At 44.0% G+C, this 124,779-nt stretch overlaps 4 protein-coding genes across 5 annotated transcripts; 3 read left to right on the top strand and 1 right to left on the bottom strand.

Annotated features, from left to right (window-relative positions):
* Positions 1 to 8,579: 8,579 nt before the first annotated feature.
* Positions 8,580 to 14,802, top strand: PEX11A (peroxisomal biogenesis factor 11 alpha). 2 transcript variants are annotated; one of them, XM_065872605.1, is made up of 3 exons: positions 8,580 to 8,770; positions 11,215 to 11,330; positions 13,922 to 14,802. In XM_065872605.1, exons 1-3 carry the CDS (start codon positions 8,715 to 8,717, stop codon positions 14,491 to 14,493), a joined length of 744 nt encoding a protein of 247 aa, XP_065728677.1. In that variant the 5' UTR covers positions 8,580 to 8,714; the 3' UTR covers positions 14,494 to 14,802. The 2 variants fall into 2 exon arrangements, with proteins under 2 accessions (XP_065728677.1, XP_065728678.1); XM_065872606.1 differs by having other exon boundaries at positions 8,715 to 8,770; positions 14,015 to 14,493.
* Positions 14,803 to 20,529: 5,727 nt separating this feature from the next.
* Positions 20,530 to 31,731, top strand: PLIN1 (perilipin 1). The gene is made up of 8 exons (XM_065871865.1): positions 20,530 to 20,594; positions 23,559 to 23,763; positions 25,422 to 25,504; positions 26,707 to 26,971; positions 27,279 to 27,451; positions 29,504 to 29,698; positions 30,112 to 30,357; positions 31,389 to 31,731. The coding sequence occupies exons 1-8, from the start codon at positions 20,550 to 20,552 to the stop codon at positions 31,728 to 31,730; spliced, it is 1,554 nt and encodes a 517-aa protein (XP_065727937.1). The 5' UTR covers positions 20,530 to 20,549; the 3' UTR covers position 31,731.
* Positions 31,732 to 43,067: 11,336 nt separating this feature from the next.
* On the top strand, positions 43,068 to 56,848 carry KIF7 (kinesin family member 7). Its single transcript, XM_065871882.1, has 18 exons — positions 43,068 to 43,395; positions 44,652 to 44,852; positions 45,231 to 45,624; positions 45,852 to 46,371; positions 46,875 to 46,991; positions 47,575 to 47,802; positions 48,713 to 48,852; positions 49,245 to 49,360; positions 49,671 to 49,823; positions 51,078 to 51,280; positions 52,347 to 52,544; positions 52,947 to 53,072; positions 53,267 to 53,443; positions 54,556 to 54,771; positions 55,469 to 55,675; positions 55,841 to 56,039; positions 56,125 to 56,271; positions 56,481 to 56,848. The coding sequence occupies exons 1-18, from the start codon at positions 43,068 to 43,070 to the stop codon at positions 56,846 to 56,848; spliced, it is 4,038 nt and encodes a 1,345-aa protein (XP_065727954.1).
* Positions 56,849 to 64,747: 7,899 nt separating this feature from the next.
* Positions 64,748 to 115,335, bottom strand: TICRR (TOPBP1 interacting checkpoint and replication regulator). Its single transcript, XM_065871767.1, has 22 exons — positions 114,673 to 115,335; positions 109,740 to 110,019; positions 108,437 to 108,675; positions 106,883 to 107,117; positions 105,828 to 105,957; positions 102,073 to 102,212; positions 101,033 to 101,251; positions 98,421 to 98,572; positions 97,714 to 97,811; positions 96,568 to 96,661; positions 96,398 to 96,477; positions 95,991 to 96,227; positions 95,377 to 95,470; positions 93,717 to 93,774; positions 90,531 to 90,677; positions 73,319 to 73,409; positions 72,238 to 72,299; positions 70,699 to 70,833; positions 69,925 to 70,082; positions 65,993 to 68,150; positions 65,743 to 65,868; positions 64,748 to 64,860 (listed from the first exon to the last, which is right to left on the bottom strand). The coding sequence occupies exons 1-22, from the start codon at positions 115,333 to 115,335 to the stop codon at positions 64,748 to 64,750; spliced, it is 5,709 nt and encodes a 1,902-aa protein (XP_065727839.1).
* Positions 115,336 to 124,779: the final 9,444 nt, after the last annotated feature.

Here is a 124,779-nt window from a genome sequence, read left to right as displayed (position 1 = left end):
CTTCCAGACCAGCTCAAGATGATGTGCCCTATGACAAAAGGAAAGGAATTTGGCACCCTGTTGCCTTTCTTCACCTCCTGATAAGAGAGTGGCTGTCTTTCTGTCCCAAATAGAATACACCCTTTCTCCTACAACTTGTGCCTTCTCATGGCTCTTCCATCTCTGCAAATGGTTGTGCTGAAGCTAGCTGGGTAGGGAGCAACAACTTCTCCAGTTCCTTTTCCCTCCCCTCCAATCATATGCAGCTCAAGCACTATCTAATCCTTGCTGTCCAATTTGTTCCTTCCTCTCTACTCTCCCTGCTCCCATCCAGGAGCTCTGTAGGTACAGTGCCCAGAGCCTATGAGATTTTTCAAGGGCCTGCAGAAATGTTTGAGACTTGAAAAAATACTGACTAAAAAAACCCCCCCCACAAAATCAAAATAATTAAATATTTACAAAAATATTTACAACTTATCAACTCCACTCTGTGTGTGCATAATGTTTAAGTCTATAAGAAAAGAACAAGCAACCTATACTTTATAAAACTCAAAACTGTACAAATTATAAAAAGATTTTCAAATGTTACAGTTTAAAAAAGGCATTTAATGTGGAATATGGGGTACATTTTAAGATGCTTAGTAGGTAGTGGCACAGGGTCTTACACTGTCGGAGCACCCTGGGGCCATGGAAGTCTTATAAAGGCCCTGCTGCCATCATCTTTTCTCACCTGCTAGAGTACATTTGTGATGTTTCAAGTGCAAAGTGGGGAGAGACTATCTGGGTCTGAGTCTGAAAATAAAGAATCACCTGAAATCATCAGTGGGAACAGTAAGCTGAGCTCACACAGGGCCAGGAATAATGCCTGTTTCCATCAGTGAGAATGGAAAACCTCATAATTCACAAATATTGGGTTAGAGTACTCTGAAGAGCATAGCCAAGTAGTGGGAAAAATTAACCCTAGAATAAACGCTGCTCTAGTATTGCCCACCAAATCTTAGAAGTCAGAAGATCATACTTACTACGTAACTTAACTACATACCAGAACAAACTCAAGAATATTTATAGGAATACAAATATGAAACTAAGCCCCCCTAAAACCAAGTTCCCTTACTGAGTTTGTGATTAATCTATCCAAAACTTTATTCCCTTGCTTGTCTCCTCTGACCTCAATCCCTTTCTTGTCCTCTCTGACCTCAATCTTGTGCTAATTGGACACTAATAAACCAGAACAGATGACTAAGATTGCAGTTGTTGACAACATCGTAAATGTACTAAAATTGCTCTTATAGGTATCATCATTAACATATAAACTCAGCTTGTTTCTCTAGGGCAACATGAACTCACAGACCTCCGAGCCATGGACCACCTGGCCAGAGAATCATAAACCAGAGTCATCCTGACTCCCGAAACCCTGATTAAGAAATGTCACAAGATGATGATTAAACCCAGTTTCCTTGTTCTTCCCCTTTAAAATATCCCTATCTCAAAGACCACTCCCTTGCTTGGTGCCCTGCAATAAACCCTTACTTTGCTGCAAACACCCACTGTCAGAGTTTGACTTTCTGCGCTGCAGGCACATAAGCCCTTGCTCGGTTACAAAAATATGCAGCATCCAATGAAGTAAAATTCACAATGTCTAACATCCAATTAAAAAAATTACCTCAAATGCAGAAAGGCAGGAAGACACAAGCCATAATAAAAACTCAATCAATTGAAGCTGACTCATAATCAACACAGAACATTAGAATTAGCAGATATATAATTCTAGTATATATCTAGATTAGTATATTCCACATGTTCAAAAATCAAGAGGAAATGCTGAACATGTTATGTAGAGATGTGGAAGATGTTTAAAAAAATACCCAAACTGAACTTTTAAGGATGAAAACTATTGATATAATGTCTGCAATGAAAATATACACTGGATTAGATTAATAACAAGATTTCAGAGCAAAACAGATTAGATGGGCAAAAAAAAAGAATAGTGAATTTGAAAACATAGCAATAGAAACAAAATGAAAGAAAGAGAAAAATTTTTTGAAAAAAAATGAAGACAGTGAGGTGTAGGATAACTTGAAGTAGCCTAGTATAAGTGTGATTGAAATCCCCAAAGGAGGGAAGAGACCAAAAAAAGCTGTAGAAATAATGAACAAAAATTTTCAAATTTTGATGAAAACTAAGAAGAAAAACCCTAGCAAATTAAAAATGAAGAAATTTATACCAAGGCACATCATGATCAAACTGCTCAAAACTAGTGATAAAGACAAAATCTGAAATGCAGCCAGAGATAGAAAGGCATGCATAGAGGAACAAAGTAAAGGACAAGAGATTTCCTGAAGGAAACAGCAGAAGTGAGAAGACAGTGAAGCAACGTCTTAAAAGTACTGACAGCAAAAAAATTGTCAATTAAGAATTCCAGGCCAAAAAGCATATCTTTCAATAAATGAAGGTGAAGGAATTCCCTGGCGGTTCAGTGGTTAGGACTCTGTGCTTTCACTGCCAAGGGCCTGGGTTCAATCCCTGGTTGGGGAACTAAGATCCTGCAAGCTGCGAGGCCAAACAAACAAACAAACACAAATAAATAAATAAATAAATGAAGGTGAAATAAAGAATATTTAGACATACGAAAACTGAAAGAATTCATCAGCAGCAGACCAGCATTATAAGAAATAATGTTAAAGGAAGGCCTTCAGGCAGAAGAAAAATAGCATCAGAGAGAAATGTGAATCTACACAAAGGAATGAAAAGCACTGGATGATAGCTATGTAGGTAAATATAAAAGACTTTCTCTTACTATTTAAATTCCTTTAAAAGATATCTAAAATGTTTAAACAAAAATAATAATGTGGGCTTCCCTGGTGGCGCAGTGGTTGAGAGTCCGCCTGCCGATGCAGGGGACACGGGTTCGTGCTCCGGTCCGGGAGGATCCCACGTGCTGCGGAGCGGCTGGGCTCGTGAGCCATGGCCGCTGAGCCTGCGTGTCCGTAGCCTGTGCTCTGCAACGGGAGAGGCCACAACAGTGAGAGGCCCGCGTACCGCAAAAAAAAAAAGATGTAAAAAAGAGGAAAAAGGGCAAAAAATAGGAAACCCTAACCATATCAATAATCATATCAAATGTAAATAGTCTAAAGACTCCAATCAAAAAACAGAAATTGTCAGATTAGATAAAGGAGAAAGACTCATATATGCTGCCCACCAAAAATCTACTTTAAATGTAAAGACACATACAGGTTAAAATTAAAAGAGTAGAAATAGATGTACCACGCTAACACTAAAGAAAGCTGGAGTGGCTATATTAATATCATATGTAGAACATTTCAGAGCAAAGAATATTACCTGGGATAAAGAGGTATGTTTCATAATAATAAAGGGGTTGATTCATCAAGAAGATGTAACAGTCCTAAATGTTAATGAACCTAATAACAGAGCCTTGAAATCCATGAAGCAAAACTGATAGAATTTCAATGAGAAATAGACAAATCCACAATTACAGTCAGAGAGTTCAATACCCTCTCTCAATAATTTATAGAACATGTAGACAAAGAAATCAGCAAGGATACAGAAAACTTGAACACTATTAATGAATTTGACCTGACAGTTGTAGAACACTCTACCCAACAACAGCAGGATACAAATTATTTTTTAAGTACACTTGAAACATTTATCAAGAAAAATCATATTCTGGGCCATAAACAAGTCTTAATAAATTTATAAGTCATACAAATTATGTTCTCTGATCATACAGAAATTATTTTAGAAATCAATAACAGATACTTAGAGGTATACAAAACCTCAAAATATTAGGAAATATTTCTTAATAACTTACCAATCACTACTACATACCTATTACAATGGCTCAAATTTTTAAAAAAATATTGACAGTATGAAATACTTGTGAAGATGCAGAGCAATTGGACTCTCATACATGGATGGATGTTAGGAATGCAAAGTGATACCATCACTCTGGAAAAGGGTTTGGCAGTATCTTATAAAGTTGAACATATATTAATCATATGACCCAGGAATACCACCCCTGAGTATCTACTCTAAGAGTATGAAAACTTGTGGGCACAAAAAAGCCTGTACACAAAGTGTTTATAGCAGTTCTATTTATAATTACCCCAAATGGGAAACAATCCAAATGTCCTTCACCAGGTGAATAGACAAACCAACTGTGTTATATCCACATAATGGAATACTACTCAGTAATAAAAAGGGGAGAACTACTGACACATACAAAAACATGGATGAATCTCAAAGGCATTTTGCTGAATAAAAGAAACCAGTCTAAAAATTTATGTGCAGTGATTCCATTTATAAGGCATTCTTGAAAATCAAAATGAGTAATGGAGAACAGATCAGTGGTTGGCAGGAGTTATAAGTGGAGGGATGATGTTATTTAATGTTATTTAAAAAGGACAGCATGAGGGAATTTTTTTGGGTGGTGTGGGACTGTTTTATCCATACTGGAAAGAACTATGTAAAGCTGTCTTTATTTATAATCAGACAATATGATTATCTATAGAGAAAACCCGATGTAATCTTTTAAAAAAAATCTACTAGAACTAATAAATGAAGTTAGCAAGGTTGCAGGATAAAAGTTCAATATACAAAAACCTCCTATATTTCTACATACTGACAACAAGCAATAAAAAATTGAAATTAAAAATGCTATTTATTATACTATTTATAATAGTATAAAAATATGAAATACTTAAGGTTAAATTTGACAAAAGATGTACAAGGCCTGTACCCTGAATGCTGTAAAATACCACTAAGAGAAGACCTAAATAAATGGAGAGGGAGAGACCTTACTCATGGGTTGGAAGATTCAACTTTTTTAGGATGTCAATTCTCTCCAAATTGATTTATAAAATCAAAGCAATCCCTATGATAATCCCAGTTGGCATTTTTTTTTAGAAATTAAGAAGCTGATGTTATACTTCATATGAAAATGCAAAGTACCTAGAATAGCCAAGATAACTTAGAAAAAGAAAGAATTAGAGGACCATCACTACCTACTTCAAGACTTATAAAGCCAGAGTAATCAAGACAGTGTGGTATTGGCATCAAAAAAGACAACAAATAACACATGTTGGTGAGGATGTGGAGAAAAGGGAACCCTCATGCACTGTTGGTGGGAATGTAAATTGGTGAAGTCACTACAGAAAATAGTATGGAAGTTCCTCAAAAAATTAAAAATAAAACTACCATATGATCAAGTAATTCCACTTCTGGATATTTTCCCAAAGAAAACAAAACAAAACAAAAACTATTTTGAAAAGATATATGCACCCTATGTTCATTGCAGCATTATTCACAATAGCCAAGATACAGAAGCAACCTAAGTCCCCACCGATAGATGAATGGATAAAGAAGTTGTGATATACACAATGGAATATTAGTCAGCCATAAAAAAGAATAAAACCTTGCCATTTGCAACAACAGGTATGGACCTAGAGGGTACTATGCTAAGTGAAGTAAGTCAGACAGAGAAAGACAAATACTGTGTGATTTCACTTATATGTGGAATCTATAAAACAAGACAAGTGAACAAACAAACAAAAAAAAAAAAACAAAAAAAGAGTCATTAAAAAAAAAAAAGAGTCATAGATACAGAGAACAAACAGGTGGTTGCCAGAAGGGATGGGGGTGGGAGGATAAGTGAAATAGGTGAGGGAAATGAAGAGGTACAAAAAAAAAAAAGACGAATAGATCAATGAAACTGAATAGAGAATATAGAATTAGACCCATACAGATATGGACAGTTTATTTTTGACAAAGGTGCAAAGATAATTCAGTGGAAAAGGGATAATCCTTTCAATAAAAAATGCTGGCTCAGTTAGATATCCATATGGGAAAAAAAGAACTCCAATCCATACCTTTCACTATATACAAAAATTAATTCAAAGTAGATCACAGGCCTAAATATAAAACTTAAAACTATAAAACTTCTAGAAGAAAACTCAGGAGAAAACCTTTGCAATCTTCAGTTAGACAAAGATCCCTTAGATATGACATTAAAGCACAATCCATAAGAACAAATTGATAATTTGAACCTTTCAAGAATAAACTTATGCTCTTCAAAAGACACTTAAGAGAATAAAAGGTAGCCCAAAGACTGGGAGAAAATATTTGTAGGTCATATATATGATAAAGTGCTTGTGTTCAGAATATTTTGAAAACTCTTAAAACTCAGTAATAAGAAAATGATGCAATTTTTAAAAATGGAATAAAGATTTGCACTGACACTTAACCAAAGAAGATACACATAAGGCAAACAGGCATATTAAAAGATGTTCAACATGGTTAATCGTCATAGAAATGCAAATTGTAATTACACATGTATTAGAAAGCCTGAAGTTAGAAAGATAGACCATACCAAGTGTTGTCGAGGATGAGGAGAAGCTGGAACTCTTCCACCTGCTGCTGGGAAAGTAAAATAGTACAGTGTCGAAAACAGTTAGCAATTTCTTAGAAAGTTAAGTTTACACCTACCACAATAGCCAGTCATTCTACTCCTAGGTGTGATATAAGGGAACTGAAATCATATGTCCATACATAGACTTGTAAATGAACATTCATTACAGCTCTACTTGTAGGAGCTCCAAACTGGAAACAACCCAAATGTTTATCATAGGTGAATAGATAAACTCCTATATATTCACATCCCATATTCAGCGGGAACACGAAATAGTAGAGTCACTTTGGAAGACAGCTTGGCAGTTTCTTACAAAGCTGAATATACACTTAACATGATTCAGCAATCCCATTCCTACATATTTATGCAAGAAAAATTAAAACATGTTTCATATGAAAATCTGTGCTTAAATATTTATAGCAGCTTTATAATTGTCTCAAACTGGAAACAACACAAATGTATTTCAGTGGATAAAGAGATAACAAAGTATGGTACATCCATCCAATGGAATACCACTCAGCAATAAAAATGTACAAACTACTGACATACACAACATAGATGAAACTCAAATGCATTAATGCTAAGTGAAAGAAATCAGAAAATGCTACATACTAAATGATTCAATTTATGATACAGTGGAAAAGGCAGAATTGTAGGTATAGAAAACAAACTATATAAATCTGTGTTTAGGAGCACCCTGTGCTCATCTCTATCATCTAACGCATCACTGTGTTGTACTTTCCCATTTTTCTGTGTCCCTCATTAATCTATTGCCCTAGGCCTAGAGCTTAGCACTGTGGTTGGTCCAGTGCTAGCACTGAAATTCTTATTGCTTGCAGTATTGCCCTGCTCTGGGACATGAATTAAGAGAATACTTCTGGTTCTCTTCCAGGCACTCCCCTCTGCAAAGGATGAGTAATTCGTGGGGTAAAGAGGCTACCCTCACCCAAAGCCTAGACTGCCCCTCTTCTGGAGTCTAGACCATGTTCAGGGTACCTGTACCCCTGGAATTTACTGCCCAAACGATGCCAGGTTCTGCATGAGCCTCTTTCCCAGCTTTCTCTGGAGGGCAGAGAAATGGGTGCTAATATGGGCACCCCTAGACCTGAAAGGTGGACAAGGCATGGCGCTTTGCAGGATAATGGGCAGAACTTGCATGTGGCTTGGAGTATCCACACTATGTATGCAAGGCCCCTCTCAGTGATGTAAGTGGGAGCCAGAAGTGGGGTGGAAAGGGCTGGGAAAGGACTGGAGATCAGCTCTCCCCTTAGTACCATATTCTAGCCGTGTTTCCAGGTATTCCAAGGAGTCCAAGAATCCTGAATGTGAAACTGGACTTCTTGATCATTATGACGGTACATTTGTCCAGGAAGGAGAAAAGAACGTAGCTTATTCAACAATTTGTTACCTTGATTTAAAAATTTAAACATATGGTTTGTGGGTCTCTATTTGTACTGTTATCCAGGGCCTGCAAATGTTAGGTGCAGGCCTGACCACAGGAATAAAGATTACAAAAATAGATGACCTTACTTTGTGACCATAGGTTGTACATTTTATAAAATTACTGCTATGGAATGAGTGGGGCTTCATGTCTTCAGCCCTCACAGAAGGAACGTTCAGTGGTGCAATTTCATTTTAATCTCTTTTTGCCCCAACTTTGTTCACGTTAACCCTTTTAGAATTTCCTCAAGTAGCAATCTTCTTTCAGTGTTAATAATCCTAACAGAAAATTCTCTCACTTTACCCAGCTCTCCTGCTAAAATACACTCCATGAATCGGCTTATTTCTGCTCTAACCATTTCATTCCCCAGATCTGGAGCTGGTGTTGCTAATGGAAACGGAGGCACAGAGCTGGGAAACGATTAGGCTTCTCAGTTCCCAAGCAAAAGTTCAGAGGAATCTCCATTCGGGATTCCGCTGGGGGTCCCTGGGTACCCGGGATCCGAGGGGAGGCGCGGGGCGTCCCGAGGAAGCCGACGCTGAGGAGACCGGCTCCCTCAGATCGCCCTCTAGGAGATCCTAGAGATAGAGGAGAGTCCTGGGACAAGTGAGGAGCCGCTGCACCCGAGGGCAAAAGCCGAAGTTTCGCTCACCTGGGCCGGCAGCTTGACGTTGCCTTAGTAACCACAACTTCCGGCCCCAAACCGGAAGCCCGAGAAGTTGCTCTTCAGAAAGTGCACCCGCCCCCACGAGGGTGGGGAGACTTGGGTGCTCTGGGTGGCAGAGACCGACAGTTCCGTGGGGAGTCGTCAGCAGCCCCTGAGGACTCGCAAAAGAACCCGGTGCGACTCTTGTCCTTGGGCTGGGTGCCATGGACGCCTTCATCCGCTTCACCAACCAGACCCAGGGCCGGGACCGACTCTTCAGGTGAGTCCGGTGCCCGCGGCCTCTAGCCCTTACCCGTCCCTCAACCCGGTACAAGGTTCCCTGTTCTCCGGCATCCGGAGAAGGAGGTAGCAGCCCAGTGGACGAAAGCAGGAAGGACGCTGCCGGCTCCCGGAGGAAGTGTGGTCCGGAGCCCCTCCTTACCCTAAATTCAGTGGGGCTGGGCCGAACGCACCGCGTCTGGTCCCGAGCCTCGTGCCCCAAAGTCCCGCAGTCGCTTCGGGGGCGCTGGCAGTTAAACCAGCAGTTAAACCAGCCGACGAACCCTCCTCTCCTAACCTGAGAAAGACTGGGTTTTCTCCGCCCAACATTCTTCCGAGGAATTATTTAAGAGACACTCTGGGTTGACATTTATGACCAGTGAAGCCAACACTTGTATTTACATCTTCCGTTCTTGTCCCGTATATCTCATTGAGATAGCGCATGTGAAATAGTTTTGTGAACTGTAAAATAGTGTGGAGAGCCTCAGAAAGAACTACTGCACCTCTAAGGTACACGAAAATATTAAAGAGATTGCGGCTTTAATACTAATTCATGATGTTTCTTTTAGGAATTTGGTTGAGTCTTGCTCAATGATAAGAAATTAGTCACAGTTACAGTTTTATGTAACAGCTTTTCCTTCTTCTGGGTGTACAAGTGCTAATACACACAGATCAGTAGTAGCCCCAATAATTATGAGACTTTTGGAAGCGGACTTAATGCCAGACGTTGTTCTCAGTGTGTTACAACTATTAACCCATTTAACCCTCAACACAATCCTATTAGGTTAAATTCTCTAAATCATCCCCATTTATGTGAAACGGGAAACTGAAGTAGAAGGTTAATAGGGACTAAGTGACTGAACCGAGAGATTTAGAACTACACAGGTTAGCCTCCCTGGTGGCGCAGTGGTTGAGAGTCCGACTGGCGATGGAGGGGACACGGGTTCGTGCCCCTGTCCGGGAAGATCTGGGCCCGTGAGCCATGGCTGCTGAGCCTGCGCGTCCGGAGCCTGTGCTCCGCAGCGGGAGAGGCCACAACAGTGAAAGGCCCGCGTACCGCAAAAACAAACAAACAAAAAACAGTTGACTCGGGGTTCACTTCTTTAACTATCAAGCCATACTATCTTTCTAATTAATTTGATAGATTTTCAAAATGGTTGCATTATGTACAAACTTCATTAAAATAGAAGCCTACAAATCCAATGTACTTAGAATGTACCCTGCAAATTTTATCAGTGAGGTTGGTTAATAAATAATTGTTTAGGGGAATTCCCTGGCGTTCCAGTAGTTAGGACTCTGCACTTCCACTGCAGAGGGCATGGGTTCGATCCCTGGTCAGGGAACTAGGATCCCACGTGCTGTGTGGTGTGGCAAAAAAATAAATAATTGTTTAAGATATACTTATTTAGCAAGATGTGAGATCTCTAGTATTCATTTCCTAATCCCCTTGGTGATCTATAGCTTCTTTGAACACACTGGCATTCAGAAAATAATGCCTTGTGTTTGGACGCATTCCTATTATTAGACCAGATCTGAAAAAGGGGGATTCATTGACCTGACCAGCTTGAGCCCTCTATCCAGGAAGCATACTTAAAAGAGAAGGAGAGATTGTTTCTTTTTACTTCATTCACAATAACAAGTTCACCATTTTGGAAAATGTGCTATATTTTTATTGAGAATAATATTTATAGCATAAAGGGATTCAAATGCGGTTACAGGACAGTAGGAAACAGGCATCTACCTACTTTATTTACTAGACTGCCAAATGCATTTAGATGTTTATGTGATATAAAATTTTTTATTTGTTATGTTTCTGTTGGTAAGGCATTGCTATTTGTACTCATGACAATAATCACTTTATTGAATATTTAGTATTATTAAACAGGAGTCTGTATTTTATATAAAATACTAATTAGTTTTGAAAGGCAAATCTGTACTTATTTATGTATTGGTGTGTATTTGGTCCTTTTATAAAAAGTTAAGCAATATGCAAATGGTGGACTTTTCATTTGGCTCTGGTTTGAGTGTGTGACCTGTCACATAAGTAGTTGGTACAAAAATTTCCTTTTAGAAATCTGAAAATCTTTTAGAAATTTACACTGGAAGACATAAAGAATATGGATCTTTGCAGACTTAACATTTTTGTGCAGTTTACTGCTTTGACTATATCCATTTCTCTGTGCCAGCAAGAGGGCTTCTGAGGAGCCGTGCACTGGATTATTGCAGAGTTTTCTTTCATTACCCTTGTGTTGCATTTCCATGACATGTTCTACCCTTTAGCCCTGTGGAGTGACTCTTGAAGAATTTTGCTCTTGTAAGAGCTGCTACATGAGAAATTGTCTTGGAAACTTTGCTTTTAGCAGGACATGTTTCTCCTTCCCCTACTTCATGAGTCAAATTTTATTTGGTTTGTAAATCGTTCTCCTCATTTTGTTTCCATTTCAGAGCCACTCAGTACACATGCATGTTGCTTAGATATTTGTTAGAGCCTAAAGCTGACAAAGAGGAGGTTGTTATGAAGCTCAAGAAACTGGAGTCCAGTGTGAGCACTGGCCGTAAATGTAAGTACCCTGTCCGTTGAGGGACAGTGGCTCCTGGTTTAGAATCCTCAGACCTTGTAATTCACAAAATATTTCCTAGGTCATGATTTTCTAGTCAATCAACTTTATTGATGAAGTTCACCAGTAAGGCTGCCCTCATGGAACGACAGGCCAAAAGGATTGAATGTTTTGCTGTACACCATTCACAAACACCCTCCTATGTTCACATTTCGTGCTACATTATATCTTTCTGCTTAATCATAACCAGTGGGACATGCAATGTGTTAGTTCACCTTTAGTTCTTAGAATCACAAAACGTTCTGGCAATCTTTGACATGAGCTTCTGGCTCCTGGGAACCCTCGAAGAATAGAATAGCTATATCCTTGACCCCCTGCCTTTATCCCTTCTCTTGAGGGATTGCTAGAGGAAATGGATGGATACATTTTCTTAAGTCATTTGTGGGATTGTTTCATGTTAATGCCAAAAAGTGGTCAGTGTTTTGTACTCATTTAATTCACTTTGAGTACCTGCTTCATATAGATATAGTCCTGAGCTTTATGGGAGAACTAAGATCACATGGTATAATGATCTAAGATTTAGTACCAAATATGTTGGTTGGGATAGAGAAAAAGAAAGATGTTTGGAGGAGATGGAACTTGAGGTGTGGCAAGAGAGAGAAGGATTAGGAGAACATTCTTGAAGGTGGTTTCCTCTAGTGGAGGCTCAGGACTGTTCTGGGCAAACCATTGTATTGAGGATCAATGAGAAAACTAGTTTGATGGAAACAAGACTTAGATTGTCAAGCAGAGGGATGGGAAGGAGCTTTTCTGGATGGCTTGGAAAGCCAAGATTAGAAGTTCTCAGGCTCTTTGGAATGTTGGAGCTCAAAGGTCCTTTAAAGATCACTAGTCTCTGAAGTCTAGAAAAGACTTACCCAAGGTCACTAAGTTAGTGCAACAGTCAGGACTGGAACCCAGGATTATTCATTACATATTTTGTGTTAGTTTTGATAAAATAATACAAAACATTTTTCTGAGATCATAAGTTTCCTGAGGGTAGCTACTTCTGAGTGTTTGCTGAGTCTAAGATATAGTCACTTAGGGAAAGTAGTTCTTTTGTATCCTCCATAATGTTTAGGACTATAACTTACTCTGAGAAGTGCTCAGTAAATATTTATTGATTGATGCATCCCTGATTAATTGAGTTACATGCTCAGATAAAGGACATGCCCTTGCAATGGTTGATTTAATTGAACTAGGAGTCACATATGACAGTATTATTAGTTGTGTTATCCACTAAATCCTACCATCTCTACTTTGTCTTTTTGACAGTAGGGAGCCAAAGGGGCTTTGGACCAGAGAAATGGCAGTATGATAATGGTATTTTTTTTTAAAGCAATCTTTTAACTGGAAAGTAAGTACAGTGTAAGGTATCAGACTCTCCAAAAGAATGTTTTATCTGGAGTTCATGTAATTTGCAGTACCTTCCTTCTAAAGAAGTGTAGCTGGTGATATTCATATGTAACAATCCACACTTATGATTGACCTTTGCCTAAAGTGTGTAGTAAGTCATTGTTAATGTAGTCATTGAAATGGAGGCAATAAGTTTAAAGAGTCACAGTCTTTTTTACATTCCAGGATCATTTTAGGTGTCCTTAACATACTGTACAGTCCTCCTTTCCTGAGCAAAGACTGAGCCTCAGAGGGCGGTCAGTTGTTAAAAAAAAAACAGTGCTGCTGCTGGTGGGAATGTGAATTGGTACAGCCACTATGGAGAACAGTATGGAGGTTCCTTAAAAAACTACAAATAGAACTACCATATGACCCAGCAATCCCACTACTGGGCATATACCTGAGAAAACCATAATTCAAAAAGAGTCATGTACCAAAATGTTCATTGCAGCTCTATTTACAATAGCCCGGAGATGGAAACAACCTAAGTGCCCATCATCGGATGAATGGATAAAGAAGATGTGGCACATATATACAATGGACTATTACTCAGCCATAAAAAGAAACGAAATTGAGCTATTTGTAATGAGGTGGATAGACCTAGAGTCTGTCCTACAGAGTGAAGTAAGTCAGAAAGAGAAAGACAAATACCGTATGCTAACACATATAGATGGAATTTAAGAAAAAAAAATATCATGAAGAACCTAGGGGTAAGACAGGAATAAAGACACAGACCTACTAGAGAATGGACTTGAGGATATGGGGGGGGAAGCGTAAGCTGGGACAAAGCGAGAGAGAGGCATGGACATATATACACTACCAGTCGTAAGGTAGATAGCTAGTGGGAAGCAGCCGCATAACACAGGGAGATCAGCTCGGTGCTTTGTGACCGCCTGGAGGGGTGGGATAAGGAGGGTGGGAGGGAGGGAGACGCAAGAGGGAAGAGATATGGGAACATATGTATATGTATAACTGATTCACTTTGTTATAAAGCAGAAACTAACACACCATTGTAAAGCAAGTATACTCCAATAAAGATGTAAAAAAAAAAAAGAAAGAAAGACAGTGCTGACCCCTCACCCTGATACAGGGATTCTGCCTGTAAAATCCTATTACATACTGATTAAATAACTGTTAACTCTTGTGGGTTCTTCTTGCAGGGTTCAGACTAGGCAATGTGGTACATGCTGTACAGATGATTCAGCAGAGCAGTCATGCCACTGACCTAGTGCCCCGCATCTGCCTAATATTAGCCAGCCTGAACCGTGTGATTTATTTCATCTGTGACACCATCCTTTTTGTGAGGAGTGTAGGGCTCGCCTCTGGCATTAACAAAGAGAAATGGCGAATGTGGGCTGCACGCCATTACTACTATTCTCTTCTGCTGAGCCTGGTCAGGGATCTGTATGAAATCTCCCTGCAGATGGAACAGGTTGCACACGACAGAGCAAAGAAGGAGAAATCACCATCCCAGGATCCTCTTGTGTATAGCGTGGCTGATGAGGAAACAGAATGGCTCCAGTCCTTTCTTCTTCTCTTATTCCAATCTCTGAAGAAGCATCCTCCCTTGCTCCTGGACACAGTGAAGAACTTCTGTGATATCCTGAACCCTTTGGACCAGCTGGGGATCTATAAGTCCAATCCTGGCATCATAGGCCTTGGAGGTCTCGTGTCCTCTATAGCAGGCATCATCACTGTGGCGTATCCTCAGATGAAACTGAAGACCCGCTGAGGTGGTTTCAGGCTGAAGACTAGTACCTGCTTTGAAGACAACCTGTTAGTGAAATGGACATTTGCATTAGGTACAGCCGTGTCACACTGTGCTTACAGACTTAGTCACATGAGCACTGAGTGACCTGTGATGTGAACAGAGGTGGGGCCAAGAATGGTGGAGGGAAGAACATGAAGGTTTATGTGTTTTCTAGAGCGCTGGAGTGACTTCTGAATTTCTGAGTATTTTTCCTTCATCTAATGTTTATCGAGCATCTTTTATGTGCATATTAGGAACTTAGTGGTTGCTGAATGGATAAAAATTAAGAGAAAAATTGAAAAAGATCCAAACTAACAAGTGGACACTAATATAACTAACTTTTGGGCCATGTGCCTCACTACTTTTGCCCAACTACAGTAGGTCTGATACACACCCTCTCTCAGATTTAGTGGAGGCCCCTTATTCTCTGATCAGTTATCCCACTTCCTCCATAGCTGCCAGTGCCAGGATGGAGGAGAGTTGGGTTTATAGCCTCTTAACTTGGCTCCTGTCTTTCCTCTGTCTAGTAGTAAAATCAGAAGTGCTTCAGGCACCTTCAGGCACCTTCATGGTATAAATTGTGTCTTTAGGTAGCGCAGTAAGGAAATAAAAAATCAGAAGCAGATAGAAAGGACTTGAGGTAAAAATAATGTGGAAAGTTACAGTTGGTGCCTGCAGGTTTCCCTGTGACAGATGCGGAGACTTGAGGTTAAAACTGAGGACGTAAGCTCATTTCTCTGACTCCCAATCCAGTGCTCTTTCCATATTTCACTGCCTTCCTGATTGAGTGGAAGTGCGAGACTCTCCAGAATCCTGTGCGAAAAGCCTTTTTTAGAACCTTTGTTGGTCAGTGGTTTATATTCTACAAAAATTAAAACTATGTCTAGAAACACCAGCAGGATTGTTTTATTTAAAACCATATAACATTTTGGGCACTTACACGTTAATTTTCATCAAAATTTGTGCAGTTAAGAAATTTCACGAATACGATGAAATTCTACTATATTCGACAATAAATCAGAGTTTGTATTTGTAGGGTGGTTGGGGGAGGTGGAGAAGAGAAGAGGACAGTAGAACGATGAGTTGATGCCACTTGCTCGTGTTCCTACTTCTCATCTTGGATGTTGGGTTCTTATTTGTGATTACAGATCCTCTTAATTTGAGGCAAGTGAGGTAGAGAAATAGGGTACCATCAGGTAAGAGGTCAGTGTCAGTCCTGCCAGTAAAGCCATCTGACAGGACTGGATGGAAAGGAGAAAAGAAATGTGCACTAAGTAAATTTCCCATAAATGTGATTGAGATTCTTAAAAAGTAGACTCAGGTCCTTGGCTCTCTATTTTTTTTTTTTTTTTTTTTTTTTTTTTATGCGTTACGCGGGCCTCTCACCGTTGTGGCCTCTCCCGTTGCGGAGCACAGGCTCCGGACGCGCAGGCTCAGCGGCCATGGCTCACGGGCCCAGCCGCTCCGCGGCATGTGGGATCTTCCCGGACCGGGGCACGAACCCGCGTCCCCTGCATCGGCAGGCGGACTCTCAACCACTGCGCCACCAGGGAAGCCCTGGCTCTCTATTTTTAAAGTGACCAATCAAGATATGGGATTTGAGAAAGAACATTTCGGGAATTTTAAGAGAAAAGCTGCTAGATCAGGGCAAATAAAAAATTTAACTATTTTTACTTTGTCCAGATCTTCTACTGTAACAAATTATGTCTAATAAACTTATAGACAAAATTTATTCATGTATCTGTGAATGTGTTCTGGGAATGGAGAAGAGTTAAAAATAAGGTGATCCAAAGGTAATCAGAGTCTATACAGTTGGTAGAGTGAGTTCTGGTAAAATAAGCTCTTGGCTGGAAGATCCAAGCTCAGGAAAAGGATGAAGGAAGATTTAAATGTAGAACGTCCAGATTGAAAGAGACCTCTAAGACAATCTCATCCAGACTGCTAGCCAGGAGAGGGTCTTCTATATCATCCCTGTCAGTGGTGCTTTTGATTCTGCCTGGAGAAGTTGGCCTTGAATCTGTGATGGCATTTTACAGTGGTGTCCATCTTGGTAGTTTTGTCCTCTGCAAGTTAGGGTGGGTGGTGGAGAGCTTGGGAAATGCCACCTTTTCTAGAATTTGTGAAAACCTTAATGGTGCCCTGCTACCTCCTTCCCTGTGCATCTTTGTCCTTTATAACTAACCATCCCCACCTCCAGGGCTCCACATTCATTCATGAGGGATTCTAAAAACCAAGGACATTTCTTTATTTTTCTTCCAGTTTTACTGAGATACAATTGACACAGTACTGTGTAAGTTCAAGTTGTACAGCATAATGATTTGACTTAACATACATCATGAAATGATTACCACAGTAAGTTTAGTGAACATCGATTATCTCATATAGATACAAAATTAAAGAAAGAGAAAAAAATTTTTTTGTCCTTGTGATGAGAACGCTTAGGGTTTACTCTCTTAACAACTTAAATAAATAACATAAAGCAGTGTTAATTATATTTATCATGTTGTACATTACATCCCTAGTACTTATTTGTCTTATAACTGGAAGTTTGTACTTTTTGACTGCCTTCATCTAATTTTCCCTCTCCCCACCCCCTGCCTCGTAACCACAAATTTGATCTCTTTTTCTATGAGTTTGTTTTTGAAGTAAAGGTGACCTACAGCACAATGTTAGTTCCTGGTGCACGACATAGTAATTCAATATTTCTGTACATTTCAAAATGATCACCATGATAAATCTAGGTACCAGCTGTCAACAGACAAAGATATATTTATTATATTCCCCATGCTGTACATTTCATACCTGTGACACAATTATTTTGTAACTGTAAGAAGTTTGTACCTCTTAATCTCCCTCACCTATTTCTCTCCTCCCTGCACATCCCCACCCCAAATGGTAGGTATTCTTACTAAGTGTATTTTTTGTTTTGTTTTTTTTAAATTGAAGTATAGTTCATTTACAATACTGTGTTAGTTTCAGGTGTACAGCAAAGTGATTCAGTGATATATATGTATTTTTTTAGATTATTTTCCATTTTAGGTTATTACAAACCTAATATTTTTGTGGTTATTACAAAAGATATTGAATATAGTTCCCTGTGCTATACAGTAAATCTTTGTTTATCTATTTTATGTATAGTAATTTGTATCTGTTAATCCCATGCCCCTTCCCCTTTGGTAATCATAAGTTTGTTTTCTATGTTTGTGAGTCTGTTTCTGTTTTGTATATAGATTTGTTAGTATTATTTTTTAGACTCCACATGTAAGTGATGTCATATTTGTCCAGAGACATTTCTAATAGATGTATGGGCCAGCACATGGACAACTGAACATTGTTGCCTGAGAATTTGTTTATTCAGCGACGAATGTTTGAGTGCCATTCTTAGATTTGTTTGGGATCCATTTGTGCACAAGATGACCAAGGTCCCTGTGCTCATGTGGTAGTTGGACAGGGTTGGGAGGGCCATGTAGGGATGGGGAAGAAAACAAGGTAACCATGTCCTTCAAGCTGCTGCTGGAAAGTGGATTCTTCCTGAGGGACTCCCTTAGACCCTTTCACTACTTCTCACCTCTCACCCACATTCTGGACGCCCAGCTGAAGCGGCCAAAGAACGACCTTTGTCAACAGAGCTTTCAGGCACAGAGCCCTGTATGCCCTCTGGCCCAAAGCCACGGCTTCAAAATCTTAACATTACCCTTTGGCCCAGGGTACTCTCTCGACACAGCCTCATAGATAATTTGTCCTGAACCTTGAAGTGAGGTGAGGGCTGAGGCCACTTTTTTTAGATAATTCTCTTCCTCTCCATTATTGTCTTATATTTTAAAAGCCCAGGTTGGATCAATAAGTATTAAATGTATCACATATTTATTACTCCTTTTGGAGACTGCTTGACTCTTTCCTCCCTCTCCTGCTTTATCAGTATCCTAGATACAGGATTGATACAAAGGATCTACCACAAATAGATCCTTTGGGGACTTCCCTGGTGGTGCAGTGGTTAAGAATCTGCCTGCCTATGCAGGGGACACAGATTTGAGCCCTGGTCCAGGAAGATCCCACATGCCGTGGAGCAACTAAGCCCATGCGCCACAACTCAGCCTGCACTCTAGAGCCCCCGAGCCACAACTACTGAGCCTGCACGCCACAACTACTGAAGCCCGCCCACCTAAAGCCTGAGCTCCGCAACAAGAGAAGCCACCGCAATGAGAAGAACATGGACTGCAACAAAGAGGAGCCCCCGCTCAACACAACTAGAGAAAGCCCATGCGCAGCAGTGAAGACCCAATGCAGCCAAAAATAAAGACAAAAACAAAAAAAAACCAAATAGATCCTTTGTATCAGTCTCTCCACTCCCTGCCTCTTTCTCCTATTGCCCACAGTATACAACTTAGCAGAGAGTCAACACTAAATATGATTCTACAAAAAATAAGGAAAAAATGTTTTGTCCTATTACCCATTTTAATTAAAAAGCCCTTATTAGACAATCTGAAAACGATGGCTGAAAACCACAGCCTCCATCATCTTTGAAGCCAAGAATTAGCACCTGGGCTCCTGCCTGATTCATCGCTAAGGAAGGCATAAGAGGTGATCGGTGGTTGTCTGGATGCTGTTGATCAGTAACAGAACCTTGGTCAACATTGTCACTTTTCCAAACTTGACAAAATCCAGTTGGCTTTCCCACTGCATATTCTGGTGGCATCTTAGACCAGGTAGAGTTCAATAAACTTTCTTGAAATCCAGGATTTTGCAGAGATTGAAATTGTTCCCTCAAAGCCTAGATTGTCAAGGAGTAAACCACAGCTCTGGTTCTCTTCTTCACTGGGAGCAATTCATCTTCATAATCAAAGACTAATACATTCAGGTTAACTGTGTTCCTGTGTGGATTTAAATCTTACTGTTCAAAATTCACTCTTGATAGTAAAAAATAAGGATGAGGCAAATGGGTTGAAAACGGTTCTGTAGGACCCTCTAATGGAAAAGGAGCCAAAGATTATAAAACTTTAGAGCTTATGAGTTTAATGACACATATACCAAAATCTTCTTTCTGGAAAAGTTTCTTGAGAACTGGGGGCCAGAAATATGTTACAGAACAGCTATCTCATGGAATAATAACTCCTTTGAGTATGGTTTCCTACAGCTGTGCAATCTAACTCCTAGTTGGCTAAACCTCCTTACAGAAGTTAAGATATGCCCAGGGGACGCTGGGTCAAATAACCATGAACCAGCTTTCTCTTCTCTTTGCCCTCCTCTATCTGGGAGGTGTTAGTAGCTTTGCTCAAGACTCCCCAGAGCAACTGGAATTGTTTCTGCTGGAGGAGACGCTCTGCAGCCCGGGCTCCGTGGGACTGAGGTGGCATCAGCTGGAGTGAGTGTGGGGATCCTGGGACAACCTTACCTGGTTTGTTTCTGAGAATTAAAGAAGTTGAGGGTAAGGGTCTTCTGGGAATTTTACTGAGGATGAAGAGGCCTGCAGGGAAACCACTAAGGGAGAGATTATTCAGGGTGAATGACCAAGAGTGTAGAGTAGATATTCTGGGGCCACTAGTTTTCCAGAACAGAGCTGAAATTGCTGGTTTTAAGAATGACTACTTTCTCCTCTGGTTGAGCACAGAGGGAATAACTGGCAGATTTGCTTATTTAAAAAGAGAGGAATTAATGCAGAACTTTTTCATTTAAAAAAAAAGACTAAATCTGAAACTTTGTTTGTCTCTTTTGGACCCTCATCTAAGAGCTCCTAAACATCTACAACCTCTTATCTCTTAAAGTTACTTTCATTTTTTATTTCTTACCCTGAATCCTTATAAGAAACTACGGTCTTGACAAGTAGGCTGCGGGACAACTCATCCCTATGGGACTCTAAGGACTGGCCACTTGTCTGTGACATTCATCCTCCAAATACCTTCTCTTCAGGGAACTTGAGTTCCCAGACAGCCTGGGCCCCCCTGATGGCCATGAGAGGTAGGGGACTGATCCTGTGGATCTCAGGCTGAGGACTTTCTCATGGACCTGGAACCCTCTGCTTTGCAGCTTGAAGAGCTCCAATGGCAGTTAACAAGGGTCCAACTTTGCTGGATGAAGACCGCCCTGTAAGTAACTTGGGCTTATATGAGACAGTTTATAACTCTGTGGGGAGGAAGGAGATGGGAGGAGAAGTTCAGGGGGCTTAGAGCAAGATATGTCTAGATTATATTCATAACTCATTGACCATTATGTCTTAGTTATTCTTGCCCTCACTACCTTTTGCAGAAGGCTGTTAGAGAATGTGAGGGGGAAAAAAAGATGTCTATTAAAAACTAAGTACCTTGGAGAAAAAGCACAGAAAAGTTGGCTGGGAGGGAAAGGAGAGGAAGGGAACTACTATATTCTAAAGCCTGAAACAGAAGCCCATGCTTTGTCCACCCAGGCGAAATGTATATTTGGGATGGAACCTCTGCATTTTGTAACTCCAGAGGCTTCTTGTATGGTGCAGTCTATGTAAATGGCACCTCTTAGAGTTACACGATGCACATTATGTATGTGGGAAGGGGTTAGAGGGGCAGTGTGTCCAGTTTGTGTGTCTGACCTGGTTTTCAGTGTGACTCAGAGTAGTTTGACACGTTTAGGTATATTGATGCCTCCTGGCAAGGCCTCTCTAATTTAGGTACAGTTCAAATAGTGAAACTTAAAAATTGTGAACCCATATAATACCCATCTTGTCCCAAGTTAGGCTTTAACTAACCTCTGTACTAGTAATCACCATGTTAAGTTTTTTATTGGATCATAGAACACAGGCATAAAATGGTCAAGTGCATAGTTAAGAGGTATCGATAGTTTATTGCCATCCCAGGACCTCTCTCCTTTGGCTTTGCCTAAAACAACTCCTGAAGGTTCTGTCCAAAATGTTAAAGAAATTTTTTCTTGTTTACAGTCATAATCTTTTTCTAGTTCAAATTTCAAACTCACCTGCAAGACCAAAAGCTGAAATGTTGCAGCTTGCTGTCTAGTATACATCAGGTCTCCTTGATGGGTCTTCTAACTCAGCCGCCTACAAACAGAAGAAGCTAGGTCCTCATCTTTAGAGCAGAACTATGCAACAGTGCATATTCAAAGCTACAGAAAGAGCTCGAACATCTGAGTCAGACCTGGGATGTTTATGTGGAGAATTCTTAATATTCCTAAGAACAGACAGAAAAATATAATACCCTTCACTAGCCCCAGCAACCATAATCCATGGACAGTTGTGCCTCATCCTCACCCCATTCATTCCCCAGCCTTGTGTTTTTTGTTTCGTTTTGTTTTTGTTTTTTTGCGGTACGCGGGCCTCTCACTGCTGTGGCCTCTCCCATGGCGGAGCACAGGCTCCGGATGCGCAGGCTCAGCGGCCATGGCTCACGGGCCCAGCCGCTCCGCGGCATGTGGGATCTTCCTGGACTGGGGCACAAACCCGTGTCCCCTGCATCGGCAGGCGGACTCTCAACCACTGCGCCACCAGGGAAGCCCCCTTGTGTTATTTTGAAGCAAATCTCAGACATGCTGTTTCAGGCCTGAGTTGGCCTGGCAGTGCCACTCACTAGCTGTGTGATCTTGGGTAAGTCACTTCACATCTCTGAGTCTTTGTCTCATTGGCAAAGTGCTGATGATAATGCTGACCTCAGAGTGTCGCTCTTAGAATTAAATGAGGTCATATCATGAAAGCACCCCAATCAGTGCCTGGAGCATAATGGCACTGAGTAAATGATGTTTCCCTCTGCAGGATTAGAATCCACTTTTTTTTTTTTTTTTAACCTCAAAGATCAGTGTTTCTCCACTAAGATTCTTAGGTGATCTAAAGTTTAATTAAGTGCCTGCTGTTGAGGTTAGAATGCATTAATAAGAGCACAGTACCCCAATAACGAGAGGTGATGGTTTCACTATACCTCACACACTCAGACCACACCTGGAATGCTGTCTTCAAGTCTGTGTGCTATATTTTTTAGAAAGGCGATGTCAAACTGTAGTGTGTGTGCAGAGGAGGGAATCAGCAGATCAGGGCGCTGAGCCGTTTGTAAGCTAAGTAAGGAACTAGAGCTATTTAGAATGGAGAAGGGACTGCTAAAGGGAGAAATATTTGTCTTCAAGTGTGTGAAAGGCCAGCCCATGAATGACAAAACAGATTTCCTCAGTATTGTTACACAGGGCAGAGTGGAGCGGATTTCAGCTCAGCCACGCTGTCCAACAAGGGGCATAGGCCACTCTATGAGGGGTGAGCTCCATGCAAGGAGACGTCCAAATACAAGCCTCCCAGAGGGACCGTGGGAAGCAGTCTTGCTACAGAGGCCCCTGGAGGCCTAAGATTCTGTGATTCTGTATGGTTGGGCAGATCTAAACTTAACACCTTAGGTGCAGCCCTGACTGTGATTCACCTACTCAACTAACATTACTGTGCAGGCTTTAGGTTAGGCCCTGGAGATACAGAGATGACAGTCTCCTAGGAGAGAGCCAAGTACACACATGATCAAGACCAGCACCATGTATGATACGGAAACAACCCAGCGAGGGAAGTGGTGGCTTCTGATGTGAAGGGGGAGAGTCAGGAAGCTTCACACAAGAAGCAATGCTCAAGCCGTGTCTTGAAGGAGTGAAATTTTGCCAGACGGAAGGGACTGGGAGGGAAGGGGAGCATCCTAGGCAGTGGGACAAGCACTGGAGGCAGGGAGGCAGTCTCCCGAAAAGACCAGAAAGATGTGCAGATGAAGCTACCAATCCAAGGTGGACTAAAACTCTAGGCAGTTGCGCCGACACACTTGCTCCTACCATTAAGTTTAAGTGGGGTGGCTGCGGGTTGGGGGGTGGCCCCTGGAGGCCAGAGTTTGCCCAGTAGCTCTCCAGAGCCAGGACTGTGACCAGGAGAGCATGGCAGCCTGGCTCTTGTTTTCCCTGTGGGGCCTCCAGAGACCTCTCTAGTCTGGGCTTCTCCTAGGTCACTTGGACCCAGGCCAGCCCTAATGGGCTCCATGGCCCTGGGGCTGCCTCCCCAGGAGGTGGGAGGAGGAGGTGGGATGACTTCAGTGCCTGCTTTCCTTCCACTCCAGGAGCAGGAGAACGTGCTGCAGCGGGTCCTGCAGCTGCCGGTGGTGAGCAGCACCTGTGAGTGCTTCCAGAAGACCTACACCAGCACCAAGGAAGCCCACCCTCTGGTGACCTCTGTATGCAGTGCGTACGAGAAGGGCGTGCAGAGCGCCACCAGCTTGGCAGCCTGGAGCATGGAGCCGGTGGTCCGAAGGCTGTCCACCCAGTGTGAGTCCTTGTGGCACTCGGAGGCTGTCTGCCTGTTCACTGATGCTCACTGCCTGCCTGCCAATCTTTTGTCCGTCTATCAGTCTGTTTGATAGCTTGCTTGTCTGTCTGCCTTTTTGTTTGTCTGACTGCCTTCCTGAGTATCTACATCCCATTACATAGTCTTTTCATCTACAGATATAGATGATATAAATATAGATGTAGATATAGATATAGGTCTCTTCTCACCTATAGATGCCTCATCTGTAGCCCAGCTGGCATTTTCCTAGGACGACAATGATGGGCCACATAATTGGCAGGAGAAGGGGTGGGCAGAGCTATGAGGGCAGTGGTGGGAGTGGGGGCCCATGGCAGACCAGACACCCACTTTGGCTCCAAATCCAGCAGCAGCTGCAGGAACTAGCAGAGTCTGGCACAGAGGCAGAGGCAGTGGGCACTAGGGCTAGCCTGGCAGGGATGGGGGGAGAGGAGGGAGAGGGGAAGCCCTCTGGGTCCAGCTGCTGATGGTACTGGCCCCATGACAGGCCGGGGCAGCAGAGAACTACCAGTCAGGGCCCTGAAGGTGAGGACAACTTACCAAACCGGCCCCTGTTCAAATTGTTCTGCCCCGTTGGAAAATATGGTCTCCACGGCACGGCTCTTGACAGGGCTGAGGGAAATTCCAGAAGTCTAGGACCTGCCACAGTCCTGATTACAGAGTTATGGGTATCTGAGGATTTGGCATAGCCAACGGGAGAGGACAGATATAAAGAAGACCTGGGCCTGGGTCCACCTCCCTGCCTGCAAACTCCTTAAATAATTTCCCTGGGTCTCATTTTGCCCAATCGGAAGTCAGCCAAGTCATCTGGGCTCTCTGCTGCTTGAGAATTTTGTGAAGAAACCTGGGCTATCTGGAGAAAGAACATATGAAAGAGAATATATAGATATCCTTTAAAACTGTGATCTCCATGGTCATGTCTGCAGAGCTGATGTCCTCGGCAGCCCCTGGGCAGTATCTCCCGGGAACATTTGCATCCTCTGGCACTTGCCCCTTTCTCTTCCCTGTGACCTTCTTCCCAGTGTTGACCATCTCATTCCTAGAGGCTAAAAGGAAGGGCCATGGACTATCTGGAACTCTAGAACAGCCTTTCACCTCTAGAATTAAGCAGTGCCAGGCCTGCTCCCACCCTAGGGCCCGGCTGCCCCTCCACCATGACACCTCTGCTCTCCCCCCTCGTGTTCAACCAGCGCTCACCCAAAGAGGGGTTGGAGGAGGAGGAGAGACCAGGATCTGTTGGTGATTCACAGAGGTTCTGTCACTTCCTCCTCACGACAACCCTGCAAGGTTTGTCCACATGAATCCACATTTTACAGGTGAGGAGCTTGAGGCTCAGCCAGGTTGCGACCTGCCTGAAGCTACACTGCAGAGGCAGGTGCTGGGCTTTGAGTGCAGATCTGCATGACTCCAGAGCTCCTGCTCAGAGGGAAAACATCCTGCCCTCAAGGAGTCACAGTGAATGGTGGCTAAAGGTAGCAGAGGGCCTCAGATTCCCAGATGCTTTGGGGGTAGCAGGGCTGGGGGTTTTGAAGGCTCCAAGGTGCCTTCCTTGGCACAGAGGCCCCTGCTGGGCTCTCACAGTGGGGGCAGGGCTCACCTGACCATGGCCTTTTGCTTCCAGTCATAGCTGCCAACGAGCTGGCCTGCCGAGGCCTGGACCACCTGGAGGAAAAGATCCCGGCCCTCCAGTATCCTCCTGAAAAGGTGAGCCCCTCCCCTCTTCTCTAAGGCTCCCCACATTCTGTTGTCACTGCCTCCCAGTTGAGGAGAGGGCACAAGCCCATGATGCATAAACGCGAGTCTTTTGTTTCTGTGGCAAATGCCTTCCAAGGCTGGTGGCAGCTGCCTGTCCCTAAGACCATACGATGGGCTTCTTCCTCTCCCTGTGGGGCCAGATGAAGGCAGGCTTTCTGAAACCAGCAGGCACAGCCCAGAGGCAAACTCAAACAGGAGCTTGGGGTAGGGCCCACTGCTTCTGATTCCCTGCTCTTTGGACCGTTTGGTGACTACAGCCACCTAAGATCATGGGTCACACTCGTCAGATCCCAGGATTGCAGTCCCATGTCCTCAAGATCCAACACTTTATGGACCATGAGACTGAAAATGTCACTTCACCTGGATAGCTGTTCATTGGGCATTTGCCATGGTAAGGGCCATGTCTGGTGCTTTAGGGGAATAAGTTGCACTCTCAGACGCCATCCGTCTCACTGACAAACTACCACCCATCTCACAAACATTTACTGAGCCCTACCCTATGACAGGGGTCATGACGTATGATGTATAGAGCCCTCTCATTTAATCCTCTTGTCAATCCTCTGGTATAGGGGTGGGTATCCCCATTTTACAGATGAGAAAACTAGTGACTTCCCCCTGACCACACAGCCTTAAGTGGAGGCCACATGAGAGCAGGTCTATTTGGCTCTGAGGCCAGTGCTCTTCACTTATTTTTCCAGATAAACGGCAATGTCTTCGTTACAGAGGAGCTCCTAAGGCAAAGGAGAGAAAGACATTATTTCAATGCAGAACCTGTAGGAAGATCAACCACATCTATAAGTCCACATAAGTGCAGATAGGAATGTGAGCAATGTTCTGAGGGCAAGACAGAGCAGACAGCAGAGGAATTTGGAAGAGGAGATGTCTTGTGTGCATGAGGTGTTATCAAGGAGGTGGACTTTGGGGGGCATTCTTGAAGGATGGTTAGGATCTTGACAGGTAGAAATGGGGTGCAAAGAAGTCAGGAGATCTAAGTGGTTGGTACAGGAAGGACTGGAGCCCTTTTCCTTTTAAGTTCAGCTTAATCAAGCTGCCCAAATATTGGTGCCAGTCCCCTTTAAATGAGGCTTTCCTGAAGCTGGGCTCAGGGTCTGTCAGATCCAATGCCTGACTCCCCTCCCCACTTCTTCCAGATTGCTTCTGAGCTGAAGGACACCATCTCTACCCGCCTTCGCAGTGCCAGGAACAGCATCAGTGTGCCCATCGCCAGCACTTCAGACAAAGTCCTAGGGGCCGCTCTGGCTGGCTGTGAGCTCGCCTGGGGGATGGTCAAAGACACTGCCGAATTTGCTGCCAACACCCGAGCTGGCCAGCTAGCCTCTGGAGGGGCCGACTTGGCCTTGGGTGGTGTTGAGAAGGTGGTAGAGTTCCTCCTCCCTCCAGCCAAGGAAGAGTCAGGTAACTGCCATTAGGGGGCCTGGGGAGTGAGTTGGCCACCCATGCTGCTTGGGAATTAGGAAGAGGCAGCCAGGGCCCATCTAGCCCCTGCTCTGGAACAGGGATGGCCCAGCAAGATTTTCAGATGGATCCATCCTCACCTAGCCCTCTCTCCCCACTTTTAAGTGGAGAAAGTGAGTTGCCCAAATCACCAGCGAGCTTGTGGTAGAGCTAGGATGACCACTTTCCAACCCTAGACACAACCCAGCTTTGCCCAGTGCCTTTCTGATCAGCTTTCCTTTCCTTCCCCTCACAAACTCCTACCTAGCCCCTGCTCCAGGACACCAGCATGCCCAGAAACCTCCCCAGGCCAAGCCGGGCCTCGTGAGCAGGGTTGGGGCCCTGGCCAACACTCTCTCTCAACACACCTTCCAGACCACAGCCCGGGCGCTGAAACAGGGGCAGGCCCTGGCCATGTGGATCCCAGGTGTGGCGACCCTGGTGAGTGTCTGCCCTGAGCTCTGACTGACCCACGGCCTGGAAACCCTGTCTGTGGGCCTCCTGGTCCCTCCCATCCCCTACCCAATTCTGCCTCCTGTCCTAGGAACTTCCTCTCTTCCGGCCTGGGTGGGGACTTTAGGTCTAAGGACAAGAGGACTTAGGTGGGGTGGTGGGCTAGTCCTCTAGGATGCAAGGGGAAAGGGCAGGCCTGCTTGTTAGGGTGGTCCTGCCCCCCACCCTCTTCTGTCTCTCCCATTCTCCCTCTGAGTCCCCCCCACCCTCCCAAGCCTTCCTCCTCCCAAGGGGGCTCTCCCACTTGTGAGGAAGCAGACACCACCACCCCCAACCCCCCCCCCCGCCCCCCCCCCCCCCCCCCCGCCCCCGCATCTGCCCTCTAGGCACTAGGGAGTGTCATCTGTAAATAAGCAAGGCTCAAAACCCATTCTGTTGGGAAGAGAGCCCCAGCTGGGCTGTGTCTCTGACTGCCCCCAGGGTTCTGGTTTCCCTTCTAGAGGCTTCTAATTTGCATCCCACTGCACCCAAGGTAAAGCTGCCTTTTCTAGGCCCAGATAGTGCTTACTCCCCACCACACCCCACCTCCACCTCTCTGTGTATTTTAGCAGAGATAGCCTGGATTATTTTCATAGGAACTTTAGTAAGAAACTAAGCAGCGCCCCCCCTCAAAAAAAAGGAAATAAAAGCATTAACGCATAAATGTCAGCAAACAAGATAACCACTTCTCAGCCATCAAGAGGGTGGTACTTTTAAAAGCATCCTCAGGCCTGGCTCATTCATTCAAGCAAATGTTTGCTGAGAACCTACTATGTGCCAGTTCCTGTAGCTCCAGTAGGGATACAGGAGTAGTAGTTCTCCTCTGCACTGGGGGGCCACTTCCCCATGGGGGCTAGACTAACTCCTGTGCCCTGGCCTAGCCCCTAGTGGGCGGGGGCCACTGTATGGCACAGCCTCAGCCACCACCGTTCATATAGAAAATAATGGTGTCCCAGGGACTTCCCTGGCGGTCCAGTGGTTAGGACCTTGCCTTCCAATGCAGTGGGTGTGGGTTCGATCCCTGGTCAGGGAGCTAAGATCCCACACGCCTTGCAGCCAAAAGACCAAACATAAAACAGAAGCAATATTGCAACAAATTCAATAAAGACTTTAAAAATGGTCCACATCAAAAAAGAAAAAAATCTTAAAAAGAAAATAATGGTGTCCCCTAAGGATGTATAACAAGGAGACCCTGTTTGTGGGGTTCCCTAGGGGTTTGAAATGAGCCAAGCTGTGCCCCAGGGGACACCAGCCCACCTACCCAGGTCAGTTTCCTCCCATGGGATCCTCTGGCCCACTTGATTTTTTTCACTCTTTAAAAGATCTGCAAGGAGTATGTACTAAAGCTAAACATACATATCCCCTATGACTCAGCAATTCCACCCAACAGAAATAAGAGCTTATGTCCCCCAAAGAAACACCGGAAATGCTCCTATCAGCTTTATCCTTAGCCAAGAACTGGAAATAACACAAATGTCCATCAACAGTAGAATGGGTATATTGTGGTATATTTATTTAGTGGAATATGACACAAATGAAAAAGGAGGAATTACTCTGACACTCAGTAATGTGAATGACTCTCACAACACAACGTTGAACAAAGGCTATTCATGAAAGAAAACATGTTGTGTGAGTCCATTTACAAATGAGAAAAATCAATGCATGGTGATAGAGGCCAGAATGTGGTCACACTTAGGCGGTACTGACTGGGTGAAGGGCACAGGGAGTCTTCTGGGATGTCGAAAATGGTCTATATCTTGATCTGTAATGGTCACACAGGTGTGTGTTTCTAAAAATTCCCAGAGGTGTATACTAAAGCTTGTGCACCTTAGTGGGTGTAAGTTACCACTTCATAAAAAGTTTGAAGAACAATCTGCTGGGGCCAGGCCCTGCTTGCCTCCCCCAACCCTGACCCTGGGGGTGAGGGCCTTTGCCTGCTGGGGCTGCCCAGCCTCTGGCAGGGGCTGTGAAACCAGCAGCCCGCCACCTTCCCACCCTCAGAGCAGCCTGGCCCAGTGGGGCGCATCGGCGGCCATACAGGTGGTGTCCCGGCGGTCGAGCGAGGTGCGGGTGCCCTGGCTGCACAACCTCACTGCCACCCGGGAGGAGGACCACAATGACCAGATGGACACAGAGGGGGAGGAGACAGAGGTGGAGGAGGAGGAATCAGAGACGGAGGAGAACAAGCTCAGTGAGGTAAGGGAGAGAGCAGAAGCCGAGCGGGATGCAGGAACCTGGAGGTCCCACAGCCCACCGAGGGGGTGAGAAGCAGAGGCCCCGGGTGAAACAAGGGTCTTTGCCCCCACGCCCAGGAATGTAGTACATGGGTGCAGTGCTCTTCACCTCACCCCCAAACGCCCAGCTAACAAAGTTCTCTCAGAGGATCCTCACAACAGCCCCATAAAATAGGCAGGACAGAGATTGTCACCCCCATTTTGCAGATGAAGAAACTGAGGTTCAGAGAGCAGAAGTGACTTGCCCAAGAGCCAGGCTAATAGTTTTTTCAGTCTGGTATCCACGTTCTTTCCCCTCTAGCTCTGGGGATGGTGAGGAGAGGGGAAGGGTCAGGGGAGTTGCTGAGGAGGCACTGACCTTGCTCTGGCCCCCAGGGAGCAGCCTTGCCTGGCCCACAAGGCCTCCTGGGCGATGTGGTGCACACCCTGCAGAAGGCCTTCCAGAGCACCATCTCGGTCGTGACGTGGGTGCCTGCGGCTGTGCTGGGCACGGCAGGGAAGTTGCTGCATCTCATGCCAGCCCGTGCTGTCTCCTCCACCAAGGGCAGGGCCATGTCCCTGTCTGATGCCCTGAAGGGCGTTACTGACAACGTCGTGGACACGGTGGTGCACTATGTGCCGGTGAGTCCCCCTACCCTTCCGGCTAACCCTCCCCCTCCCCCCCACCCCTGAAAGGACAGATAAAGCAGATTTGACTGAAGGGGCTGCAGCTGCCCTCCCTTACCCAGTCTCTGATCCTCAGTGCCCCAGAAACATTTTGACATACTATGGCCTTGACTGGGGGCCTTGGCAGCCCCCAAAGTACAGAGACCTGTGGCCTTGGCCTGAGACCTTTCCCCACATCTGTCCTTCCCACCTGCTGCTGGGGAGGTCACCCACCATTAATCTGGGGGTCCCAGTGGCCAAGTCCTCACCCCTCAGCTCCGAACTGAAGGACCTGGCAGGTTTGCATGCTGCTCCCTGGGAAAGGGTTGCAGGGAGGCTTCCAGGGCACCCTGCGGGGTCGGCTAGGTTCCAGGGGACAGCAGCTGCCCCCATGCCAATTCCAACACCTGTCACCAACAGGAAAACCCCAAGGAGTGCCAGTACTATCACTTTGGGGGTCCCTGGGTCCCTTTCCAGAGCAAGTTACAGGTTGAGCAGTCAGTAGGAGGGCTGGTCAGGGCAGGAGGCCCCTTAGAGCTGAGGGTTGAGGGAGGCTGTGAGGGTAGTGGGGGAATGGGTTACTCAGCCACTCACTCTCACCAAGAGGCATGGCAGGGGTCTTGGCAGCCAGCTTGTTCACCTTGGGCCCAAAACAGAGCCACGCGTGGGTACCCTGACCCAGGCAGGGGCAAGGAAGGGTCCAAGGAAGGGCCAGGAATGCCACCGACCTCCCACTGAGGAACCTCCGAGGGAGACCCGAGGGGTCCAGAAACTTTAGAGGGTGGCTGTCTGCCTTGCCTTGGGGGTCTGGACTGTGCACACTGTCAGGGAGGGCAGGACCTAAGCGGTCTCCCCCACACCCTCCATCCCTGTCCCACACCCCGGCCTCTGCCCTCCGGACGGCCGCTCCCGGGAGGCCTGACCGCGAGGGCCGCAGAGGAGGCGGTGGTGGGAGGCGCAGGGACTAGGGCCAAGGCGGGGGCCTAACGTGGTTTGCCGGCCCCCAGCTCCCCAGGCTGTCGCTGATGGAGCCCGAGAGCGAATTCCGGGAGATCGACAACCCGCCTGACGAGGCCGAGAGCCCGGAGGCGGAGCGCAGGGGGTCCGGGGCGCTGCCCGCCGGCTCGGATGCCGCGTCGCGCCCCGCGCAGTCCCGCGGCAGCCTGCGCAGCGCTCGGGGCCCGGGCGCGGAGGACCGGGTGGACACGGCCGCCGCGCCGCGCACCGCCTTGCCGGCCATGCCCCGCGAGAAGCCCGCGCGCAGGGTCAGCGACAGCTTCTTCCGGCCCAGCGTCATGGAGCCCATCCTGGGCCGCACGCAGTACAGCCAACTGCGCAAGAAGAGCTGAGCCCGCTGCCCCCATCGCCCTCCCGGCCCGGCCCGCCGCCCCGCCCCGGCCGAGCGCTGGGGCCGTTGTCTCCTGAAAACAAACAGAACCTACATGTCCAAATGAGCGTTGACTTCTTCCAAGTAGTCCCCTTGGGTCCCGAGCCTCATTCCAAGGATGCTGCCAAGGCACACATCATCTTCTGAGCATCCTTTTTGGGTTTAGCTGTCAGAGCCCATTTTTGAGAAGCATCAGACTAGCAGTCTGCTTTAATTCTATGCCTTGTTATTTTTACCAAAAGATTAATTGCCTAACTTGATCTCTCACTTCTTTCACTAAATTTGTGGCCAAGTGACATTTAACTGTTTCCAGTATTTACATCCATCCTCTGTAGACAAATATTTGTCACCAGTGAAAGTGTCACCACCCTAAAGGTTCAAGCAGTAGATCCTGGCACATTTTTAAGCCCTGAATGCAGAGATTCCTCTGAGTATCCAGGCTCTCAGAAGACTACTTTGAGGGGAACAGCAATCAGGTGCAAAAGCTCTTGAGTGTTTATATACATACGAGCATCACTTTCTGAGTGCCCCACACTCTTCACAGGCTGAGTCCTGGCCTGTGCTCTGTAGCGCCACCTTCCTGTTCACAGCTACATTTCCATTTGCACCCTTACTGCTTTCCACCTGCATGTTCACCCTTCCGTCCACTTCTCGAATGCTGGCGCCCCTAGTGCTGGGAGACAGTGGTGATCGTTTGTTATACAGTATAGACCATATATTTGGACTCTATAGCCAGAGTTCATTCCAAGCCCTATTTTTGAAAATGTTAATATTTCGTACATTTGGAAATGCATACATATAAGTTAAAAATTCAAACACTGCCAAACGATGTGTGCCTTCCTCCCTGAGTTCCCTGGTTTCTCTTCCCCAAAGCAACCATGGTGCCAATCTCTTCTGTATCTTTCTGATTACGGACTGTGCATGCACAGGCACATGTGTATATACTCCCCACTGTTTACACAAGCTGTGGGAGGTTATACTCAGTGCTGTTTTCACTCAGCAATACATCTTAGAAATCTTTTTTGTATCAGTATCATAAATCCTCCTTGCTCTTTTTAACAGCCACACAGTAAGTGCTTCATAATATAGATGTGCTATGTTTGATTAAACTAGTGCCTTAATCATGGACTTTTAGGTTGTTTCCAATTGTTTGCTCCTTCGAACAGTGCTACTATAAGTGTCTTTATACAAATGTTTCATGTAGATGTGTGCATATATCTATAGGGTAAATTTATAACTTGGAATGATGACATGTCGAGTGAAAGGGAACGTTCACTTTAAACCTTGATAGATAATGCCAAATAGCCTTCCAAACCAAACTCAGTTTTTCTTGTCATCTGCAGCTGCACAGATAATTCTGACACTTCTGTCAGTCCTTTTAGACATCTCTATATATACACTCAGCCCCTATAGGTCCCCCTCAGATCCATGAGCACCCTCTTGGCCGCCACTCTGTGGCACACCTAAGAGTCCAGCTCCCTGTAACTGACTCTGGGCCCTGACAGATCTTTGGTGTAATGAGTCCTTGGCCTTTATCCGTGGTTTTGAAATCTGAGGATGCCCAGAATGAGGAGAGGGGAGTGTTGATGGACATACACATATGGACATGGTCATGACCTTGAACTAGTTTTGGGCCCTCTACCCAACCCTCACAATCCACACCACACTCAGCAGTTTCCTGGGGAGGGGGTATGGATCTGGCAAGAGGGGCCCTCAGAAGGTGATATGACATGGCTAAGAAGGCAGTACCAGCCTAGCCCTGGCAGGGTTCCTGTGGGCAGCTGCTGGAGAACTGGCCTCAAGCCTGGTTGTGTAGAGAGAAACACACAGCTATCCTGGGCCCCACCTGCCCATGCTGCTTTCTTCCTGGAGCTCCAGAAACCACACTCCTGACTGTCTACTCCTCCACAGTCCTGTGGCTGCTCCTGCCAGGAGCAACCCAGGAGAACTGTAGAAGTCAGTGCACCCATTGGCCAGACACAGACCCCTCACCCTGTCCTGGACCTCAGCCAGGGTGCCGGAAACCAGTACAGGACAGCCCAGGAAGCAAACAGCTTGCCATGTAAGTCTCTTTTTATTATTAAATAGATGGCAAAGTGCTCTGAGCCTGGCCCTCAGTATTTCTGAATACTTTTTGGTGAGAAATGAGAGCAAAGCCTCTTCTCTAAATGGCAGAAATTTGCCTCATTGGCTCCAGGATGGATGTGGGACTTTGTTCTGACAACAGAACATGTTCTTGCTCATGTGGATGTGAGGGCTCATCCACACTCATCTTTGGTAGCTCTGGACCTCAGGAAGACTTCCCCTTCACACTGGGATGCCAACGTTCCTCTCCAGAGAAATACTCTATCCCCTCTCTTCTATTCCAGCTCATAAAATGCACCTCCAACTCAATCACAGCTTTTAGAGATGGAAAAACAACCATTACAGACATACATTTATCCATGCAATTATTTACCACTTTTTTCTTCCATACTTATCTGGGATCTTAATATCCAAAGGACTTCTGAGCCTGGAGAGAGCTATCTCTGCAACTTGGGTTTTAATGCTCATTGTATTAGCCATAGTTTTCCTAAACATTTAAGCACTTTTTACTTAATCAAACTTATTAAATGCATTAATCAAATTATTTTAAATATTTAAATGTTGATACAAACTAAAAAGTCATCAGCTCCATATTCCAGCCACAGAAAAGAGCAAGGGGGTAGAAGAAATTAAACTTCTGCTTATAACTCACTAGAAAAAACTTAGAGTCATATGGCCACATCTGGCTGAAAGGGAGGATGGGAAATATAGTCTTTATTTGGGGTGGCTATGCATCTAGTTAAAAATCTGAGGTCTTAAAAGGAGGGGAAGTGGATTCTGGTGGTGGGGGGCAACTTGCAATCTCTGCCACACCACTCTCCTGTCAACAGACATTTGGGTTGCTCCTCTATTTCTACTATTACATACTTTTGGCAGTAAACATTGTTATGAGTTGCTTAGGGAATATGATGAAGAGTGGGATTGCTAAGTCATAAAGTATGTGTATTGTTAACTAGATATTGCCAAATTGTCCTCCAACTTGGTGGTTCTGATTTACATTCTCACCAGAAGTATATGAGTCCTCTTATTCAACGTTCTTAACAACACTCGATATTGTCTGGTTTTATCATTTTTGCAAATCTGAAGTGTGTATGATGGCATTTCTTTGTGGACTTAATTCCGTGAATCACAGTGATATTGAACATTGTTTATTATGTTTATCGAATGTTTGTATTTCCCCTTCTGTGAAGTGTCTGTCAAAACTTTTGCACAGTTTTCTATTGGTTGTTTTTCTTTTTCTCATTGATTTTTAGAAGACTTTAATATTTTTTGGATACCAATCCTTTATCAACTCTACGCATCACAAATATGCTCTTCCATTGTGTGGTTTTTCATTCTCTTTATGGTTTCTTTCAATGAACAAAAGTTCTTAATTTTTACTTAGTCAAAATTATAATTCTTTTCCTTTATGTTTTGCAATTTTGAGTAGTTTTTAAAGCTCTCCCTACCATGAAGTCATGAAGATATTCCCCTGTATTTTCTTCAAATATTTTCATAGTTTTGCCTTTTACATTTAATTAATTTTTATATATGGTTTAAGTAGGAATCTGATTTTTCTTCCATATGGATACCTGATTATCCTATACTTTTCCTAATTTCTTGAATTTTTAGTTTCTCCTTAATTGAATTGTGTACTGTGGGAAGGCTAAGAGTTTCTCGTAGAAGTCAGCTGGAAGCTTCTGACCTGTTGATGTCTGATGCCTGAATGATGCTTTCTTGCATCTAGGTGGAACAGAGGGACCAGGTTCTGCCTCATGTATGGAATAGTCTGGCTTCCCCCGACTCTCAGTTCCGTCGTAGATCAAGTTTCCAAATGTGTTCTATTTATCTATTCCTGTGGCATTAGCACATTGTCTGACTTACAACGGTTTAAAATCTGTTTTCATATCTGGTTGGGCAAGCCCCCCGCATTGCCCTTCTGTAGGAGGGCTTTACAACTTCTGGCTCGTTGCTTTTCCATACAAATAATAAAGTCAGCTTGTCAAATTCTACAAAAGGAAAATTTACAGACTCAGCTTGTTTCAATTAACTATAATTATTATTTGCTCTTTTGATGCTCAAATTGTCACAATTTCGCCCCTTTAAGTTGAGGCCTTTGTCCTTTAGGCTGACAACGGACATTCTAAAAGCATGTTTTTTCTGACCACAAAAAAATTATTCCTGTTCTTGACCTAATCCATGGGATCAGCTACTTTTAAAGAGGAATAGTGGTAGCACAATTTGGACCCTGGGTATGCATATCTGATTGTTCCATGTGCATATTGGTGATAGACAGAAAAACACTGCACACCCACTAGTGACAGCTAGAAAAAAGGCATTTCTTTCCAAGGTCATCAATTCACATTGATAGTTCCAGTGAACTTTAACATCACAAAAATCTTTAAAATTACTGTAACAAAAGTTTCAATTTTCTTTTCTCTAAATTTAAGTACCTTAAAATTGTAATTATAATTATACCAAGGTTTCATTGATCATGATCACGTTTTGTTACATTTACATACATAAAGATCCAAGTTTAGTTTTAGGCTTCTTCACATTGAGTCTAAATGAATCTTTTTTGACTGTGTGGTAACAGGCTGCTCCGAATCATTCCAGCTGAGGACCCCAACTTCTTTAGAATATTTCAGACAAACAGAGTAGTTCTATAGCACATCAGAGAACAATGCGGTTTCATCTACTTTTCCCACATGCTTGAATTTTTGGTTTCTCGTAAACTGAATTATATATTGTAGGAAGGGTCATAGCTTCTGGCAGCTTCTAACAGATGAATGTTTGGTACCAGAATGATGGTCCTTCATGATACGTGAATCAGTTGACCAGCCTCTCTTAGCTTTGAAAATTCTAGGAGGTGGTTGTGGATATTATGGATGACTTCCTGTATTAGGGTTCTACAGACAAACAGAACCAAGAGGAAGTATATAAATTTATACCAGTAGGAAATATATATACAATTGACCCTTGGACACTGCATAGGTTAGGGGTGCCGACCCTCTGCATAGCTGAAAATCTGAGGGAGATTCCCTGGTGGTCTAGTTGTTAGTGTTGTGGTCTGTGATTCGGTGCTTTAACCGCCATGGCCTGGGTTCAATCCCTGGTTGGCCACGGGGCCAAAAAAAAAAAAAAGAAAAGAAAATCCGAGCATAACTTTACAGTCAGTCCTCTGTACCTGCAATTCTGCATCTGCGGATTCAACCAACAGGGATTGTGTAGTAATATAGTATGTATTTATTGAAAAATATATTAGTATAAGCCGACCTGCACAATTCAAACCTGTGTTGTTCAAAGGTCAACTGTATATATAACTATATATACATATATATTTTTTATATTTATATATATATATAAAGAGATTCATTATAAGGAATCAGCTCACAAGATTATGGAGGCTGGTAAGTCCCAAGAACTACAGGCTGAATCAGCAAGCATGGAGACACAGGAGAGCCAGTGGTTTAGTTCCAGTCCAAAGACTGGCAGGCTCAAGACCCAGGGAGAGCCGATATTTCAGTTTGAGTCTGAAGGCAGGAAAAAAGCCAAAGTCTCAGTTAAAAGACAGGCAGGAAAACTCTCCCTTATTTGGAGCAGGGTCAGCCTTTTTGTTCTATTCAGGCCTTCAACTGATTGGATGAGGGCCACCCACGTTGGGGGGCACAATCGGCTCTACTCAAACATATGTTAATCTCATCCAAAAACACCCTCACAGAAACATTCAGAATAATGTTTGACCAAATATTTGGGCACCCCACAGCCCAGTCAAGTTGACACATAAAATTAACCATCACACTTCCCAAAATCCATGCATATTCATCTCATGTGCATATTCCAAGCCAACCATAGTTATTCTGTCTCCTTGTCAGTGATGACTTCAGGGGTGGACAGGCCTCAGCCAGGATGTGAGGGAAAGCTGATGGTAGGGCTCCTAGGAAAAGTTCCCTTGATCCAAAGACAGTGCTGCGTGACACAATGCTCTCTTCCCCCTCTGGGTGTTTTATGGTTGATGGTGATGGCAGAGGGGAGAAATGGAAAAGCCAGGTCCCTTGTCACTGACTCAACCTGCCCCAGAGCCCTCCTCCCTCTGGTCTCTCTGTTCACCGAGATAACAAATGGCCTATTGTTCAAGCCACTTCAAAGTGTGGTTTCTGCTCCTTGAGGCTGAGGATTTCCTAATATAGATCTATCCTAGGAGACTTGGCAGTTTCTACAGCCTTTAATTATAATGCCTGTTTGTGACAGGCAATCTTCTGTATATATAATAAATTGTTTCGTTACTACCTCAAAGTTTGATTTTTCTAATGACATTTTAAGTCGCAAAGATGTTTCTAGATTTTCATTAAAATTCAACCATGCGTGATGCTCCCAATGCAACCAATCCATCAGAGGTCACAGAGGTGAAGAGACCATCTCTTTCAGGCAGCACGTGGACATTCCTATATCATCTCTCCTGGTGCCAAGTTTCCCTTGGCAATGACTACAAGATGCAACTCAATTTCAGAAATGTTAAAATGAGCGTCTTAAAACTGAGGAAGCATTTTTGTATGTAGGGAGATGCAAGTTTCTGCTGGTTTTGGGCGGAGGGGTGGTTTAGGGCTGAGAGTGAAAACAGGGATGAGTGGAGAAAGGACTCTGAACCGAGGACAGGAGCGTCTGGTATCCAGTTTGGAGGCTTGATGTAAGGAGATGCCATCATGAGGATACTTCCTCATTCTCCAAAGATGTTCTACATACCACTCTGTCCTTTGTGCCTACAAAATGAAAATATGAGCCATATTGATCCACATCCATATTTCTGTTAATGCAAAGACAGTTTTTCCTTTCTTTCTAAAATAACTTGACCAAAAACCTTCATGGGGTGACTATGCCAGGTCTTGGGCCAAGGGAGAGAGACTTGGAGATAAATAAAGCACACTCCATTCAAGGACCTCACAGTTTAGTAAGACAAGTTATAATATGTATAACATATTTGTATATATTATATATGTATGAACATGCTTGTATATCGTAGTGCTATAGTCTGAATGTTTGTGTCTCCCAAATTCATATGTTGAAATTCTAACCCCCAGTGTGATAGTATTTGAAGGCTCGCCTTTGGGAGGTGATTAGGTCATGAGGGCAGAGCTCTCATGATTGAGATCAGTGCCCTTATAAAAGAGACCCCAGAGAGCTAGCTTGTCCCATCTGCCATGTGGGACACTGTAAAAAGATGGCCATCTAGGAACTGGGGCCTCACCTGACACTGAATCTGCCATCACCAGGATCTTGGACTTCCCAGCCCTCAGAACTGTGAGAAATAAATATTTGTTGTTTATGAGGAACACAGTCTGTGGTATTTTGTTATAGCAGCCTGAGTGGACTAAGCAACATGGAGAGTAATAGTTGGAAGGGTACTCTCCAAAACATGACTATGCTTACCTGTCTCCTTCTGTACTTTCGTGCTTTTTAAAAACATTTTTTAAAAATTGGCATGCATTACTAGGGCAGAAGGGGGACCAGTGATAAGGCTTTGCAGTGGCCCAGGCAAGAGATAGTGGTGGCTTGGGCAGCAAGGTTGTGGAGGATGAAGAGACTTGCCTGGACTGGAAGCTACTGAGGAGGGGGAATCAGGGCTTGGTGGTAGATAGGAGAACAGAGGAGTCAAAGATGGCTTGAGCGATGGGGTGGATGGTGGGAGGCATGCTGGAAGAGAGGTTTGGGGGCAGTTTCCTGGTCAGCACCTGCCCAGGTAGATGCAGGATGAATACCTCTGCAGGATTTCCACTGGCTGTTAACACACATAATTGCCTCCCCAACCGGAGAGGTTGGCTAAGAACTCTACAGCAGCCCCCAACTCCCAGTGGCCTCTTCTAGGGGCAGTTGTCCATCCAGGAACCCAAGGCTGGGTGGCAGTGTAATCCACCAGTGGGCCAGTGGATCCCATGCCCATTCCCACCTGGGGGCTTACAAGCCAGAACTGTGAGGCCAGACTTTGTCAGGGCCTGCCCTGGGGTGAGGCTGCCCCCAGCAGGGGGCAGCAGCCATCCTGCTCTCTGCCCAGAATGCTAGAAGGCCTGAATAGGAGCTCCCTCGTGGTTTCATCCAGCCACCCACTGCTTGGTGTGAGCGCCCAGGGTGCAGCCAGGGCCTCGGCCACACCGCCGGGAGTGGGCCCCCATCCCAACCCCGAATATCTCAGGAGGGATGAATCCTTCTCAGCTTTAGAAGGGGTAGTGAGATCAGATAAAAAAAAGGGGTGGAGGCTTTGCTGACCTTTGACGGGGTGTGGGGAGTTCTGCGATAGAAGGGTAGGTAGCAATGGCGGGAAGGAGGGAAGGTCTGCACTTGAATGAACAAACGAACTAACGAACCAAGAGTAGTTTATTTTTAGGCCACTTTAACCGGAGTCTCAGGGTTAGAAAATCCACCCTCCCCTCCCGGAACGAAAATGTCTCCTAGTTAGTTTTCATTCTCTCACTTGTTACAACTTGCATTATAAAACTTAGGCTCCCCGCTCCAGGAGCTGGTGGGCTTCTCCAGCTCGGAGAATCCGGGCTGCCTTGTTGGTCGCTGTGTCCCCAGAATTCGGCGAATAGTGGTCGCGACTCCGGGCGCTGCTGGGGGCCCCCAGGCGGTGCTGGGGGCCCAGGGGTGAGGGGCCCCGCACTTCAGCCCAGGCCACGCCCAATCCCCCGCCCCTCCTGTCCCCGCCCCGCCCCGTCTGCCGACAGACTCCGCGGCGCCGCGCAGCCCGCGCCGCCGCCCCCGAGCGCCCAGGTGGGCGGAGTTGCGGATGAGGGGCGGGATGTTTTGGTGGGCGGGGGTCCCGGTGACGGCATCCGCGCGCGCCGCGCTGGGGCTCAGAGCCTGACTGTCTCGCGGCGGGGGACTACACTCACACCGGAGCAGGTGGGTGTGGGCCGGGGAGGGGTGGCGGTCGAGGACCGGGGTGGGAGGGAGGAGGCGCGCGCTTGCCCCTTCCCTGAGCAGGCCTGGACCGGGTGGCACGGTGTCGGCACGCCTGGGGAGCCCTGACCGAGCACGGGGACCTCCCCCATCCTTGCTTACCAGTCTCCTGGAGGTCCGTGTCTGGGCGGGTGGGAGTCTCCCCTTTCCTAAGTCGGGGGCCTGAGGCCGGCCTTCTGGGCCTGGCCAGGTGGAGCTAGCGCCCACGCTGCGAGAGTTGGATTCGCATTTGTAATCACTTCTCCGAACTTTCCGCGAGCTCCTGTCCCGTGCCTGGCGCTTCTGACTCCGGTTCCCCTACCCCGGGCGCCCGACCGCCCCGGTGTTGTCTGGGCGCCTTCGGTGCGCGGAGCACTGTGCCTCGAGCCGGGGTGCGGAGAAGCCGGGACTGCACGGGGCTGGAAAAGCTTTGGGTGAGGGGTGCGCGAAGGCGCCCACAGTATCGCGTGGCAGTTACCGCTGTGGCCCCAGGGCCGGGCACCCAGCAGGCGCTGATGATTGAATGAACGAACGAACCGTTACAGCTGCTGAGAGACGTTAAGTAGTGAAAAATAAAGTGCTGTGACCTGGGGGTGGGGGTAGGGAGTGGTGAGGACTGCGATAAGAGAGGGGAGGAAGGAGATGGGGAAGGTTCCATGGATGAAGATTATTCATCACTATTGGGCAGCTACTAAGCGTCGGACCTTGTGCTGGGTGCTGAAGATGCAGCACGAAGGGGGACAGGAGGGTCCCTGCCTCCCAGCTCCCAGATTGGGACGTGGGGGGGGGGGGGGACGACGGGTAATCTGTCTTTTGCAAGGGAAGGGAGTGGTCAGTAGCTGATGGGAGAACCACAGGGCATTGTGTGTGTGTGTGCGTGTGCGTGTGCAGTGGTGGGAGCACAGAGCAGAGGCCCCTCCCTGGCTCCCTGAAGGTGGGACCAGCCTAAGCCTGGAGGGATGAGGAGTCTTGGGCAACACTGAGTGTGCTGCAGGCGGAGAAAGGTGGGGGTATAGGGGGTAAGTAGTCAAGGTAGGCAGGGCCCATTAAAAGTTTTTTTTTTCCTGTTAAGGTTTTGAATCTCAAGAGCATTAGGGAGTCTCTTTTGGGGGGAGTGTAAATAGGAGAGTGATGTGAGCGCATTTGCATTTCTGAAAAATGCCCCGGTTGCTGCATAGGAAGGTGCAGGGAGGCTGAGGCCAGTGAGGAGGCTGGTAAATGTCATTCCGTTGAGATGTCGGTGGGCAGGATCAGGGCTTTGGTAATAGGATGGAAAGAAGCAGGTGTACTTGATATTTAGAAGATGAGATTGGCAGTATTTGATGGTGGGGGCTTGGTCTCAAGCGGTACGCGGGCCTCTCACTGTTGTGTCCTCTCCCGTTGCGGAGCACAGGCTCCGGACGCGCAGCCGCTCCGTGGCATATGGGATCTTCCCGGACCGGGGCACGAACCCGTGTCCCCTGCATCGGCAGGCGGACTCTCAATCACTGCGCCACCAGGGAAGCCCTGCTTTTTTTTTTAAACATCTTTATTGGAGTATACTTGCTTTACAATGGTGTGTTAGTTTCTGCTGTATAACAAAGTGAATCAGCTATATGTGTACATATATCCCCATATCTCCTCCCTCTTGCGTCTCCCTCCCTCCCACCCTCCCTATCCCACCCCTCTAGGTGGTCACAAAGCACTGAGCTGATCTCCCTGTCCTATGCGGCTGCTTCCCACTAGCTATTTTACATTTGGTAATGTATATATGTCCATGCCACTCTCTCACTTCATCCCAGCTTCTCCTTCCGCCTCCCTGTGTCCTCAAGTCCATTCTCTACGTCTGCATCTTTATTCCTGTCCTGTGCTGACTCTTTTTAAGAAGGTGGAGCAGGGGATGTGAGATGACAAAGGCAGAGACTATGGAAAACCCAATGGGTGTTAGGGAAAAGAGATCCCTGATGTGGTGCTGCTTGTGTGTGTGTCTGTGTGTCTTCCTTCTAGGAGATAGGGTCCCAGGGGAAGGATGCAGCTGGAACACAGAAACCCTTGGATGTTAGGTGGAGGAGTTAGGGCCTTATTTTGCCAGTGATGGGAACCATGAAATGTTACTGTGCAGGATTTTATCGTGGCCCTTGCAGCATCTGGGCATTAGGTTGGGGCACGGAGGATGTTCTGAGTTCTGACCACCCTTCCTTTTAATCCCTGCAAGGTCGGGAGCTGCAGGATCTGGCTCCAGGTCATCTGCAAAGTGAGTCCAGGTGCTGATGGCAAGGGCCTCTTCCTCTCTTCGCAGGGCAGGGAACAGCCTTCCCTCAACATGGGGCTGGAGGCCCAGAGGCTGCCAGGGGCTGAGGAGGCCCCAGTGAGGGTGGCCCTTCGAGTCCGCCCATTGCTGCCCAAGGAGCTGCTGCACGGGCACCAGAGCTGCCTGAGGGTGGAGCCGGGGCACGGCCGGGTCACTTTGGGCCGGGACCGCCACTTTGGCTTCCACGTAGTTCTGGACGAGGACACCGGGCAGGAGGCTGTGTACCAGGCCTGCGTGCAACCCCTCCTCGAGGCTTTTTTTGAAGGCTTCAATGCCACCGTCTTTGCCTACGGTCAGACAGGCTCCGGGAAGACGTACACCATGGGGGAGGCCAGTGTGGGTGAGTGACCCTGGGCCCCCTGCCCTTGTTGAGGGTCCTCAGTTTCTCCTGAATTTCTGCCCTTGCCCTCTTGCTGCCATTCTCTGTTGAAGATGAGGATGCTGGGGGAGGGGGGAGGGGCAGGTTTCCTAAACAGATCTGCAGCCCGGAGTGGGACCAGCTGTGTCAGTGGGCTGGGTCGGGCAGGCAGGAAGAGTCCTTGGAGGTGAGTGACCTTCTCAACTCCATAGAGATGGGATCATGCTGTCTGGCTGTGAGGACCTCACGGGGAGGAAGGGCACGGGAAGTTGGCTTGTCTCTGGAGGTTGTTAGGATGGCTGCTGTGGGTCAGGAATCCATGTTCTAGTCAGAGTGGTTGGAAGGGGAACTGTCCTGGAAGAGATATGCTTTGGCTGCTGCATAGCAGGGAAGCAGGCTGGTTCCATGAGGCTCTGGAGCAGAGTTTTGGGAGTGATGCTTTGGGCCAACTGAAGGAACTTCCCCCTTTTAAAGAGCATGAACTGCTTTATCCTAGGTTTTAAAAGTGTACATGTTTGTTGTGGAAAATTAGGAAAATACAGAAAACACATACACAAAATAAAACTTACTTGATAATTGCCTTTCAGGAATCACTCACCCTGTTAGCATTTCTTGAAAATTAGTATACGTTAAAAAATGGTATTATAGTGTACCCACTCTTTTGTATCCTGTTTTATTTTCTTAACAGTATATCATGAACATTTCTCTGTATCATTAAATATTCTTCAATCAAAAATTTTAATGGCTGCCTGGCATGCCATTGTGAGTATAAGGTAACTTATTTAACCAGATCCCCTTTTTGGATGTTAGGATGGACACTTAGGATGTTTACATTTTTATTAAGTTATGAGGAAGAATATGTTCTGAATATCCTCTTATTACTTCCTTGGGATAAATTCAGGAGGTCCTTTAGATAACTGAGCATAGACTATGGTAATGAGTCTCCAGGAGTAATCAAGCAAAGGGTATCTGACCGCCTGGCAGGGATGTAGTGGAGGGGATGCTTACATCATGAAAGGGATTGGTTGAACCTTGAGAGGTTGCTTCCAACTCTGAAATTCTGCCTGACCACCCTGGGGCATGGCCTGGCTCAGGCTGCCCAGCCCATCCTGGCCTCTGCTGCTGCCTTCTCCACACTGGAGCCCCATCCTCCAGCTGCTGCTAGGGGCTTCTGGGCCTTGTGGGTGTCACATCCAGCTGAAAGCATGGTGGCAGGAGGCCCTGCGGTGTCTCCTCAGCCTCTCTTCACGAGGACGAGCAGGGCATCATCCCACGGGCCATGGCTGAGGCCTTTAAGCTGATTGATGAGAATGACCTGCTTGACTGTCTGGTGCACGTGTCCTACCTGGAAGTGTACAAGGAGGAGTTCCGAGACCTGCTGGAGGTGGGCACCGCCAGCCGTGACATCCAGCTTCGGGAAGATGATCGTGGGAATGTTGGTGAGGAACTCCTGGGTCTTCCACTGGCTGGGAGCGGGATACCTGGCTTGGGGAGGCTTTACCTGCTTAGGGTGGCTTACCTGTCTGGTGGGGGTACATCCTAACTGGGAAACCAAGCTCTGGAAAGTTTTGCTTTCGCTTCCCGTCCCTACTGAGTTCAGTATACATTGGTGTGCCCAGAGTGATTGGCATTGAGGTAAGCGTGGGGAAGCTGGAGCCCCCTCAAGCCCCAGCCAGTATGGGCAGGACCCCCTGGGCATGGGGAAGGGACCCCTGAGTCAGGAAGAGCTTTAGAGGAGCAGCCGTGCTCTGCCTGCTCTCCTGGCTGTCAGTCTCAGGCTGCCCCTGCCCTGGGCTCATGGCCTTCTGTGCCCGCAGTGCTGTGTGGAGTGAAGGAGGTGGACGTGGAGGGCCTGGATGAGGTGCTGAGCCTCCTGGAGATGGGCAATGCAGCACGGCACACGGGGGCCACACACCTCAACCGCCTCTCCAGCCGCTCACACACTGTGTTCACCGTGACCCTGGAGCAGCGGGGGCGCGCCCCCAGCCGCCTCCCCCGACCTGCCGCGGGCCAGCTGCTCATCTCCAAGTTCCACTTCGTGGACTTGGCGGGCTCAGAGAGGGTGCTCAAGACGGGCAGCACAGGCGAGCGGCTCAAGGAGAGCATCCAGATCAACAGCAGCCTCTTGGCGCTGGGCAACGTCATCAGCGCCCTGGGTGACCCCCAGCGCCGTGGCAGCCACATTCCCTACCGGGACTCCAAGATCACCCGGTGAGCCACTGCTGGCCACTGGCCAGAGAAGGGGCCCCAAGAGCCGTGCTAGTCTGTTCTAGCTACTGTCTGGCCTCTGGGGTTGGGGGGAGGCGACTAGGAGATGGGTCCCCATCAGGCGGTTCGAGGTATCCGGCCCATGGGGAAGCACGCCGAGGATCGGACCCGGTTTGGGTTCTGGACCTGGCACGTTGGGGCCCCTAACGCGTCTTGCCTGGCGCCCTCAGGATCCTCAAAGACTCCCTGGGCGGGAATGCCAAGACAGTGATGATCGCCTGCGTCAGCCCTTCCTCCTCGGACTTCGACGAGACTCTCAACACCCTGAACTACGCCAGCCGTGCCCAGAACATCCGCAACTGCGCCACTGTCAACTGGCGGCCTGAGGCCGAGCGGGCGCCCGAGGAGGCAGCCGCTGGCCCGCGGGGGCCGCCTAGACACCGCTCGGAGACACGCATCATCCACCGGGGCCGGCGCGCCCTGGGCCCCACCGCCGCCTCCGCCGCGGCCGCCGCCCGCCTTGGCGCCGAGTGCGCTCGCTACCGGGCCCGCACCGACGCCGCTTACAGCCTCCTGCGCGAGCTACAGGCCGAGCCCGGGCTGCCTGGCGCCGCCGCCCGCAAGGTGCGCGACTGGCTGTGCGCCGTCGAGGGTGAGCGCAGCGCCCTAAGCTCTGCCTCCGGGCCCGACAGCGGCATCGAGAGTGCCTCCGCCGAGGAGCAGGCCATGCAGGGACCCGGCGGACGAAAGGTGGCCAAGGGTCAGGTGTGGCCTAGGGGTGGGGAGGGGATGGGGAAGGAAGAAAGTCTTCATACAGCTAGCTGTGTCCCTGCCCCTTGCTCATTAGCAGAGCACATTGGGGATTCAGAGGCACTTCTGCTGGTGACCTTGATGACTTTCCAATCCTCCGGGTCTCTATCTATAAAATAGGGATAGCATTAGTATCTACCTCCTGGTGATGTAAGGACTGAAGGTGTCACAAGTGCAGGTGAAGGCTAGTTGTTCCTAATAATAGTGATGTTTTTGTTAATGAAAATATGATTAATAATTACAAGAGCTGGCCCAATGGCTTGTGGAGGGGACTGCAGGCCAGGTGGGGTCTCGAGCCCCTGTTGCAGGCGGGGCTTGGAGCAGAGTAGCAAGCCCGGCTAGGGGAACCTCTGGCAGGGCAGGGAGAGGGCTGAGGTATCTCAGGGACAGGCAGGCTTGTCTTGACAGCTCCTGCCCCTGAAGCTTCTCTCCCGGCCCCATAGGAAGATGAGGGGGCACTGCAGCTGCTGGCTCTGCAGAGCCAGGTGGCCCGGCTGGAGGAGGAGAACCGAGACTTTCTGGCTGCGCTGGAGGACGCCATGGAGCAGTACAAGCTGCAGGTGGGGCACCCCCTTCCACAGTGGTGGTGGGGGGCACTTCTGCTGGGAGGTGAAACTGAGCTGAGCCTGTCAGGATGAGAGGAAGTTAGCTGTGTGTGTGTGGGGGGGGCGGGTTCTGGCAGGATGGGTAGAGATACGGGGTGCGCAGTATGAGCAAAAGTGTGGAGGTGAGGAACACATTGGTGCGGGTGGGTGTGCAGGATGGTCATGAGGATGGATAGGAAGTGGGACTGGAGGGTAGCAGAATGAGACTCCAGAGCTGGGCTTTTCCTTTTGTCCCAGGGTAACTGGGTCAGCATTGCTCCTGGCGCCCTCTGGTGGCAGTGAATGGCATGGATATGGAGGGAGGGATAGGATGTGGCAGGGTGGGTGAGTTTGAACCGGAACTGATGCAGTGTGTGTGCGTGGGAGGGACACCAAGAGGTGGTCAGAGGTATTTGGCCCTCCTCCATTTTAGCACAGAGAGGGCAGGGTGGCCTCAGATGTGCTCTTCAGTTTCCTGCACTTCTGCCTCTCAGCATCCCTGCACCCCACCTTTCGCACATCCACGTTGCCCCATCAGCACTTGGACCGTGTCTTGCAGAGCGACCGTCTTCGTGAGCAGCAGGAGGAGATGGCAGAGCTGCGGCTGCGGCTGGAACTGGTGCGGCCTGGCTGGGGGGCCCCAGGGCTCTTGCAGGGCTTTCCTCCTGAGTCCTTTATGCCCCGGCCTCACACGGCCCCCCTGGGGGGTGCCCACACCCATGTGCTGGGCATGGTGCCCCCTGCCTGCCTTCCTGGAGATGAAGTTGGCCCTGAGAATTGGGGAGAGGTGAGGAGGTGGCGTGTCTGCTGGGCCTGTTGACCTGGGCAGGTTCCGGCAGGGGAAGGTGATGCTGGGGAATGTGTCCCTCACCCCATGCTTTCATGGGACCAGCTATGAGATGCCCCTTTCTGGTGTTCCTAGAGGAATGGCCAAAATTTAGGTAGGGCTTCTCAGAAGGATCTGGTGCCAGCATCCCTGGAGTACCTGGGATCGCTCAGAGTGAGGAGGTTATAGAGGGGCTTCTGGCTTCCAGTATGGAGTGGAAAGCTCACATACCTCCAGGGGTGGGGAGCTCATCACCTCCGAGACCACACCCTCTCCATCTTTGGACACGTTTCTTTGCAAGTTCACTCTTTCCTGAGCTCTAATCTGCTCCTCAAGCCTGGTCTCTTGTTTCTAGTTCTGTCACTTGGGGCCTTTCGGACAAAGGCTGCTCCTGCATCTGCCTGAGAGCTCTGGGTCATCTCAGCTCTAAAGGCCTGAGGGACTGAGGAGAGGGAGGACGTGGGTTTGGCAGAAGCCTGTTATGCAGCCCCCCTGCTCTAGCAGGGCGTTGTTGGTGAGATAAAACTTGGTGGAGATGACCTGTATACGAGACAGAAAGGACCAGTTGTCCCCCGAGGAGTGCCAGGTTTGCTATGGGAGCCGGAGCAGGGGTGGAGAGGGGGAAGAGAAGAGGGGGAGAAGAGGAAGGAGCGAGGGAAGAGGGAGGAAGCTCCTGCTCCGACTTGAGACTGGAAAGGCTTCCCAGAAGTGTCATTTGAGCTAGATCCTGAAGGTAAGGTAGGGCTGGAAGAGGTAGAGATGTGAGGAGCATGCAAGGTGGGTGTAGGTGGGAGCAAAGACTTGGTGGTGGGAGATGTCTGATAGAGAATGCCCTAGAAGCTTCCTATCCTGAAACCTGGCATTCCCCTAGCAAGTGACAAATGGCGGGGAGGCTGGAGCCAAGTTGCCGGCAGAGGGAGAGAGGCTGGGAAGTGGCTCTTCAGCTGCATCAGAGGAAGAGGAGGAGGGGGGGGAGGAGGAGCCACCCCGACGGATCCTGCACCCACGCAGGTGAGTGGGACCCACGGCCCACCTGACAAGGACCGGCTCAGGGCCCCGGCTGGGCAGGAGGAGGATCCCACTGGGGTCTGAGGGTGCCCTCACCTGCGTCGCCCTGGCCGGCCCTTGGGGGAGAGCAGGCAGGGACTATGGGCTCTGAATCAGGAGTTCTCGCTGGGGTGAGTGTGCTGAGGGGATGGGCCCAGACCTCCTGGTTCTCAGCCTCCAAGGTGGCCCTCGGTTCCCCCAGCTGCCCTGCACCCTCTAAGCTCAGCTGCTGGCCTCAGAATTCTGCCAGACTGACATCCTGGGGTCACAGTGACCCTGGTGGCCTCTCTTCCCCTCCTGGGCCCAGGAGGTAGCTGGGCTGGGGAGGGGTACAGGCTCCCACTTCTGCCCTCCAGGAATAGGATCAGTAAGGGGAGCCAGAGGATGGGGGCCCTCCCAGGGAGTCCACTCAACAGGAAGGGCCCAGAGCTTCGCCTGGAGGAGCTAGGTGCAACCATCCCGGGGCCCAGAGGTGAGCTGGGTAAGGCACAGAGAGGGTCCTGACCCCTTTTCCCCTTCATGGTCCTGGACTGGCCACCCTGGACAGTCCACACACAACCCCTGGCTGCCGCTGGCCAGGGCATGCCCCACCCCTCCCCCTCCCCTCCCCTCCTCTCTCCCCTCCCCTCCCCTCCTCTCTCCCCTCCCCTCCCCTCCCCTCCCCTCCCCTCCCCTCCCCTCCCCTCCCCTCCCCTCCCCTCCCCTCCCCTCCCCTCCCCTCCCCTCCCCTCCACCCCCGACTGTTAGCTGGGACAGCGGCCCTGACAGTCAGCCTATTACAGTGGTTGGTGGGAGCCAGGCCCTGGTTCGGCCCCACCAGGCCCCTACTGCCATGGCCTCTGAGTGGCGCCTGGCCCAAGCCCAGCAGAAAATCCGTGAGCTGGCCATCAACATCCGCATGAAGGAGGAGCTCATAGGCGAGCTGGTCCGCACAGGTGAGGGGGAGGGCTTTTGGGCTGGCCTCCCACCTGAGGGTGGTTAGGAGCGGGGTCCAGGTGGCATAGGTTCGGTAAACCAGCTCAGTTTCTTCCAGATATGTGACCTTGAGCAGGTAGGATAATGCCTCTGTGCTTCAGTTTTCTCCTCTCTGAAATGGAGATAGTAACTGAACCTGCTTTATAGGTTGCTGAAATGAGCTAATTCAAGTGAAGTGCTTAGGCTGGCTTTCAGGAAGCATTAGTTCTTATTATTGGGTTGGCTGAAAAGTTCGTTCGGGTTTTTAAACGAACTTTTTGGCCAACCCAATATTATTAATCAATTGCTGTGTGTCAGGCACCACACTGGGCACAGAATCTCCTGGTCCTTGGGAGCAAACAGCGTCCCCAAATCATCTACGTCTACTACTGGTGATACTGGTGAACGAGCAGGGGATGATTTTTGGTGGTGACTGGTTGAGCTTTTTAATTTTAATAGTTATAATTTTATTTATTCCAAAATGCACTGGGAACAGTTTCAACTAGACATGAGAGTCCCTGTCACCAGATTTAGCATTTCCAAGCTTTGCTCACATTTGTTTTATCTCTCCCTTTTTTCTTTGCTGAAATATTTTGAAGCAAATCCAGGACAGCATGTCATTTCATCCCTACACCTTTCAGTATGCCTCTTTTTCAGCATTTTAACCAAAATGCCATTAGCACATCTAACAGAATGCCCTCTCAATGCCCAGAGCAGAAGCAGCTTTTCAGCAGTGTCTGTGTGCAGCTCCGGGCTTGTCCACACATTATAATTGCACGTTAGTTCTCTGAAATCTCCCTTCTCTCACCTTTACACAGTCATCCTATAGAATGTTCCAAACTCCAAATGTTCCTGGGTTTTGTCTGTTAGCTTCCTGTGGTGTCATTTAGCTTGTCCCTCTGTCCTCCATATTTCCTACAAATGGAAGTTAGTTCTAGAGGCTTAGTTGCATGCAGGCTCAAGTTACATATTTACTTTAGCATGTGTTAGTTAAAAGTAAAACAAGTAAACCCATATTTTCTCTGGGTCACTGCTATGGATAAGGCTATTTTAAAAAATGTGTCAATTTAAAGAAAAATATTAAGTAAATCACAGTTCTAGGGGTACAGAGTCGTGGCAAAATCCATGTAGGTGTCCAGGGCTGACAGAGGTCTGGAAAAACTCCCAGGGGAACGAACTACAGTGCTCTTCAGCCAGAGGGGCTGTGCTGACACGACCCTCGCCTTTTCTTCCAGGGAAGGCGGCCCAGGCCCTGAACCGCCAGCACAGCCAGCGCATCCGGGAGCTGGAGCAGGAGGCAGAGCGGGTGCGGACTGAGCTGAGTGAAGGCCAGAGGCAGCTGCGGGAGCTTGAGGGCAAGGAGCCCCAGGACGCCAGCGAGTGTTCGCAGCTCCAGGAGTTCCGCAAGAGGGTTGCTGCTGCTCAGAGCCAAGTGCAGGTACTGACCTGTCCGGACCCTGGTGGTGGTGGTTGCAGCCTCCCAGGCTGGGGTCCTGGGATCAAGACATGTGAGCCCTGGAGCCCAAGCTCACTGTGGAACCTGTGGGTGCTCAGGCCCTCATGCCCCAGCCCCGGCTGGTGGCACTAACACCCTCCTGGTCTCTCAGGGTGAGGCTGGCATTAGATAGAAGCTGGCGGTGCTGGGAGTCGGCTCAGCTTTAAACACAGCAGAGGCAGGGAGGTGGGGCCTGCCCGAAGACCATCTAGGAGACCAGTGAGGGTGAGGGGTGGGCATCGGGAGAAACCAGCCTTCCCTCCTGCAGCTCCCCCTGCCTCCCTCCATCTGTTCTCCATTTACCAACCTCTCCAAACCATCATCCCTCTGTCTGTCCACCCATCAGTCCATGTGTCTATCTAATCCATCCATCCGATTGTCCTTTTATCAGTTGGTATGACTAACTGTCCATTTATGTGTCTATTCATTTGTCTTTCTATTCCCCTTGATGGACCCTTGCATTATCTGTCCATCCTGTTTTTTACCTTTATATGATCCCATCATCTGTCCACCCACCCTGCCATCCATTCTTCTTTGCAGCTGTCCATCCATTATTCATTCCTTCTTTTCTCAGTTCAGGTGTCCAAGAGACCGTACAGTAGAGTGATTAAGAGCACAGGTTCTGGAGCCTTGACTGCTTGGGTTTGAATCCCAGCTCTGCCATTTACTAGCTATGTGTCTTTGGTCAAGTTTCCTAGCCTCTCTGTGCCTCAGTTTCCTAATCTGTTAAGTAGGAAGCCTTTAAAACCTTTTCATCAGATTGTTAGGATCATTTAGTATACTGAGAGCACTTGATGTAGCGCTTCGTACGTAATAAGCGTCGTAGTATCTTGACATTCTTATAATTTTGATATTTTAATTAGTCCGTCATCCATCTGCCTGTTTTCCCTTCTGTCTGTCCCTCTATGCGCCGTTCTTCTGTCCTGCCTGCCCTTGTTGAGTGCCCGGCACCATGCCAGGCTCTCGGCAGCCCCCACGCGTGGCGCAGCAGAGGCTGTGTTGGTCCCAGGTGCTGAAGGAGAAGAAGCAGGCGACAGAGCGGCTGGTGTCGCTGTCGGCCCAGAGCGAGAAGCGGCTGCAGGAGCTGGAGAGGAATGTGCAGCTCATGCGGCAGCAGCAGGGGCAGCTGCAGAGGCGGCTTCGTGAGGAGACAGAGCAGAAGCGGCGCCTGGAGACAGAGATGAACAAGCGGCAGCACCGTGTCAAGGTCGGGTGCTTGGGCGGTGGGGTGCCTGTGTCCCAGCCAGGAGGCCAGGCGGGGCACACAGCCGGGGGAGCACTTACGGCCACGTGACCTTATAAAGCGGCTCACTTGGCTTCCCTGAGTTTGATTTTTTACTTGAAAATGAGGAGAGTTATGGGAAACTCAGGGCTAGGGTGAGAATTCAGTAGGATGAATTATATAAGGGGACTGGCGTCTTGTAAATGTTTGCTTCTGTTTGCGGGTCCCCAGCGAGACCTGGGGGTGGCGAGGCTGGGGGTTGCTGCGCAGGGCTGTCTTGGGAGCAGGGTAGGCACTCCTTTGGGCTTGGGGGATCACAGGCTCTGGGAGGATGCGGGTACCACTCACGGCCCTGCCCACTGAGCTTCTCACCCTGCACATCCCCAGGAGCTGGAGCTGAAGCACGAGCAGCAGCAAAAGATCCTGAAGATCAAGACAGAAGAGATTGCGGCATTTCAGAGGAAGCGGCGCAGCGGCAGCAATGGCTCTGTTGTCAGCCTGGAGCAGCAGCAGGTGGGGCCTGGGCTGAGCCTGCACCCCCAGGGGCACCCACAGCCTGGCTGGGCAGCCTGGCCAGTTGCTAGAGTCCCCGGGGGGGTCAGATGGTGGGTACACCATTCTCCCCACCTGACCCGGGTGGCCGCCTGCACCACCCACGCAGCCAGAGGTGAGAGCTGAGTTCCCTCCCCGCCTCCACTGTCCCTCAGAAGATTGAGGAGCAGAAGAAGTGGCTGGACCAGGAGATGGAGAAGGTCCTACAGCAGCGGCGGGCGCTGGAGGAGCTAGGGGAGGAGCTCCACAAGAGGGAGGCCATCCTGGCCAAGAAGGAGGCCCTGATGCAGGAGAAGACAGGGCTGGAGAGCAAGCGCCTACGGTCCAGCCAGGTGAGGTCCTGCCAGGTGAGGCCCTACCCGATGAGGCCCTGCCACGGGAGGCCCTGCCAGGTGAAGTCCAGCAAGGAGAGAGCCTGCCAGTTGAGTTTCTGCCGGGTGAGGTCCTGCCAGGTGAGATTCCATCAGGTGAGGTCCTTCCAAGTGAGATCTCTCCAGTTGATAACACTGCCAGGTGAGTTCTAGACAGGTGCGGTTCTTCTAGGTGACGTCCCTGCCAGGTAAGTTCCAGCCAGGTCAGGCTATATCCTATGGATCTCTCAAGAATTCTAGGGCTTTAGGGTGTCTGTGATGCAGGTGCTGCTGTGTGGGTAGAAGAACCTCTCCAAGTATCTATCCCACAATTCATTTTACCTCATTAACCACCTGCTCTGGACTGTGCAGGCAGAACAGGGAACCCCAGGTATGGAGAGGTGGTATGGCCAGAGAGGAAGAGCCTTCACTGGCACTGGAGGCAGACGAACCTGGCCCCACCCAGCTTTGCTAGGCTTCATTGCCTCCTCTTGAGCAGGAAGCTTCTGAGCCATACCTTCCTCCTCTGTCAGATGGAATCACAGTGTGGTCATGAGGATCAGAGAAGGCGTATGTCACACACAAAGCCCAGAGCCTGTTCCAGGAGCGGGTGCTCAGGCTAGATTCCCACAGGGTTCCAGACTCACTTCTGCCCTCATGGAGTCCAAGAGGATTCAGCTGGATTATCTGGAACTTCCCTCGGCCACTAGAGCCCTTACTTCCTCCCACATCAGGTTCCCAGAAGGGCCTTTGGGATTTGGCCACTGATTCCCCATAATTCCCATCGCAGGCTGGAGTCACGTCATCGCCGTAACAGGCCACCACCGTCCCGCTCTGTTTCTGCCCGGGTTGTTCCCTCCTTGTCAGGACTGCCCTTTCCTCAACTTGTCTGTATCCTCCTTCCAGGCCGTCTCTGGGGGCCCCTCTTCAGAGGCTCGGGTCCCATAGGTGCCCACTCCCTGGCTTATGCAGAGCTGAGAGGCCTCCCGCGGAGCAGCACTCCTCAGCATCCCGTGGTGGGGCTGGGCCATCCCTGTTGCCCTGGGGAGGATGGGGCCTGCTTCTTCCCTAATCGCTAGCTGTGCCACCCACAGGCCCTCAACGAGGACATTGTGCGTGTGTCCAGCCGGCTAGAGCACCTGGAGAAGGAGCTCTCCGAGAAGAGCGGGCAGCTGCGGCAGGGCAGCGCCCAGAGCCAGCAGCAGATCCGTGGGGAGATCGACGCCCTGCGCCAGGAGAAGGACGCGCTGCTGAAGCAGCGGCTGGAGATTGACGGCAAGCTGAGGCAGGGCAGCCTGCTGTCGCCTGAGGTGCGCCCCGCAGGCTGGCCCTGGCTGCCTGCTCCACGCTGGGTGCGGGCCTTGCTGCTTTTGGACGCGCACGCGTTCCTCCCGGGTGTTAGCCCACCAAGAACGCACAGAATTGGCACTCCCCCCCACCGCTCCAGCCCCCATGTCTGGGACACACGTCTGGGGCCTGGCTGCCCTCGGTCCCGCCCAGCTGGACTCTGGACTCGTTCCGCGTCCTGCAGCACGTTGACCTCGTGTATGTATCACGTGCTCACACCTCTCAACTCCCTAACGTGGGATGAGAGTTGGGACCATGTCAGCACACCTCAGCCACACAGGTTTGCCCTCCTGACAGCAGAGAAAGCCCATGTTAAGAGCAGTGGACCTCAGCAGATCCTGGGTGCCTCTGTGGTCCCAGCACGCCTTCCCTTCAGTGCAGGGTCTCCCGAGTGCAGGTCACGCCAGAGGCCACGTGCTCCAGAGGGCAGCCTCTTGGCGAGCCCCAGCCTCCCGTACCCCCCTGGGCTGAGGCTGAGATGGAAGTGTCCCTGTTTCTCCCGTAGTGGCCAGGGGCCCCTCTCTCCATGTGCTGACTCTGCGCTAGGAGGAGGGGACACGTACGGGCTGAGTCATGGCTGCGTGTGACTTGTTCAGGGAGCGGGCGTTCCGTGGAGCAGGAAGCCAGCGCTCCACCTCCACACGTCCCATGTCCCCGCAGGAGGAGCGGACGCTGTTCCAGCTGGACGAGGCCATCGAGGCCCTGGATGCTGCCATCGAGTACAAGAACGAGGCCATCACGTGCCGCCAGCGGGTGCTGCGGGCCTCGGCCTCCTTGCTGTCCCAGTGCGAGATGAACCTCATGGCCAAGCTCAGCTACCTCTCATCCTCGGAGACCAGAGCCCTACTCTGCAAGTACTTTGACAAGGTGGGTCACTGGCCCACGAGCCCCTGACTCCTCCTTCTGGAACTCAGTGGGAGAAGGTTGATGATGTTGGTGGCTAGTTGGCCAAATACCTGCTGCCCCTGATTGAGGATCCCCTGGGTGAAGGGAGCCGGCACTGGGGCTGAGCCTGGCTGGGCCTTGGGACAGGTGGTGACGCTCCGAGAGGAGCAGCACCAGCAGCAGATTGCCTTCTCGGAGCTGGAGATGCAGCTGGAGGAGCAGCAGAGGCTGGTCTATTGGCTGGAGGTGGCTCTAGAGCGGCAGCGCCTGGAGATGGATCGCCAGCTGACCCTGCAGCAGAAGGAGCATGAGCAGAACATCCAGCTCCTCCTCCAGCAGAGTCGAGGTGAGGCCCAGGCCTGCCGCAAAGGCCGTGGTGACTGCTGCCTGCCCATAGCCCCTTGCCACCTGTTTCTGCCTTTTCCCTCCAGACCACCTTGGTGAAGGGTTAGCAGACAGCAAGAGGCAGTATGAGACCAGAATTCAGGCTCTGGAGAAGGAGCTGGGCCGCCACATGTGGATCAACCAGGAACTGAAACAGAAGCTCAGTAGTTTGAATGCTGCGGGCCAGAGCAGGGGTAATTGTTATGTGCTGTCACCAAGCTGGCCAATGCTTTGCCCTGACGTCAGGTTTTCTTTGTTTTGGAGAAAGCTTAGAAACCACTCTAACTTCAGCTCTTGGATCATTTCACATGTTGCTTATTGCACTGGGGCATTGGAAAGCTAGGACTTCAGGAAGGTGCTGCTACTCCATTTCTGACAAGGATGTTGTTATTCCCAGTGACAGGTGGGGAGAAGAGGACCCTGTGCCCGGAGAACAGACAAGCCCCTGGAAGTGAAGACGAGCCCCACCCGGCACCTGAGCCTCTGTGGCAGGCCCCCGTCACTGAGGGTGTGCCCCGCGCCCGTGAGGAGATGCGGGACTTGGTACATGCCCCGTTACCATTGACGTGGAAACGCTCGAGCCTGTGCAGCGAGGAGCAGGGTTCCCCTGAGGAGCTACGGCAGCGGGAGGCCGCTGAACCCTTGGTGGGGCGGATGCTACCTGTGGGTGAGATGGGTCTGTCCCGGAACCTCGGGCCCTTGCCCAAGCCCCGGCGGGAACTGCGAAGGACCAGCCCAGGGATGATTGATGTCAGAAAAAACCCCCTGTAGGCTCTTGGGGCAGAGCTGGGCTTGGAGGGAGATGTGGAGCCTGCTGAAAGTTGTGATGTCAATGCTCCCTTCTGGGAAGGAGTCCTTACCTCAAACTCTAAATCAGGTCCTGACTTTTCTAATTGGAGTCAACAAATTTGGGCTACAGCCCAGAACTGTTTAAAAAAGATGCAGATTCCTACCATTCATTTCCTTTAAGCTGCAATACCCAATTGCTACCTTCTGGCTTTTTAAAAAATTTTTATTTCATATTAGAGTATAGGTGATTTACAGTGTTGTGTTAGTTTCAGGTGTCCAGCAAAGTGATTCAGTTATACATATATCCATTCTTTTTCAGATTCTTTTCCCATATAGGTTATTACAGATTATTGAGTAGAGTTCCCTGTGCTATACAGTAGGTCCTTGTTGATTATCTATGTTATATATAGTAGTGTGTATATGTTAATCCCAAAATCCTAATTTATCCCTCCCCTTACCTTTTCCCTTTGGTAACTGTAAATTTGGTTTCAAAGTCTGTGAGTCTGTTTCTGTTTTGTAAATAAGTTCATTTGTATCATTTCTTTAGATTCCACATATAAGTGATATCATATGATATTTGTCTTTGTCTGACTTACTTCACTTAGTATGATAATCTCTAGGCCCATCCATGTTGCTGCAAGTGGCATTATTTCATTTTTTTATGGCTGAGTAATATTCCATTGTATATATGTGCCATGTCTTTATCCATTCCTCTATTGATGGACATTTAGGTTGCTTCCATGTCTTGGCTATTGTAAATAGTGCTGCAATGAACATTGTGGTGCATGTATCTTTTCAAATTATGGCTTTCTCTGGATATATGCCTAGGAGTGGGATTGCTGGATCATATGGTAGCTCTATTTTTAGTTGTTTAAGGAACCTCCATAATGGTTGTGTCAATTTATATTCCCACCAACACTGTAGGAGGGTTCCCTTTTCTCCACACCCTCTCCAGCATTTATTGTTTGTAGACTTTTTAATGATGGCATTCTGACTGGTGTGAGGTGATACTTCATTGTAGTTTTGATTTTTATTTCTCTGAACATCTTTTCATGTGCGTTTTGGCCATCTGTATATCTTCTTTGAAGAAATGTCTGTTTAGCTGTTCTGCCCATTTTTTGATTGGGTTGTTTGTTTTTTTTTATATAGAGCTGCATGAGCTGCTAGTATATTTTGGAGATTAATCCCTTGGTGGTCACTTTGTTTGCAAATATTTTCTCCCATTCTGTGGGCTGCCTTTTCATTTTGTTTATGGTTTCCTTTGCTGTGCAAAAGCTTTTAAGTTTAATTAGGTCCCATTTGTTTATTTTTATTTTCATTACTCTGGGAGGTGGATCCAAAAAGATATTGCTGTGACTTATGTCAAAGAGTGTTCTGCCTATGTTTTCCTCTAAGAGTTTTATAGTATCCAGTCTTACATTTAGGTCTTTAATCCATTTTGAGTTTATTTTTGTGTATGGTGTTAGAGAATGTTCTAGTTTCATTCTTTTATTAATGTGTGTATCTGTCCAGTTTTCCCAGCACCACTTATTGAAGAGACTGTCTTTTCTACATTGTATGTCCTTTCCTCATTTGTTGTAGATTAATTGACCATAGGTGCATGGGTTTATTTTGGGGTTTTCTATCCTGTTCCATTGATGTATGTGTCTGTTTTTGTGCTAGGACCATACTGTTTTGATTACTGTAGCTTTGTAGTATAGTCTGAAGTCAAAGTGCCTGATTCCTCCATCTCTATTTTTCTTTCTCAGGATTGCTATGGCTATTTGGGGTCTTTTGTGTTTCCATACAAATTTTAAAAAATTTTTGTTCTAGTTCTTTGAAAAATGCCATAGGTAATTTGATAGGGATTGCACTGAATCTGTAGATTGCCTTGGGTAGTATAGTCATTTTGACAGTGTTGATTCGTCCAATCCAAGAACATGGTATATCTTTCCAACTGTTCGTGTCATCTTCAATTTCTTTCATCAGCATCTTATAGTTTTCAGAGTACAGGTCTTTTGCCTCCTTAGGTAGGTTTATTCCTGGGTATTTTATTCTTTTTGTTGCAATGGTGAATGGAATTGTTTCCTTAATTTCTCTTTCTGATCTTTCATTGTTAATATATAGGAATACAAGAGATTTCTGTGCATTAATTTTGTATCCTGCAACCTTACTGAGTTCATTGATGAGCTCTAGTAGTTTTCTGGCAGTATCTTTAGGATTTTCTATGTATAGTATCATGTCATCTGCAAACAGTGACAGTTGTACTTCTTTTCCAACTTGGGTTCCTTTTATTTTTTTTCTCTGATTGCTGAGGCTAGGACTTCCAAAACTATGTTGAATAAAAGTGGCAAGAGTGGCTATCCTTGTCTTGTTCCTGATCTTAGTGGAAATGCTTTCAGCTTTTCACCATTGAGAATGATGTTAGCTGTGTGTCTGTCATATGTCATATTTTAATTCTTTATTATGTTGGGATAAGTTCCCTCTAGGCCCACTTTCTGGAGAGTTTTTTTTTTTATCATAAATGGGTGTTGAATTTTGTCAAAAGCTTTTTCTGCATCTACTGAGATGATCATATGGGTTTTATTCTTCAGTTTGTTCATGTGGTGTATCACACTGAGTGATTTGCAGATATGGAAAAGTGCTTGCATCCCTGGTATATATCTTACTTGATAATGGTGTATGATCCTTTTAATGTATTGTTGGATTCTGTTTGCTAGTATTTTGTTGAGGATTTTTTTATCATCAGTGATATTGGCCTGTAATTTTCTTTTTTTGTGGTATTTTTGTCTGGTTTTGGTATCAGGGTGATGGTGGCCATATAGAATGAGTTTGGGAGTGTTCCTTCCTCTGCAATTTTTTGGAATAGTTTCAGGAGGATAGGTGTTAACTCTTCTTTACATGTTTGATAGAATTCACCTGTGAAACCATCTGGTCCTGGACTTTTGTTTGTTGGAAGTTTTTAAATCACAGTTTCAATTTCAGTACTTGTGACTGGTCTGTTTATATTTTCTATTTATTCCTGGTTCAGTCTTAGAAGGTTGTACCTTTCTAAGAAGTTGTCCATTTCTTCTAGAATGTCCATTTAATTGGCATATAGTTGCTTGTAGTAGTCTCTTATGGTCCTTTGTATTTCAGTGGTGTCAGTTGTAACTTCTTTTTCGGTTCTAATTTTATTGATTTGAACCCTCTCCCTTTTTTTTCTGATGAGTCTGGCTAAAGTTTTATCAATTTTGCCTGTCTTTTCAAAGAATGAACTTTTAGTTTTATTGATCTTTTCTATTGTTTTCTTTGTTTCTATTTCATTTATTTCTGCTCTGATTGTGATGATTTCTTTCCTTTTACTAACTTTGGGTTTTACTTGTTCTTCTTTCTCTAGTTGCTTTAGGTATAAGGTTGGGTTGTTTGAGAATTTTTTGTTTCCTGAGGTAAGATAGCATTGCTATAAACTTCCCTCTTAGAACTGCTTTTGCTGTGTCCCATAGGTTTTGGATCATCGTGTTTTTGTTGTCATTTGTCCCTAAGTATTTTTTGATTTCCTCTTTGACTTCTTCAGTGATCCATTGGTCGTTTAGTAACATTGTTTAGCTCCATATGTTTGCACTTTTCTACAGGTTTTTTTTTTTTTCCTGTAATTGATTTCTAATCTCATAGTGTTGTGGTTGGAGAAGATGCTTGATACGATTTCAATTTTCTTAAATTTATGGAGGCTTGCTTTGTGGCCCAGCATATGATCTATCCTGGAGAATGTTCCATGCATACTTGAGAAGAATGTGTATTCTGCTGCTTCCAGATGGAATGTTCTGTAAATATCAATTAAGCCCATCAGGTCTAATGTGTCCTTTAAGGCCTGTTTCCTTACTAATTTTCTGTCTGGGTGATAATGTCCATTGATGTAAATGGTGTGTTAAAGTCCCCCACTATTATTGTGTTAATGTCAGTTCCTCCTTTTATGGCTGTTAGCATTTGCCTTAAATGTTGAGGTGCTCCTATTTTGTAGGCATATATATTTATAATTGTTATATCTTCTTGGATTGATCCCTTGATCATTATGTAGTGTCCTTCTTTGTCTCTTGTAACAGTATTTATTTTAAAGTCTATTTTGTCTGAGTATTGCTACTCCAGCTTTCTTTTGATTTCCATTTGTATGGAATACCTTTTTCCATCCCCTCACTTTCAGTCTTTATCTGTCCCTAGATCTGAAGTGGGTCTCTTGTAGACAGCATATATATGAGTCTTGTTTTTGTATCCATTCAGCCAGTCTATGCCTTTTGGTTGGCTCATTTAATCCATTTACATTTAAGGAAATTATCAATATGTATGTTCTTATTGCCATCATGTTTTGGATTTGTTTTTGTAGGTCTTTCTTCTTCCCTTCCTCTTTTGTTCTCTTCTCTTGTGATTTGATGACTATCTTTAGTGTTGTGTTTGGATTGCTTTTTCTTTTTGTCTGTGTATCTATTGTAGATTTTTGGTTTGCAGTTACTGTGAGGTTTTGATATAGCAGTCTATATATATACAAGATTGTTTTTAGTTGCTGGTCTCTTAATTTCAAATGCTTTTCCAATATCCTGCATTTATATTCTCCTCACAGTGATGGTTTTGATATCATATTTGTGTGTGGATGATTTTCTACCTTTTCAGTATATTTGTCTTTACTGGTGAGCTTTCCCATTTGTAATATTCTTGTTTCTAGTTGTGGCCTTCTTTTCTGCCTCAGTAAGTTCCTTTAGCATTTGTTGTAAAGCTGGTTTGGTGGTGCTGAATTCTGTTAGCTTTTGCTTGTCTGTAAAGCTTTTCATTTCTCCGTCAAATCTGAACGAGAGCCTTGCTGGGTAGAGTTAAGAGTATTCTTGGTTGTAGGTTTTTCCCTTTCATCACTTTAAATAAATTATGCCACTTCCTTGTGGCCTGCAGTTTCTGCTGAAAAATCAGCTGAAACTCCCTTGCATGTTGTTTGTTGCTTTTCTCTTGTTGCTTTTAATATTTTCTCTGTTTTTCATTTATGTCAGTTTGATTAATATGTGTCTCAGCGTGTTCCTGCTTGGTTGCTTTTAATATTTTCTCTGTTTTTCATTTATGTCAGTTTGATTAATATGTGTCTCAGCGTGTTCCTGCTTGGGTTTATCCTGATGGGACTCTCTGTGCTTCCTGGACTTGAGTGTTTCCTTTCCCATGTTAGGGAAGTTTTCAGCTATTATCTCTGCAAATATTTTCTCAGACCCCTTTTCTCTTCTCCTTCTGGGACCACTATAATGCAAATGTTGGTGCATTTAATGTTGTCCCAGGCTCTGAGACTGTCCTCATTTCTTTTCATTCTTCTTTCTTTATTCTCTTTCACAGCAGTAATTTCCACTAATCTGTCTTCCAGCTCACTTATTCGTTCTTCTGTCTCATTCTGTTATTGATTCCTTCTAGTGTATTTTTCGTTTCAGTTATTGTTCATCTCTGTTTTTTAAAGTTTCTAGCTCTTTATTAAACATTTCTTGTATCCTTTCAGTATTGTGCCTCCATTCTTTTTCTGAGATCTTGTTATCTTTACTATCGTTACTCGGAATTCTTTTTCAGGGTGATTGCCTATCTCCACTTCACTTAGTTGTTCTTCTGTGGTTTCATCTTGTTCCTTTGTCTGGAACATATTTCTGTGCCGTCTCATTTTGTCTAACTTTGTCTGTGGTCTCCATTTCTCAGGCTGCAGGATTTTAATACTTGGTACTGGTACCTACCTGCTGGTGGGTGAGGTTGGTCTAAGAGTCTTGTGCAGGCTTCCTGGTGGGAGGGACTGGTGCCTGCCCACTGGTGAGTGGAGCTGGGTCTTGTCCCTCAGGTGGACAGAGCCATGTCAAAGGGTGTTTATAGGCTATTGGCTCTGGATGACTTTAGGCAGCCTGTTTGCTGATGAGTGGGGCTGTGTTCCCACCCTATTGGTTGTTTGGCCTGAGGCATCCCAGCACTGGAGCCTGCAAGCTGTTGGGCAGGGCCAGGTCTTGATGGCCAAATGGCAACCTCTGGGAGAGCTCACACCAATGAGTGTTGCCTGGGGTATCCACTGCTAGTGTCGTTGTCCCCACAATGGGCCACAGCTGACCCCCACCTCCCCAGGAGATCCTCTAAGATCCACAGGTAGGTCTGGTCCAAGCTGTAATGGAGTTACTGCTTTGTCCTGGGCCCCAGTGCTTGTGAACATTTTGTGTGCTAAGAATGGAGTCCCTGTTTCCCCCAGTCCTGTGGAGCTCCTGTACTCAAGTCTAGCTGGCCATCAAAGCCAAATGCTCTGGGGGCTCCTTCTCCCAATGCCAGACCCCCAGGCTGGGGAGCCTGACGTGGGACTCAGAACTCTCACTTATGTGGGAGAAACTCCACAGGTATGGGATTTGATTATATCACTAATGTGCCCCTCCTCCTGTCTTGTGGCTTCTTCTTGGTCTTTGGGTGTAGAATATCTTGTTTGGTAGGTTCAAGTCTTTTTTGTTGATGGTTGTTCAGCAGTCAGTTGTGATTTTGGTGTTTTCGTGAGAGGAGGTGAGCTCAAGTCCTACTCTGCCATCTTGTCTCTCTCCTTCTGCCACCTTTTGGCTTGAGTTTCAGAAGGATGATTCTAGTCTCACGCTGATGTGTGTGCTGTTGGTTCTGAAGTTCAGCCAAGGCTTGTCACAGAACAGTCAATGGCCACAGGGTTGTGGTTTAAATGGTCTTATGTATATTGGGGGTGGGGGGACTGAAAAGCTTAGTAGTATAAAGATTTTCGAAAACCATTTTAAAATAAATGACAGTAATCTCTGGAGGGAGAAATGGGAGTTTTCACTTAGTTTGATTTACAAGAAGATCATAGTAAGACTCAGGTTTGGGAACAGAACAACAGGCTTCAAAGTTTTTCAGAGACCATGAGACCATTGAATCAGCTGTTAGCGAAGCTCCTGGCCAAGACTTGACAGCACACTGGTCCACTGGGTGCTCTGGGCATATCCACGACTCAGGTGAGTCTCCCTGTGAATGGTGGGAACTGTGCCAGGGACTAGCCGACTCTCGGGGCAGACCTTGAGATGTGGCTGCTCCAGAAACCACTAGAGCTGGACCATGGTCACATTTAACCTCAGGCTGGAATGTTATACAGAAATGCACTGAATGCCAAGTAGCTAGAGATGATTTTATTGTTACACAGGGAATGCAAAAGATTTATTCTGCCCCCATGCCAGTCTTCTGTTTGGTGGATGCTGCTTCCATCTCCAGGCACTGCCTCTGTCTTGGGCTCCTGGCCTATAGCAGCTCTGTGAGGGACCGATGTGTAGGGGTCCTTCTCCCATTTCGTAAGTGAAGCAGAGTGGTCTGAACTTGCCATGGTCACAGCTGGGGTGGGGTGGAATCGGATCCTGATCTTAACAGTTCCTTGTCTGGTTCCTGACTCCCAGGCTGCCTCTGAGTTACACCACCAGCTATACCACCTTACTAAGGGCAGGGCAGGCATTGTGGGTTAGGGCTGGGCTTGGAGGTGGACAGACTCCACAAGGGGGATTTGAAAAGTTGAAGGCATTCACGTGGGAATCTGAAAGCTGATCATGGTAAAGGAGGCTTGGGACCAGGCCCCAGTTTCTTTATGCCCATGGGGACCTGGCTGACCTCACCTTCATGTTTTAAATTTCCTAAGTTCCATTAAGCCTTGGTTATTCCTGTTTCTGTGCAGCAAACTGAGGGTTACATATGATGAGCAGACCAGTAGGGCCCTGGCTCAAATGAACTGAGTTTCTGGGTACATTACTAAGAATTCTTTTAAGATACATATCTGGAATTCCTTGTACATCCAGAGAAAACTGCTGTCAGAACACTTCTGTTAAGAAGTGCGGTAGCTCTGGGCAAGCTCAGTAGTGTTTGTAGTTATAAGTCCCCCAACCAGTTCCATCCTAACTAGCTAATCAGCTTCTTCCGTATGTAAGTTCTGCTGATGGGACGTCTCCTGGAGAATGCTCGGCTGAAAGGAGAGTCTTCTGCCGTGGGGGAGAATACATCCACATCCTCATCTAGAAAAAGGCAGAAGGACTTAGCATACAGGAAGTAACTGAGAACAGAACAAAAGAAAATGGGTTTCTACTGCAGAGGGTTACACGTTAAGATGGACTTAAAACCAGCATTGCTTGTAGGTTCTCTTCTCCCACAGACACACTACCTATACTTTTTCAAGGCCCTCCGCCCTTACTGTCAGCATGGAGCTGACAGCAACAAGTAATTGTGAAAACACAGAATACCTGTGGTACTGCAGTTTGATACTATGCAGTTCTTTTTGTCTCAGATCTGTGGCAGTTTTGCTGTTTTGCATGATTTCTATCATGGTCTTGAGGGAAGAGAGCCACTGAAGAGCCCCACCTCCTGCACCCTGCTGCAGTTCTAGCAGAAGGAGGAAACCTCTCTAACCAGTGCAGCTAACAGGGTGAATCCCGTTCTTTCCAGGTGGGGTCGAGGGGAATCCTAGGGTCTGAAGGCTGATTATAATAGCCAGTCCGTTCTCAGACTGAATGTATGGAAACACAGGGGTATAACCCCCGAGGGGAAATGGCTGGCTCTGCACACACCACCTACCACTCGTGCTGCTTTCCCCTCAGATCCCAGTGACCACAGACGAGCAGGAAGTGATTGTGTGCCAGTTTCTGTCACTGTCTTCAAGAAGCTGAAGTAATTTGGTAGGATATTGAGGGGTTTTTTGGTTCAAATACACATAAGTTCTAAAGTGGTATTTCTCTGGGAAGGGCACATGACACTGCAGGGATAAAACCATCCCAAACTGTGGCAGTCCCTACGACTCCTGCAAGATGCAAGTGCCTGAAAACCCCGAGCTAGCTTGGGAGAGCTAACCAAAGGATAGAAGATTGATCCTGGTAACATCTCTAGGACCTTCAACAAATTACCTCTGGTGTCTTTACACTGAGAGGAGGGTGCCTTCCCGTGGAACAGCAGTGGAGAGTGGGTCAGCGCCTGCAGACCGCTGGCAGAGAGGCAGCTCCACACGGCACAGCCGGGAGGCGGGGTGGCACCTGCAGCAACGGCACAGTCAGCACAGCCCGCAGCCCTCACAAGGAAGCCCCAGCCTTCCCAGTAGGCGTCTCTGCAGTGCCTCCTGACCAACACACCCGACAGAGCTGCACGGGGCCAACTCACCTGAAACAAACACCTCGTCGCCTGCCGTGGAGGGGAGCTGTCGCACACCCGTGCCTGGAGACCTGTCTTCACTCTTACCGACTTGGGAGTCTCCTCTCTGCTTGTCACAGACTCTTTTGGTTTGACACTCAGCCTCCTCCTTGGCAGAAAGGAGTCTCTTCCGAGATCCCAACCCAAACTGTCCCCAGGAGAAGGCTTCCTCAGCCTTAGGCTCACTGTCCCTGGGAGGTGACTGGTCTGGCAGCTGACACACCCCCTCGAGCTCAAAATCCCCCAAGATGGGGGTCTTGGTGATGCTGAGTTCAAGGCCTCGCTCCTTCCCCTCCGGCTCCAGCAGCGACACTCCCCCAGGAAGGTCTGTACCGCCCTCGCTCCTCCCAGCAGAGCAGCTGAGGCTGCAGTCCACTGCCCTCTTCCGGCGGGGCCAGTCTTTAATTGTGTCAGGAGTTGTCTTCCCGCTGTGCTTGGGGGATGGTGTCCAAGGAACCCCAATTTCTGTCTGAAATGGAGAGGGGGTACTAGATGGGCAGCGGGTGGGGGTACAGGACTGGCAGATATAGGTCTGTCCCCCGCTCTTGCCGGGGGTGCCGTGTGAGGGGCGAAGGCAGGGGGGCGACAGGTAGGTGGCTTCGGGTTTGCCTGAGGACTTGCTGGCCCTGGGCACGCCGAGACCAGGGAGGCAGCTCTCCTCTCCCAGAGAGCTCTCCTCCTTTCGCAGAGGCTCAGCTTCTGACAGACAGCTGGGGTCTATCTTTTTAATTCGAAGCTTGGGAAGGCCAGAAGCTTGCATCTCCAGCTCAACCTCATAGGTCTGTGGGCTGGTAGAGGCTCTGGAGGGCCAGGCTGACGCCTGCAGATTCTCTAGTTGGGCAGCAGCCTGGCGCTGCTTCCTGTCTGCAGTGCAGCGCAGGTCGTAGCAGGGTGTCAGGGGAGAGCTGGGCCCAGAGGAAGGAGAAGAGGGAGGAATCCCAGGGTTACACAGAGACGGCTTCTCATAAGTACCCATCCTTGACCCCTCACCTTCTTCCACTGGTGAAATGTTGCTTTTTAAGTTATCACTGCTATGGTGCTCAGCAGCTTCATCCAGGAGAGTGAGATACTCCGAGTCTCTTGCAATAAGCAAAGGAGAGGATGTATGCCAGTGACTCCCAAAGCCAGTCCCAGGGTAACTATGTCTTTCAGGAGGAGATGGAGGAGAGAGGGTCGCTTCCTTCTGGTTCTTTCTAGCATCTGTGATGGCAGCTGGGTTGTCAGTTGTGGCAACTCTGAGAACAGCAGAGCTGTTAGGCTGGCCCTCCTGGAAGTCTCCTTCTGTTTTAGAAGTCTTATTATGCCTTTTCCCAATTTTAGAAGGGGGTGGAGGCGGTAGGAGGTCAGATCTAGCTATCTGTGAGGCTTTGTAGGGAGTCGAGGGAGCAGGACAGGAGGGAGATGTGGCTACACTGGGTGATTTCTGGGCCTCTTGCCAATCCAGTTCTCCAGAGGGAGGAGATTCTATAGAAAAATTCCCAAATGGAGTCTTCTCGGAAATACCACATGAAGGAGAGGGAACAGGTTTCTTTGGAGAAGTCAGAGCTGTGTTCCCTGGTTTCTCTGGGGTTCTGACAGCATCATTCCATGGCTGCGCCAGTTTCTCTGCCTGAGACGCTCCGGAGCCACGCAGGAGTTGGCGTTTCTGACTTGGAGGTGTGCCTACGAAGGCAGCTCGTCTTTGGACCCCCGAGGCTGCTGCCCTCAGAGGGATTCGAGGAGAGTATTTGATGGGAGTCAGACACTCACTCCTGGTCTGGGCAGTTGACGAAACCAGGGCTGCCGGACAGGAGGTGCTTTCTGGACTGGAATTCACCAAACGTGGCCAAGCAGAATTCTGCAAAAATCTAGGTGGCTGACCACCTTGTCTTTGGGGAGTTCTCGGTATTTTTTCAAGAGGAGAGTGACTTTCTGCCAGGGAGTGTCCTTTCTGAGGAGTGGCTTTTCGTCGAGATGGCGAATGCCAGCCGTGTGAGAAGTCTTTTAAGAACTCCTTAAAAAGGACCTGTTTGGCAGGGGATTTTTGCAGCCTTTCAGGAGTGCGCAACGGAGTTCGTGGCGTATGAGGGAACTTTCTTGGTGTAGCTTTAGAAAAGACCGGAGATTTCCTGTAACTCTTCTCAGGAGTCTGTAAAGAAAAATGCTTATTTCAGTGCTTGAACATCATAACCCATATTCTCTGAAGAGTGTTTTAATAATGTCTAAGATGATTAAAAAGTCAAATTTGGAAGATTTATAGTCAGCCAAAGGAATGATCTTAAGTTGGATTTCGTATAGTGACACGTTTCCACTTCCAAAACATGACCCAGATTTTACATGTCCACTTTTTCTAGCACCAAGCGCTGTATCCAATCTTAGTTTCTTCTCCTAAGACAAATAGTTTTAATAATTTGCATACTACAGCTAAAACATGCTTTGCCTCTAACTCTATGTCACTCCACTACTCACAGCTATCTTCTTCAATGAGACAACTATTTCTGATCTTTGCCTAAAGTAACCTTTCAGAGCCACATCACCTGCTGTTGATCTGCATTCAACATGTGCTTTTAAGTACCTGCTATGTGCTAGGCAATGTGTGCGGGAGGAGGCCCGGGGGGATGAGGTGGAACATGGAATATATGGATATATAAGGCACAGCCTCAAAGATAACATCTCAGAAAGGAAACTCTCCAGCAAAAAACTTCCCTTCCTTCTTGCAAAAATGCAGTTAAATACTCCAACAGGTAAGGAGGTCCAACACCTATTGTTTAATCTTATCTGATCATCTCAAGGGAGTCCTGGTCTAGTTGGCATTTCACGTGGGATACAGACAGATATATAGTATGGCCAATGCAATGACAGGGGCACGCATGGGACAATATGGGAGCACTGGGAGGGTTGGCTATCTAACCCAGCAAAGGGGAGAAAGAGGGAATAGGAATAGCGAGTCAGGTCTTAAAAGAATGGGTGTCAGCACGTGAAGACAAAAGGTGGGAAAGTGGGGGAGAGGGAACTTCAGGCATAGAAAACAGTGTAAGCAAAGGCACAAAAGCAAAAAACAGCAGTTGTGTGCATCCTGAGGCTGCTGGGAAGGTGGAGTGTGAAGCAGAGATGGCTGAGCAGGGATCAGATCATGGAGGTCCTTGCCTGTCCAGGGAGGAGAATGAACATGGTTCTATAGATCTGTGGTTTTCAAACCCTTCCCCACAGTTCCCTCCGTATCCTCCTCCATCCTCTAAGCAGTTTTTGGGTTTCCAAACAAAGATTATTATCTTTGAACACAGGGTTCCATTTCAGGAAAACTTAGAAAACCCTGCTTTAACAGATGAAGAGTCTGTAGAGCTTCAAGCAAAGTGATGTGGTCAGAGGAGCGTCCAATGGGGTCACAAAGGTCCCTCTGACCTCTGGGGACAGGATGAATTTGAGAGAGAAGAGGCTATTGAAGTGTTCCAGGCAGAACTGAACTAGGGCAGGAACTGCAGGGATGGAGAAGAGGGAATGGGTATGAGATAGTTTGTCAGTAAAATGGGCAGGACTAATTGAGTAGCTAGGCCTGAGGAGAGGGGAAAGTCCAGGATGACTCCCAGGTTTCTAACATGGGTGACTGGATCGAGTGGGCAATCTAACAGAAACAGATGAATGCTACTGCACATTTCAGAAGGATATATACGTAGTGTCCAATATAAATGGAAGATGAAGCCAAGAGAGTAGGGCGAGATCTTTCGATCTCCTCCCTGCCACCTTGGCCTCAGCCCAACTGCTACCTAAGTCCCCATACACCCAATAATCATTCATTCAAGTCAACCCCAACCACCTCACATCTGTTATTATCTTCTCTTCCCTACTGGACTCAGTGGTTTTCCTTGTCCATGACTACATGCTCCCCAAACTATACTATCTGAAACATCATCGTAATTTTATACCTGATAAGCTATAGGTATTTCAGAACCCAATGTGTTTCCTGAAGGCCTTTTAATTCGAGCTGAACCCTTCTCAGAGGGACTGATCATCTCAGACACTGCCCCGAAAAGAAGCCTCTTGGGAGACCGAATACTTTGGATTGGAGAATTTTCTCTTTGGTCTGCAAGTCAAAAACAGTTACAATATTTCATTCTTTCTCAACTCCTGTGCGCCCCACCCGCCTCCCGCACCAAATACCCATAAAACAGCCAGTCCATACGAGAAAGATGATAATTCTTTTAGAGCAAATAGGGGCAGATCCCACCTAATTATGACAGCAGTCCAATAATTGCTGCCTTCTTGAATTTTAACATTGCATATCAAGCCCAGTCCCTGTGTTAGGAGATGTAGGCAACTGAAATAATTTAATTTGCAAAGGCAAATATAAAAAGACATATCTGATAATCCAAGCTAATAATGATAAAAGAATGAAGGACAAACAGCACCTTCCACCTGGAGATGCCTTTCTGTAGGATCTGAACATATGGTAGAAATTACAGGTAATTTCCTCTTGAATGAATGAATTACCCACAAGGATAATGTGGACAGCCAGCCGTTGGAATCTAAAGGGATGACTCTGAAAACGGTGGCCATGGATTGTTCATCTGGTCATCACTCTGAACCTCAAATATTTATACCTATTCTATTTCTCCAACGTCAAACTTCATTCTTTTCCCAACAACACTCCCCACCAAATCTGCATGGACCTCTGAAGAAAGGTAGGCAAGCATTGTTACCTGACTTGACTTGCTGGAATGAGTGAACTCGTTGTATACTTCGAGACTTTGGTTGAGACACAGAGTAGAAGGAACCAGAATTTTTCCTGCTGAATGCCAACTGCTTGATTCGAGGACTTCGTCTCAAACTTATTTCTACAAGAACTAATCACAGTTAGTTCTGACAAGAAATGCAAGCTTGACATTTCCCCACATATTAAATGGGTAAGATTTATGTAACACCACATACAAGATGGAAATTTGACAAGCTATTGGCTTTGAGCTCTCTGAAGTGAGACAAAGCTAAGAGGGATATGATACGTGGCCCCAACAAAGTACCAAAAAAACAACAAAAAAAAACCCCCCACAAAAACCAAAACCCAAAAAAACCCTGACCCCCCCACTATAATCTGCAGAAATTTCATAACCTGCCACCTTTAAGAATGATGTAGAGTGAAAAAAGGTTTGTATAGTGTGAGTTGTTAAAAAGTTTAAAAAAGAGTTTTCATATTTATGTTACACATATTTGTATAGAAACAACACCTGTAAGAGTATTATTAAAGCTAAATGTTAATAGTTTTTTCTTTCTTTTTTAAAACATTTATTGGAATACAATTGCTTTACTATGGTGTGTTAGTTTCTGCTGTATAACAAAGTGAATCAGCTATATGTATACATATATCCCCATATCTCCTCCCTCAACAGACTTATTTCTAATTTGTGGGATTACCAAGTGATAATTAAATTCTTGGCTTCTCTGTGTTTTCTAATTTTTCTACAATAAACATAAACTACTTGATTTAAAGAAGTTAGTTTTTGGAAACCCCTCCTTCATCATGTATACTTTTTTTGTGTGGTACGCGGGCCTCTCACTGTTGTGGCCTCTCCTGTTGTGGAGCACAGGCTCTGGACGCACAGGCTCAGCGGCCATGGCTCACAGGCCTAGCCACTCTGTGGCACGTGAGATCTTCCCAGACCGGGGCACAAACCCGTGTTCCCTGCATCGGCAGGCGGACTCTCAACCACTGCACCACCAGGGAAGCCCCATCATCATGTATACTTCAAAAATAAGGCACAGGGGACTTCCCTGGTAGTCCAGTGGGTAAGACTCCACGCTCCTAATGCAGGGGGACCCAAGTTCAATCCCTGGTCGGGGAACTAGACCCCGCACGCATGCTGCAACTAAGGGTCCGCATGCCACAACTAAAAGATCCTGCATGCTGCAACTAAGACCCGGTGCAGCCAAAATAAACAAATAAATATATATTTTTAAAAAAGCCACAGCACTTTATATTAACGTAGTAGTTTAGCTTTCACTCTGAATCCCATTTCTCTTGTGTAAAAATATTTCTTCTCCAGAAACTCTCAGTACATTCTATGTAAAAGACCATTCACCAGTAAATATGTACTGATATATGTTGTGGGCCCAGAGCTGTCATAATGTCTGTAAAGTATCTTAGGCTATGCTGAGCGATAATACCAGTATAGAATAGCTTTCACAGAAAGTAGAGGAAACACAAAAACTGAGAACCCTAAAAAAAAAACAAAAGTAGGTAATACCATCTTCTCCTTTTTCTGGGGACTCTTCAACAACGTCAATTTCAGGACCAGGGTCAGAGGACCTTGAGGAACAGCAAGTACAAGGATTATTCAACACCACTCAAATGACGCATGTCAAAGAGCTACAGGTTCACACCTCACAAGGTAACAAAGACCACAAGTGGTCTTTGGCAAGCACTCTCACACATTACTGTCAAGAATGAAATGGTAAGAATATTTTTTTTTGGAAAGCAGTTTGACAATATAAAGTTAAAAATATGTATACCTTCTGACCCACAAATTTCACTTCTTACAATTTACCCTGTAGATAAACATGCACAAGTGTGTAAAATCCACACACAAATAATGTCCAGATGGAGCCTTGACAAGAAGGAGTAGATAGATGCACTTCTCCCCATTCTCCCTGTTATGTACAGCTAAGAACCCTGGATATTACATATAAAGGAAGCCTAAGACTCTCAAAGGTGGAGAGAAGAGGCTTGGGACTTTAGTACCTGAGGAGAGACAGGGCAGCGAGCCCCCAGAGCTCCTAGATTGGGCGCTCGACAACCTGACAACCCCGATACACCAAGAGGTGCAGATGAAAACTGCCCTAAGGATAGCTAGCTCTCCTTAGCCAAAGAACCAGGAAAGAGGCAGCCAAGCAAGACAGAAACTTTCAGACCAGAACTGCCCTACTCCAAGTGTCATGGCAAGCTGTGGTCCCACCACAGGCCAAGTTGGGATCCCAGACTTCCAGCCTTGCCTGGCAGTTAGACTCCCTCCTTCCCCAGGTCAACACATGAATAGATTTTTAAATCATGCAGTATGCATTCAAATGGAATACTACTCAGCAATAAAATGGAACTATTGATATATGCAACATGGATAAATCTCAATAATTATGTCAAGTGAAAGAGGCGAGACACAAAGAGTGCATTCTGTACGGATCTCCAGCCCCCATAAAATCTACAGAATGCTCTTTGGTTATAAGCAACACAGTTGAGACTAGAGTCACAAAGGTCATGAGAAGGTAAACATGGCCCATAGATTAGGAAGGCTGTGCAGGTGTATGAAGAAGATAGACAAGGATGTCATTTACCTGCCCTTGATCTGTCTATGAAGCAGCCTTCTGGAGATTTGCTTATGTACTGGAGTCTCGGCCACACTCTTGGTTAGCAGCTTGCGATAACCTAAAATGTAAAAAGGATAAATTTCACATAATCTTATCAAGAAGGAAGAGCAAGGCAAAGGGAACAGTTTGAACTTAAATATGGTCTAATGTTTAGCCAGAGTGGCTCTTAATGGTCTTTTGGACCAAGGTCTAACCATAAGACTCAATTTAACATGATATAACAATTTATCAGCACTATTAGAGTTTAATAATAAATAAGCCAATGTAAAATATTATAAAATTTTAAGATAATATTCCTGAAAAAGGGAAAAGTTCTCATTTATTTGGGCTAACACACCTGTGCACCTATTGGTGGTTCTTGTATTTATGATTAAATGAAATAAAGCATGTGAAAATGCTGATGTGTCATGCAATAAGATATTTAATATAACGATAAATCTAACATGCTCTGGCATAAGTTTTCTCAATAGAGTAGGTATGCAAGCTACTCATGGGAGGACTGGTTTTAAGGGAGATAAAAATGACTAGAAAGAGGAGTGATGTCAGCAGGAATGTGGAGTAAGGACCTCTTAAAAAAAACTCTCCTCCATTAAAGGAACGAGAACACTGGCAAAAATTCAAAATCAATTTTTCCAGAACTCTGGGAATTAACCAGTTTGGAACAATCCAGGGAGTATTTTTTCAACAAAAGCAGCTGAATCTCATTAAGAATAGCAAGCTTTGTGGAACTTTAACTTGCCCCAATCCCAACCTCCTCTCCCTAGGCCTGTGGTAGCCTTGAGAACCAAAAGCCCATAATTACAGTGAAAACCAACAGCCCAGGAGCCTCTGGATGGAACAGAATGGGATCCAAGCTCCTCCAAAGCCCCATTCCCAGATAACTATCTGGTCTGTCTGGCGGTTCCCTGGAAAATCCCACTCACAAGGCCTGTCTTTATTTGACCTGACTCAGAACTCATCCAATGCAAACAACTTTTTCCCAGGGAGCATTTACTGAAAACAATCAGCAGCAACTGTAAACATCACAGCTGCCTGAGGTGGTGATAATACTTAGGGCAAACCACAAGCTGACCAGAAGTTTAGATGGGAAAACTGGGGAGTGAGATGTCCCTAAGGGACTCTGCTGACTTCTGACACACTCCTGGGACCCTAAAAGTACATGTGTGGTAGGGCTGTGTGCATGCCCAGGATGGACCCAAAAAGGCCCTTAGCTGTCACCTCTGGCTGACCTTGAGGCTCTGGAAAACAGAAAGAGTCATAAAATGTCTGGCTGAGTATTGAAGACACGAGCCAATGCACACATAGGGCCCCTCAGCAAAGGCTGGGAAACTTACTGGTTCTGCGCATGTAAGAAAATCTCTGTCCAACCCTTAGCTGACCACTAAGCTAACCAAGCAGAGACTTCAGTGGCTACACATGACAGAATATAGACTTAAAAGACTTAGTTCAGGAAAGTAAACAAACAAAAGCAGTAATGGTAACAACAAACCCTGCCCTGGAGCAGTGGCAATCTGATCGTCAGAGTTGACTCATTATTTAAAATGTCCAGTTGTCAACAAAAAATATGAGACAAGAAACAAGAAAGAATGGCCCACACACAGTGGGAAAAAAAAAAAATCATTCAACAGAAAGCATCCCTGAGGAAGTCCAGACATTGAATTTATTAGCCCAAGACCTTAAATTAGCTATCTGAAATATGTCCAAAGGAAAAAAAAAAATGTAAAGAACTAAAGGAATGTATGAATGAGCCTGATGACTTGCCAAACAGAGAATGTCAATAGAGATATCATTAAAAAACAGAACCAGGGCTTCCCTGGTGGCGCAGTGGTTGGGAGTCTGCCTGCCAATGCAGGGGACACAGGTTCGAGCCCTGGTCTGGGAGGATCCCACATGCCGCAGAGCAACTAGGCCCATGAGCCACAAACTACTAAGCCTGCGCATCTGGAGCCTGTGCTCTGCAACAAGAGAGGCCGTGATAGTGAGAGGCCCACGCACCGCGATGAAGAGTGGCCCCCGCTTGCCACAACTAGAGAAAGCCCTCGCACAGAAACTAAGACCCAACACAGCAAAAATAAATAAATTAATTAATAATAATAAAAAAAGTGTGTGTGCATTTAGGAATAAAAGAGCAAATCTGTGTAAATGCTTATAGCAGCTTCTGGCCCATACAAAGTAGCCAACAAAGTCCTTTCCATTTAAAAAAACAAACAAACAAAAAAAACAGAACCAAATAGAAATTCTGAAGTTGAAAAGTACACTATCTAAAATGAAAAACTCATTAGAGGGGCCCAGCAGTTGATATGAGGTGGCAGAAGAAAGAATCAACAAAATTGAAAACAAGTAATTGAGATTATCCAGTCTGAGGGACAAAAAGAAAAAAGAAAAATGAACAGTCTCAGACACCCGTACGACACAATCAAGCATAATAACAGACACAGTGGAAGTCCTGGAGGAAGAGGAGACAAAGAGGCAGAAAAAATATTTGAAGAAATACTGGCTGAAAACTTCCGATGTTTGATGACAGACATTACGTAGCCAAGAAGCTCAACAAACCTAAGTATGATAAAGTCAAAGAGATCCACACCAGACAAATCATAATCAAACTGTTAGACGCCAAAGGGGAAGAGAGAATCTTGAAAGAATCAAGAAAGCAGTGATCCATCATGTACCAGGAACCCTCAATAAGATTAACAGCTGATTTCTCATCAGAAACATAGGATAACAAAAAGGCACTGTGATGAAAGGCAAAATGCTGAAAGAAAAAGACTCAAGGATTCTATATCCTCTAAAATTGTTACTCAAACATGAAGGAGAAATCAGCACATCCTCTCCACCTCCAAAGAAACACCCAAAAAACAACACTGAGAGAATCTGACACTAGCAGACCAGCCCTAAAAGTAATGTCAGTTCTACAGGGAGTCTTTCAGGATGAAAGGAAAGGGCACTATAGAGTAACATGAATCCACATGAAGAATTAAAGAGCACTGTAAAGGCAACTATACAAGTAAATGCAAAGGACAGAATAAAAGTATCTTTGGGGCTTCCCTGGTGGTGCAGTGGTTGAGAGTCTGCCTGCCGATGCAGGGAACACGGGTTCGTGCCCCGGTCCGGGAAGATCCCACATGCCACGGAGCAGCTGGGCCCGTGAGCCATGGCTGCTGAGCCTGCACGTCCGGAGCCTGTGCTCCACAATGGGAGAGGTCACAACAGTGAGAGGCCCTCGTACAGCAAAAAAAAAAAAGTATTTTTGTTTGTAATCCTTTTCTCCTTTGAGTTAAAAGATAAAGCAATGATTACAAATGTACTGATGGGCATACAATGCATAAACATGTAATCTGTATGACAATACAGCCCAAAGAATGGGATAGAAAACAGAGTTATACAGGAGCAAAGTTTTTGTATACTCCTGAAATTAAGTTGGTATTAACCTCAACTAGATAAATTAAGATACTTAATTGTAACCCCTAGAAAAAGTGACATCACATGAAACAGGGAAGTAGGAAGCTCTAGGGTTTGGTCCCTCCCACAAAACAACTAGAAAACTAGGGGAAAAAATTATCAGAGTAAACTATTTTGGAACTCTGGAACCTGACTGGCACTTATGACAACCGGGGACGTGTCTGATGAAGGGAGAGGCTGATATTTAGTAAGTAAATGACGTGCACGAACCAGCTACCAGCCTCCTTTACTCAGCCCTGCTGTAGCTGTGGGGACAGCGGCCCACATTCTAGGAGCAGCTGGCTGGTGGTAGGGCAGACAGTGGGGACCCTGTCTTCCAAATTTGGGGTTATACGGTTCAGTCAGTGTGCTTTGGAGAGTGGAGTCCTGTGGGGCTGGTGCAGACATTCGCCTTGATTTCTGCTCTCTCAGGCTGCAGCAGCTTTCCCCCACTGCATCTAACAGAAGATTTAGAGGGACAGGAACACCTTTTTGGAGCCAGACACTTAAGGAAATCTTTGTCAGGTCACTGGCTAACCACAGAGATAACAGAACAGAAACTTCAGTGACCACACAAGAAGGAATACACGCTTTGTAAAAAATAGTTTGGAAAACGCACAAATGGACAGGCCCTCAATAAGCAAAGATCAGCAATTCCTCAGAAGTGGGAGAATTTGATCTCCAGAGTTAACCAACTGTAATATTCAGAATATCTAATTCTCAAAAAAGAATTATAAAGCATACAAAGAAACAGGAAAGTGTGTCCGGGAAAAAAGAATTTGACAGAAACCACCCTTGAGAAATCCCAGACATTGGAATCACTGGTCAAATATATTAAATCAAATATTCTAAACATGCTCAATGAGCTCAAGGAAAAAAAAAGAACAAAGAATTAAAAGAAATAAGGAAAACAATGGATAAATAAAATGAGAATACCAATAAAGGGACAGAAATTATATAAAGGAACCAAACAGAAATTTTTGAGCTAAAAAGTACAATAACTGAAATGAAAAGTTCACTAGAGGGGCTCAACCTCAGATTTGAGCAGGCAGAAGAATCAATAAACTTGAAGATAAGACAATCAAAATTATCCAATCTGAGCAGAAAGAAGAGAGGATGAAGAAAAATGAACAAAGCCTGCTTAAGGGACCTGTGAGATACCATCAAGCATAACAATATACAGACACCAGGAGTCCTAGAAGAAGAAAAAGGAGAAGAGAGAAAAGGGCAGAAAAAAGTCGGGAGAAATAATGGTTGTAAATTTGCTAAATATGATGGAAATATATAGGAAAAGAGTGTATACTATTGAAACTAAGTCGTATTATTCAACAGGTTTAAATTTAAGGTGTTAATTGTAATCTCCAAGGTAAACACTAAGAAAATAATTAGAAAATATACAGAAAAAAAGATGAAGGGAATCGAAACAATATACTACAAAAAATAAAAAATCATCTACAAAAATGGCAGTAACAGAGAAATGAAAGAACAAAAGAAGTATAAGATATATAAAAAAATAAGTAGAAAATGGCAGACGTCTTTCCTTATCAGTAACTACATTAAATGTAAATGGATCAAGTGTTTCAATTAAAAGGCAGAAATTGGGGACTTCCCTGGTGGTACAGTGGTTAAGACTCTGTGCTCCCAATGCAGGGAGCCTAGGTTTGATCCTTAGTCAGGGAACTAGATCCCACATGCATGCCATAACTAAGGAGCCCATGTGCCACAACTAAGGAGCTGGTGAGCTGCAACTAAGACCCAGCACAACCAAATAAAAAAAGTAAATGTTAAAAAAAAAAAGAAAAGGCAGAAATTGGCAGAATGGATTTTTAAAAATATGATGCAACTATATTCTGTCTATAAGCTCACTTTAGATACAAAGAGGTTGAAAGTAAAAGGACAGAAAAAGATATTGTATGCAAAAGAGAGCTCGCATGGCTAATTATTGTCAAAATAGATTTTAAGTCAAAAAAGGTTCAAAAGACAAAGTTCATCATGTTGATTTAAAAAATTCAATCCATTAAGTGATACAATTATAAACATATACACGCAACTAACAACAGGGCCCCAAACTCTATGAAGCGTGAAACTGACAGAATTGAAGGAAGAAAAAAATAAGTCAACAATAATACTTGGAGACTTTAATACCCTGATTTCAATGATAGAACATCTATACAGAAGATCAAAAAGAAAACAGAAGACTTGAACACCATAAACAGACTAGGCATAACAGACATCTATAGGCATTCTACCCAAGAGCAGAACACACATTCTTCTCAAGTACACACAGAATATTCGCCAGAACAGGCCAAATGTTAGGCCATAAAACAAGTCTCAAAAAATTTAAAAAGACCAAAATCATACAAAGTATGTTCTTCAACTACAAAGGTATGAAATTAGAAATTAATAACAGAAATTTGTGAAATTAACAAATATGTGAAAATTTACACCCTCCTAAATAGCCAAAGGACCAAAGAAAAAAAATCACAAGGGAAATTAGAAAATATTTTGAGATGATGAAATTGAAAACAACCAAAACTTATAGGATGAAGCTAAAGCAGCGCTTAGAGGGGAATTTGTACCTGTAAAAAGCTGTATTAAAAAAGAAGTCTGGGGAATTCCCTGGCAGTCCAGTGGTAAGGACTCCACGCTTCCATTGCAGGGGGCATGGGTTTGATCCCTAGTCAGGGAACTAAGATCCCACAAGCCATGCAGCGTGGTCAAAAACAAAAACAAAAAAGAAGCCTGGAACCCTCCTACACTGTTGTTGGGAATGTAAACTGGTACATTTACATTGGTACCTAAACCACTATGGGGAACAGTATGGAGGTTCCTTTAAAAACTAAAAATAGAACTACCATATGATCCAGCAATCCCACTCCTGGGCATATATATCTGGAAAAAGCCATAATTCGAAAAGATACATGCACCCCAATGTTCACTGCAGCACTATTTACAACAGCCAAGACATGGAAGCAACCTAAATGTTCATCGGCAGAGGAAAGGATAAAGAAGACATGGTACATATATACAATGGAATATCAGCCATAAAAAAGAACGAAATAATGCAATTTGCAGCAACATGGATAGACCTAGAGATTATCATACTAAGTGAAGTAAGTCAGAGAAAGACAAATATGATATAACTTATATGTGGAATCTAAAAAAATGATCAAATGAACTCATTTACAAAACAGACACAGACTCGGACTTTGAAAACAAACTTATGGTTACCAAAGGGGAAAGGTGGGGGTAATTAGGAATTGGGAATTAACATATATACACTACTATATATAAAACAGATAATCAACAAGCTTCTACTGTAGAGCACAAATAACTCTATTCCATATTCTCTAATAACCTATATGGGAAAAGAGTCTGAAAAAGAATGGATATATGATAATGTGTAACTGAATCACTTTGCTGTACACCTGAAACTAACACAACATTGTAAATCAACTATACTCCAATATAAAATAAAAAATTTAAAACAAAGGACAGTGGTGATAAACTGTTCAATGAGTGATATAAATTTTAAAAAAGCATGTATTTTAAATAATCAATAACAAAACCTTAATCTTAAGAAAACTGAAAAAGATCAAACTAACATCAAAGCAAGTAGAGGGAAGGAAAAAATAAAGATTACACAGGAAGTAAACAAAATCAAGAGTAGAAAAATAATAGAAAAATCAATGAAACCAAAAGTTGGCTCTTTGAAAAGATTTTTAAGTTAACAAACCTTTAGCTAGATTGACAAAGAAAAAATACAGAACACTCAAACAACTATGAAAGAGAGAATAAAACTACCAACCTTACAGAAATAAAAAAGAACTATTAGGTAATACTACAAACAATTGTATAGCAGCAAATTAGAAAACCTAGATGAAATGGACAAATTACTAGAAAGACACAAACTACTGAAAACAGACTAAGCAACAGAAAATCTGAATAAACCTATAACAAGTAAAAAAAAAAAAATGAAACTGTTATCAAAAAACTTCCGGGGCTTCCCTGGTGGTGCAGTGGTTGAGAATCTGCCTGCCAGTGCAGGGGACATGGGTTCGAGCCCTGGTCTGGGAAGATCCCACATGCCGCGGAGCAACTGGGCCCGTGAGCCACAACTACTGAGCCTGTGCATCTGAAGCCTGTGCTCCGCAACGGGAGAGGCCCGTGCACCGCGATGAAGAGTGGCCCCCGCTTGCCACAACTAGAGAAAGCCCTCGCACAGAAACGAAGACCCAACACAGACAAAAATAAATAAATAAATTTATTAAAAACACACACACAAAAAAACTTCCGAAAAATACCCAGGACTAGATGGCTTCACTGCTGAATTCTACCTAACATTTAAAAAGAATTGGGAGGATCCTAGTAAAAGAAAGAAGAGAGATATTTGAAACACACAGACACAAAGTGGAAAGCCATGTGAAGACAGAAGTGAAGATTGAAGTGATACATCTATAAGACAAGGAACTTCAAGGATAGCATAAACCACCAGCAGTTAGGAGCCAGATACACCAGAAATACATCTACACGTGGAACAACTCCTACAGAACACCTACTGAACGCTGGCAGAAGACCTCAGACCTCCCAAAAGGCAAGAAACTCCCCATGTACCTGGGAAGGGCAAAAGAAAAAAAAGAAAAAACAGAAACAAAAGAATAGGGGCGGGACCTGCACCAATGGGAGGGAGCTGTGAAGGAGGAAAGGTTTCCACACACTAGGAAGCCCCTTCGCGGGTGGAGACTGCGGGTGGTGGAGAGGGGTAGCTTCAGAGCCACGGAGGAGAGCGCAGCAACAGGGGTGTGGAGGGCAAAGCAGGGAGATTCCCGCACAGAGGATCGGTGCCGACCGGCACTCACCAGCCCGAGAGGCTTGTCTGCTCACCAGCTGGGGCTGCGAGCTGAGGCTCGGGCTTCTGTCGGAGTGCAGGGAGAGGACTGGGGTTAGCAGCATGAACACAGCCTGAAGGGGTTAGTGCACCACGGCCAGCCGGGAGGGAGTCTGGGAAAAGGTCTGGAGCTGCGGAAGAGGCAAGAGACTTTTTCTTCCCTCTTTGTTTCCTGGTGCGCGAGGAGAGGGGATTAAGAGCGCTGCTTAAAAGAGCTCCAGAGATGGGTGCGAGCTGCGGCTATCAGCGCGGTCCCCAGAGACAGGCATTAGACGTTAAGGCTTTTGCTGCCGACACCAAGACGCCTGTGTGCGAGCACAGGTTACTATCCACACCCCTTTTCCGGGGAGCCTGTGCAGCCCGCCACTGCCAGTTTCCCGGGATCCAGGGACAACTTCCCCGGGAGAACGCACGGCGAGCCTCAGGCTGGTGCAATGTCACGCCGGCCTCTGCCGCTGCAGGCCCGCCCCGCACTCCGTGCCCCTACCCACCCCCCCACGGCCTGAGTGAGCCAGAGCCCCCGAATCAGCGGCTCCTTTACCCTGTCCTGTCTGAGCAAAAAACAGACGCCCTCCAGTGACCTACATACAGAGGCGGGGCCAAATCCAAAGCTGAGCCCCTGGGAGCTGTGAGAACAAAGAAGAGAAAGGGAAATATCTCCCAGCAGCCTCAGAAGCAGCGGATTAAAGCTCCACAATCAACTTGATGTACCCTGCATCTGTGGAATACATGAATAGACAACGAATCATCCCAAATTGAGGAGGTGGACTTCGAGAGCAAGATTTATGATTTTTTTCCCCCTTTTCATCTTTTTGTGAGTGTGTATGTGTATGCTTCTGGGTGCGATTTTGTCTGTATAGCTTTGCTTCCACCATTTGTCCTAGGGTTCTATCCGTCTGTTTTTTTTTCTTTTTGTAAATTTTTTCTTATTAATTTTAATAACTTTATTTTATCTTACTATATCTTCTTTCTTTCCTTCCTTCCCTCCTTTAGACAACGAATCATCCCAAATTGAGGTGGACTTTGAGAGCAAGATTTATGATTTTTTCCCCTTTTCCTCTTTTTGTGAGTGTGTATGTGTATGCTTCTGTATGAGATTTTGTCTGTATAGCTTTGCTTCCACCATTTGTCCTAAGTTTCTATCCGTCTGTTTTTTTAAAAATTCTTTTTCTTAATAATTATTTTTAATTTAATAACTTTATTATATTTTACTTTATCTTTCTTTTTTCCTTCCTTCCCTCCTTCCTTCCTCCCACCGTCCCTCCCTTCCTCTCTCCCTCCCTCTCTCCTTTCTTTCTTTCCTTCTTTCTTCTTCCTTCCTTCCTTCCTTTCTTTCTTCCTACTTCTACTAATTCTTTCTCTCTACTTTTTCTCCCTTTTATTCTGAACCGTGTGGATGAAAGGCTCTTGGTGCTGCAGCCAGGAGTCAGTGCTGTGCCTCTGAGGTGGGAGAGCCAACTTCAGGACACTGGTCAACAAGAGACCTCCCAGCTCCATGTAATATCAAACAGTGAAAATCTCCCAGAGATCTCCATCTCAACGCCAGCACCCAGCTTCACTCAACAACCAGCAAGCTACAGTGCTGGACACCCTGTGCCAAACAACTAGCAAAACAGGAACACAACCCCACCCATTAGCAGAGAGGCTGCCTAAGATCATAAGTCCACAGACACCGCAAAACATACCACCAGACGTGGACCTGCCCACCAGAGAGAAAAGATCCAGCCTCTTCCACCAGAACACAGGCACTAGTCCCCTCCAACAGGAAGCCTACATAACCAACTGAACCACTAGGGACAGACACCAAAAACAACGGGAACTACGAACCTGCAGCTTGCAAAAAGGAGACCCCAAACACAGTAAGATAAGCAAAACGAGAAGACAGAAAAACACACCGCAGATGAAGGAGCAAGATAAAAACCCACCAGACCTAACAAATGAAGAGGAAATAGGCAGCCTACCTGAAAAAGAATTCAGAATAATGATAGTAAACATGATCCAAAATCTTAGAAATAGAATAGACAAAATGCAAGAAACATTTAACAAGGACCTAGAAGAACTAAAGATGAAACAAACAACGATGAACAACACAATAAATGAAATTAAAAATACTCTAGATGGGATCAATAGCAAAATAACTGAGGAAGAAGAATGGATAAGTGACCTGAAAGATAAAATAGTGGAAATTACTACTGCAGAGCAGAATAAAGAAAAAAGAATGAAAAGAACTGAGGACAGTTTCAGAGACCTGTGGGACAACACTAAACGCACCAACATTCGAATTATAGGGGTTCCAGAAGAAGAAGAGAAAAAGAAAGGGACTGAGAAAATATTTGAAGAGATTATAGTTAAAAACTTCCCTAATACGGGAAAGGAAATAGTTAATCAAGTCCAGGAAGCACAGAGTGTCCCATACAGGATAAATCCAAGGAGAAATACACCAAGACACATATTAATCAAACTGTCAAAAATTAAGTACAAGGAAAGCGTATTAAAAGCAGCAAGGGAAAAACAACAAATAACACACAAGGGAATCCCTATAAAGTTAACAGCTGATCTTTCAGCAGAAACTCTACAAGCCAGAAGGGAGTGGCAGGACATATTTAAAGTGATGAAGGAGAAAAACCTGCAACCAAGATTACTCTACCCAGCAAGGATCTCATTCAGATTTGATGGAGAAATTAAAACCTTTACAGACAAGCAAAAGCTGAGAGAGTTCAGCACCACCAAACCAGCTTTACAACAAATGATAAAGGAACTTCTCTAGGCAAGAAACACAAGAGAAGGAAAAGACCTACAATAACGAACTGAAAACAATTTAGAAAATGGGAATAGGAACATACATATCGATAATTACCTTAAATGTAAATGGACTAAATGCTCCCACCAAAAGACACAGATTGGCTGAATGGATACAAAAACAAGACCCATATATATGCTATCTACAAGAGACCCACTTCCAACCTAGAGACAAATACAGACTGAAAGTAGGGGATGGAAAAAGATATTCCATGCAAATGGAAACCAAAAGAAAGCTGGAGGAGCAATTCTCATATCAGACAAAATAGACTTTAAAATAAAGACTATTAGAAGAAACAAAGAAGGGCACTACATAATGATCAAGGGATCGATACAAAAAGAAGATATAACAATTGTAAATATTTATGCACCCAACATAGGAGCACCTCAATACATAAGGCAAATACTAACAGCCATAAAAGGGGAAATCGACAGTAACACATTCATAGTAGGGGACTTTAACACCCCACTTTCACCAATGGACCGATCATCCAAAACGAAAATAAATAAGAAAACACAAGCTTTAAATGATACATTAAACAAGATGGACTTAATTGATATATATAGGACACTACATCCAAAAACAAGAGAATACACATTTTTTTCAAGTGCTCATGGAACATTCTCCAGGATAGATCATATCTTGGGTCACAAATCAAGCCTTGGTAAATTTAAGAAAACTGAAATTGTATCAAGTATCTTTTCCAACCACAATGCTATGAGACTAGATACCAATTACAGGAAAAGATCTGTAAAAAATACAAACACATAGAGGCTAAACAATACACTACTTAATAATGAAGTGATCACTGAAGAAATCAAAAAATACCTAGAAACAATGACAATGGAAACATGACAACCCAAAACCTATGGGATGCAGCAAAAGCAGTTCTAAGAGGGAAGTTTATAGCAATACAAGCCCACCTTAAGAAACAGGAAACATCTCGAATGAACAACCTAACCTTGTACCTAAAGCAATTAGAGAAAGAAGAACAAAAGAACCCCAGAGTTAGCAGAAGGAAAGAAATCATAAATATCAGATCAGAAATAAATGAAAAAGAAATGAAGGAAACGATAGCAAAGATCAATAAAACTAAAAGCTGGTTCTTTGAGAAGATAAATAAAATAGATAAACCATTAGCCAGACTCATCAAGAAAAAAAGGGAGAAGACTCAAATCAATAGAATTCGAAATGAAAAAGGAGAAGTAACAACACTGCAGAAATACAAAAGATCATGAGAGATTACTACAAGCAACTCTATGCCAATAAAATGGACAACCTGGAAGAAATGGACAAATTCTTAGAAATGCACAACCTGCCAAGACTGAATCAGGAAGAAACAGAAAATATGAACAGACCAATCGCAAGCACTGAAATTGAAACTGTGATTAAAAATCTTCCAACAAACAAAAGCCCAGGACCAGATGGCTTCACAGGCGAATTCTATCAAACATTTAGAAAAGAGCTAACACCTATCCTTCTCAAACTCTTCCAAAATATAGCAGAGGGAGGAACACTCCCAAATTCCTTCTATGAGGCCACCATCACCTTGATACCAAAACCAGACAAGGATGTCACAAAGAAAGAAAACTACAGGCCAATATCACTGATGAACATAGATGCAAGAATCCTCAACAAAATACTAGCAAACAGAATCCAACAGCACATTAAAAGGATCATACACCATGATCAAGTGGGGTTTATTCCAGGAATGCAAGGATTCTTCAATATATGCAAATCTATCAATGTGATAAACCATATTAACAAATTGAAGGAGAAAAACCATATGATCATCTCAATAGATGCAGAGAAAGCTTTTGACAAACTTCAACACCCATTTATGATAAAAACCCTGCAGAAAGTAGGCATAGAGGGAACTTTCCTCAACATAATAAAGGCCATCTATGACAAGCCCACAGCAAACATCATTCTCAATGGTGAAAAACTGAAAGCATTTCCACTAAGATCAGGAACAAGACAAGGTTGCCCACTCTCACCACTCTTATTCAACATAGTTTTGGAAGTTTTAGCCACAGCAATCAGGGAAGAAAAGGAAATAAAAGGAATCCAAATTGGAAAAGAAGAAGTAAAGCTGTCACTGTTTGCAGATGACATGATACAATACATAGAGAATCCTAAAGATGCTACCAGAAAACTACTGGAGCTAATCAATGAATTCGGTAAAGTAGCAGGATACAAAATTAATGCACAGAAATCTCTGGCATTCCTATATACTAATGATGAAAAATCTGAAAGTGAAATCAAGAAAACACTCCCATTTACCACTGCAACAAAAAGAATAAAATATCTAGGAATAAACCTACCTAAGGAGACAAAAGACCTGTATGCAGAAAATTATAAGACACTGATGAAAGAAATTAAAGATGATACAAATAGATGGAGAGATATACCATGTTCTTGGATTGGAAGAATCAACATTGTAGAAAAGACTCTACTACCCAAAGCAATCTATAGATTCAATGCAATCCCTATCAAACTACCACTGGCATTTTTCACAGAACTAGAACAAAAAATTTCGCAATTTGTATGGAAACACAAAAGACCCCGAATAACCAAAGCAATCTTGAGAACGAAAAAAGGAGCTGGAGGAATCAGACTCCCTGACTTCAGACTATACTACAAAGCTACAGTAATCAAGACAGTATGGTACTGGCACAAAAACAGAAAGATAGATCAATGGAACAGGATAGAAAGCCCAGAGATAAACCCACGCACATATGGACACCTTATCTTTGATAAAGGTGGCAGGAATGTACTGTAGAGAAAGGACAGCCTCTTCAATAAGTGGTGCTGGGAAAACTGGACAGCTACATGTAGAAGTATGAGATTAGATCATTCCCTACCACCATACACAAAAATAAGCTCAAAATGGATTAAAGACCTAAATGTAAGGCCAGAAACTATCAAACTCCTAGAGGAAAACATAGGCAGAACACTCTATGACATAAATCACAGCAAGATTTTTTTTGATTCACCTCCTAGAGTAATGGAAATAAAAACAAAAATAAACAAATGGGACCTAATGAAACTTCAAAGCTTTTGCACAGCAAAGGAAACCATAAACAAGACCAAAAGACAACCCTCAGAATGGGAGAAAATATTTGCAAATGAAGCAAATGACAAGGGATTAATCTCCAAAATTTACAAGCAGCTCATGCAGCTCAATAACAAAAAAACAAACAACCCAATCCAAAAATGGGCAGAAGACCTAAATAGACATTTCTCCAAAGAAGATATACAGAATGCCAACAAACACATGAAAGAATGCTCAACATCATTAATCATTAGAGAAATGCAAATCAAAGCTACAATGAGATATCATCTCACACCAGTCAGAATGGCCATCATCAAAAAATCTAGAAACAATAAATGCTGGAGAGGGTGTGGAGAAAAGGGAACACTCTTGCACTGCTGGTGGGAATGTGAATTGGTTCAGCCACTATGGAGAACGGTATGGAGGTTCCTTAAAAAACTACAAATAGAACTACCATATGACCCAGCAATCCCACTACTGGGCATATACCCTGAGAAAACCAAAATTCAAAAAGAGTCATGTACCAAAATGTTCATTGCAGCTCTATTTACAATAGCCCAGAGATGGAAACAACCTAAGTGTCCATCATCGGATGAATGGATAAAGAAGATGTTGCACATATATACAATGGAATATTACTCAGCCATAAAAAGAAACGAAGTTGAGCTATTTGTAATGAGGTGGATAGACCTAGAGTCTGTCATACAGAGTGAAGTAAGTCAGAAAGAAAAAGACAAATACCGTATGCTAACACATATATATGGAATTTAAGAAAAAAAAACGTCATGAAGAACCTAGGGGTAAGATAGGAATAAAGACACAGGCCTACTAGAGAACGGACTTGAGGATATGGGGAGGGGGAAGGGTGAGCTGTGACAGGGCGAGAGAGAGGCATGGACATATATACACTACCAAACATAAGGTAGATAGCTAGTGGGAAGCAGCCGCATGGCACAGGGAGATCAGCTCGGTGCTTTGTGACCGCCTGGAGGGGTGGGATAGGGAGAGTGGGAGGGAGGGAGACGTGAGGGAAGAGATATGGGAACATATGTATATGTATAACTGATTCACTTTGTTATAAAGCAGAAACTAAGACACCATTGTAAAGCAATTATACCCCAATAAAGATGTTAAAAAATAAAAAAATAAAAAGAATTGGGGGGACTTCCCTGGTGTTGCAGTGGTTAAGAATCTGCCTGCCAATGCAGGGGAAACGGGTTCAAGCCCTGGTCTGGGAAGATCCCACATGCTGCGGAGCAACTAAGCCCGTGTGCCACAACTGCTGAGCCTGCACTCTAGAGCCCGCAAGCCACAACTACTGAGCCCACATGCCACAACTACTGAAGCCTGTGTGCCTAGAGCCCATGTTCCGCAACAAGAGAAGCCACCACAATGAGAAGCCCATGTACCACAATGAAGAGTGACCCCCATTCGCCACAACTAGAGAAAGCCTGCGTGTAGCAACGAAGACCCAATGCAGCCATAAATAAATAAATAAATAAATTTATTTTTTAAAAAAAATTGGGACTTCGCTGGTGGTCCAGTGGCTAAGACTCCATGCTCCCAATGCAGGGGGCCCGGGTATGAACCCTGGTCAGGGAACTAGATCCCAGATGCTGCAACTAAGAGTTTGCATGCCACAACTAAAGATCCCGCGTGCCACGATGAAGACCAAATGCAGCCGAAAATAAATTTTAAAAAATGGATATCATCAAAATTAAAAATATTTTATGTATCAAAGAACACTATCCAGAAAGTGAAAAGAAAACTCAACAGATTGGGGAAAAAATATTTTCAAATTGTATATCTGATAAGGGGCTGGTATCTAGAATATATAAAGAACTCTTACAACTCAACAGTGAAAAGACAAACAACCTAATTTAAAAATGGGCAAAGATTTCTCCAAAGAAGATATACAAATGGCCAGTGAGCACATGAAAAGCAACTCAACATTAGTTATCAAGGAAATGCAACTCATAACCACAATGACACACCACTTTACACCCACTAGGATGAGCAGAATCAAAGAGGGACAATGGAAGGTGGTGGCAAGGATGTGGAGAAATCAGAACCCTCATACACTGTTAGTGGGAATATAAAATGGTATAGCCACTTTGGAAAAGTCTGGTAACTGCTTAAAAAGTTAAACATAGAGTTACCATATGACCCAGCAATTTCATTTCTAGGCATATGCCTGAGAATTAAAAATGTGTCTACACACAATCTTATATATGAATGCTTACAGCAGCATCACTCACAATAGCCAAAAGTAGAAACAACTTAAATGTCCACCAGTTGATGAATGGGTAAGTAAAATGTAGTTTATCCTACAATGGTATATTATTGTCAATAAAAAGAAATGAAGTACTGAGACGTACTACACCATGTACAAACCTTGAAAACATTATGCTAAAGTAAAAAAAAGCCAGTTACAAAGACCACATAATATGATTCCTCTTAAAAGAAATATCCGTAAGAAATCTATAAAAACAGAAAGTAGACTGGTGGTTGCCTACAGCTGGGAAGACTGGAAGAAATGGAGAGTGACTACTAATGGGTAGGTACAGGGCTTCTTTCTGGAATGATGAAAATGTTCTGGAATGTGTCATGATGGTTGCACAACTTTGTGAATATACTGAAAACCACTAAAAGTTGATTTTATGATACATGAATGGTCTCAATTATAAAAAAGCAAAAACAACCCCAACACACCGAAAGACTAGAAAATTGCTAGTCACTATCTTTCGTTTTTGTTTAATTGGTTTTATAAAATAGATGTTTGTCTGTTGTCTGTAGGGGTAACTAGAAAGGGAGGAATGAGAAAAACCAGGATTAATTCTTCATCTAAACTTGGAGGGAGAGACCCCAAGTGGAAAATTAACTGATGGTAACCAAAGAGGAGAGGAAAACATGAGATTAATGAGCTTCTGCAACAAGAGTCTGGAGACCGGTTTGGGTCCAAGAATCCCCTTCTCGTGGTTACCCTAAAATGTAGTACCTTTGGTCCTCTTGAAGTTGTCAAGTTTATACTCTAGACCTTCCACAGCTGACACAGAATGGCTTCTAGGCAACCCCCGCTTTACAGATCTCTTTGAAGGAGAAATCATTTCCTGGTTGAAGAGATTTCTTCGAACTTTGGTCACTTCTGAAAGCATTAAGAAAAAAAGAAAGTCAAATATTATCATTAATAAAAGCCACATGTGGGAAAAGAAGGATATCCAAAACAGAGAATCTGCTTGCGGAAACTATTTTACAGGCTGACTGCTATATTCACATTTACTAATAGGATTTCCTTAAATAGTACACTCACATGGTATATCAAAACTATTCACTTCCCTGATGGCGCAGTGCTTAAGACTTCACGCTCCCAACGCGGGGGGCCTGGGTTCGATCCCCGGCCAGGGAACTAGATCTCACGTGCATGCCGCAACTAAGGAGCCTGCCTGCCACAACTAAAGGAGCCCACGTGCTGCAAATAAGACCTGGTACAACCAAATAAATAAATATTTTTTTTAAAAACTTAAAAAAATTTTTTTAAAAACTACTTACATTTATAAATTTAATATAAACCGAACCTTTCAGGAATACAAGGAAGGCCCACATCACTTAAATTAGAAGTTTTATTCACTGTAAAATGGACATAATCCTCAAGTAAGAGGTTGGATAATGTAAATCATAGTCCTTTTAATATATCCCAGTATTACGATATTTTTCTCACATTGGAACTTTTTGCTGCTTTGTATTTCAGCATCAAGCAGAGAAACTGTTCTTTTCAATCCCAGAGATTTCATTTTTCTTCTTTTGAGTATTTTACTAATTTGCTGGGATACAGTAGTCCCTCCCTATCTGCAGTTTCACTTTCTACATTTTCAGTTAACTGCAGTCAACTGCAGTCTGAAAATATCAAATGAAAAATCCCAGAAATACTTAAGTCATAAGTTTTAAAGTTGTGTGTCTTCCTGAGTAGTGTGATAAAATCTCATGCCATCCTGCTCTGTCCCACCAAAAACATGAATCATTCCTTTGTCCAGCATATCCCACCCGTTAGGCACTTAGTAGCCAGCTGGGTTATCAGATCGACTGTAGCAGTATAGCAGTGCTATATTCAAGTAACCCTTATTTTACTTAAATACTTTTTGTGTCCCAAAGCACAAAAGTAGTGATGCTGGCAACCTGGATATGCTGAAAAGAAGTCATAAAGTGCTTCCTATAAATAAAAAGTTTCTCAACTTAAGGGAAAAAAAAATCGTATGTTAATGTTGCTACGATCTATGGTAAGAGTGAATTGTCTATCTGTGAAACTGTGAAGGAAAAATTCACGCTAGTTTTGCTGTCACAACTCAAACTTCAAAAATTATGGCTACAATGCATGAAAGGGCTTAGTTAAGATGGAAAAGGCATTAAATTTGTACAAGATATTTTGAGAGAGACCACATTCATGTAACTTTTATTATAGCATATTGTTATAATTGTTCTATTTTATTATGGTATTAACTCTTACCATGCCTAATTTATAAATTAAACTTTATCATAGGTATGTATGTATAGGAAAAAACATAGTATAGGGTTTGATACTATATGAAGTTTCAGTATCTGAGGGTATTGGAACGTAATCCCTGTGGATAAGGGGGGAACTACTATATTTTAAATCCTCTTCCTAACTCCAGAGCATGAGAGTTGTAACCATCTAGACTCAGAGTTAGGAAAAATAGCTGAAGAGTCAGGAAATACTTGACAAAGCTAGCAGGCTAGCATTTTAATTTTAATCTTAAGCAAGATGGCCTGGTGGAGGCTACTCAAAAATCCACTAAGAGGAAAAAAATTCTAAGAGCAAGTCACTTAAATAAAAACCAAATAAACCAGGATCCACAAACTGGGAGGAGCCTTTTTTACCCATCAATGACATAAACATTAAGGACGCCAATAATGCACACCAAAGTTTCAAAAAAATGTTTCTCTATCTCCATTATAAAAGCCTCTGTTACCTGCCTTAGGCTGTCTATGAAACCGATTTACGGCCTGACAGCCAAATTTGACCTGTTATTTTCCATTTTTCCCAAATTTTGGAGAAGTTTAATATCTATAGAAAATTTCAACATAGAATCATGGTGACTTCAGTGGTGGCTCAGTGGATAAGACTCCACGCTCCCAATGCAGGGGGCCCAGGTTTGATCCCTGGTCAGGGAACTAGATCCCACATGCATGTTGCGACTAAGAGTTTGCATGCCACAACTAAGGAGCCCGTGTGCCGCAACTAAGGAGCTGGCGAGCTGCAACTAAGACCCAGCACAACCAAATAAATAAATATTAAAAAAAAACCAAGACCAAAAAAACACACATAGAATTGTCACTAAAATTCACCAACTGTCAACATCTGTTTTCTCCCTCCATCTCTCTCTCTACGTTTGTACAACTGCCCACCCCAGAACGCTGGAGAGTGAGTTGCAGACATCACAACTCTTCAGTTTCCTGTATTTCAGCATGTATCTCCAAAGAACAAGGGCATATATCTAAACCATCTTCAAATTTCCTCTCATCGTCTCAGTAATATCCGTTATAGCTTTTTACCCTACATTTAAGACCCAAGCAGGGATCATGTAGTGCACTTATGTCACAGTTAAATTCCTTTTATCTAAACCAGCTCCACTGCCTCTTTTCTTTTTCGGCTTTCATGTTAATGGCATTAAAAAAATATTTTAGGGCTTCCCTGGTGGCACAGTGGTTAAGAATCCACCTGCCAATGCAGGGGACACGAGTTCGAGCCCTGGTCCGGGAAGATCTCACATGCCACGGAGCAACAAAGCCTGTGCGCCACAACTACCGAGCCCACGTGCCTAGAGCCCGTGCTCCACAACAAGAGAAGCCACCACCATGAGAAGCCCGCACATCGCAAGAGTAGCCCCCGCTTGCCACAACTAGAGAAAGCCCACACACAGCAATGAAGACCCAATGCAGCCAAAAATAAACAAACAATAAATTAAAAAAAAATTTTTAGACCAGTTATTTTACAAAATGCAGTATTTTGAGACCATGTGAACATCCTACTCCTCTAGCACACAGTATATGGACCTATTTCATAAACCAACAATTACACAAAACTATAATTTTTAACTATATGCAACTGCTTAAATATATGTAATCAAAATAAAACTGTCACTGAGTACAACAAGGAAACAAAGTATACCTTGTACCGTTTCTTTCTCTGGGGGTGGAGGCAGCTGAAGAATAGGGTGAGAATTCTCCTGAAAGATGAGAAAATCCAATAAGAAAATTTAAATAGGAATTCATTTAAAAGAATAAAAATTCCACAAGAAACCCTTTGATCCTTGCAATTCCACTTGTAGGAATCTGTAACAGAAATAGTTGTAAAATGCACAAAAATAGGGCCTGGAAATATACACAACAAACTGTCATCAGCGATTACTTCTGAAGAATGGATGGTGAAGAGGCACTAACATTTAACTTTATATAATTTCAACTTTTAAACGATGTTTCTGTATACCTTTTATAACTAAAACATCAGGGAAACCCCATAATATTAGAGGATGGCTATATACTCTTAGGAACGTCTCTGTATAAAACTGCTATTTGGGGACTTCCCTGGTGGTCCAGTGGTTAAGACTTCGCGCTTCCACTGCAGGGAGCACTGGTTCGATCCCTGGTTGGGGAACTAAGATCCCACATGCCGTGTGGCGTGGCAGAAAAAAAAAATACCCACCTGCTATTTATTTGCTATTATAGTAGAGGATTCAAGTGCCTAAACTCAAATGGCATCTAAACAAGAGAATTGTTTTTAAAGATTTTGTTGCTGTTTTTTCAATTATGCCACTGCAATCATTAAAGAATAAACAGCCAAATAGGAGCAGAAACTTAACAAATGATATTCTTTTTTAACCAAAATCAAATCCTGATCTCAGTAAATCTGGTCTTAAAGAAGTTAACTTTCTAGGCCAATCTGAAACAAGTTTTCCAAAAGGAGTGCTAGAAAGGACTGCTAATCGTGTAAAATCTAGTGAGAGAGGTGGTCTGATACCTTTTGGACTTCATACTCTCTGAACAAAATCTCCAAGATATCTAAGATTTGCATCTTATTCACTCATATAAGAAAGTGAACACCACTAACTCTTCCAAAGAAACCCCACCTCCAGTACTAAAGCACAGCTATAAATCTCTAGAAACAAACCACTATTGTAATGATTAATGCTTCTAAAGCTAGTTCTCCTAGAATTTTAACTCTTCTCATAATTCATGCAGTTCAAAAGTTTCAATGCATTTTTTTGTCTTTCTCCTTCTCTTAGTAAGACATTAATTCTACTTAGTAAATAGACTCCAGCTGGATTTCTTTTTTTTGCAACCATCAAGTCCTAACATCTACTGCCACAGAAAAATAATTACCACCTGGCTTCATGACTTTTTTTGTTTGCTTTTGTAACTTGTTATTGATGTAAAACATACTTACTGAAAAGTACTTTCTGATACACAAAGTCCTATTATGATTGTACACTATTTTTCAATGGCTTCTTTTGCTTATGTTATTATTTCATAAGTTTTCTTAACTACATTAAAGATTTTGAATTAACTTATTCATTCCTAACTTTTACTATTTTTTTCCCCTTAATATTACCTCTGTCACACTTTTGGGAAAAATGATTAATATTTAATAAATTTATATTTCTTTATTCCTTAGATTACAGTTGTAGACACATTCATAAAAATACCTAATTTTATTTCTGTATCCTCCAATGCTCATTTCTTAAAAGTAAAGACACCGTGTTTCATTCTTATTTATTGTATGAACTCATGCCCAAAGTGATACCACTTTCTATCTCCTGGAAATGACTTACATTTTTCGTAGCTCTCTTGGATACTTTGGGAATTTCAATTTGTCGCAGATTTTGTGAAACCTCTGCAATGCTTTTATGTCTTATTGCATTTTTCCTTTTAAAAATAGAAAGAAACAGTCAATATACACTGAATACAGGTTACAGCTAGTTATATCAGAATGGAACTAGAGTTTAAAATAAAACACTTAAATAAAAGTCGGTTATCTTGAGGTTGGCCTGAACTTACAGTAAAACAAGTCAATCCCATAATTTCTAAAAGTAACAACTATAAATTTAACTAGTTATGAACAATGTAGAGCATCATGGAAAATATACAAAGTAAGCTGAAACCCTAAGCTTACCTCATGGAAGGCTCCTAGTTCTTGGAGACCCCATGTGGAGAGTCAAGAGGGGACTGTGACTACACAATACAAGACTATATGTTCCCCAGATAATATAAAGAGTGTCAGATGCTCCTTGTTAAGAACTCTAATAATTGGCTTCTGTGATTCAGACATAAGGGCAACTACTAATTCCATAAATTATAGACAAAGACAACTGGACTATGGCTTAAACATACCCTATACCAGAACTGTAACAGTACAAGTAATTCCTTTAATTCCTTGAGCTCCTACCTTCTCTTCTTAGCTGATCTGGAACGAAGCTCCTCCAGTTGGTCAGATTCAGTGCCACCCGACACTGACCTATGAGCATTTGACGTAAGAGGCACAGAAAGGGGTGATTTGCTCTCCTGCGTCATGGAGTCATCACTGATAAAATCTGTAGGAAGGACACCAGCCAGCTTCTGAGGAATCACAAATCCTAGGCTGTGGTAAAGATTTCCAAGTATCTTTGGGATTGAATCAATATACCTGTGGAATAGATTGATTAAATATGGAACAGTCAGTCACCATTCCACTCTCTACTCCCTTCCTCACCCAGCATGAGAAATAGTCCTTACAATGCTACAATTCTGAGACAATACCTATATAAGTTCTTGGTAAAATAATTTTAAATTTAAATTAGTAGTCATCAAACTTACAATTCCAAAATTTCTTCCAGAAACTTTGCTAGGTATGCCGAATCTTCAGTTAAACACACCATGCGCAGCAAATCTGTCACCTGAAGATTTTAGAAAATTACCACATGGCCTCTGCAGGAAGCTGAATGCATCTACAGCACATCCCCAGTGGCACTAAGCAGCATACTTGCCTCCTCCACTACTTGCTCCATTTCACCTATATGTTCATATACTGAAGGGCACTGCCGACACATCTCCAAATGAAGAAATACCTGGAGCTGGCACCTTGAGAGAAAAAAAAAAAGCTTGGTTATATCTGCTTTGAGTGTCACTTAACTGAAATGAAAGTTCCTTCCTTATGCAGAGATCTGTTTACATAAGAAACAACAACCAAAAAGAAGAGCCATTGCTTTCTAAATAGCAATATGGTTATTAGGTAAACAGGTGCTGCAAACTGAACATTAGAACGTTATAGAGAATCAGCTACAAAAGCCTCTTCAAGCAACTGGCAATCTATTTTAAACTGATATATACTCAGCCATTGAAAAGAAAAATGAAATAATTCAATCTGCAGCAATAGGAATGGACCTAGAGATTATCATACTAAGTGAAGTAAGTCAGAAAGAGAAAAACATACATCACTTATATGTGTGGAATCTGAAATATGACACAAATGAACTACCTATGAAACAGAAACAGACTCACAGACATAGAAAACAAACTTATGGTTACCAAAGGGCAAAGGGCAAAGGGCGTGGGGGAGGGATAAATTAGCAGTTTGGGACTAGCAGATACAAACCATATTATATATAAAATAGATAAACAACGACATTGTAAAGCAACTATACTCAAATAAAAACTTTTTAAAAAAGATAAATAAGGTCCTAGTGTGCAGCACAGGGAATTATATTCAAGATCCTGTAATAAACCATAATGGAAAAGAATTTTTTAAAAATGAAAAATTAAATTGATACAAGTAAATCTTGGGAGCTCTGTTTTGGAGTAATGGTTTAAAAAAAAAAAAAAAAGGGGGACTTCCCTGTTGGTCCAGTGGAAAAGAATCCACCTTACAATGCAAGAGACGTGGGTTCAATCCCTGGTCAGGAAACTAAGATCCCACATGCCGCAGGGCAACTAAGCTCACACGCCACAGCTACTGAGCTCGTGCACCTCAACTAGAGAGCCCATGTACTCTGGAACCCGTGTGCCACAACTAGAAGGAAGCCCACGCACTGCAAGGAAGAGCCCGCATGCTACAACTAAGACCCGATGCAGCCAAAAATTTTAAAAATCATAATAAATAAATCTTTAAAAAAATTAAAAAGGTAGTTAATTACTCTCTGACTTTATCTTCTTTATCCAGTTTTCCTACATTCTGTCGAAGACTTTTGCTAGTTTTCAAGAGGTTGTTTCTTACTTGATGTAGGCAGTTCATCTGAAAATACAAAATTACATAGGAGAATATTAATATTAATGCTTATCATTATTTCTAATTTCTTCACAGCTGACTAATGCCCTAAGAAGGGAAGTACATCCTCTTTCTTTCATTTGAATGAAAAATAGTGTAATATTCTTTTATATTTTTTAAAAGAACATGTAGAAAAGTATTTGAGAGCAAGTGGGCATGGATACAGCAAGCCTGCTGATTTGAACTTTCATAAAAGGAAGATTCCATAAAGTAGTGATTGAGAAGTCTAAGCAAAATAAATCAACATTTTAAAGAAATGTTCCAGGTGACTCTAAAGTGCAGCCAGGGTTAAGAACCACTGGCTTAATTCATGCAGCTAACATGCAACTCAGATGAGGATAGAGCTTTCATTGGAAGGGAAGTACATGTAATTACTCCCACTTGGCCCATTTCCTTGATTTCTGCCTTCTCAGTGGACTATGCCCATCTTCCAAGACCTAGAATTGTGCTCACCCCCTCACTCATCATTTTTGAAATGTGCACTGCATAACAGATATTTTCCAAGACATATGAGTCAGACCCACCAACAAGCAACTAACATTGTTATGACAAACAACAATATCCGGATTCCCTTACTTCTAATTCCTTGGTGCCTTTGGACTTTAGGAATGCTTTAATGTTTGAGATCATGTTCCGAGCACATGAACACAACACGATTTCTCCTGTGGCCACAGTCTTTTGGTAATTTTCATGTATGTAAGATAGTAGCTCCTCCTCAGTTTTAAAATCTGTGGGGAAAAAAAGTCAAATTGATCATCAGACCCAGCTGAAGTCACTGTACTGCTTAAGCCAGTGGTTATAAACTGGGAATTTTGCTGCCCAGGGGGACATCTGGCTATGTCTGGGTGGCAGTGACTGGTGGGGAGAGGGAGGGTACTACTGGCATCTAATGGGGTGGAGGCCAGGGATGCTGCTAAACATCTTATAGTTCACAGAGGATTACCTGGTCCAAAATGTCAAAAATGCTGAGGTTGAAAAGTTCAGAGATAGTGATTAATTTTAAGGTTTGCAAATCACGTGTACATGTTATAAATTTAAGGATAACCAGTAATGGAGAAGAAATAAACTATACAACCTCCAAACCTAGCAGAAAGGAAAAAGATGCATAAAGAAAACTTGATTAATCCCATAGCCTGCTAGAAAGGAAAAAAACAATTGAAAGCACAAAATAAGACACTAAAATACACGCTAGCTTATCAGTAATCATAATAATTATAAATATTTATTTTACGAATACACTTGCTGGTTATATAAAAGATAGAAACTGTCAGGTTGGGTTTAAAAAAAAAATTATGCTATTTACAAAAGACATACCCAAAACACATGACAAAGAAACATTGGAAGTAAAGGAATAGAGGTATTATCACAAGGAAAACAAATGATTTTGTATGGACCTAAAAAGAAAGCCTCAAAATATATGATGCAAAAATTGGCAGAACTGCAAGGAAATTTAGACATCTACATGGTGGAAGACTATAATACAATCATCTCAGTTATAGATTCTTTTAAGTAGAAAAAAATTAATAAGGATTTTGAATATTCAAATATTAAGATGAATATGTATAGAACCAAGTACCCCAAAATTAGAGAATACACATGGAATATTAACAAAACAATCACATATTAGGCCATAGTTTCAACAAATATTAAAGATTCAATATCTTACAGAACACATTGTACACAGTCCAAAAAAATTAAAAGCTAATTACAAAAATAAAACACTCCCTTCTATTACTGATGTCAGAAAATATTTAGATGTATCAATGAAAACAGAATATAGCAAACTTATATAATGCAGCTAAATTTATACCTAAAGGAAAATTTGTAGACAAATTATCTTTTTAAAGAAAAATTCAAAAACCAAATTAGCTAAGGGTCCAACACAAGAAATAACACAAGAGTAAATCCAAATAATAAAGATAAAAACAGAAATGAATTAAGTAGGAAAAAAAGAAATGAGAGAGCAACAAAAACAAAGATTCAAGAAAATAAAACAAATTCAAAATACTATTAAGAGATAAGGTTTAAGTTCAATTTTTCCATAAACATATCCAGTTATTCCTGCACCATCTGTTGAAGATTATCCTTGTCCTGTTGAATTGTTGGGGGCACTACTGTCAAATATCAATTTACCACTGTTGTGCAGGTCTATTTCTGGAAAGGATCTAGTCCAGAAATTATGCTAATGCCACATTGTCTTGCATTACTGTTAATTTTGCTCTCCCATCCGCATTCTGGTATACCATACTAGCTCATTGAAGATGTGCTATCTCACTCAAACTGATTATCATCTATGATCCAGTATTCCACAAGAAAAAAAAATGTTTAAAGAAGCAGAAAACTTTCATTCCAGAATTTTCGAAAGGACTCAAAGGTGACATCAGGTAATTATTGCCCAAAGTTCATAAGCTATTGTCACAATCACCCCATAGTACTGGCACTGTCAGTGTGAGCTAAGAATGTACCCTGAGAATGAGAAACATACTGTAATTCAATCCATTTTTAAAGAAGAAAAAAGAACAAATAGGAAAATAAAAGCTACTGGACTAAATTCTTCTGCCTGACTTTGAAAGACCTTAATAATCTAACCCTAGATTATTCACAAACCTTTTCCCTTCTCTTCATTCACAAATGTATAAAACTTCTTTAACCACTTAAAGGGCCAAGACACAGCCCTTCTTTGTGACTTTGCTTATGCTAATCCTCCATCTAGCACACACTTCTTTTACCTTTCTGCCTTCTAAACTCTGCTCATTCTTCAAAGTCTAACCTGGGCTCCACTGGCTCCGTAAAAGCCTTCTCAGCCTGTTCTGCTCAAGACTGGACTTTCCCTTTCTTGACTCCTAGTATGTCTTTACTTCCAAAATGAACAAGTATTTTCTGTTACAGTCTCTTGGCTCTCTTACGTATTCATTTTACCAATTCGTTGTGTATATGTATGTGTGTGTATATATATATATATATATATATATATATGTTTATTATTATTCTTGGTAGCTGGATCATAAATCTAAGGAGAGGAAATTATCTTATTATTTACTGTACTCCCCATAACACACTTGTGGACATACAGTAGATAGCCAATAAATGTTCATTAAGCGAGGGATATGATTAAAACTTAAAAATATGAGAGTACAGAAGAGTAAACATGAATTTAGATACCAAAATGCAATGGAACTGAGGAATACCTTTAGGTTTAGAACTTCTTAGTGTTCTTCCTTTGTTTCCCAAGTTATCTGCTGTTCTTCCATTGGCTATCTTTTGGATCCCTTTCTCCCCAGCTGTGTCTGGACTGCCATCTGGATGTAACTTCTGAGCCTTTACATTCAGTCTTGCAACATTCAGCATCTTTAAGGAACGGCACATGGTATTCATCTTCTGCCTCACTGGAGTACGAGGGACACCTCCTACCAAAACGACATCGTGGGAAGGAAAGCAAAATAACTTTTACTTCTGTGGAATCAAGAACTACTTTAATTCAGATGAAATATTCTGTGAAGGAGTATTGAAATGAAGTATATCCATTCAGAATGATCTGAATTAGGTAGTTCTTGCATCTCTTTCTACCTACAACACAGGGTAGAAAGAGCTCTTTTTTAAACTGAAGTTTAGGAACTAAATATCTCAAGGTGGTTAGATGATTTTTACATCTAATGCCAAACAGACAAATGCCGAACTGACTCATTTTGGTGTTACCCAGTAGTCAGAGTTGTGATGAAACTCTTTTGAAAGGCAATTAAGCAGTCTGCATCCAGAGCTCCCTTTTCCATGAATAACTTGTTCATGGAAACTTATACTAAGGAAATCATTCAAAGGTAAATCATATGCATGATGTACACTATAGTATTATTTAAAATGGTAAAAAGTGAAAACAATCTACATGTTCAACAACATAAGAAATTTGCAAATTTTGTTAAGCAATGAGGTAACTAAAAAAGCAAAGTAGTAGATAAACAAGTAATTATAAGCAGCACACAAAGTTGTATTTAAATTTCTGTTATAACTAAAAACAAAAATGGTTTAATTCATCAATAAGGTAGAAAAAAAGAAGGTAGGATTGTGGGAGATTTTTTAAATCACTATTGTACTAATTACTTTAAAATATGAAATATAAGAACTTGTCCTTCTTTATTCAGTTACCATTTCAACTTCATTTTAAGGAATATCAATCTTTTAAAACACACAGTGTCAAAAAAGACTGTAAGAAACAGCCTTTCTATGTGCTTACGCTTCTTTTTGCTGTCTTCTTGATTGGACACAGTATATTCTTCACGAGACTTTCTCTGGTAGAGCTCAGAGAGACAACGTGTCAATTCACTTTCAGTTTTGGAAGGCTCTTCCTTATTAGATGAGGCAGCCTGTAGTAACCTGTGAATAAGTCAAGATGTCTAGTACAAAGGTGAAATTCTGATTTTCCAAAATGCTTTAAAAACAGCAACAACAATATTCATTATCCTTTTAAAAGCTAATCAAAAGATGTCTCCACAAGATGCCTTCACAAGTATTTTTTCTCAGGAGGGAAAATGTCCCTCTTCTCATTTATGATTTGTACAAATTTAGGGGCAGAAGCTACCTGTTCACAAAACCATTAATGTATTAATACATACAGTATTGACTTTTATTAATAAGATTCTTCATGTCCTAGGGTACATGTCTAATTATGCTAACTATTTCACTCACTTCTGGGCTTCCATAATTTTTACCCAGTTTCCATACATTAAAGTACAAGATGATGTAATACAGTGTAGTGAGTATCAGAATAACTTTTGAATAATTATTTCACACTCTAGTAAACTAATTTGGGATTGATAAGCAGGGAAAGAAATAGGGCAGGGGAGATGATTAGTTATTAACTGCTTTCCCGCCTACAGCTAAATATCAGTCACTAAGGAAATAATGAAAACAGCACAACTTTCAAAATGTATTATTTCTATTTCATTATCTTCCATTATCTGATATCATCTGACTTAAAAGTAGGAGAAAGTTATGGTGCCATTAGTTGAATTAGTTCATACCAGCAGCAGGTCTGAAGCAGCCTAATTCTCCTAAGTGTGCTGGTATTTCCTTGAGCAGTGAGGGTGGCTTTTTCCCCCCCATTAATTTACTGTATCTGCTTCAGATTTTTTTTTAAATAAAATTAAGCATTCATGGACACAGAGAAAGCCTCACCTAATTTCTTCCCATCCCTTCCTCCCAGAGGTATTCCTAGATTCGTGTGTACCTTATTTGCAGAGACATATATATGTAACAAAACGAACAAACTGCTGTTTCATACGTTGTAAATCTTATGAAAATGGTATCATACAACACTATCCTTTGGCAATTTTGTTTGCACTCAACATATTTTTCACGTGTTGCTCTGGTTTATTCAGTTTTACTAATCTATGTATAATATTCTATTGTATAACTATACTGTAATTTATTTATCCATTTCCCTGCTGAGAGTCTGCTAGTCCTTTCCACTGGAAATGAATATTCTAGCACAGCTCTCCTTGTGTTTGTGCAAAAATTTCTTCAGTGCAGACACCTAGAAGTAGAATTGCTGAGTGTCAGAGTATGTGAAGTTTCTGTTTTACTAGGAACATTGTTCTCTAAAATGGTTGTAACCATTTTACACTTCTACCATCTAAAATGTGCTCATTTCTCCACATGCTAATTTTTCACAATCTAATAGTTATAAAATAGAATCTGGTGGGTTTTTCCATGTTGTGGTTTTAATTTCCACTTACCTACGCTGAGTATCTTTCCAAATTACTGCTCTGTTGGATTTCTTCATATGAATTGCTTGTTCACAATTTTTTAAAAATTTATTTTATTTATTTATTTTTGGCTGCATCGGGTCTTTGTTGCTGAGCACGGGCTTCCTCTAGTTGCGGCAAGCGGGGGCTACTATTCATTGCGGTGCACAGGCTTCTCATTGCGGTGGCTTCTCTTGTTGCAGAGTATGGGCTCTACGCGCACGGGCTTCAGTAGTTGTGGCATGTGGGCTCAGTAGTTGTGGCTCGTGGGCTCTAGAGCGCAGGCTCAGCAGTTATGGCACATGGGCTTAGGTGCTCTGCAGCATGTAGGGATCGAACCCGCGTCCCCTGCATTGGCAGGTGGATTCTTAACCACTGTGCCACCAGGGAAACCCCGCTTGTTCACATTCTTTGCCCAAGTTTCTATTGGATTTCTTACATTTAGGAGATCTGTACTAATTTGGATACTAATCCTTTGCTGGTTATATGGATTACAGCTACCCGAGTCTATGACTAGTCTTCATCATATAAACATTTTAAAATTCATTGTAGTCATATATGTTCCTTCATGGTTTCAATTTTTTAGGTCTTATTTGAGAAATCCACCCTTAGCCTAATCTTCTTCTCTAGTGTTTCTCCTTCTTACAATTTTAAAGTGTTTACTTTTCATGTTTGGTTTTTCAGTTTATTTGGAATTTATCATTATGTATGCTGTGAAGTAGAAATCTAATTTTTTATCTTTTTTGTTCTGGATAGCCAATCATCAACACCACCATTTACTGAATAGTCTATTCTTTCCCTGCTGCTTCTACTCCACTGGTCTCTCTGTTGATCCTTGCACCGATACCACACTATGTTATTTACTAGAGCTTTATGGTAAATTTTGCTATCTCATATGGGAAGGTGCACCTGTTATGCTCTTAGTCTTTTGAAGCTGTACCATGTCCATGAATCAGAAGACTCATTATTATAAGATGTCAATTCTTCCCAAATGGACCTATAAGCTCAATACACACTCAATCAAAAATTCTAGTGGGCTTTTTTTGGGTGTGTGGAGACAGGCTGATTCTAAAATTTACATGGAAATGCAAAGGGTCCAAAATAGCCAAAGCAATTCTGAGAAAAAAAAAGAACAAAGTTGAGAGGACACAGACTACCTGATTTCAGTACTCAAGATAATGTGGTATAAACATAATTTCTGGACTAGACTCTTTCCAGAAATAGACCTGCACGTTGGTGGTCAACTGATTTTGACAAAGGTGTCACAGTGATTGAGAAAAAGATTGTCTTAACAAACGGAGTTGGAACAACTGGGTATCTTTATGGAAAAAATAAACCTCAACTTTACTTCTTAATATTTTGAATTTCTGCCATATCTTTTACACTTCCAATATTATTTATGACTGCTCATACAAGTAGCTCAATCTTGCTATAGATTATTTTATTTGGCTTCTCAAAGAATCATCTTTTGTTTCTCTTGATTTCTATTTATTATTTTTAATATTGCCTTCTTTTTTTAATTTTTGGGTTTACTCTCTTGTATTAAGTGTGTCGGTCTCAGCTAATTGGTTTTTAATTTTTCTCTCAAAAGATACTTAAAATTTTCCTTTAAGTATAAATTTAACTGCATTATTCAAGTTTGCTATTTTCCTTTTTTATTGAGATTTAATACTAAATATTTTCTGACATCTATGAGTGTATTTTGTTTTCGTAATTAACTTTTTCTAAATTTTTAGTTCTGATAAAATATACAACATAAATTTATCATCTTAATCACTCTTAAGTACATAGTTCAGTGGTATTAAGTATATTCATAATACCATCATCTCCATCCATCTCCAGGATTCATCTTGTAAAACTGAAACTCTAGGGGCCTCCCTGGTGGCGCAGTGGTTGAGAGTCCGCCTGCCAATGCAGGGGACACGGGTTCGTGCCCCGGTCCGGGAAGATCCCACATGCCGTGGAGTGGGTAGGCCCGTGAGCCACGGCCACTGAGCCTGCGTGTCTGGAGCCTGTGCTCCGCAACGGGAGAGGCCCCAACAGTGAGAGGCCCACGTACCGCAAAAAAAAAAAAAACCCTGAAACTCTATACCCATTAAACAATATTCTCCATTTGTAATTAGTTTTTAATATTATTGGACTGTACTCAGAAAAGGTGGTCTGTTAAAAACAACAACAAACTCACATGCAGATAACTGAGAGCTGACTTCAATAATCAATACCCAGAGAAAAAAATAAGTTTTACCAAAATGACTCCATCAAATTTGAACTGGCACCACTAAAGTTAGAGCAAGGAAACCACTTCTCCACAACAGAGGAATTCCAGGGAGCTGTGCGGCCAAGCTCCTGCTGGGCCCATTCTGGAGTAGGTGGAGCTACAGAAACAAAGGAGCAGAGATGGAAGAGGAAAAGAGGCATTAGAAGCAAAGCAGAGAATTCGAAGCACTTGCTCCTCCCTTGGACTGACCACATTCTTCTAAAGGACATCATTAACAATGTTCCTTCAGCTGCACCCCCAATCCCAACAGGCCTATGCTGTCTATGAAAAATGTGCAAACACAGGCTTCCTGACTGTTCCTCAAACACACCAGACACACAAACCTTGGCACTTACTGTTGCTTCTACAATGTTCTCTCCCTATCACTTCCTTCAAAGCCTTTGCTCGATATCACTTTTTTAACAAGGCCTGTTTAAAATTACAACCCTCCTATTCCTTTTTCTCTGCTTTATAACTATAGCACTTAACTCTTTCAAACATACTATAAAATTTCCTTATTTAATTTATTGTCTTGTCTCCCCTGACTAGATAAGTTTCTTAACAACAGAGACCTTTTTCTATTTTCTTCTCTAATGTACTCCCAGCCCCCTGGAACAGAGCCTGACATACAGCAGGCACTCAATAAATCTACTGAGTAAATGTGAATGGAAGAAATATCAAATTGATTATATTTATATCTATCTAGCATAAATAAGGTTTGTATCATATCAGTAACAGTGCAAAAAGTGGAAAACAGAATCATAACAGTTTTACATGTAGTCTGTATTAAACATATTAAAAACCAGGTTTCCTCTTATACCTTCGATTTCAAAATGGTTTCACAGAGCCTTTGGCCTCCTCAGAATTGCTTCAGGATTTCTATAAATAATGATTTAAACTGCCAGAAATATTGTAGCCTACTTTTATCTGTTTTATAACAGATATTGGGCTCTACTAAGAGCACATTGAAAAAAAGTTATGTTGCTAGAAAAGATGGTAAACCACTAACCTAGAGTATGGTAGTTATTGCTTCAGAAGCTTACCTGAGGTAGCAGGATCTTCAAGTGAATTGTGAATCTGATTCAATACACCATCCACAACCTCAGAAAAAAGGGAAGCTGAATCCTGGGGCCTCTCTGCCACAACCGTTTGGAGAAAATGTCTTTGAAATTCAGTCTCCTTGGTGTGGAACACAGTGAGAATTGTAGCACTGGCAGAGAAGGGGGAAATAACTCCAGTGATGGGGGGCCAGCCTTCACCAGGGTCCACACTGGTAACCTACATAAAAAGATCTAATTAGTTGGGAATATTGTTGACATATGTCTAAAAAGGCATGTAGTTTAGTAAAAGACAGAATAATAGTTTCACCCAATGATTAATATAAAAGAGAAAACTGGAAAAGACAGACTTCACAGATATTAGTGCTAGCATTGAATTTACTGATCATCTAATCCTAATTCCTCAATTTACCGATAAGAAAAGCCTAAGGTTATTAGGAATATTTACTAAGCACTTATTATGTACTTATTATAACTCAATGGATTCTCATAACCACTCTGAAGTAAAAATGATTATTATCAGAACTTCCCTGACGGTCCAGTGGTTAAGACTCTGTGCTTCCACTGCAGGGAGCATGGGTTCGATCCCTAGTTGGGGAACTAAGATCCTGCATGCCATGAGGCACAGCAAAAAAAAAAAAAAAAGATTATTATCCTCATTTTATAGAGGAGGAATTGAGGTTGAGGAATAAGCAACCTGTTTGTCACCCAGTTAATAAGAGGCAGAAGCCAAGAGTGTATGAATTTGAAACCCATGCTCTTAACCAGGAATCAATTCTACCACTTAAGGGGATTTATTCAGATCACATGGTGGGCAGCAGAGCTGTGATCTAATCCAGGTCACCTGACACCCTGACTCCAGTGCTCTGTCAGAGCACACAACTCTTAGAACAACAACTGTCCAAATGACTACCCAGTTTTTCTCTGGAATGTTTTACAGTGGAATCCAGAAGATAAAAGCTTTCTGAGCTTACAAAAGCAAGACAAAGTAAGGTAAGGAATTACTGGTAGTTAAAAAATTAGCATCACCTTTATATCAAATCTGGGTATGTATGTATTCCTTTTCAGAAGACATTACTAAATTTATATCAAATCTGGGTATGTATGTATTCCTTTTCAGAAGACATTACTAAATTTGTATAACTACTGGACACTAGTATATCTAATTTTACAACGTAGAGGTTTTTTTTAAAATGAAATATATTTATTACGTAAAAGTAATAAATACATAATGCAACATTTAAAAAATGAGAAACCACCCATCACTTCACTGCCCTAATATAATCATTCCATTTGGCTCACTGCCTCTTCCCTATGTGAATATAATTTGGTTTAATTGGATTCAAGGTACATGCAATTTTTATAAGCTGTTTCTTCACTAATGAGCATTGTCACGATGCTATAATACTTGCAAAAATATCATCTGTTTCACTGAGACTGTATTATGTAGGGCATTCCTTGGCATTTCATAAATGCACTTATTTCACTTTACCAGTGTGTTATTAGACCAGAATAACTTGCCACGTGGAAGATACCTACCAGATGTAACTCTTCAGCAATCAGCCTGTTTACCAGCTGCTGAAATAACATCCTTTGAGTTGATTTGTTACCCTCTGGACTTTGTAGCATCCAGCTATCAGTGCCCAAAGTGCAGCTTGTTGGGAGGGACCACTGGGTCACTGTGCCTTTTAGAAAAATTCTGACTGGTTTCTGAAAATGTCTCTGATGTACGGCCAAGGGCTCTAGAGTAACTGTCCATGTTTCTTGAATCTCTTTGCCTGTTAGAAATAAAGAATATTGAAATTCTAATATAAGAAGTAGCTCCTAATAAGAGATTTAATAGTAGGAAAAAAAAATTAGATTGCCAGCAGAGGTACTAGTATTGTTACTTAGTTCACACTTCAACCCTCATTCTACTGCTATCATAGTTAAGTTCATTCAGTTTTATAGGAAAAGCTGTATATGACTGGAATTACAATGGTGTGACTTGATTTCAGAACTTCTCAATAATTATGACTTAGAAATAAGTATTCAAGCAATACACACACACACACACACAAAACCCACGGCTTCTTAAATCCATAAAATACAGTGCATCCTATCTTACGAGTTTAAATTCTAAAGACCATGTAAGACAAAACTGCTTTCCATGAAGAGAGATGAGGTTCCCTTAACATCTTTCTTTCACTACCAAGCAGTGTTTCCCCAGCGTTAGTAAAATCCTGGCTCAAAGTTTCAAAACCACTCTTGAAATTTCCTTAAATTGTCCATAGTGTATAATATAGTTTTATGTACATATCTCTATATGGTATTATTTATGTGACTAAATAATGATTCAGAAATTAGATTCACTATATAGCAAATCATATGATAAAGCAAATTTATGAAGATTCCAACATGCTGGCTCTACCTGGTACCAGGCACCATTTTCTGCTTCAATTGACTAATTTGTTATTTCTTCTCTGAGTCAATCACTGATTTTCTATGATCTTCAATTTATCAATCTCTTTTATGAAGCAGTGAAACCTTTTTACTTACTTACTACCCATTTGCTTGGGCACCTGAACAATATTATCCTTCTTTGCAAAAAGTTGGGAAACTCTTTAAAAACATTCACTTGTCCTTTTTACATGGGCTTACAGTTGTACCAAACTTCAGTCCTTTCCTGTGGTATCTCTGATTTTGCTTAGATATCTTTCAATGACAAGTGTTAATGGAATGCCTAGGCTGCTGGAAATTCTAAAGAATTCATGGGTCTGACTTGCAGAAATGAATGAAACCCAGACCAACCACCCCATCACCACTCCTCCCCCGCCCCCGGCCCCAAGTATTATTTGCTTACCTTCAACAGGGAAAAATAATGTTCCTTCCACCCGTGGAAATGAGGCTTCATACTCAGGAGAATTATAGAGCAAACAGTTTAAAGTGGAATCAGTTGGCAGAGTTGAAATCCATGAAGAGAGGTGAGGTTCCCTTGACAGCTTTCTTTCACTACCAAGCAGTGTTTCCCCAGCTTTAGTAAAATCCTGGCTGAAAGTTTCAAATGGCAAGACAGTGCCTCCTACATGGTGGAGCAGTTCACATACTGTCCAGTACCCAAGGTGGTCCGGAGATTCCCACAACTAAAATAAAAATTACAAAGAATCTTGGGTTATTGTAAGTTAGGCATTCATAAAGCTAAGGGAAATCAGGAGAAAGTAAAGTTGATGTGTACATTAAAGGATCAAATTACACAATTAATGTATTTGTTGAACCAAACACAAATAATGGCCAGCATCCCATTACTTGCATAACTGCTATATAATATGCCTTGAATAACTGCTATATAATATGCCTTCAAGAAAGCACCTATTTAGAAAATAGCACTTCAATTCTATCTTCTGTCAAGGAACAGAAGTGATGCAACTCACGAGGGATAAATCATAAAACGTTAGAAGGAATGCAAAGTCATTACACATTAATAAAAAAAAATCACGTCCTCCACAACACAACAGCGGCCAAGTGTCACAGGAGAGAGGCAGGAGCACCTCCCTTAGAGGGTGATCACCAGAGACTCACCCACCCTGCCCGCACCCATGGGTCTGTGTGGAGACCAAACAGGTCTTCTCAGTTCTATCTTCAGTGTTTTCGCTAAACTCTGGACTCTTACTGAAGCTTACAGAGTCTGTGCTCTGCCTCCAATCTTTCCTTTGTTTTAAGAAGTATTCTTTGAAACTACATATCCAATCACGCTACTTCTGTAAAAACTCTGAAGGGCTTCCCACTGCCCTACAGTATAGCCATAAAGCCCTTTACAACCCAGCTCTAAACAATATTTCCAAACACATTATCCTTCCCTCACCCATCCCTACCTTCCAGGCACACTGAACCATTTGCTGTTTCCTGAACATGCCACATTTTACAATGCTTCCATGTTTTTGCTGGTTCTGTTTGCTGTGTATTCCCCTTCCATCTTCACCAACTGGATGCTTATTATACTTCATTACCTAGCTCAAGCCCTGCTGTCTCTGTAAAAGCCATTCCTCACTCCTTCACACATAGCTGACTCTTCATCCAACCTTCTTTCAGCAAACTTTTATTGAGCAACCTTTATGTGCCATTGAGATAGGCTGGGACATGGGACCCTTTATTGGAGTGCTTGCACCTGGACAAACGAATACAAAGAAACTATAAGGGACTAAAAATAACTGCATGCAGTCAGGGCAATTATGACAATAGGATACAAAAAGGCCACAAATCAACTGCCATTTCTGAGGTGCTGAGAGCAAAAGCAGGGTACTGAGCATGATCCCTGCACACAGCACCAAGGGGGTGCACAGATCACCTAAGCTACGCCTCCTGCCCAGCCCACCAATCTGCTCCTACTACACCCCCATTTAAGGAACCAGGCCCCTGCCCCTCTCTGGGGAGTAGGAAGGGCCCCTGTTTCTTGTTCTTACTCCCTTGTGCAGCACGAGTCCCAGTAAAGCCTTGTCTGAATTTCTCATCTGGCCTCTTATCAATTTCTATTGATTAAAGAGTCCAAGGACCCAGGATGATAATACCATGAACTAGCAAGACATAGTTCCTGTCTTCGAGGATCTTAAAGTCAAGGGTGGGGTGAGTAAAAAAGCAATAACACGAAAGATTTAGCTCAGAATCACAATGTACCATGACAATATGCAGGTACTATGGGAACATAAAGGCGCACCTACCCTAGAATACATTGATCATGCCGCTTTGCCTACTCCACAGGTGAGTTGACAACTGTGAACCACAAATTGCTATGTGAATGTGAAAAATTAGAATTAGAAGGGTCTTCTAGGTCCTCTCCAAACTTTCCATTATATTGAAGTTCAAAGGGTGCCCAAGTTCACAGCAAGGCAATGATAGTCCAGTCTAAGAACCCACGACTCTCTTGGGTAGTGCTTTTAAAATGAGGATGGTGATCCTGATGAACTTGGATGGACCCTATGATGAATCAACTGAATGGTTTAAGATCAGTGTTAAAGAAAAAAACCAGGAAAGAAAATATCAGAGCACAACAGAAACTATCACATGTAGTGAAGATAAGTAATGTACTGCCAAACTTTTGTTTTGGTTATGCCTATCAGTTTGGAAAATGCTGTGATAAATTAATCAATTAGTATTTTATGTTACCACCCATATATCCACACCTGTGCTCACTGCCAAGGGGGAGAATGGTAAGCCAGTTCAATTATCATAGATCCTGATTAAGATTTTCTGCCAAAGGGAAACAAAAAAATTGTTGAAATTATTTCAGTCAGAGGACCAGCCAGGAAAAAAAAACTGCTTGGCAAATGAAAAGTAAAACTTTAAAAGGAGTTGAAAAGGACATAAGCTTTGATTAAAAATATATGAATATGATAAAAAAAAAAACCCACAACCAGTATATAGATTATGGCTACATTTTTCTTTTTTATGTACATTATGGGCTAAGTAACAGACAAGTCCTAGTGGTAGTTTCAAATTTAGGGATTTATAAACGTCCACAAGACTATAAGCTCCAAGACAGCAGGGACCACATTCGTCTGGCTCACTAATGGTGCACCCAATACTCAGCATACCTCGCAGTTTGTTCAACAACAGGTATCTGTTGAGTAAATCAGGGTTAGCATAAAGCGGAAAATGTGAGAGAGGGCTTTTATGCTCCCTTCTATCCTTTATCTTTGCAAGAGTTATGTGTGCTTGGATTCCCTCCTCCCTGAGTCTGTTTCTCCCAGTTTTACTTCCCAGACTGTAAGCTCCACATGGCAGACCCTGGAATTTCTCTTCTCTTCTCTCTACCCTCATAGTGAGAGCTCCCCAAGGACAGAACCTAAGTCTCCCTTTTGCCTCCACAGTGCAGCTAGGCAGAGGCTTTTGAACAGGAAAAGACAGATCTACACCAGAAAAAAAATTCCAGAAAAGCTTAAGATTATCTGATGGGCTTTTGCTTATGGGAAACAACATAACAGATGTAAGAAGCCTCAGAGAAGACCCATCTCCACAGATGATGGGATGTGCAAACTGGAAGAATCTTTAAAAAGATCCTGTCAACCTACTTATTTTAATGCCATTCAGAAAAGAGAAAAAGAATCTCCAAGCCCAATCTGCTAAGACTTATTTCTAGCCAATATTTGATAAAATACAATTCCAGCATAAAGTCTTTGATGTGATTTAATATCAACTATCCTAAATCGAGCCCTTATGTGTTGTGTATTGTGTCCAACACCTAATTTGCTGCCTTAAACAAACTAAGTTTTAGGATTCCATTTTCTCCGTCAATGTTTACCATTCCCTTAAACACTTTTGCCTTTTCCTTTTCTTTTGACCAGCCACTGCTGCCTTACATTGCATTTGCTAAGTCTTCCTTGGGCTTTGCATGTGAAAGCAATTTGGAAATTTTAACCCACTATATCACTACTTGTGTTAAGTATCTGCTCATTTCCCATTTGCAACCTTGCAATTTAACCCACCCCTACTTTAGTGACATATGTTTCCAACAGATGCAATCACATCTTTCACCTGGTTAAGCCACTTTCCCAACTATTAGAACAAAATCCGAATTTATTACCTTGGCCCTACAGATATGCCTCTGCTACCTTCTAACTTCCTCTCCTACGGTGCTTGCCCTTGCCTACTAGTTTTCAGCATTCCTTACCTTTTTGTTTCTGAAACAAACTAGGCTCATTTCCAGCTCAAATCTTTACACTGGCTCTTCTCTTTGCCTGGAAAGTTCTTGCCCAACCTTCACTATCCTCCTCCTTCACCATTCAGTTCTCTGTTCAAAAAGGCCTTCCCTGACTACGACCCGATTTACAACTGTCTCCTGCTTCTACTTCCTCTGCCCCACCGTCAGCCCCTTACTCAGCTTTATTTTCTTGAGAGCATTATTTGAAATCCTATCACTTGTTTATCTGTTTAATCTGTTAACCATACCTAATATATCTTCCCCCAGAAGATAAACTCCACTTTGCTGACCACCGCATCCCCAGCAGCTAAAACAATGTAGTCGGTACTCAATGTAGTGGCTCCTCAAATGAAGTTATTTATTGACAAAGTGAAGTGACAGAAAGAAAATGATGGAGGTAGAAATTTATACTTATCACTGGAGCAGGGGCTCCACTGCCTCAACGAAAGTCCAAATTAGCCATTTAGGACTGTAAGTACATAAGAATTTGTTCATTTGGTCAACAAATATTTTCTGAACACCTATAACAAGCAACAACACATCTGCAGGAGATACAGAGATGTGTGTGCCTGCCTCTGAGGTTATTTCTAGGCTAGATGGAAGGTGAGGGACTGCATGACTGGAACATATAATGGAGAAAGGGTAAGTGCCACAAAAGTGTTTGGAAATTCAGAAGTTGAGATTGAGTAGTTGCCATGTGGGCAAAGGCCCTGAAGAATGAGTATGATTTAAACTGGCACAGAAGAGAGAGCAGTGGCGTTTCACTGCTAAGACAAGACAAGCCATCAAGGCCTGTTGGCCAATTAAACTGTTTCAACAGTCTGGAATAAGGGTCGTGTGTAGGAAAGATTAAGTCTGGGAAGACAGATAGGGCCCAAATTGTGAAGGACCTCAAACGCATTGACTCAGGTACCGAGGACCTACCTATACCGTTGTGATGAACGTCCCTCTTTGTGACCCCAGAACTTTCCTTCTGAAGGGACACCTGTTGGTCATGTTAGTCTCATTCTGGGTCCACGGGCTGCTCTGCAGATGCTGTCAAGTTCTGGTTCATCAGCACCAGCACCACGTACTAAAATCTGAGTTCGCTGTGTAATCTTACCTTAGGCCACTCGGTGGTATCCACCCAGTACAAGGTGATTTTTCGGGTTTTCATGACTTCCTGGACTCTCTTGGGCAGCAACTTGTCCATCACCTGCTTAGGAGTAGGCGGCAGGCGCTGGGCCTGGGCCTCGCACCCGGACACGAACTGCAGCAGCTCCCTCTGCGAATGCGGACAGGGGGCTAGGAGGAAGACGGCGTTCACAAAGCCGCCGAGCGCAGACTGGGCCTCCTTGGCCTCGCCCTCCACGTCCAGCAGTCTCCTCCCGCTGCTACGCAGAATCGGCTTCGTGGGCGATGTGATCTCGGGCCGGTCCCACTGATAGTCTAGCAGCGTCTCCATAAGGGCACTGTGCGTGTGGGTGGCCCTGGGCGCCGGGCCCGGCAGGTGGGCGCCGTGGGCGCCATCCCCGAGCCTGGCCTCCAGCTCCTCCTCAAAGTCCTCCCAGGAGCGGACCCCCAGCTCGCGGAAGTCAGACACGCGGGAAGGCCGGCTCCGCGCACCCTGAGAGTCAAAGAACCTGAAGGCCCAGCGGACCCTGGCCAGGCCGAACCTGCAACTTAGGTAGGTGAGGAGGCGCAGGGCGACCCGTCGGACTGGGCTCTCACCAGCGGCGCCTCCCGCGGTGTCCAGCAGCAGCATTACGTTGTGACAGCAGGCCATGTCGGCCGCGCAGCCGCCTCAGGGTTAGAGCCGGGGCCGGCGCCGCTCTCTCCTAGACCCTCGCTTCAAAGAACCAGCGCCATTCTCTGCTTCTCTCAGGGACCCTGGTCGAAAGCCTCCCGCGCTCTCCAAGGGCTGCTGGCATTGGCGGAGCTAACCCCCAAGGTCAGCTCCCATTGGTCGCTTGCCTTACGTAAGTTACGTGAGCAACTTTCATCCTTGGCTCTGACTGGAAGGGTGATGGAGAAGAGCCCTGCTTGATTGGTGGACTGAGGGACGGCGGGCGGGACGCTGTGTTCCGAGAGAAACTTAACGTTCATTGGCCTGGGCCTTCGTTTTAAAATTTAAAGAGGCGGTGCTGGGGGCCTGTGGCTTTAAGTTTCTCTTTTACGAAGGAGGACTGAGGCCGTGCGATGGTACGGGGAGAGGTTTACTAAGATCTGAAAATAGTAGGGGAACAGAATTTGGGATGGTTTGAATCGAACTGGTTTAAAGCCACCCTAGACTTTCTATGGAGCGAGATCTGATGGGGAAGACAAATTTTCTGTAATTTAAGAAAAAAATATTAAAAATTAAAGTTCACTTCCTTTGCCCTAGTAATTTCTAAGCATTTCTCTTGAAGAAGGTAATCGAAGATCAGGATAAAAGTTTAATTTGAGAAAAAAAGGAAACAGCTTGAGAATGATTAAATAAGGTATGGTGCACCCCCAAGGGGAACATCGTGCAGCTTTTTAAAGTAATGTTTTTATATGTAATGTTAGATGGAAAAAACTGCAAAACCGCACATGCAATGAGATCCCCAAATTTTCTATCTGCCTATGTGTATATTTTTAAACTGTTAAGATAATACTGTGTACTGAAAGTTTTTAAATTGTATCTGGGTAACGAGATGGTGATTTTTTAAAGTTTTTTTTTCTTTTAATTTTCTAAAGTTCTATATTTTTATTTTACTTTTACATTCGAGGAGGGGGGGAATATTCTTAATGAAAAGGATCTTTTTGTTGCAAATAGAAGAATCCTCAATTGTAGAGAAGGTTGTGACTCTAGATGGGAGAAATCCCTATTATTGGTTCTAACAGCAGAGGAGAATTTAAACTCTCTCTAGCTAGGACTGGCCTACCTTTAAATATCCTTCCAATCCTGAGATTCTCTGAACCAGTTGTTTCAAGAAAGACCACCAATGATACTTTGTAGATTGTCAGTTTATTTTATTCATGGACTTCTCCTGATCCACCGACTGTCATTTTAGAGTCACAAACATTTTTTAGTCTTAATGTGTCAGGTGCTTACTAAAACTGTACACACCCGTCGTGTTGTTCATCATTCAACAAATAGTCATTACAGGGAACAAAAGAGCTAACTATACTTCCCCTGGGAAGCTTACATTCCAATATGGGGAGCCAAACAAATAAGTAAAAGATATAATATGTTAGGTGGTGATAAAATCTTTGGAGAAGAATTAAGTGGAAAAAAGAATATGAAGTGGGTAGAAGTATGCAGGATAGGGAGAGAGGCACCGTGGACATCTGGGAGAAGAGGGTTTCAGGAAGAGGGAACAGCAAATGCAAAGGCCCTGGGACAAGATTTTGCTCCCTATTTGCCAAAGTAAACTTCTAAAGAGTTATTAAACTCATGCTTTTATAAATAGAGGAAACTGAACCTCAGAGCAATTGAAGAATCTCTGCCATGATTTTATACACAGCAGAACCACAAATGGAATCAAATTCACATTCCCAAAAGCAGGTTCCCAGGGTGCAATGCTTGCAACCTAGACTGAAAAACCAGCTTCATAAGGAGGGACTTAGTATACTTTTAAGAGTAAAGTTGATTGGTTAGGTCTTCACTGAAAACAGTGACAGGATCTGGCTATTTAATCCACATTTCTTCTTCCCTCTCCATTCAACAATCTCCCTTAAAGATTGTTTGTTTATTTAATATTTGTTTTTCTTTCTCTCCCTGTCTTCTACCGTTTTATTTAGTTAACGAAAAGTTATTGCCTATCTGCCTACTGTTAGTGGAAGTGAGGGATGGATGTAAAGGAAGAATAATATTTTTCCCTAGGAGGAATTAAAAACAAAAATACATAGAATGCTTAAGAGACAGTTCAACGCTAAACTGAATGTTTAGTATTTCCAAAAGAAGAAACCATCCAAAAAGAAACCATCACAGTGAGCTGGGGTTTCCAGATATGCCACCCTCACACCAGGCTGGGAAGGATGAGAGTGTGAGAGAAGCATTTTATCATTGCTGGAAAATTTGGATGCCTTTAGGCACCAGACAGGTAAAGGAAATGAGACATGGTGGGCATTAGTGATAAATGGGAAATAGAGGGGGGTAAGCTTGTGGCCCAAACACATTCAAAGTCTCTTTATTTAAAATAAAAGACATTTTATTTAAAATAAAAGTAAAAAACATCCTTGCCATACTGCTTAACTAATTTAAGTGAAAACTCAGCAACTGAGCATCTTTCTTGTAGTGACAAAAGTAAAATGATTCCTATTTTAAAGAGGTCACATATCAATCAAAACAGCAACTTGCTAAATGCTTATTTCTATACTGTGAAATAAACAGCAGAGGAAATGTTCCACATCACTGTGGACAGTGGTGGAATATTTGGACTAAAGTGCTCCAGAATTGGAGCCAAATGCAAAATCATGATGAAAAATAGAGATATACATGTCCTTAATTTTTTTTAAATCTTACCAGAGAAAAGGTTAAGGCACTGGTCTGTCCAGTTAGATACTAGAAAACTATGCTCCCACCCCCACTGGAAGACATCGTCATAGTGAGAGCTAGTTTACTGAGTGTTCACTGTGTACTAGACAGTATTTTGCAGAGGTTTCATAGAGCAGGTAAACATTTATCTGAGTTTTTATTGTTTATCAACTGTAGGATAATATAGGTAGTGAGATTTTATTATTTTATGTCACACTAAAAGAAAAATTCAGCCAATTATAATAACCCAATTTTCCTAATCACTTCAAATTTGGGGGGTTTATATATGAAAGAACTCCTTTCGATTTATGTAGACATAATTTTTAAAAAATCATTTATCACTCTTGTACATATGAAAGAAAGAAAACAAGAATATAAGCAAAATTAATTGGTTAAAGTATTCCTAAAACTTCTTCAGAATCCAGTCAATCACTTTTCAATTCATTCTCCAGGGTCCATCTGTTTTCATAAACTACCATCCATCCTGTCTGCCATCAGGAGTGTTGGCAATGCAGTATTTCTCAAAAGAATGCTCCACTACTGCCTCTGGTAGTTACTTTCAAACCATTCTCTCCCATTCTGCAAGTTCTGTCACACACCCACTGACCATGACACCTCCCTCACTGCTCTCACCGGCCAACAGATTTTTCATAAAGGAGAGCAGAGAAATGAGGTGGTAGCCAGGGAAAGGTTTTGTGTGTGTGTGTGTGTGTGTGTGTGTGTGTGTATTTTTAAGGTAGGAGACATTACAATGTATGTGGTTGGGAATGATCAGGAAGTGAGTGGGGGCTCCCCTTCCCTGGTGGCGCAGTGGTTGAGAGTCCGCCTGCCGATGCAGGGGAGGCGGGTTCGTGCCCGGGTCCGGGAGGATCCCACATGCCGCGGAGCGGCTGGGCCCGTGAGCCATGGCTGCTGAGCCTGCGTGTCCGGAGCCTGTGCTCCGCAACGGGAGAGGCCACAACGGTGAGAGGCCCGCGTACCGCAAAAAAAAAAAAGTGAGTGAAGGGGAATTCCCTGGTGGTCCAGTGGCTAGGACTTGGCACTTTCACTGCTGAGGGCGTGGGTTCAATCCCTGGTCAGGGAACATTCTGCAAGCAGCGCAGCATGGCCAAAAAAAAAAGGACTGAAAATCTGAGGATACAGAAAAGGGTTGGAGAGGGAGAGGATTGCAGTAGTGCAGTAGCCTGATGTCTGGGTGGGTGAGAAGGATGGGCTTCTCCCTTTTTCTGGGTGACCATGGGCTCTGTGACAACTTTGCGGTTCTATTACTAAAGGGAAAAGGGGAGAATGGATATTGGGGAATGACTTGCCGCCTTAGACACCCCAGGATTTGGTGATGCTGGACAAGAACAATAGGTGAAAGAGGAAGGTGAGGGATTTGAGGATGTGCGCCAGGGAGATGTTTACTGATTATAAATTATTTCAGCTGCAAGGGCAGAAAATTTGACCACAATGGCTTAAAAAACAGCTTTTTTTCCCTTTACATAACAAGAAGATTGGAGATAAGTGGCTTCTGGTGTGAGTTCCTTGGTTGAATGGTGTCAGGACCAACAAGTGTGCCATCCTCCTGCCTTTTCCACATGCTCATAATCACAAGAAGGCTGCGTACACCCCATTCATATTCAAGTTAGGAAGAAAAGAGCAGATCCCACAGCAGCAAAGCAAAGCTTTCACAGAAACCACCCCACCATCAGATTTAGACTTAAGTCTCAATGGGTCACATAGCACTACCTCTAGCTGCAAGGGAGGCTGGGGAATTCGGGGAGATTGTTATGATTGACCGAGAGGTCTAGTTTTGGATGGATCATTTTCACAGATGCTGAAGTTACCAAGAATGATGACAGGAGCAGTGGTGGAGAGAGACAGTGAGCCAGTGGCCAAAATGTTCAGTGAAGAGGAAGAGATCTACAGATGACTGTGACAAGGAGGCAGGGTATATATAGTCTAATGTCAAAGAGGCTGGGGTTTTATGGAGAAGGGGAAAGGAAGACAGCTACTGCCACCTGCAGCTACTGCAGGCCAGGTGGAATAAGGGGTGTGAAAGGGAAAACAGCCCTTACTTGGGGAAACTACACTGGAAGTAATATTCGCAGGCATTAGCCAGATTTCCAGTAGAGCAGGAAGGTGAAGGGCTGAGGACGTAGGGGAGTTTGTTCCTGGTACACTACCATTCCAGAAGACACTGTAGGGAGATCAAGGAAGGGTGGGAGATGGGGTCAGCTTAGGGGATATACAGAGCTGTAAGTGGTTAAAATCAAGATGATGAGAATTGCCTGGAAAAAAAGGGCTGAGGGTTCAGTGCAGGACTCAGAAACCATTCTAGGTGTTTAAAGCAGGAAGAATTTATTTTATTTTTTAAACATTTATTTATTTATTTATTTTTGGCTGCATCGTGTCTTAGTTGCGGCAAGTGGGAATCTTCCGTTGCAGCACTCGTGCTTCTCTCTAGCTGTGGCGCACGGGCTCTAGAGCGTGTGGGCTCAGTAGTTGCAGGGCACAGGCATAGTTGCCTCTCGGCATGGGGGATATTAGTTCCCCGACCAGGGATCGAACTGCGTCCCCTACATTGGAAGGTGGATTCTTAACCACTGGACCACCAGGGAAGTCCCTAAAGCATGAAGAATTTAATGCAGGCATTGAGTATCGGCCTAAAGTGGGAGGAGACAACCTCTGTCTATAGTAAGATAATGTGGCAGCTCTCCTACTGTTTTAGCTCTCCTAGTTCCTTTTGCCTTTCCATATAAATTTTAGAAAAAGCCTACCTATATCTAGAAATAATCTTGCGGGAATTGCTTTAAACTTATAGATCAATTTGGGGAAAATTGACATCTTTACTATGAGTCTTCCAATACATATGTGAACATGGTAATGTCTCTTCATTTATTTAGATCTTTGATTTTTTTGGTTAAAAAGAAAACTTGTTTTGTAGTTTTCAACATACAAGTCCTATACGTGTTTTGCTAGGTTTATACCTAAAGTCTTTTTTTTTTTTGAGCAATTGCACATGGTATTGTATTTTTAACTTCAGTTTCCAAGTATTCATTGCTAGCATATAGAAAAACAATCCATTTTTTCATGTTGATCTTGTATCCTGCAACCTCACTAAATTCATGTGTTAGTTCTATGAGAGTTTTGGGGTTTTTTTGTTTCTCTTGTAGATTCCTTGGGATTTTCTAGGTAACCCATAAAGCCATCTGCAAATAGGGGCAGTTTTACAACTTCCTTTCCAAGCTATATGCCTTTTATTTCCTTTTCTAGCCTAACTGAGCTGGCTTAGTAAAAGTGATGAAAGCAGACATACTGGCTTTCTTTTTCGGTACACGGGCCTCTCACTGCTGTGGCCTCTCCCTTTGCGGAGCACAGGCTCCGGACGCGCAGTCTCAGCGGCCATGGCTCACAGGCCTAACCGCTCCGCGGCATGTGGGATCTTCCCGGACTGTGGCACGAACCCGTGTCCCCTGCATCGGCAGGCGGACTCTCAACCACTGCGCCACCAGGGAAGCCCCTGGCTTTGTTTTTGATCTTAGGAGGAAGGCATTCAACCTTTTACCATTAAGTATGTTGTTAGCTGTTTTGTAGATGTTCTCTGCCAAGTTGAGAAATTTCCCCTTTATTTTTAGTTTTATGGGAGTTTTTATCAGAAATGGGTGTTAAATTTTGTCAAATTCTTCTTCTGCTTCTATTGATATGATCATGAAACTTTTGTATGTATACATGGTAGATTACATTGAATGATTTTTCTTTTTTTAAATTTTATTTGGCCATGCCATGCAGCATGCAAGATCCTAGTTCCCTGACCAGGGATCAAATCCCTGTCCCCTGCGTTGGGAGTGCAGAGCCTTAACCACTGGATCACCAGGGAAGTCCCTTGACTGATCTTTTAATATCGAACCAGCCTTGGGTATCAGGAATAAATCCCACTTGGTCATAGTATATAATTATCTTTATGTATGGATGAATTCTCCTTGTTAATATTTTGTGAAGGTTTTTGCATCTATATTCACAAAGAATTCTGGTCTATAGCTTTATTTTCTTACATTAACTTTGTCTGATTTTGGTATCATGGAACACTGGCTTCATAAAATGAGTTAGGCAGTTGTTATACAACAATGTGAATACAGTTAACACTACTGAACTACATTTAAAAAGGATTAGGAGGATAAATTTTATATTTTGTATTTTTATCACAACTAAATATTACAAAATGAGTTTGGGAAGTTTATTACTTACAAATTCTACTTCTTTATTAGTTACTGGGCTATTCAAATGATATATTTTATGTTGGGTGATTTATAGTAGTTTGTGTTTTCCAAGAAATTGGTCCATTTTGTCTAACTTATCAAATTTATGTGGGTAGAGTTGCTTGCGGTATTCTCTTATTATCTTTATGATATCTGCAGTGTTTGTAGTGATAGCCTCTGTTTCATTCTTTTTTTTAAGCAGTTCATTTTATTTTTTTATTATTTTTTTTAGTGTATTTAGTTATTTATTTACTTTTGGCTGCATTCGATCTTCACTGCTGCACGCAGGCTTTCTCTAGTTGCGGCGAGTAGGGGCTACTCTTCGTTGCGGTGCCCGGGCTTCTCATTGCGGTGGCTTCTCTTGTTGCAGAGCACGGGCTCTAGTCACACGGGCTTCAGTAGTTGTGGCTCAAGGGCTCAGTACTTGTGGCTCGCGGGCTCTAGAGCGCAGGCTCAGTAGTTGTGGTGCTTAGCTGCTCCACGGCACATGGGATCTTCCCAGACCAGGGCTCGAACCCGTATCTCCTGCATCGGCAGGCGGATTCTTAACCACTGCGCCACCAGGGAAGCCCTCTTTCCTCGTCTTTTGACTAGAGAGAGCAGGCTTTGTTGTTGTTTTGTTGTTTTTTGCCTGCCTCCATTGACGTATTAGGTTGCCAGCTTCTCCAGTATCCAGTTAGATATAAAAGGCAAAAAGGAAACCCAGGGTACTCACTGCCATATCATTTCTTGGGTCTCAAGAGAGCCCTAGCCAGTCTGCCTCTTCTCTCAACCTCTCAGAGTCTTCTTATGTTTGTTTATGTGGAATGTCCAGGGGATATTTAGCTTTTACTAGTGGGAAGGCTAGGAATAAATATGTCTGCTCCATTTTGTTTGGAACCAGAAGTCGGGAGTCATTGTTTTTATTAAAAAATCACACGGCACTATAATTCAAGCTATCTCTTTAAGAGTTTGTTTCACATTCTAAACTATGAGGGCAAGAACTGTGTTTTATTCATCTTTGCATCCCTAGTGTCTAGCAGAGGAGCAATAAATTATTTTTTTAATTGAATTGTAGTGTGTTATCAAGCATTTTTATATTTCCCGGAAGGATGTTAGGAATTTGGGCAAATACAGATATATTACCACCAGAGGGCAGTAGCAGCAACACTTCACTAAGGGCTCTGAAGCATACACACCCTGCTCCAGAATGAAATCTTTCCCCAGAACTACTTCCTCTTAGTTTGTATGAGAAAAGCTGAAGTCTGGGAACTTAATGATGGGCCTCCCAGGGAGGAAAAAAAGGACTTGACAAGGCTGTACTGGGAGCACATGGGTCCCCCTCTTCCCAATAAAGGGATGGGAAGTCACATATTTCCAGCATCTAGAGGGACAGTCGTGCTTCTGGACACTCCTCAATAATTCACAGGCATTATTTCCTCCATTTTACAGATGAAGAAACTGAGGCTCAGAGGGCCTCTCACAGATAGTAAGAGGGAGCTCTGAAGCTCTTACACTGCTTCCTCCAAGAGATACAAGAGCAGCCTTCTCCCTGTGATGGAATGAACAGGAGAAGGAACCTCCTTGAGCAATGAGCCCGGGTCAACCCCACACCCAGCAAGCCTCTGAGCTCTGAGTGTGTTCCTCATCTTTCTTTAGAGGGGTGATAATCCATTCTGCTTTCAAGAGCTGTATGATATTGGGCCAGGGCCAGTGCAAAGTGAAAAATGTGGGACCCCCTTGTTAAAAAAAATTAAAAATTTCAAAACAGCAACAGCAGAGCATTAAACCAAGCCTGAGGGCCTGTGTGACTGTGCAAGTCGCCTGTCCCTGAAGCCAGCCCTGTCTAGAGCAATAATAGAAATAATGAAATAATAATAGCTTCCCTCTTTGGGGCACCTATTTTGCACTAAATTCTCCCTGTCACTTTAAATATTTATTTCTCTTAACCTTTCTGAGATTGTTTTTATTTCCCCCTGTGTGTTTTTATCTCTACAATGGGGAGGTTGGACTAGACCAGTAGTTCTTAACCCTGGTTACACATTAGAAGCACCTGGGGACTTTTAAACAATACCCAAAGCTGGTCCCGCCTCCACAGATTCTAACTGAACTGGATTGAGTCTCAAGATGGGAATTTTTACTGGCAGTGACATGAAGAATAGGTGTCCTTGGTGGGTCTGGGTAAAGGGTGGGTCTTTGAGGACATTGTTTCTCCTCCGCAGCAGCCATTTACCCAGCCGTCGGTTCCGCCCAGGGTGTCAGTACTCCAGTGTTAGCTGGTGGCCTCTGGAGGAAGCCATCCATTGGTGGCAGTATTTCTGGGTACAAAGAGAAGACGGTGGCTTCCCCACCTCTTCTGGGAACTGCCAGCTTGCCTAGCTTCCCTGATAGAACCAAAGCAATGTGCATAAAACTGTTATAGAGAAGAAAGAAGAGAGGAAAATGATGTGTATTGCACACTTTCTGAGTGTCTGGCATTACACAAGGAACATTCATATTTAACCTTCCA

This window comes from Phocoena phocoena, chromosome 2 (assembly GCF_963924675.1).
Source record: "Phocoena phocoena chromosome 2, mPhoPho1.1, whole genome shotgun sequence".
Taxonomy (NCBI): Eukaryota; Metazoa; Chordata; class Mammalia; order Artiodactyla; family Phocoenidae; genus Phocoena; species Phocoena phocoena.
The sequence above is the reverse complement of the archived record's forward strand: the minus strand, read 5'-3'. Positions and strand labels throughout refer to the sequence as shown.

Coding starts and splice junctions, on each gene's coding strand:
- PEX11A (XM_065872605.1), top strand. CDS start 8,715: ATGGACGCCTTCATCCGCTTCACCAACCAGACCCAGGGCCGGGACCGA. Junction 8,771..11,214: donor GGCCGGGACCGACTCTTCAG/GTGAGTCCGGTG, acceptor TTTCCATTTCAG/AGCCACTCAGTACACATGCA. Junction 11,331..13,921: donor TGTGAGCACTGGCCGTAAAT/GTAAGTACCCTG, acceptor TTCTTCTTGCAG/GGTTCAGACTAGGCAATGTG.
- PLIN1 (XM_065871865.1), top strand. CDS start 20,550: ATGGCAGTTAACAAGGGTCCAACTTTGCTGGATGAAGACCGCCCT. Junction 20,595..23,558: donor TGCTGGATGAAGACCGCCCT/GTAAGTAACTTG, acceptor CTTCCACTCCAG/GAGCAGGAGAACGTGCTGCA. Junction 27,452..29,503: donor TCCCAGGTGTGGCGACCCTG/GTGAGTGTCTGC, acceptor TCCCACCCTCAG/AGCAGCCTGGCCCAGTGGGG.
- KIF7 (XM_065871882.1), top strand. CDS start 43,068: ATGGGGCTGGAGGCCCAGAGGCTGCCAGGGGCTGAGGAGGCCCCAGTG. Junction 48,853..49,244: donor CGGATCCTGCACCCACGCAG/GTGAGTGGGACC, acceptor TCTGCCCTCCAG/GAATAGGATCAGTAAGGGGA. Junction 53,444..54,555: donor AGCGCCTACGGTCCAGCCAG/GTGAGGTCCTGC, acceptor TGCCACCCACAG/GCCCTCAACGAGGACATTGT.
- TICRR (XM_065871767.1), bottom strand. CDS start 115,335: ATGGCCTGCTGTCACAACGTAATGCTGCTGCTGGACACCGCGGGAGGC. Junction 96,662..97,713: donor AAAGAAGATAAAGTCAGAGA/GTAATTAACTAC, acceptor TTTTCTCTCAAG/GTGCCAGCTCCAGGTATTTC. Junction 64,861..65,742: donor TCAGTGTAAAGACACCAGAG/GTAATTTGTTGA, acceptor GCCTTTTTCTAG/ATGAGGATGTGGATGTATTC.